Source organism: Momordica charantia (genome assembly GCF_013281855.1).
Source record: "Momordica charantia cultivar OHB3-1 chromosome 1 unlocalized genomic scaffold, Mcharantia_2.0 BLBB01000001.1, whole genome shotgun sequence".
Lineage (NCBI taxonomy): Eukaryota > Viridiplantae > Streptophyta > Magnoliopsida > Cucurbitales > Cucurbitaceae > Momordica > Momordica charantia.
Genome location: NW_028275157.1, coordinates 8,794,955 through 8,939,133, shown reverse-complemented (window position 1 = coordinate 8,939,133; position 144,179 = coordinate 8,794,955). Strand labels below are relative to the sequence as shown.

At 37.6% G+C, this 144,179-nt stretch overlaps 6 protein-coding genes and 1 non-coding gene across 9 annotated transcripts; 2 read left to right on the top strand and 5 right to left on the bottom strand.

Annotated features, from left to right (window-relative positions):
* Positions 1-15,410: 15,410 nt before the first annotated feature.
* LOC148213226 (small nucleolar RNA R71) lies at positions 15,411-15,516 on the top strand. The gene has a single exon (XR_015793024.1). It is a non-coding gene; the product is annotated as a small nucleolar RNA R71 (small nucleolar RNA).
* Positions 15,517-28,416: 12,900 nt separating this feature from the next.
* On the top strand, positions 28,417-32,190 carry LOC111023011 (GDSL esterase/lipase At5g55050). The gene is made up of 5 exons (XM_022300350.2): positions 28,417-28,698; positions 29,468-29,613; positions 30,049-30,318; positions 31,218-31,467; positions 31,856-32,190. The coding sequence occupies exons 1-5, from the start codon at positions 28,446-28,448 to the stop codon at positions 32,092-32,094; spliced, it is 1,158 nt and encodes a 385-aa protein (XP_022156042.2). The 5' UTR covers positions 28,417-28,445; the 3' UTR covers positions 32,095-32,190.
* Positions 32,191-32,937: 747 nt separating this feature from the next.
* On the bottom strand, positions 32,938-35,045 carry LOC111023006 (uncharacterized). Its single transcript, XM_022300341.2, has 2 exons — positions 34,205-35,045; positions 32,938-33,780 (listed from the first exon to the last, which is right to left on the bottom strand). Exons 1-2 carry the CDS (start codon positions 34,971-34,973, stop codon positions 33,155-33,157), a joined length of 1,395 nt encoding a protein of 464 aa, XP_022156033.1. The 5' UTR covers positions 34,974-35,045; the 3' UTR covers positions 32,938-33,154.
* A 7,254-nt stretch (positions 35,046-42,299) lies between these two features.
* Positions 42,300-43,136, bottom strand: LOC148213225 (uncharacterized). Its single transcript, XM_088123671.1, has one exon. The coding sequence runs from the start codon at positions 43,134-43,136 to the stop codon at positions 42,300-42,302; it is 837 nt and encodes a 278-aa protein (XP_087979797.1).
* Positions 43,137-71,948: 28,812 nt separating this feature from the next.
* Positions 71,949-72,940, bottom strand: LOC111023017 (uncharacterized). Its single transcript, XM_022300357.1, has 2 exons — positions 72,775-72,940; positions 71,949-72,358 (listed from the first exon to the last, which is right to left on the bottom strand). Exons 1-2 carry the CDS (start codon positions 72,938-72,940, stop codon positions 71,949-71,951), a joined length of 576 nt encoding a protein of 191 aa, XP_022156049.1.
* Positions 72,941-79,027: 6,087 nt separating this feature from the next.
* On the bottom strand, positions 79,028-81,545 carry LOC111023005 (dihydroneopterin aldolase 2). 2 transcript variants are annotated; one of them, XM_022300340.2, is made up of 3 exons: positions 81,327-81,545; positions 80,184-80,435; positions 79,028-79,331 (listed from the first exon to the last, which is right to left on the bottom strand). In XM_022300340.2, exons 2-3 carry the CDS (start codon positions 80,426-80,428, stop codon positions 79,127-79,129), a joined length of 450 nt encoding a protein of 149 aa, XP_022156032.1. In that variant the 5' UTR covers positions 80,429-80,435; positions 81,327-81,545; the 3' UTR covers positions 79,028-79,126. The 2 variants fall into 2 exon arrangements, with proteins under 2 accessions (XP_022156032.1, XP_087979231.1); XM_088123105.1 differs by lacking the exon at positions 81,327-81,545 and adding an exon at positions 80,559-81,266.
* A 3,667-nt stretch (positions 81,546-85,212) lies between these two features.
* Positions 85,213-132,848, bottom strand: LOC111023013 (RIBOSOMAL RNA PROCESSING 5). Of its 2 annotated transcripts, none has more exons than XM_022300351.2 (41): positions 132,617-132,848; positions 132,354-132,527; positions 132,010-132,215; positions 126,589-126,729; positions 126,312-126,485; positions 125,821-125,920; positions 121,594-121,709; positions 121,340-121,462; positions 121,123-121,194; positions 118,851-118,943; positions 112,997-113,110; positions 112,800-112,922; positions 110,846-111,031; positions 110,179-110,253; positions 103,720-103,856; positions 102,816-102,950; positions 102,158-102,303; positions 101,992-102,057; positions 96,160-96,266; positions 95,972-96,052; positions 95,799-95,873; positions 95,604-95,705; positions 94,588-94,744; positions 94,358-94,506; positions 93,971-94,054; positions 93,750-93,850; positions 93,303-93,456; positions 93,078-93,152; positions 92,815-92,983; positions 91,649-92,297; positions 90,518-90,578; positions 89,684-89,829; positions 89,421-89,604; positions 89,052-89,150; positions 88,051-88,436; positions 87,799-87,975; positions 87,267-87,363; positions 86,961-87,116; positions 86,163-86,393; positions 85,996-86,079; positions 85,213-85,635 (listed from the first exon to the last, which is right to left on the bottom strand). In XM_022300351.2, exons 2-41 carry the CDS (start codon positions 132,502-132,504, stop codon positions 85,528-85,530), a joined length of 5,790 nt encoding a protein of 1,929 aa, XP_022156043.1. In that variant the 5' UTR covers positions 132,505-132,527; positions 132,617-132,848; the 3' UTR covers positions 85,213-85,527. The 2 variants fall into 2 exon arrangements, with proteins under 2 accessions (XP_022156043.1, XP_022156044.1); XM_022300352.2 differs by having other exon boundaries at positions 92,815-92,971.
* Positions 132,849-144,179: the final 11,331 nt, after the last annotated feature.

Below are 144,179 nucleotides of genomic sequence, written 5' to 3'. Positions count from 1 at the left end.
GTTTTTGACCCATTTCCCATTATTATTTGCCAAAAAGAAACACATATTCTTAAAGTAGAACATACATAGATTATTTCTGCATAAAAGTCTAACTATGGTACATTAGGAAAAATATGAGATAAATGCGGTCAAAGTTGGAAGAAAATAACAGAATTCTGTTTTTTGCAAAATTGCACCCGACGCATTTTTGGTGGGCAATTTATCAAAACGCAAGTTTTGATTATGAAGGGCAAGGAGGACATTTCCCACATGTTCAAAACCGTGAGTCCAAGTCCAAGTGAGGTGGTTAGGTGAATCTCAACCCTTTTCCACCTAAAATGGAGGGGAATTTCAACCAACTTATGGTGTTATAAAAGGAAGTCATCCATCCCTCAGCAAATCATCTCTTCCAAGCTTCATTTCATCTTCTTTTAGATACTCTCTAGTTGTAGAACACGTTTTTAGGGTTTATGTTCATGTTCTAGTTGTTCATCTCTTCGTTTTTCACGCTTTTATCTTTCGTAGTGCTTTTAATTCGAGTTCTTACTTCCATTCTTTGTTTATTCTGTTCGTTTAAAGTTCTTTAGCGAGTTTCGACTCCCCTCACGCTCAAGAGAGAAGAGGGTCAAGCTAGAACTCCTTGTACGGCTCATTTATTCATTTAAATTCAATGAAAAATACTTTCTTTATGTTTTCGTGCATTTACTTTCATTTAATTATGTTCTAAAGTAGTTATCAACCTCCTTGTGGAATGCCTTAGTCAAATGATTTGATTTTCAACACGCTCGAGATTTTGCCCATATTGCGTCTGGCACTTTTTTGGGTTGGTTTCTAAAAACTTCTCTTTACGTCTTTTTTCCATTTGACCAGTGGAAACATTTTGATTTATACACTAAAGCCCAACCTTGGGAAAAGTGAGTTAGGTAAAATAATAGGAAACCAATATGGGATGTGACTTAGGAATAAGCGCATAAAACATGGTCCTAGGCATAAACCCTCTGACCCATAATGCAAATGAGTTGGTAGATATTCTCTAGGATTGTAATCACACATAGGAATATGATTGTAGGTTACCCTAGCCTCTACAGCAACCAAAAGCGGTAGTGAAAGAGTAGAACTCAAATCCCAAGAAAAGTCAGGAATTGCGCCTGGTGCATTTTACCAACATAGTGTGTTTTCCACGTTTTGCATCAAAACTAAGGTAGGAGACAAGGAGGTTGAGTTTCATTAAATTGCTTGTTAGTTAAAACCCCAAACGACAATATTTCATCATATTTTTCTTCCTAAATCACAATTGCATATTTGAATCGTTCACTTCTTAAAAACTGTTTTGAAAAGCAACAAGTCCCTGAGGATTCGACCTTGGATTACTTCCGAGTATTACTTGTGACCGTGTCGCTTGCACGAGTCTCTAATCTTTTTAAAGGTAGATAAAGTCCCAACAAGGGGCGATTAGGCTCGTGAGTTGCTCGGCTGGTCGTCGTGTTACGACAACAGTTCGCTGGCATCTGTCGCAGCGGCGTGCGAATCTCTTGGAGTCTTTTATGATAGTGGGCGAATAATAGCCCTACCATAAGATCTTTTCGCGAGTGCTCTACCAGCCAGGTGTTCCCCGCAGTCTCTCTCATGGACTTCGTTGAGGATGTACCCGGCTTCGGTAGGGCTCACACATATGAGGGTGGAAGTGAGTATCCTCTTTTGTACAGGACCCATCCCTGAGGATGTAGTGGGCGGCCTGTCTTCGGAGTCTTCGGCCATCTGCTTGATCTTTTGATAGTTCTCCCGTCTCTAGATGCTTTCTGATTGGGCTTTCCAATCTGAAGCATCGAGTCGATCAATGTCCATCATCTCCGGTTCGGGAAGGCTTGACTCGCTCATAACTTCAACTAGTACGGTTCGAGACAGGTCGGTGTCATAAGACGACGTGAGATGGGCTAGAGCGTCCGTGTTGGCGTTCTTGGACCGGGGGGCCTGCTCGACCGAGCTTGTTTCAAAGGCATTCAGAAGTGCCCGCACCTTCCTGACGTACAAAGCCATTCGACTGTCCCTGGCTTGGTACTCTTGATTAACCTGATTGAAGATCAGATGAGAGTCGCTGATGACGTTAAGGTGTCGAGCCCCCATCGACTTAGCCAACCTGAGTCTGACATTTAGGGCCCCGTACTCAACCTCGTTGTTGGAGATTCAGGACTTAAAGCGGAGAGCATACTCGTGGCGACTCACATCTGGGCTCGTCAGTAGATTCCGGCTCCACAGCCTTGGTCGTTTTCCGATCCATCGGTGTATAGGGTCCACCGATCAGGGTTAGCACCTTCCTCGGATTGCGTTGGGGTTAGTTCGGCGATGAAAGCTACAACCGCCTGCCCATTAACGGATGTCCGGGGGGCGTACTGAATGTCGTACTCACTCAGTTCTATGGCCCACTTCATGATTCTCCTTGAAGCTTCAGGCTTTTGGACTATCTGTCGAAGTGGTTGGTCAGTTAAGATTATGATCCGGTGGGACTCGAAGTAGGGTCGCAGCTTCTTCGCCGCAGTGACCAGCACAAGGGCCATCTTTTCGATCTGGGTGTAGCGGGTTTCTGCTCAAATCAGGGCCTTGTTGGTGTAATACACGGGGTGCTGCTTCTCGTCCTCCTCCTTCACCAGCGCCGAGCTGACCGCGCTCCCTGAGATAGCCAGGTAGAGGAATAGATCCTCAACCCGATTTGGCTTGGCCAGTAGAGAGGCGGATGAAAGATACTGATGGAGGTCGGTGAAGGCTTTTACATATTCGCCGGTCCATTTGAACTTTCCTTCTTTCGTTAGTGTCCTGAAAAAGGGCAGGCATTTGTCGGTTGACTGCGAAACGAACCGGTTTAGGGCTGCGACCTTCCTGTTTAGACTCTAGAGCTACTTCAGAATGAACGGGGACTGCATGTTTAGGATGGCTTGGATCTTTTCAGTGTTGGCTTCGATCCCATGCTGATGTACTATGAACCCGAGGAATTTGCCCGACTTTACAACGAAGGTGTACTTAGTCAGATTTAATTTCATACCGTGGTTGCGCATGACTCGAAAAGCTTCAGAGAGATCTTCCTTGTGCTGTTCAGCGCTTCGGCTCTTAACTAGCATATCGTCCACGTAAACCTCCATGTTCTCCCGATTTGGGAGGCAAACATTTTGGCCACCATCCTCTGGTAGGTAGCTCCTGCATTCTTCAACCCCAAGGGCATGACCTTGTAGTAGAACAACCCTTGTTCGGTGAAGAAGGAGGTGTGTTCATGGTCGGCGGGATGCATCTTGATTTGGTTGTATCCCGAGTAGGCGTCCATGAATTTTAATAGTTCATGTCTTACAGTAGCATTGACCAGTAGATCTATTCGGGGTAAGGGGAAGTTATCGTTGGGGTAGACTTTGTTCAGATTGGTGAAGTCTACGCACATTCGTCACTTCCCGTTGGCCATTTTGACCAGAATTCCGTTGGAAAACCAGTCGGGGTAATTGACCTCCCAAATGAAGCCGGTCTGCAGCAATTTAGACACTTCTTCCGTTGCTGCAGTGTTGCGCGCTGCGTCCATGGCCCGCTTTTCTGTCTTATCGGTTTTGCTCTCGGGTCGACGTTTAGTCAGTGCACGGCGACCGATGGATTGATACCAGACATATCCTCATAGGACCATGCGAATATGTCGGCATTGCCTTTGAGGAACTCGACCAGGCACTTCTTTGAAGTCGACCAGTGACGATCCGCACCTTTTCAGTTTCGCAACGTCCCATCCGAGCATGTGTAGCATCACTAGGGGAAGGACGTTAGCTGAGCTCCCTCCCTCCACCAGCACTCGATGGGTTGGAACGTGGTCGATTCCCACAACAACAACGAGCGCGTCGTTGTGTGGCTGGAGGTGGGTGTCCGCCTCCTCATCCATGAAGGTCACCGCGGGTCCTGGGTCGGCCAGCTTCACGGTCAGAATCTCCGGTGTTCCTAGTTTTCCTGTAGCTTGCCGAGCCAGAGCTTTCCGCTTGTTGTTAGATTATCCCCATGCTGGGCCCCCACTTATCATGAGGATGGTCAGCGGGCGTTCGTCTTTCTTTGGGGATTTCGGCTTCGACTGTGCTTTGCCACTGTTGTACTTTTGCCTAAGGCATCCCGTCTCAATGCCTTCTCCCACGAATTCCTTTAGGTATCCCCTTTGGACCAAGGATTCGACTTGATCCTTGAGGTTTCTATAGTCAACGGTATCATGCCCCTGGTCCCGTTGACACTTGCAATACTTTATCTGGTCCGTTTCAGCAGTGTCGCTACGAGAGCGTTTCGGTCACTACATGCTGTCGTCGTAGGTTCCGTCGATGCGAGCTAGTATCTGGTGCACCAGGATACAAGTGGGAGTATACTTACCATACCTTTGTAGTGAATCAACCTTGGGTCCCAAGCGAGTTCCGATCGACTCCCTTTTTGGGACTGCTCTTTCCGTTGACTTCTCTTTATCACGCCGAGTCACATCGCTCGGCTTCTTATCCAAGGATTAGGTAGCAAGCATCTCTTCCCCTGCTATGTGTCGGTTGATCCTGGCCGTGAGTTCGGCCATGGACTTGGCGGGGTACTTGCTGAGCGAACGGACGAGCTTCCTCTCTTAGGAGAGTGCTCATAGGGCCACACTTTCATTGCAATTAGGCATCCGGAGTCGTTCATTGGAGAAGCGGGCGACATACTTCTTTAGATTATTGTCGGGCTTTTGCTCTACCGACGAGAGATGTGCCTTTGTGCGCCTGTTGATGCAAGAGTAGTGGAATTGGTCTACGAACTTACTGACCAGGTCCTGGTAGCTCCCGACCGAGTGTAGCGGGAGGTCTTGATACCATTGCTGAGTGTTGCATCCACACAACTGTGCTGACAACACATGCAAGTATACACTGAAATGACGTTAATCTTGCCGTGGAAACTGATCTTGTTCTTGAATTTTTGAAGAACAAAAACTATACAAATGGAAAAGACGAAAACAACAGGGGAAAGTTTTCCTTTACCTTTGATAAACAATTCTTCAAAGAATTACCCGTACACCACCAAACGATCTTTCCGCTATGCTCTGGGAACGAAGACCTTCCTTGTGGGAGCAAAGATTGGAAGCCAAGAGAGAAATTGAGAGAGATTTGGGTTGAGAGAGCTTTCTTGCTTTTTCAGGGGAAGAACCACTGTACAGAACAATTCTGTACAGTTTAAACAAAAATGACATGGGGTAACTCCCCACGTCACAACAACTTCTCACTCCCCTGCAATTTTGCAGGGGAGTTTTTATTTTATTTTATTTATAATTAAACTTAATAATTAATATAATTATTAATCTAATTAATAATTAATTAATTAATTTAGTTATTAATAAAATAGATTTAATTATTAATTATTAATCTAATTATTAATTAATTAATTAAATAAATAATTAACAATTAATTATTTAAAATTTAATTAAATATCACATATTTAATTAAACCCATAGAGACCCACAGCTGCATTCTTCTCACTGCATAATGTTTTCGGACTATCAATGACAAGTCAATCCTTCACGAGTGCTCATAACTCAAGCTGGGTCAAATTACCGTTTTACCCCTGTCTTACTCCTTAAATACTACTGCTCCTCCAATGAACAACCCGGTTATGGTCCGACCAGTAACCGGAAGTCCCTCTTGGGCCAGTGATAGGGTGGGCCCCTTGTTCAAGTCCCAGAGTCAACATTTAAGAGAACATTCATCTACTCTCTAAAGTCGAGGAGGAGTGAATTTCATCTTGTGAAGTTATGTTCCCAGCTCCCCACTCGGTCTCATCCCCAAAATGGTAAGAATATTGAGTAGGCGGCTCGGGCCACTCTCCCCCATACAGATCAAAAGACAAGCCCTAATGGGCAGGAGTTCATAACTCACTCAAGATTGTAAATGAGTTTCTTGGTCATCCTAAGAAATAGCAATCCGTTAGTTAACGGTGTTACATCTAAAGAGTTCAGTGCATGGAAATTATCTAAAAGAAATAGCAAAACAACAAGATAATAGATGCTTGCAGCAGACACAATTATCGAAGCTGTCGACAAGAAAAATCTCTAACAAAGAAAGCGATAATGATGGGTTAGCAGATATGAAAAGGGGGGGAGATTCAGTAGACTTTCACCGGTTATCGACCTACCCTCTAGCTTACTAACATCCATTAGTGCCTAGCTCGACTCGGTTCCATTCCGAGACACCCTAAACATGAGTAAGTACAACTTTTGTTGCTAAATACCGAAGCAATAAACGCAAGCCCTAAGCATGATTAGGGGACCCCATTCCTAAGTATCCCTAAAGCTATATAAAAATGCGAATCATGAATAAAGCACATCAGCACCCATAAGCCCTCCCGGGTCAATACAGTTGCTACCAAACGCAACAGAGTGGCCAACAATGTCACGCAAGATTGATGAAATACAAAACAGCTTTATTCAAAAATAGATGTAGCGGCTAGAGGTTCAGTATCAAGTTAGTTACAGCATGTGAGTCTCCCCCAAAATGGGGTTTAGCTCATAATGGGTGAAGAAAACAAAATGGAAGAAAGAAGAATACAACTCATTTCAGGGCAGTAGCAAAAAGAGGCAAAGAAGAAGAAGCTGACAGCTCGTCGAAGTAGGTGAGCCTCCTCTTTTCCAAGTCAGTTGTCGCCCTGAAAATGGCGATATTCCCTCCTCTTGTCTTTTCAGCTTTCTAACTTTGTCTCCCTTGGGATTACTGTGTCTGTCGACTAGGGCAAAACATCCCTTAAATACCGGGTTCCCTTTTTAGGGCACCCGGCTTGAGTTTGTCCAGACATGGGTAAATCTCGTGTTTTGACTTGAACTGTGCAGTCACTTCATGCTCCAGCACCGCTTTGCTCCAGCTTTCACATGCTCTGTCTCGAAAATGCCCTGACTGCTTTTCTCTGGTCCAACACTTTCTCCTTACTTTAGCTTGTCTTTACAAACCTGTGCAAATGAACAAAAAATACGAGAGTTTATGTTGTTTGTGGCCAAAACTCTCAAGACTAAGGATATTTAGCTAAAGATTAACATTGTAACACTATTCAAGCTATTTATGACCTAAACCTACACACTTGACATTTTAATGCATATTTTCACCCAAATAATCACCAGAATAACTCTCTTTTGGAGAGTTATCACACCCCCAAACTTAAAATCTTACTTGTCCCCAAGCAAGAGCATGTATTTCAGTTCAGGAAACCAAAATAAGGTACTGGAAATCTACACTTCAAACAATCTAATCTTCTGCCTCAATCCTTTCTTTTTATCAAGAGTTCATAGAACTTACATACTATGCTAAGTATTTCAGCTGGAGCAAAGAAATGCAAAAAGCTTAAGCTTGTTCAAACTCCGGAAGACGCTATTTTCTGCCTAACTCTAGCTTCCTTCTACCTCCCAACTTCAAGCTTGACTTCTCATAGTGATTCCTTTCTCAAGCCCCTTTCACTAGCCTAAACCTTTAAACCTTGCACTACCTGCTTGGCCTTCTTAACCATGGGCTACTAGCCCTTCCTAATCCTGCATCCTCTTTATGCTCTGGATGTGGGCTACTAGCCCCTCTTTTTAAGAATTTTTTTTCCAAGAAATAATGGCTGAATTACAGGATTAGAAAGATTCATGGTTCTGTACAATTGCTAATAAAGATGTAAGAACTGAAGGTTCACTCCCCCAAACTTAAAAGGTTGCATTGTCCTCAATGCGACTAAGGACATCTAGAATGTAAAGCTCTATCATATCCCCAAACTTAAAGCGAAAGTATTTGAGAAGTATATTGATGTTCGCTATCAAGATATAGATATGATTGGGAAGAGTTACTGCTAACAACTAGGGGGATCTAAAAGAAGAGGTCCAAGCTATCTATACAAAGATAATGGTTCGCTTTGGATAGATGACCATTGAAATTGTTCTCTAAGGTAAGCGCTACCTGGGGCCAGTACTACGAGAGGGATGCTAGCACATGGGTAGGCAAAAATGAACCAGAGGATGAACAAAAGAAAGCTAACTACATTAAAAGGCTCCAGCATCAACAGTAAAACTGCGCACTTAGCAGACTCTAGCATAAAAGCTTTCCATAAAAGGCGAGGCAAAAGACGAAAGATGAGAACAATTGAAAAATAAAACTACTAAACAACACCAGAAAAGCAGAAATTTAAATGCGAAAATTGAAAAATGCAGAACTTAATATTTAACTAGAAATTTAAAGTAACATGGGAGTCATTTTGTCAAGATAAAAAGGACAGGACCTTAATATTTAACTAGAAATTTAAAATAACATGGGTGGGGGTCATTTTTGACAAGATCAAAAGGATAAGAACTTCCTTTTGTGGTTAGGCAGAACTTTCTTCTTCACTTTCTTCTCTCTCTGAAGAGTCACCCGTGGGCTGATCTTCCTCTTAAGAGCTACCAGATTGCTCTAGTAATTCTTTCAGTCGAGCCGACACAATGAATGTGGATGGTGCTGGCGCTTTGATACGCTCCAGCACCGCTAAGATGCTCGTGTGCCTCTTCTTCGCCTTCTCAGCAGAGGCTGACTGTGCCTCTTCTATTCGCGAGAGCTGCTTCAGTACTTTGGCTAACTGGGTTTTGGCTCCACGACGAGTAGGGTTTTGGCTCATCAATCGCTCCACCGTGCTCTTGTCTATCACCAGCTTGTCCTTTAGTGGCTCTTCGTCATCAAGGATGGACACGTCTCTGCGCAGGTAGAGCTTGGTGATAAGGCTAGAGAAGAACAGACGGTCGGATCTCTTTGTTGAGCATTGTGCAATTTTCTGGATGAGCTGTCCTACATTATTTGAGCGGCTCTGAAAGATGCAGGCCAACAGAAGGACTATGTCCTTTGTAACAGACGAATCATGCGTTTTAGGCATGACCCGGCTCTTAACGAGTAGAGCCAAACGTTGGCTTCGCCCGTGAGCTGACCAGACTTTAAGAAGCTGCCACCCTTGTCAATTACCTGCCAAACTGCACCTTCGATCCCTACCAGCTGTAGGGCATGGTGAAGCTCACGCATAGAGGTCTGCTGGATCATCTCGTTGAATTCAGCCCGTGGATTGCTTGGCAGCTTAAGAAGTTTGTTAATCCGCTCTGGCATCCAGTCCACCTTCACCTCCTTCACCGTTATGCGTCCCACCCTGTCGGCATCAAAATTCGCGTAGAATTCCCTCACCAGCTTCGGCAAAATCGGCATAGGGGGAGCACAGAAATGCTCTCACTTCATTCGTATAACTCCATTCTTCAAAAACTAGGGCATCTCCGCCTCTAAAAACCCTTTCTCCAAATAAAAGTCAATGGTCTTAATCGCCCTGTAGTTGGCCCTCGCCTCCACATCCACGAATTTTTAAAAAACATCTTGGCCTGCAGGGACAACGACGATGCACTTTGTTGAGCCAGAGGTTGGTGGTTCCTGCGAAACAGACAGCATTCGGCTGCAGTGCTTCCCTTCAGATGGGGAAGCAGATTTGGTCGATTTCACTTTGGCAGGGCGGTGGGGGCGCTTTTGGTGCTTTTGTCTTCTTAGCAGGGCTGGGGCTTGGGAATGAATGGGCTGGCTACTTGTTTTTGCGAGTTTGCGAAGCAGGGCTGTCGGTGGGTACGGGCTTGGAGATGATTCGTGGGTGGATTTCTTTGACGAGGATGGGCGGAGGCATAGTAGATGTGGAAGCGGGGATGGCTGGGGGTTGCGAAATAGGCGTAAGGGTGAGTGGAGGGGGTGGATTTTCGGCAGTGGAGGGTGGTTCAATAAGCGAGGCAGCAGGGTCAAGGGTTTCTGGGTTATCTCTAGCGGGCAATGGGGTGTTTGGCTGGGCTTGAGAGAGAGAGGCAGCAGGGTCTTGAACACTTACCCGAGGGCTAGTGACAGGCGGAGGAGGCAGCGGAAGCTCATCGGCCGGAGTGTGCTCAAAACTCGTCGGGGTGTGCTGAGCAGGGCTCCGTTTGTAAGAGACTTCCGGCTGTGGAATCGTCTCGGCGACCTCCTTAAACATGCCGCTTGACCCTGAACTGACAGAGAGCTCCAGCTTCAATGCCCTCTTGCGATTTTACTTATGCTTGTATCTAGGCATGGTGATGCTAGGGTTTTGGCGCTTGGGAAGGAGGGAGAGAATTTTGGGGAACTTAAAAGGAAGAAGGAGACAGTTATGGCACAGAGTGGGGGAGAAGAGCGTAGGAGATGTGGGTCTTAAAAGGAAAACATAAAATGGTTGTGTGCCATTAAGAAATATCTTCCCACGATTTTCTTTAATTAATTTCAATTGAAAAATTCCCCCCGAAAATTGAAAAAAAATATTCCCCAAATCTTGATAATTACTATCTCTTCCCCAAAATCGAAATCATTACTTACCTCTCTCCTTGGGAGTTGAAATTGCCATGAATACACACCTGCATGCCTCCCACGTCCCAACGCTCCCACCTACCTTATCGTTTTGCGTCAACGACTTCACGTCGTCATTACTGCGGCCAACTTTTGAATGTAGTCCACTCAACCCTGATTCTTAATGGCTCCCCCTTTAAAAATAAAATTAACACGAATTAAAGTTCAAAAACGTTGACGGAACAACTAAATACCTAAACTTCTAATTTAAAGCTTTGGAGCAATAAAAATGATTAAGCATTAAATTGTGCTCCCTTTATTCCTTCATTGATATCTTAATATGTGGCAAAGTGGTGAGCTCCAGCATCTCTCACCACGCTTCCTCCAAAGAAATGCTTCAACCTCTGCCCGTTCACTGTAAATTCTCTTCCTGAATCCATTTCTTGCACTTTAACTGCACCATGGAGAAATACGTGTGAGACCAAAAATGGGCCTGGGCATCTCGATTTAAGCTTTCCCGGCAAGAGTTTGAGTCTTGAATTGAAAAGCAACACTTGCTGTCCTTTTTCAAACTTCCTAGGATTGATTCTCGCATCGTGCCATTGCTTCGTCTTTTCCTTATATAATTTTGCATTGTCATATGTGTCTCTGTGAAACTTCTCGAGCTCTAGCAATTGTAAGCGGCGAACATCCCCTATTGCAGCATAGTCCAGATTTAGCTTTTTCACAGCCTAGTAGACCTTATGCTCCAGCTCTAATGGAAGATGGCAGGGTTTCCCAAAAACCAATTTGTATGGAAACGTGCCCAGAGGCGTCTTGAAGGCTGTGCAATAAGCCCATATTGCGTCATCTAGCTTCATTGCCCAATGCTTTCGATTTGCATTAACATCATTTTCCGAAATGCTCTTAATTTCCCAGTTAGATATTTCCGCATGCCCGTTTGGTTGGGGGTGATATGTTGTGGATACTTTGTGCTTGATATTATACTTAGCAAGGAGAGATGCTACAACTTTGTTAATGAAGTGGGAGCCTTCGTCACTGATCAAAGCTCTGGGTGTGCCAAACCTTGTGAATATATGCTTGTGTAAAAATTTGGCAACCACTTTGGCATCACTGCTGGCGCATGCCACTGCCTCGACCCACTTTGATACATAGTCGACTGCCAACAAAATGAAGAGTTTTCCATTGGATGGAGGGAATGGTCTCATAAAATCCATGCCCTATACATCAAAAAGCTCCACCTCTAAGATGTATGTGAGAGACATCTCTGACCTCTTGGAAATATTTCCAACTCTTTGAGATTTGTTGCAATGCTGCACTAACTCGTATGCATCCTTGAAAATGGTGGGCCAAAAATATCCGCTCTGGAAAACTTTTGCTACTGTGCGCTGCCCTTCAAAGTGTCCACCATATGGTGCGGAGTGATATTTAGCCAATATCTGTCGTGCTTCAGCATTGGCAACACATCTCCTAATCACTTTGTCTTGGCCAATCCTATAAAGGTATGGGTCATCCCACAGGTAGAATTTACTCTCGTACAGAAACTTTTTTAGTTGTTGCTTGTTCATGTCTGCTGGTAGAATTCCACTACCGATATAGTTGGCTAGATCTACGAACTATGGTTCCTCCTCTTCATTTGGTCAGCAACCAAGTTTTCCGTTCCTTTCTTGTCCTTGATCTCTATATCGAACTCTTGCAATAATAAAATCCAACCGATTAGCCTCGGTTTAGCATCCTTCTTCGTCACTAAGTATTTCAAAGCTGCATGGTCCGTGTAGACAATCACCCTTGACCCTACAAAATATGCCCTGAACTTCTCAAAGGCAAACACCACTACTAATAATTATTTTTCCGTGGTGGTGTAGTTGATCTGCACCTCTATCAAAGTTTTGCTGGCGTAATATATCGGATGCAGCAGCTTTTCTTTGCGTTGAGCAAGGACTGCTCCCACAACATAGTCGCTGGCATCATGCATTAATTCAAAGGGATGGTTCCAATCTGGAGCTATCATTATCGGAGCATGGGTGAGAGCATGTTTCAGTGTTTCGAACGCCTGCAAACAGTCAGATGTGAAGTTAAATTCTTTGTCATTCTCAAATAAAGAACAAAGATGTTTAGAGATTTTCGAAAAATCCTCTATGAATCTGCGATAAAAACCGGAATGTCCCAGGAAACTGTGGAGGCCCTTGACATTTACCAGTGGGGGCGAATTCTCTATTGCCTTTATCTTCACTTTGTCTACTTCTATGCCCTTGCTTGAGACTCTGTACCCTAGCACAATCCCCTTCTGCACCATAAAGTGACATTTTTCCCAGTTCAATACTAGGTTTGTTTCTTCACATCTTTCCAGCACCTTCTTCAAATTATCCAAGCATTCTGCAAATGACTTTCCAAATACTGAAAAGTTGTCCATAAACACCTCAACTATTGATTCTACGAAGTCAGAAAAGATGGCCATCATACACCTCTGGAACGTTGCTAGGGCATTAAAAAGCCCGAATGGCATCCGTCTGAAAGTGAACGTTCCGTAGGGGCAAGTAAATGTCGTCTTCTGCTGATCTTGCAGGGCTATTGTAATCTGATTATATCCACAGTACCAATCTAGAAAACAGTAGTACTCCTGGCCTGCAAGTCTGTCCAGCATTTGATCAATGAAAGGGGGAGGGAAGTGGTCCTTCTTGGTAGCTTTGTTCAGCTTGCGGTAGTCCATACATATACGCCATCTGGTTGCCGTCTTTATGGGTATCAACTCAATTTTTTTATTGTCCACTATAGTCATGCCCCCTTTCTTAGGCACATCTAGCACTGGACTTACCCACTCGCTATTTGAAATTGGGTATATGATGCCTGCGTCTAACCACTTGATAATTTCCTTCTTCACAACCTCCTTCATAACCGGAGTTAGTCTACACTGGGGCTCCATAGAGTTATTGCAATCATCCTCTAGCACTATCTTATGCATACAAAAGCTGAGGCTTATCCCTTTGATATCAGTGATAGTCCAACCAATTGCTCTTTGGTGTGTCGTAAGTATACTCAACAACATCTGCTCCTTATCCAAAGGCAAGTCTGTTGCAATGTTTAAGCTCCAGCACTGGCGGCTCTTCAATAAATGGCTTCAGTAATCTAAGCTCAGGGTTTGCGAGATTTAAGGACCCATACATTCTCTTCACCAATCCTTCATTGGCCTTCACGCATTCTAACTGGATATCCTCTAGTTCTTCTTCAACTTCGTCAACAACACTTGCAACGTCAGCCGCTTCTAAATGCTCTAGCATAACTTCTGTTTCCAATTGCTCCATTAATGCTTCATCCAGAATCTTCAACACCGAGCATTCTTTTGATTCAGCAGGAAACTTTATGGAATCATGCACTGAGAACTTAACTTCTTGATCCTGCACACACATTGTCAACTCTCCCTTGTGAACAGCTACCCATGCTCTCCCAGTTGCTAGGAATGGCCCTCCAAGGATAATAGGGACTTTCTTATCTGCATCATAGTCGAAAATAATAAAGTCAGCAGGGAAACTAAAATTATCGACTTGTACCAAAATGTCTTCAATTTTTCCCTTTGGATGCGTGATGGATCGATCCGCCAGCTGCAATGTTATTGTTGTGGGTCTTGCTTCTCCAATGCCCAACTTATTATAAATTGATAACGAGATTGATGCTGGCACCTAGATCGCACAAGGCAAGTCCTATTTTTTGTCCTCCAATTGAAACTGGTATGGTAAAACTCCCAGGTTATTTCATCATTGCAGGAACTTTGCTTGTGAGTATGGTGCTGCAAGCCCTGGTCATTGCTACAGTTTCATACTCTCTCAGCGTTCTCTTATTTATGAGTATCTCTCATGAATCTCACATAATTTGGTATTTGCTCTAGAGCTTCCACCAACGGTATATTCACATGCAATTGCTTCAAAACATTTAAGAACTTTTTAAATTGAACATTCTGCTTTTTCTTCTTTAACTGTTTAGGATATGGTGGTGATGGCCTGTATTCTGCTCAAGCATGGCCTGTATTCTGCTCAAGCATTATCATGCTCTGCCTGATTTCTTTTCTCGAGTAATCTGGTCTGTGTTGACCCTACTTCAAGTACCTTAGCAATTACTGGGTTAACTGATTGAGTGAACGTATTCTGAACTTCCTCTGGTTGCTCACTTATCTCTTCTGGTGGAGTCGGTACAACATCTTCTGCTGGCTCACTGTCTTTTTTCTGGCTGAATTTTTCCTTGGTCAACTTGAGTGGGCTCTTTGTTCGCTGTTGGAGCATTTGGGTGTGCCGGAGGTAATGCTTTGTCACTTTGCAGTGTGAGAGCTTTACATTGCTCCTTATCATCCTTCTTCGGTACTTCAGTGTCGCTTGGAAATGCTCCATAAGGTCTGCTTTTCAAATCAGTTGCTAACTGGCCTACTTGCAGCTCTAGATTTCTTAGTGATGCGGCCTGGCTCTACACAGTAGCGTCATTATTGACCATATATTGCTTCATCAACTTTTCCAATGAAGCAATCTTTCCTTATGTGGGCTTCTGTGCTACCACCTAACCTTGATTAGCAAATCCTGGGGGATAATTCCCTTTCTGCTGACATGCTGGACCATTGGACGTGCCAACATTATTTCTTCCCTGACTGCCACTCCAACTGAAATTGGGGTGATTTCTCCAGCCGGGGTTATACGTGTTGGAATATGGGTTGTTTCTGCTGTTCTGCGGATTCCCCAGATAGTAAACTGACTCTGGATCGCAATGGTAATTGTTACAATGATGATCTCCTTCGCAGAAGGAGCAAGAAATCCCCTGAATATGGCTAACATTTGCCTTGCCAGCAAATGTTCCCACTGTGTCATGCTTCTCATCACTAGATCTGTCAAGTTTTCAATTTTCGAGTTCAAAGCAGAGTATGATTCAGATTCATTAAGTCTCTTACCTCCTCTACCTTGAATAGTTCTAGGGTCTGACCATGAATGGTTGTTCAATGATATCCTCTTGAAGATATTGAATGCTTCAGCATAAGGTTTTGCTAGCAATGCACCATTTGCTGAGGCATCAATGACCAAACGCGTAGCGCCATCCAATCCATTGTAATATGTTTCAAGCTGGATGCACCTTGGAATTGCATGGTGAGGGCATTTTTGAAGCAGTCGCTTGAAATGCTCCCATGACTCGCTCACGAACTCCACAGCAAATTGCTAAAAGTTGTTAATATCGCTTCTGTACTTAGCGTTCTTGCTGGGTGGGAAGTACTTCATCAAGAAATTTTCGATCAAGTCATCCCAACTTGTAATGGATTCTGAAGGCCGCGACTCCAACCACGTTTTGGCTTCATCTCTAAGTGAATAGGGGAACAACTTAAGCCGCAACACTTCTTTGCTAAATCCTTCATCCTTAAACGAATTGCATACCCCCATAAAGAACTTCATATGCGAATACGGGTCTTCAGTAGGATGTCTGTGACCCACTATTTGGAGCATCTGAAACATTATTGGTTTTAGTTCAAACTTTGGGGCTGCAATTTCAGGTTCCGTGATTATTGGGTTGAAATTATAAAATGATAGTGCTGCATACGCCCTGATTTCTCTGTCGATGTTATCTGCTAGTAATACAACATTGAGAGGGGGCACTGCTACCTCAGGGTCATCAGCAACAGGAACCCCATCTACTATTTCCTCGATCCTCACATTCGGTAGAATAGGTTGGCGCATATTTGGGTTGGGTGGGCTTCAGCTTGGGTTCTTCTTTGTTCTCGTCGATTCCTATGAAATGTGCATTCTATCTCGTGGTCGATAATATAATCCAAGCTCTCAAAATTGTTCATGCACCTACAACCACACAAAAAGGTGAGAAAAAGAAAACTCAATTAAGCACCATATCTACAAATATCAATGTTAAAACAAGATCGCAAAAATCCCCGGCAACGGAGCCAAAAACTTGTTGCATTCTCACAACTGTGCTGACAACACGTGCAAGTATACACGAAATCGTCGAATGTAGTACGTAACGAAGTCGTATCCGCAAGGATTTTTGGATAATATTTTAACTAAACGTGTAGATACCAACAAAGAAAATCTAAAGAGTTCAGTGCATGGAAATTATCTAAAAGAAATATCAAAATAACAAGACAACAGATGCTTGCAGCAGACACAATTATCGAAGTTGTCGACAAGAAAAAGCTCTAACAAAGAAAGCGATAATGACGGGTTAGCAGATATGAAAACGGTGGGGGAGATTCAGCAGACTTTCACAGGTTATCAACCTACCCTCTAGCTTACTAACATCCATTAGTGCCTAGCTCGACTCGGTTCCCTTCCGAGACACCCCAAACATGACTAAGTACAACTTCGGTTGCTAAATACCCAAGCAATAAACGCAAGCCCTAGGCATGATTAGGGGACCTCATTCCTAAGTATCCCTAAAGCTATATAAAAATGCAAATCATGAATAAAGCACATCAGCACCCATAAGCCCTCCCGGGTCAATACAGTTGCTAGCAAACGCAACAGAGTGGCCAACAATGTCACGCAAGATTGATGAAATACAAAACAGCTTTATTCAAAAATAGATGTAGCGGCTAGAGGTTCAGTATCAAGTTAGTTACAGCATGTGAGTCTCTGCCAAAATGGGGTTTAGTTCATAATGGGTGAAGAAAACAAAATGGAAGAAAGAAGAATACAACCCATTTCAGAAAGCAGCAAAAAGAGGCAGAGAAGAAGAAGCTGACAGCTCGTCGAAGGAGGTGAGCCTCCTCTTTTCCGAGTCAGTCGTTGCCCCAAAAATGGAGATATTCCCTCCTCTTATCTTTTCAGCTTTCTAACTTTGTCTCCCTTGGGATCAGTGTGTCTGTCGGCTAAGGTAAAACATCCCTTAAATACCGGGTTCTGTTTTTAGGGCACCTGGCTTGTGTTTGTACGGACATGGGTAAATCTCGTGTTTTGACTTTAACTGTGCAGTCACTTCATGCTCCAGCATCACTTTGCTCCAGCTTTCACATGCTCTATCTCGAAAATACCCTGACTGCTTTTCTCTGGTCCAGCACTTTCTCCCTACTTTAGCTTGTCTTTACAAACCTATGCAAATGAACAAAAAATACGAGAGTTTATGCTGTTTGTGGCTAAAGCTCTCAAGACTAAGGATATTTAGCTAAAGATTCACATTTTAACACTATTCAAGCTATTTATGACCTAAAACCGACACACTTGACATTTTAATGCATATTTTCACCCAAATAATCACCGGAATAACTCTCTTTTGGAAAGTTATCACACCCCTAAACTTAAAATCTTGCTTGTCCCCAAGCAAGAGCATGCATTTCAGTTCAGAAAACCAAAAGAAGGTACTGGAAATCTGCACTTCAAACAATCTAATCTTCTGCCTCAACCCTTCCGTTTTATCAAGAGTTCATAGAACTTACATACTCTGCTAAGTACTTCAACTGGAGCAAAGAAATGTAAGAAGCTTAAGCTTGTTCAAACTCTGGAAGATGTTATTTTCTGCCCAACTCTAGCTTCCTTCTACTTTCCAACTTCAAGCTTGACTTCTCATAGTGATTCCTTTCTCAAGCCCCTTTCACTAGTCTAAACATTTAAACCTTGCACTACCAGCTTGGCCTTTTTAACCATGGGCTACTAGCCTTTCCTAATCCTGCAGCCTCTTTATGCTTTGGATGTGGGCTACTAGCCCTCATTTTATGATTAATTTATTTTATTTTTTTAAGAAATAAGGGCTGAATTACAGGATTAGAAAGATTCATGGTTTTGTACAATTGCTAATAAAGATGTAAGAACTGAATGTTCACTCCCCCAAACTTAAAAGGTTGCATTGTCCTCAATGCGACTAAGGACGTCTAGAATGTAAAGCTCTAGCATAGCCCTAAACTTAAAGCGAAAGTATTTGAGAAGTATACTGATGTTCGCTATCAAGATATAGATATGATTGTGAGGGGTTACTACTAACAACTAGGGGAATCTAAAAGAAGAGGTCCAGGCTAGTTATACAAAGATATGGGTTAGCTTTAGATAGATGACCATTCATCCCTAAGGTAAGCGCTACCTGGGTCCAGTACTACGAGAGGGATGCTAAGGCTGATATTGGCCGGATGTTGGCCGTGAAGGGTTCTTGAGCGATCTTGGACAGCTCATACTGGGTGGTGGGGCCAACGCCTCCAACCCCCAGCTCAGTCTTCACTCGGTTGAAAATCTCCTCATTGACTCGGTTTAGCTAGTCTTGGGTGATCCCATTTTGGAAATTACTCGGTCTGCTAGATATCTCGGTACTGGTCTCTGACTCTAGGCGAAGGACAGTTGAGTTTATCCCAGAGGTCTTCTTAACGTTCGAGAAGTCCTAAAGACGTTTGGGGATCCTCGTTTCTAAGTCCCCAATGCGCTAGTGCCCGGGGTTCTCCCTCAGTAATTCCTCCTTCGATCGCACTTCCGTTTGGAAGGGGGAATGTCTCATGGGTTCGGTCACTCAAGATCTCGATCAGTCTTCCCATCTGAGAAGTCATCTAGGCGTGGGCCGCCCTCATCTCGCTATGGAATCCAGAACTCTTTCGGTGGGGATGTCTTGCCTTCCTCTTACCGAGGTGTCCCACGGGACGGAGCGTGTTGACAATGTCCTTGGTCCCGTTCATCTTTTGCGGTGCAGGGGGAGTCGGAGCTGGCTTGTTCGGCCTTGTCACACCGACGCTCCTCGTCGATGGTGTTTTCATAGGACGACTTATTGTCGAAGACCATCCCGACGATGTCTTAGTGTGGAGAATAAGTTTTTGTTTTTGGCTTGAAAACGTCATTTCCACAGACGAAACCAACTGTTGATGGTGAATTTTTTGTAGAGGACCACGTGGTACATAGACGAGCAGTCCAGCTTGGAACCCAACTTACCTAAAACAAAAATACTCGACGCCGGTGCGGTGTCGTGCCTAAAACACTCAGACGATGAAGTCAGTAATCGGAATTGAAATAGGAATAAGACACCCGAGGTATTAGTGACAGGTTTTTTCACTTACCCTGGTGAAGATAAAGGTCCCTCATTTTATAGTCTCAGGGGCTGACCAGAAAGGATGACAGTTAGAGGTGGCAGGGATGTCGCGTGCTATACATTTGGTCAAAAGGGAGCACGCTTTCAGCAAGTGCAGGGTAGCACCGCCACCTGCGGCTCTGGGCATGTCGCCCACGGCTGCGGAATGTGCCCATCGTACCAATAGCATGCGTTCCAAGCTACAACTATGCACGGGGCGTAACCATCTGTGGTCCCTCGTTCCCTCTAGGGCGGACATGTGTCCTGCTCGGCAATGCCCGCCTTAGAAAAGTTACGGTCAGTGGTCCCAGCCCTGTAGAGGAGTGGACGCGTGTCCTGCTCGGATTTCACCCATAACAATAATAATTTTCAGTCTAGAAAAGGATGCAATAGGAATATGTTTTCACAATTAGTGAGAGTTTTGCAGGCAACTTGCTTAATCTCACACAACAATGATCTTGTTCTACTATATATTTGGTTGCTAAAAGAACTCGTAAAATATTTTATTTCAGGTGAGTAACCACCATAATTTTAATTCATGGCATTTTTAAAAGGAACATGTCATTACAAAGAATAGAAATAATTAAAAATGAGAATTTGTTGTTATCTAAAATGAGAAAAAATAACAGGCCACAAAACAATAATATCAATTAATCATTGATCATCTATGTTAATGTAATTAACTAGTCTATCATATATCTAAATATAGTTAAGTATAAAAATGATTGACCGACTATGTGAGAAATTTCAATTATTATTTCTATAGCTAAATACAATACATATAAAAATGATGAATGGTTATTAGGTTAGTTTTAAAAAATTACTAAAACCACTCATGTTAATCCTTGAATTTTGAGCATTCTATCCGTTTAACTTTTAAACTTTAAAAAGTTTCAATGGTGTGTGTCCCTAAATTTTATAAATTGCTTATATTTTGTGAGTCATATTGTCAAAAATTTATAAGATACATTTGATTCATTTAACATGGCAGAGCACACAAGTAATAAATATGACTAAATTATGGATATAATAATTCAAGGAAAATTATGGTGGATGGCAAATATCTTTTATTTCAAAATATGTCACATATTTTTTAAAATTTTTAAATATAGCATGAGTTTTCACTCATATCACTAGTATATTAGACACTCATATCAATAATATATTAGATGTATATCACAATATTGTACAAACGCTCATATCAGTAGTATATCAGATGTATATTACATACATATTGCAGGTATATCAGACACTCATATCAGTAGTATAGCGGATGTATATCGCATACATATATCAGCAGTCATATATATTATAGATATATTACAGATGTATGACAGATGTATATCATTTTGGTAAAGTTGTCATTTTCAAATTGAAAAAAAAAATTGATATATTTGAAAAAACTAGATGTGGTTGCTATTTTGCTAATTCTACCCAACGTTTTTGTCATATTTGCAACTGTCCCATAATTCAACCGCATTTACTCTTCCAATTGCCCGTTTAATTTAGTCCAACTTTCCGGTTGTTATTTGTCTATTAGGTCATGTAAATTAGCGCACATTTAACAAATAGACATGTTACTTCAACATTTCAATAACGTTAGAGATTAAAAAGAAACCATTTAAAAAATTATAGATATAACTGAAAAATTTACAAGTTGAATGGTCAAAGTTAAAATTTAACCTTTAAAATAAAACAAAATAATTTTAAAGATAATCCCAGACAAATCCTTTTACTAATTACTCATCTCTTCAAGTATCTTATAACATCAAGGAAAAGGAAAAAAAATACTAATCTTCAAACATTTGACGTTGATAAACTAAAATTTTAGTCCACAAATTGTGATGGCAGATCCGTTTAATTATTTAACTTTAGAAAGCTTTATTGCATTTTTTTACTTTGAATTGTCTTTACATCTAATCTTTTGCGATTGTGAAGTTCGAACTATATGAACCGACGTACGAAGAATTTGTAAACAAACTTTGCAAGCGTTCAAGTCAGTACACTTATACAATCAATACTCGAGAGAGAATATTGTTTCGCATACCTTGCGTGAGAGGTTGAATTTTCTATTTATATAAGCGAGCTCCGAACAGGGCTTCCAACCACCTTGGATCATGGTGTCATATTGGAGAACATGTCCATCACCTTTTCGTCGGGATACATTTCAAGGTCGGCTAGTACCAAACATAGGTCGGCTACGGCTAGTAGACAAGATGTAGATCAGCTCAGTTTCTACTGTCTAACTGCTCAAACTTGCTTCACGTAAATTTGTTCATTTAACTCTCCTTGTCGATTTAGCAATGGATGATCTTTAAGATGATATTTAAGATGATCTTTGATATCGACATGTGGCAGATGATAAATCACCTCCCACTCGATTAATATCATTCATTTGGCTCAATATGATAAGCATGGGTAAAAGGATGTGGAGTGTTAGGACAAAATAAAGGCAGTGCAATATCCTCCTTCTGAAGCAATGTAACTTTCTTTAATAGATCATGCCTCCTTTTTTTTTGGTAAAGGGTCCTATAATTATTGTAAAGTCACTACAATCGTACGACTACTTGTACCCCTTGGGGTCCTATAAACAAATAATTGTCGATTCCACATGTCACAGGTGATATTGCAAAATTTGTCGGAAATTTAGTCTAAAATATCATTTTGGTCCTTGAACTTTAAGAAATTTTATTTTAATCCCTATATTTTTCAAAATTTCCAAATTTAATAGGTGTACTTTCAATGAATCTTTAAAAGATACACGTGAAAATGTTTCCAAAAAAATTTGGTTAGACTTCAAGCTAGTTTGCACGATACTTGATTAATATCATGCAACAATGTAGTCCGACATTAAAAAGATTGTTTTAGCATACCTGAATTCTTGGATGTTGGAGTCATGCAATTCAGTTTTCTTCATTAAAAATGAAGAAATAGAAACAAGAAACAGAAACGTTAGCAAACGAGCCATTCATTTCTAATTCTTATGGCTTGTTTGATAACAATTTCTATTTTTTGTTTTCAGTTTTCATGTTTTCAATTATATGTTTTATGTTTTTACTTTACCATTTTTAGAAAACAAAAATCATATATCTTTGATAATTGTTTTTGTTTTTTATTTTTAAAAAACAAAAAAACTTACATGTTTGATAACAATTTTTTGTTTCTACTTCTAAAAAGCTAGAGAGTTTAAAAGATAAGTTAGATAGAGAAAATCTATGTAGAGTATAGATGATAACGAAATATGGCGAGAGTTGAGCATGCCTTCAAATCCTCATCCTCGTGAAAATTTTTAATCCTCATTCCGACCTCGTTCTCCAATTTTAGAAATTATGATCCATATCGAGGAATCCGTTTGGGATCTTTGTGGTAACAATTACAGGTTTTGTAATTAATTTTAATTATTTTTAGAATTAAAAAAAAGGTATAATAGATATAAAAAAAATTATTATTTACAAGTTAAATAATTAGTTTTAAAAAATTTAATATTTTATTCTTAGCTTAGTAAAATATTTAATAAAATATATATTTATTATTTAAAAAAAATCAGCAATGGGGTTGGGGCATGGTTAGGAAATCCAATCCTTATTCTTAGAGTTGGTACCCAACTAGATATATTTTTTTCTTATCCTAATGTAAAGACATGGAAAATAAAAGTTTAGAGATATAAAAATAAATTCTTTGAAAAGAAATTCTAGAGAGAGTGAATTAGAGAGGTAAACAAAGATATTTATAGAAAAAAGAATTAGTGAGAGAAAAGTTAAAAATAAAAATGGGAAATTTTAGAGAGAAAAATTTACTCTAAAAAACATGTCAATGAAAGAGAGAAAAGGGACAAACATTATAGTGAGAAAAAAAAATTTAAAAATCGAAATATATTTGTTAGAGAAAAATAAATAAATAATAAAAGAAGGAAAAATTATAGTAAAAGAAAATTGAAATAGAAAAAGTTTAGAGATAGAAAATTGGAGATATTTTTGCTCAGGAAAAAATAGGTTAAAAAGCTAAATAAAAGTATAAAAGTCCAAATTTGAAAGAGAATAAATTTTGGGACAAGATTAAATTTTAGATAGAGAAAAATGAGAGTGATAGATTAGATACCAATCAAATTTTGGAGAGAGATAAATAATAGTAATATTGGAGAGATGAAAAGTTTAGAGGGAGAAATAGATAAATAATAGTAATATTGGAGAGATGAAAAGTTTAGAGGGAGAAATATAAATTTAGAATAAGAAAAAATTAGAAAAAAAGATCATTTTAAAAAACATAGATCTGTTTTTTTAAAACTACTTTGTCTCGTTTTAAAATTGCACTTAAAAAAATGTTTCTTAAAAGACAAAATAAATTGAAAATTGAATTTTGTTATCCAACTAGCTTCTTTTTCAGAATCCAAAAACTAAAAACTAAAAACACGAAATAAACTGGTTATCAAATAAGTCCTTAGAAATAGAAATTTTAACTCCGAAGTGAATTGTTGCTTTCAAAGATCCAAAACTTAACCTAATTTTAATAGATGACTTCGAAATTGGTCATTGTTAGATTGGGCATGAACAAATGGTGTGGGTAAAAATTTTGAGTTAATAATTTTAGTAGTTAATCCTGAGCGTCAATGGGTGCTAATGTATATATTCCTTACTCGAAGTCGTGGGTTCGAATTTGCACTCCCACCATGTTGTTGTATTAAAAAAAATAAAATTGTAGTTGATTAATTGATATTATTTGTGTTTGATCTATGGTATTTTCTCATTTTAGATAACAACACTAGAGGAGTTACAAATTCTATGTCTAATTTCTCCATAATGATGTTTTTTAAAAGCATAAATAATTATTTAATGTAATAGTTAAGAAATAAAATGAGTTCAAATTACGGAGAAGTTTTCTTGGAACTAAATATCGTAGTCTCAAAGTTATGCAAAGAGATTAATCGAATTACGTGCAAGCTACCTCTAAAATTTTTTGAGTGAAAATTATCATTATTATTTTGTCAAATTTGATTAAAATTGACTTTAAACTAACCATGAGGACTAATTTTAAAATTTATTGAAAGTAGATAGATTAAACTTAGGCATTTGAAAAATGTAAAAACCGAAATAATATTTTTACTTTTTTTTTTTTGGGTAATAGTTATGATTGTCACATGTGGGATAAAATTTTTCACAATTATTTTGTATTATAGGAAAGATCCAAGATGGGGAAAAATTACAGGGTCAAGGTGTACTACATAGAGTGACTTTACAATAGTTATATTCCCCGTGAGTTAAAATTTATTGGCAATTATTTATTTAAACCACCGCAAATAAATAGTAGTTATATAATATTAACGACATTAAAATAATTCTTTTTTTTTCCCCTCCAAATGAGAGACTTAACATTCAAAAATATTAGATTATATTAATTTTAATTTAATGAAAAGTAATGTCGGATTTTTCGTGAGTAGGATACTAACCTCTCGTAAAATATCGATGATTATGGGTCCTGAGAGGAGCTATTGGATTCTTCATCATGATCATTGGAATGAAGAGGCTTTGAGGACCTTCCTTCTAAGGAAAAAGCGCGAACTTGTCTCTGTATGGCAATCACTAAAAAAAGAGGGTTAACCATCGGTTCATTGGATTCCGGGCCGGATGGATCCAGTGCATGATTCGTAGGAGGTCTTGATTATCAACAAAATTTCTTCAAACTCTTTCCTCTTCCTGCTGTCCCCATGAGGGAGAGGTCGTAGCGGAATCCACGAAAACCAAGTCACGAACGGAAAAATCTCACGATTCACCGCTTGAATTCTTTGAGTGGTGAAAATGTTGATTAACTCCTCTTTTGTTTTCCAGGAAAATACTCACGAATGACACACACAGTGAGGAGGGAGTTGAGAGATATTAGGGGAGCAGTTACTAATTTTCAAATTCAAAATGAATTTGAATTTCTGGATTTTAATTAAATTCTTAAACCATGGATGGTGGGATTTGAACTCACAACTTTATTCAGAGATTGTTAATTATCACGGTCTTAGATTATTAGTTAACAAGTTTGAAAATAAAATAATAATAATAATAATAATAAAAGAATTTTGGGAGGCACCATGCCATAAACAAAGGATTCAAGTCAGAAATGTTTGGATGCATGCGTTTGGCTGATGCAAAATAGGAACCTGTCCCGTCCCACAAGTATGTGAAACATGCTAGAATAACCGCAATAATTTGCTTTTCAATGTATTTGTTTAAATTTTGTTGGTTGATAATTCAAACTCACAATATTTTAATCGGTGTCTAGACTAATTGAATTATGTTCGGATTGACAACAATTTTATTATTATTATTATTTTATTTTTAGTTATGTCCTTGATCTTAGATTACTCCTTAAGTCACTGCGTTTTTTTACACTTTCAATTTCGTTTCTAATGTATTATTTTTTAGTATAATAAGTAGAGGTAATTGATTCAAACTCACGATTCGTAGTCGAAGATAGTTACCAATTATTATTGACCTAAGTTCGTGTTGGTTTATTTTTAATGCATTAATCTTAAAAAAAGTGAAAAATTGTTAACAAAAATATTGCGGTGGGGTTGACATACTACTTGTACATGCCACTAAGAAAAAATGTATTTTTTATAAGCAAATTGGGTTTCACATATTTAGATACATCAATAAAACAAGAAAAATACATCAAAATTTTTTTATTAAATTTAATAATTTTTTAATGAAAGAACGAATTTATAACTTTTGGTACGTACATTATGGGTACAATTGCTTCAAAGATTCACAACAGAATTTAGAATTATAATATTCACTAGTTTTAAATTCGATGTCGATGTCTCAATTTTATAAAAATATCGATTAAAATATCGATAAAATGTCGATGTCGATAAATATTTCTGTAAAAATTGAAAAAACTAAAAAAATCGTGAAAAATATTTAAATTAACAAGGTAAACATTTTCCTATTTCTAAATTAGTTAAAAATAATTAATATTAATATTAGATATATATTAGTGACATTTTGTTGATATTCTTCATATTTTGTCGGTTTTCTTGTACTATAATAAAAATATCGATTTACCTTTTATGTCGATGTCGAACCCATAAAAACATGGATATATCAGATTGATAAAACCATGCTTAATATTTTGGGAATTAAAACAGTCAACGAACATATCCGCGTGTCAAAAGGGGTCGACATTTTGAAAAGGGAAAAATTATTTTTCCACTTTTTCCCACGTTTTCAAATCTCTTGTCTCCTCTCTTCCATTATTTTCTCTTTTGTATTCTTTATTTTATTTTTTGAGTACAACATGTAGGGATGGGGTTCGAACTCTTGACCTTTTGGTCAGAGATAACTGCCTTACAATATCATTTATTAATCTAAGCAAATCCATGATTTTAACAAAATTTTCGTGTTAAATTGGAACCTTGATATTTCTTAAATCAAAACTTTAATCATTACTTACCTATGATTTACTATAATTTATATAATAACCTAAATAACGTACAATTAAACTTTCATTTACGAATTCAAATAGTTTTCGCCAATTTCCATGTGTCATTATAATTATTTATGAAATTTCACCACTTATACCTAATAAAATTTTCAAATTTTCTATGACTATTTCATCGTGTATATATATATATATCCATATTCTCATATATTGTTCAATTTTGTAACAAAAAGACTACATTTAATTAGAAATTATCAATAAAACATAATTAAGCAACATTGAACTCCAATTTACTCATTCTAATTAATAATTTCCATCAATCTTCATGATTTTGTTTCGACATTTCCATCGACATCAACATTAAGTTACTCATATTTTTACACGATTTTTAAACATTGATACTACAATTAAAATTTTATTTACTAATTCAAACACAATTTCCATCCCACAGCTTTCACAACTTTTCGTAATTTTTCTTGAAATATCCGTCAACATCAACTTCTCCATTGACATTTCGACATTTATATTGATATCAACATTTCACACCTTAACTAATATAGTAATGATAATGATTGATGGGATAAGTTACAACATTATGCCGTTAACATAGACAAGAGAATGTCAAAGTAAGCATAACTCAGCGGTAATTGGTATATATACCTCAAATCAAGAGTTTGTGAATTCGATCATCCACCACAATTTCCATCTAATTGGGGCACTGTCGTCATTTATCCTCTAACCTACCAATAGTAGTTGATATTGGGTAGATTTTCAAATTTTTTTTTTTTATATTAGTGTGTGTCAGGATCCACTTATATGTACTTCGACTAATCTTACGGGACAATTATCTCATATTACTATATTTGGTTGTGTTCTTCGAATTAGGTGACGATTGTGGGATTTGAAATTCATTAGAAAATTTGAAATCTTTTTTGTTCTCCTTTCGAATTGCTATAATTTAGGTTGTAATTTGTTTCTAGCATTTTCAAAGAATTATGCATATTTTGGGTTTGATTGTAACTCTTTTTTGATTCGGTGCATTGGCAATATGCATTAAATATTAGATTTCACTCTCAACTTTAAGATTGTATTTAAATAGGTAATTGTACTTTAAAAAACGTCTAATTGAATAATCTTCAATATTTCTTTTTAAATTAGAAAATCTATTAGATACAAAATTAAATGTATTATACTTTTTAAAAGTCGAGTGATCTACCAAACACATTTGAATGAGCTAGTAGACATTTTTTTAATAAAATAGAAACTTTTTAGATAATAACCTTCAAAATTCAAACACCAAACTCATAATTTAGCAAAAAAAAAAAAATCGAGGTAATTAAAAGGACAACATAAAAAGAAGCGAAGATACTTTTGGTATTTTCTGTGGTGTAGGAAGAACCATACGAAACTCTCTAACGAACTTGTAACATCAAAATGTTTTACTTCTCCAGTATAATATATAGGGTAATTATTCGAATTCATTACTTCTTTTTATCGAAAATAAGTATCTTGACCGGTTGAAATATGCTGAGGTGGATAATAAATTTTTTTCTGCTAAACATAAAAGTAGATAAAGATGGGATTCCCATCAGAAAAACGTGGAAGTTATCTTTGATATAATAATGGCTCTTAAAAAAGTTGACAAAAACCTTCCTCCATCTATAAATATTCTCTTCCATTTCCATTGAATCAACATCGAAAAACTTAGCAATGGCTTCCATTGTTTCATCCTTTAGCTTAAGCTTCCTCTTCTTCTTCTTTGTTTGTCATTTGAAGTTTATGGTTGAAAGTTCTCCATTAGTTCCCGCCGTCTACATCTTTGGAGACTCTTTGGTTGATGCTGGAAATAACAACTATCTTAATGCATCTGCCAAAGCCAATTTTCCCCACAACGGAGTCGACTTTCCACACCAACAATACACCGGCAGGTTCTCTAATGGCAAAATCGTTCCTGATTTTCTCGGTACTTTCATACCATCCATTCTACTTATAAATAATACTTACCTTTACGAAGGGTAGATACCTTCAACTTTAGTACTATTATTGTAATATATTTAATTTTTCAAAATCACATGTTGGCATAGTTGATCACACGGTCAAGCCTCCAGACGAATAGTGTTCGAGATTTGTGCATTTTTTTTTGTTATAAAGGAAATTTTCTTTATATAAATATAAATATGTCAAAATTCTAAAAAGAAAAAAGGGGAAAAAAGAAACTATTTTTATTCATTTAAAAATATATAAAAAGAAAGTTTCTTTATATAAATATGTTAATTTAAAAAAAGAAAATAAAAAGAAATATACAATTTAACGAGTCATATTTTTTCTATAAATTATTGTATTGTATTTTTTCTGCTCTGTAAATAATTAAATTTTTTACATTCGATTATTATTTTTATATAATTTTTTGGACATTAATTTTCTAAAGTTATAATTTTCTTTCAACTTCATCATATGTACAAGTTCTTGATTTGTGAATAAACATTATTGATCGGCCACTACTAATGACTATTAAAAATTTGATAGCATTTTTGTCTTAGTTGTCAAAAACATAATGACAGCTAACAGGAGATACACCTGACTAGTCAATATCTAAGTACACTGCTACTTTAGAATAATACTTAGATGTTTATCGAAATATATGTACATTTATTTTATGAATCTTTTGATCCATAGATTTTTGTCATTTCTCAAAATTCTCAATTTGATGTAATAAATGAATTTTTGAACAGCCGAAGAGGTGAGTTTACCTCTTGTTCCACCGTATCTCTCCCTTGCGGACGAGAATGGAAGGGTAACAAATGCGACGCCGTTTAGAACTGGCGTCAACTTCGCTTCGGGAGGATTTGGAATTTTGGATGAAACAAAACAAGGCTTTGTAAGTACATTCATGCTCGATCTATTTCTATATATTTTCCATGTATTATTTGAACAGAAGAAAACAAGAAAAGAGAAAACGAAAGTAAAGACCCGTTTGGTAACATTTTTGGTAACATTTTTGTTTCTCGTTTCTCATTTTCTATTTTATTAAGAAATCTAAGCAGTTGATAACTATTTATGTTTCTTGTTGCTCTTTTTTCTAGAAACATTCCCAAAATCTTATAGAAGTTTTAGGGGAAAAAACAAGTTTCTTATATTTTGTTACCTTATTTGTTGCAACATAAATAAAAATATTGTTTTATCATCTCTTGCATACATAAGCGTTGGACCGTACAATTCTATTTATTTATTTATTTATTAAAAAGAAATAGAAACAAGAAACGAAAATGTTACTAAACAAGCCGTAACTGATAATTTATTTGGACAAAAACAGAAAAAGGTTCCAATTAAGAATAAGGTTGAGATGGAGCAAGATCGACCAATGCCGATGAGTCAACAAATAGCATTTTATTCATCAGTATATGAATATCTCGTGGAAGAGCTGGGATCTGATGCGGCACAAGCACACCTTTCCCAATCTCTGTTTTTTATCGTGGCTGGAAGTAATGACCTCTTCGCTTATTATGAGACTGATGTGCACAAGCATTACACACCACAGGCATACGTGGACTTAATGGTCTCCACTTTTGAGTCCGAGCTCAAGGTAGGGTAGAAACTTTATCTTCCAATTTTGCCCTTTAATTTTAATCATTTTATCATTCATCTCTCTCTACAGACGACGATCTTCATCTTCTCAAATTCCACTAATTCCCGCCTCCCACACCACACCTCTTTTAATTTCATTTCTCAATTTATATCTCTTTTTTTAGTACAACATATTGGACAGGAGATTGAACTTACAATCTTCTTGGTTGAAGATATATGCCAATTACACTGAGTTATGCTCACTTTGGCCTCAATTTATCTATGCTTTCTTTTTCATTCACTCTTTTTTTCTCTCCATCCATTCAAATTCCTTGCTCAAATTATCATCTACTTTATGTTTTTTGGAATTTGTAAAGATGAAGAGATAGTATTTAGAGATAGAGAGAAGTTTAGATTAAATTATATGGGCGCGGAATTGTGTGAGAGAGAAACTTTAAAGATCGAGAGATATATTTACAAAAGAGATAAAATTAGTGGAATTGAGAGAAATTTTGGGTTTGTAAGGAGTGCAAACAAAGTTCCACGTTGGCTAGGGAAGGGGTGATCCATGGTATATAAGGAAGGACAATTATCTCCATTAGTGTGAGGTCTTTTGGGTGAAATCAAAAGCAAAGTCGGACAATATCATATCATCGTGGAGATACGAGGGATCGATATCATTTTCCTTAATAAGAAATTTATTTTTTAATGACAAAATTGCTTTTAAGGTAATAGTAAATAAATTTTACACGCATCGCAGTGTTGGTCACTAATATAAATAAATGTGACAACTTCAAAATAATAGTTTCGTTGTTAATTCATATGAAGTGAGTACGTTTTTACGAGCGACATAAACAATATATATAGTTTTATAACAAAGATTTTGATGTAAATTAATGCTACATTTTTGAACTACAGGTTTTGTACAAGTATGGGGCAAGAAAATATGTGGTGAATGGAGTTGGATTATTAGGGTGCATTCCATTTCAAAGGATGAACATCCAAGGGGGAGAATGCAGAGATGAAATGAATTATTGGGCTGGAAAGTACAATACTGCCCTTCGATCTTTATTACATAGATTGGAAATGGAGCTCCCTGGCTTTGCATACTCCTATGGTGATGTATATGCACTCATCTCTCATGTTATGGAAACTCCATCAAAATATGGTAACTCTATCCAACAAATTAAATGTCATTATTTGTTTTCGTAGACACATCAGAGCCCAAAACACTCAAACGAGTATCTAGTTCAAAAATGAGATTAAGATCGTGGTTCTTTTGGCTCATTGATCTTGGTCGGATACCATATTTTTGGACTAGATGCTCGTTTAAGCTTTGTTTAGGCTCTAATATCATATCAATAATCATGGGGCTTTCCAGCTCAAAACCAATTGACAATGAGAAGATTAGTCCAGAGTAGTCCATGTCTATTTATAAAATTTTATTAGATCTCTTATTTTTTTAATGTAGGATCTTAAGCAGTTTATGTGAACGTTGTTTCCTTCCATGTATCCTTAACATACGTCTCAAACATTATTGTTTATTTTCATTTCAGGATTCATCGAAATTGAAGCAGCTTGTTGTGGGCTAGGACACTTGAACGCTGTAGTTCCTTGCATACCAATGGCGTCCCTCTGCCCAAATAGATCAGACCACCTCTTTTGGGATCCATTCCATCCTTCTCAAAAAGTAAACCGCATCGTTGTTGATTACATGTTTGATGGCTTTAATTTCACATACCCAATCAATATCAAAGAGCTCATTGCTAAACCCGCAAAAAGTATTGGATATTAATACTACTAGCGTTCTAAATGAAGTAGAAGCTAAATAAATGTATGAATCAAGTGATCATCTCTTGCTAATGAAAAAAGTACTTGAGTATTATGTTTACGTTCGCGGTGGTAAAAGTAACTTTTGAATCCATTTATTGTTGAATAAATGAGTGTAACTCAGTTACCACATGTAGATAAAATTAGTACGAAAGAAAAGAGACGGTCCTTGAAGAAAGAAACGTTTTTATTAGAAAAGTATATAAATGGACACTCAATTGAGAGAAATCTCTCTCACACTTGAACTTCCCTCACTTTCTTCACTTGATTTTGTTGCGTGACATGTGGAAGGAAACATCTAACCTATTTAATAAATAGATTGTTCTTAGATCCCTTATAAAATATCCACATATTCCAAGAGCATCTAATTTTTTTTAGATATTTATTTACAATCTTCAGGAACAATCTAGAAAAACTAATTATTACATTTAAGAGAAATATGCGGAGACTTCAAAAAGCTAGCTTCTAGACAGTTAGTGTTGTATTTTAACATTTATCACGTACGATATTAACGGGCTAGCCATCACCTGTTATTCGTCTCAAACCATCAAGCAATCCACAAAGACTCCTCCAAACAAAGGAGACATTTTCTTTCAACTCAAACCTCCATGAAAGTAGTGTGTTTCTAAAATATTTAACCTTAAGAACTTGGCTAAGAATAGAAGATGGATGTTCTATAATTCACCAACATTGTTTTGCATGAAGAGCCTGAATTTTGACAAACATACCTTCTTAACCTTATTATTTGATGATTAATTACTAGACACAAAAGCAAGCCATATAATAATTTAGGGTAAGAAAACACATATAAACGACACAAGATATTTGGATCTACCAGCTTTTATTTATGATTTATGATGATTAATAACATTATTTAAAGTTTAATTCCAAGACATGAAAGCAAGCCAACACATAATAATTTAGAAACTATATAAGATATTTGGGTCTACCAACTTTATTTAGATGGTTAATAACCTTATTTAAAGTTTAGTTCCTAGATTATGACTTAGGAAAATTAGAAGAACCTAAATTGGTTCCTGTTTGGTTTCATACTTGAAGTTGTAGCAATTGACACTGGTGTAAATTCCATCATCATAGTAGTTAGTCACTTGATCCCCATTAATAAGAGTGTCACGTTGAGTATACGAATACGGGATATCGCAGTGAGCTTGTGTTGCCAATAGACTCACTCTCACTCTCGTCATTGGTGGCACGGTTACTTTGTACGTAGTCTCGATCACAGACGATTTCAATCGAGTTTCTCCCCAACTATACGATCCCGAAAACTCGGCACAAATTTGAATCTTCCCCTCTGCAATGAGTGGAATACCAGTTTGCATAGATGTCTTTACACCAAGCTTGGCTGAAAGAGTGGAAGACCATGTGTTGCTCACAGAATTTGTATAGGAGAGCTTAATATCTATAGTGTTTGCTTCACTGGAATCGTTACTAGCATCACCGTTGGCCATGGTGATGACACTTGCGTCATATATTCGTGCATCCAAAAGATGAAAGATTATGTTATAGATGCTTCTTGAAAGTACAAGCTCCTCTATCACCAAGCGCGCTTCTCGAGTGATGGTGGGAACAGCAGCGTTAAGACAATTTGTCTTTCCATCCGTCGTGAGCCTCTTGCAAAAGGAGTTGTTGCCTACAGTGGTAGATCAATAACTTTACGTCAGTTGTCAGGGATTAAAATGAAACAAAGTAAAAGTACAGGGACCAAACTAGTATTTTAACTAAATTTAAATTATTCACTCTAAACAAAATAAAGAAGCTATTTTTTCTTAAAGAAAATGAGAACATATTATACCGACAAATTTGAATTATTTAAAGGAAATATGACTTCAAATATAAAGACGCAAGATATAAAAATCTAAATTATTAACTTGAAGAAATTTGTTTCAAACAACTTCTTTTTTTTTTCCCTAAATAATTTAAAAATACAAATTCTTTCTTTTTTTCTTCTGTTAACAAAATATAAATACTAAATAAACCAATTTTTTTTTGGTTAAATAATAGATAGAGTAAAGAAAGACTAATAATTTAACTTTTTTTTTCTTCTTTTTTTATACCTAAGTTGCGAAGTGCCACAACATTGTTCTCGACTCTCACGGGCCAAAACAAGATATCTTGGTCATTTGAAGTCGTGTCAGTCGTATCTGCCCAAATCCAATTAGGACTTCGCCTCCAAAATTTACCAAAGTAATTCGACTTTATACGAACATTGCCATCACTTGTGATCAAAACTTCATTTCCCACTTTTGGATCTCCAATGTCATCTAAAGAAAATTGTAGATATGGAAGATCTTCAATCCATTGTGCACTAAGGTAGCTGCCATTATCACCCTTGAATGCAACATGTTTGGGCAAAACAAAGAATGATTCCCAATCAACAGCAATATGGAGATCACAAAGGTTAGCATCTGGATTTGAAAACCCCATGTTCAAGCATCTATCACGAGTTGTACCATCTCTCCAACTACATGTGTTGTAGCCGAGGTAGACGTGCTTGATTCGGTACGCTTTGTGATAAGGATCGTAGGTGGGTTCGAACAACGTGCATGCCCAATTGGATTGATCTTCGTTTCGCTCGTCTGCTGCTGCAACCACATACTGCGTATACATCGAGGGGCAGACCCAATATTTGTTGTTGTAACAACATCGGATGTTGACGTAGCCTTTGCCAACTTTTGCAGGCTCAACTTCGTACTTTGTGTAAGAGGTCACCACACTGTGGGCATCATACTTGACATAGCCATGAATTTGAACATCTTCTTTTATGAACTTCAAATAGAGGTCATCTGCCTTGGACTTGAAGGCCACGTACCTTGGGAGCACCATTTTTTATGATCTCTTTCTTGTGTTTCTTGGCAAATTTTCACTGTTTTTGGTGGTTGTGCTCCAAAGTTTAAACTAAAAGGGAGTATTTATAGATCAATTTGTGAGACCCATAAATGCAATTGGATACTAAATCTCACGAAACATAAGTTTAAAATAATATTTTCGTCCCTGTATGTTTAGCTTCATTTATTTTAGTCTCTGTGTTTTCAATATGTTTATTTCGGTCCTATGACATTAAACTATGATTCAGTTTAGTCTCCCTACTTTTAAAATGTTTGTTTAGGTCCCTGTAATTTTTTAAAATGATCATTTTGGTCTCTATTTATAGAAATTTTATCACGAATTCTACACATAATGGAAATTCTTTAATATAATGTCATTGTTACATCTCAAAAAATATATTGAGGGTATAACCTTATATTGAAATTGTGATAGAAAAAATGAGATTAAAAATAAAATTAAGAACTAAAAGGGTTACTTTTTAAGAATACATAAACTAAACAAACATTTCAAAATTATAGGGACTAAGATGAACCAAAGTAAAAAAATACATAGACTAAAATAAAAATTTTAAAAGTGTAGAGATGAAAATTAACTAAAGTTAGAAATATAAGTACCAAAATAGATAATATTTTAACCAAAAACATAATGGGAATGAAAAAGGACAATAAATGAGTTAGTTGAAAAATGTCATTAAGTGAGGTAGTTGGGTAGAGAAATTAATAACCAGAAATGCCAACTAGAATAGAATAGAATTAAACTTTAGGATAAAAATTAAACTACTATAAGTCAATATCATGTTTAATTTGAGGTTTAATCTCTATGAGATTAGTTAAGTGTTTAAGACATTTTACTAAATTTTTATAGGTCAGAGGTTTAATCCCTTGTATTTACATGAGTTAGTCAATTGTAAAGGCTGGTTTGAAATTCTTTTCAGATTCTACGGATGAAATGGATTTATTGAATAGAAATTCTGAAAACAACATTTTTATGTTTTCAATGTTTTTAGATTTTGAATTTAAAACGTTAAAATACAGAGTTACATTAAAAACGATTAAAAAAGTTTTGATAAATATACTCCAGCTATAAATTCATTTCAATTTTTTATTAGAACTAAAAAATTGTAAAATATAATATATTATAAATAATATAATATTATAAAATAATAATTTTACCAAATTTATAACATATATATTAATAAATTAATTAATATTACTTTAGATTCAAATAGATATATTTAATGGATAACTCCACTAATCCACAAATGTATTATTAAATTTTGAACAATTTTTTAAGTTTGGATTCAATTTTCAAATCCGCTATCTAACCTAACACATATATAACTACATTTAATATAACTCTCTTTTTTATTAAATCTTTTGTTTTCATATTTTTGTTTCTGGATTACTAATCAAACGCAATTTTAAATTTCTAAATTCCTAATTTGCACCTCTCATCAATTTTAAAACATTTAGCAGCAATTAGTATATAATTCCATAATTATTCTCATATACCAATATTTATACTTTTACCATATAATTTTCTTTGGTTTAATTAAAACAACAGAAGACATTAGATATAATTACATGTATGGCCTCCAAATGTTAAATTTCTAACGTAAACTTCAAAATGGGAGCAAAAGTAGTGTCTCATCAAATGTAGTATAATTTAGATATGTAATAGAAAAAAAAATCAGCTAAAAAAATAATTATGAATGTAAAAAAAAAAATCGAAGAATTAGTTATTACCGATAATTATTATACGGCCATATATCTAACGTTTTGAGATATGACCCCATATAATAAATATTTAAGTTGTCATAATTCATCCATGCTTACATATAAAACATCAACTTGAATCTAGAACTTAAAAGATATTTCTTGAGCCACAAGTCACCAAAGCTAATCCTTTGGAAACTGAAATACGCATGTTTTTATTATTAAAAGATTTAATTGCATGCGTTTTTTGTAATATAACAAATGTGGAGATAATGATTCGACGTCCGACCTCTAAAAAAGAGTAAGATGTCTTAAGTACTGATAGTTATATTCATGTTGACTTCAATTTTATTTTTTAATTAAAAAAGTATTATATTATAAATAAAGAATTTAAAGCACGGTTTTATAACCAAAGACATTGATGTCTAACCACTTCAACTATACTCCAACAACTTTAAGATTTCACGATCTGGTATATTATTCATAAATTTATTTTTATTTTGTTACATTTATAATTATATACCTTTAACTATTATATACACACACATATATATATATTCATGAATAGCATTTCTCAATAATTTAGATCTATAAACTTTTCTAGGAACCAAATGATAATTTAGTTCGAGAGCTAGGGTTCCAAGGAAATTTATAGGTTCTTTAGTTTCAAAAAAAGAAAAAGAAAAAAAAAGAATCGTTAAGGATGGTATATCATATTTTATTTAAATAATAGCAAAATTTTCCTATAATCATAAAATATTTTGTAAAAACAGTATGAATTTAAGAACTCAATACGTATATCAATAGTGTATGCATATTAGCCCTCCAAAATAAATTTACTTCATCAATTGTATAAAAATAGTTTATATCTTAATGATATAAGTTATTAGTAATCTAAAAATTGTATTTGAATAATATATTTAATACCAAGTTTGTTTATGCAGAAATTTGCACAACGGTTCTTCACGAATCGAGCTCGAACCCGGTCACCGGTTCCGACCTGAACACTAGAGTGGACCTGCACAAGAGGGTAAGCACTCTGATGCTCAAGTCAGTATAGATCGGACTCCTTATTTAGTTTGAGGTGAGATTCGATACCTGAGCGTGAAATGAAATCCTCTATTTATAGGTGATGGATCCGACAGTACACACGACCGGCGGTTATGTGTCTTTTCTCATATCGGGCCTATCGGGTTCCGAGCAGGTCGGACCCCAGTCAGGTCGAACCTTGGTGCCCATACTTAGTCTTTTATAACGGGCGAACCCGGTCTCCTCGGCGGGGCCGAGGTGGACTTAAGCAATCCTTTTTATTTGGTTTCTTCAAACACTAACAAGGGTCCTCCACGTGTCTCGGGTATGTTTACCCCCAAACATTGGCCCCCTCTCTGTCAGGTTCGATCTCGACCTAATAGAGAAGTTCATTCGAATCTATTTTGGACACGTGGCGACTTTTCATTTGTGGAGGGAATATGACCGTTGCGGAAGACGTTTCGACCTGCCAGGTTGTCGGAGCACTCAAGTGTTTCGTCGTTGCGTATCTCGAGAAGATCCTAGCCACTCGTTGATTACACGTGTACGGTGCAGAGGTTTTTTCGATCAGCTATAAATAGTCCCGAAACTTCAGGTCAAACCCTACGTTTCCTGAATTTCTGGAGTTCGATCTGAAACCAGCTCGAACTTTCTGTAGGTCAGTCATTTTCACTTTTACTTTCTTTTCGAATATGGTGGTGTTCCTGTCTTCCCCCTCCAGTAGCGATAGCCTGGGTAGCGTAGGTCGAACCATAAGTAGCTCACCCCCCAAACCAAGTGATTCTGGGGAGGTCTAAGCTCGTAGGTTAGAGTCCGAACTGGAAGAAATAGAGAACTTTAGGTTCTCAAATGACGGAGAGGATAGTGATACCTCCACCTCGGGCCAGGGTCTGGAGTACCCTTCTAGGATGCCCGAGCATTATCTCGGACCCCTTCGTAGGGGGTTTAAAATTCCAAACAACATCCTCCTTAGGATCCCGGAGGAAGGGGAAAGAGCTGACAATCCTCCAGAGGGATGGGTCACGCTTTACTTGAAGATGTTTGAGTACGGCCTCAGACTTCCCTTTCATCCCTTTGCTCAGTAGTTCTTCAACCAAACTGGACTGGCTCCTGCTCAAGTGGCCCCCAATGGGTGGGGTGTCATTTTTGCTTTAGCCATTCTTTTTTGGTTGCGAGCTCGGGACGAGGATGAGGCCGAGCTTCTAAGCGTTGACCAACTTCTTGGGTGTTTTGAGGCCAAGAGGATATCCAAAAAACCAGGTCGGTACTATATGTGTGCGAGGAAGGGCGCAGGTGATATAGTCAAGGGGCCGACCTCCATCAAAGGATGGGTAGGTAAGTGGTTCTTTGCCTCAGGTGAATGGCTGGCAAAGGACGAGTCAGGTCGTCCCTTCTTTGACGTGCCTGCTAGGTTTGGGAACCTAGGTATGGAGTCTTTCTTGTTTTCTTTTTTCTCTTTTGATTTCCTGACTTTCACATCTAACTCAAACTTTCGTTTGCTTTGTGCAGTATCAATTAAGCCGATTCCCGAGCTCACTCAAGCCACCTTCGACATCCTCAAATACTACAAGGACAACTTCCCAAGGGGCCGGAAGATCGGGACCTTGGTCACAGACACGCTGCTGCTAGAATCAGGGCTATTGGACTACAATCCTTTAGTTCGTCCGATTGAAGCTTCAAGGCCAAACTCTGAGCTCGGTAAGCCATGTTTGATTTCGACTTCAATTTTAGCTTCAAGTTTTTACCTCTGACATTTCATCTTATTCGTATTGCAGCCATGGTGTGTGGATTCACGAGCAGCCTGAAACGCAAGTCTAAGGGCCGTGCTCACACCCTTAAGACAGTTCAGAGCTCTGATCCCGCTACCCCTGTTGTGGATCAGCATGCAGCTCAGGACCAGGCGGGTCCATCTTCTGAAGTTCCAACTCCAGTGATCGAGTTGGATTCTACTAGGGAGCGCTCCAAGAAGAAGCGCTCGAGGAGCGAGTCCGAAGCACTGGACGTGTCACCGCTTCGTGAGGTGAGAGAGGGCTCTCCTCTGAAGAGGAGGAAGAAAAAGAAGAAGACCACCTCCTCCTCGGAGGTTGGACCTCGTGGCCCCCTGCCCTCAAGCCACGCCGACCTAGTAGACGACCCTGAAGCTCGGATGGACCATCGACCACGCTGCTAAGGTAAGATCTACCCCTACACTTTTATTTTCTTGTCTTATAGCTCGATCTGACCTGAATTTGCCTTTTGTGTATTGCAGGCGTTCACTGCCTCCATCCACTCAACAATCATGATCAAGGCCGAGCTGGATGGAAGGGAGGCCTTGACAGCGAAAGAGAGGGCGAACTCCTCTGCTACCTTGGAGGCTGCCACCACGCTCAAGGGCGAGCTGCTGAAGGCTCGGGGTGAGGTGGACGTACTGAGGGCCGAGGTAGAAGCCAAGGCCGAACTGCTGAAAAGGGAGGATGAAAAGCATAAGGCCCACCTCCAAGCTGCCCACGCCATCACCAAAGGGCTGGAGAAGGAAAAGTTCCAACTCCTTAAGGAGAAGGACGACATGCTCCAGGCCTTCGAAGGGAAGGACGCTACGATCGACCGTCTCACTGCCGAGCTGAAGGCGGAAAAGGAGCGCCTTTCCAATGGAACTCTTCTGGAGGCAGCCTTCAGGCAACACCCAGATTTTGATGGGTTTGCCAAGGACTTCAGCGATGCAAGCTTCAAGTTTCTGATGAAGGGCATTGCTGCCGATATGCCGCACCTCCAGCTCGACCTCGACAATCTGAAGAAGAGGTATGCTGAGAAATGGGCTTCTGGGCCTAACGACACTCTTGGCCCCCAATCCCTGGTGGACAAGTACGTCAGGGAGCTTGACTCTGACTACTCCAACGTGGAAGAAGAGGATGCCCCAAGCCAAGAGCCTACCGAGGTCGGCACAACTCAAGAGGAGGCTCCATCACAGCAGGGTGGATCCCAGGAGGTCAACCTTCTAGGCTCCCAGGGCGAGCTTCCTCCCACCTCAGAAGTAGCTGAGGCTCTCTTTCCTTCTATCTTTATATTTCTTTTTGTAAGTCTTTGGGCAGAGCTGCAAGGTATATAAGCCTTGGCTCTGTCCTTTTAATCAATGAAACTTCCATTTCTCCATTTCTGTCTGTTCTTTTACTGCTTTTCCCTTTAAGAATCTTTTTAAACTTGCTTGTATAAGTCGGAACTTATGAAGGAGCAGATTCATCTCGCACTTCTAACTCATAACTTTTTGTAAGTTTAAAGGCTTGTGAGACAACTCTTTTCACATCGCACCTCTTTTCTAAGGTTTGAATTTGAGAGTTTCTTTTATTAATCTTTAATGTTTCTCCTCGAACTCGGAAGTCCAAAAGATAATATCAAGCAATTTGAACTTTTTTACATCGCACCTTTAACTTGAACGTTCCAAGGTTTGAATTTTGAGTTCATAATTAATACTCACATCGCACCTCGAACCCGTGGGTTTAGAGGATTGAATTTCTTGAACCTTAAACATCGCACCTTTAACTTAATCGTTCCAAGGATTGAATTTTGGCTCGTAATTGATTTTGACATCGCACCTCGAACCCATGGGTTTTGAGGTTGCCGATTTGAAGTCTTATGGGAGTCCGTGGCCCCCATTTAATTTCTAATCGATCTCGGAGTTATGAAATTAAATAATCCCATTTATTGAAAGTTCTCCCCCTTGAAAATTTTTACAAGCCCATTTTGGGACTATTTTGACAATTCAGGGGTAATAGCACTTCAAGTGCTCCGCGTTCCATGGATGCGCAAGCATTCTTCCTTTCAGGTCGGCCAGCATATAAGTTCCAGGTCGGACTATGCCTTTGACTTCGAACGGTCCCTCCCAACTTGGGTCAAGGGTGCCGACATGACTCTGAATTTTCCTTAAGACCAAATGTCCAACTTGGAAGCTTCAAGGTCGAACTCGGGCATTGTAATGTCTGGCCATTCTGTTCTGATACTCTGTTAAGCGCAGCTGGGCCATTTCCCTTTTCCCTTCCAATAAGTCCAGGTTAAGGAGTAGCTCTTCCTCGTTCCTTGTTGGCTCGTACTGCTCTACCCTGTCTGTTGGTATGCCGATCTCGACTGGTACAACAGCTTCGGAGCCAAAGGCTAGCGAGAACGGGGTTTCGCCAGTTGACTCTCTTGGGGTGGTTCGATATGACCACAAAACTTCAGGTAGCTCCTCGGCCCACCTTCCCTTTCTGGCATCCAGTCTTAGCTTGAGGCCTCGTTTTATGATTTTGTTAATCGCTTCAACCTGTCCATTTGCTTTTGGATGCGCAGGGGACGAACTGAGGTGGCTCATGCCCAGTTTTCTGCAAAAGTCCTTGAACTTTGCATTGTCAAACTGTTTTCCGTTGTCCGTCACTATAGCATTGGGTATGCCAAAGCGGCACACGATGTTTGTCCATATGAACGTCGTGACCCTGGACTCTGTGATGTGGGATAGTGCCTCGGCTTCGGCCCACTTGGTGAAGTAGTCGACAGCGACAACGACGAACTTTGTTTGTCCTTTGCCTAGGGGAAAAGGACCTATGATGTCTACCCCCCATTGCGCAAATGGTCATGGGGCCGAGATGGGGGTGAGCAGTTCGGGAGGTTGATGGATAATGTTTGCGAAACGCTGGCAGTTGTCATAAGCTTTCACAAACTGCTTTGCATCCTGCTCAACAGTGGGCCAATAGTACCCTTGTTGAACCACCTTTGCCGACAACGACCTGGCGCCAGAGTGGTTTCCACACACCCCTTCATGGACTTCCCTAAGAATGTAAAGGCCTTCTTCAGGAGTCACACACTTGAGCGGAGGCAAGGAGAAGCCACGTCGGTACAACATTCCTTCTCGGAGTATGAACCGAGCTGCTCTTCGAGCCATCTTCTTTTGCTCCTTCGGATCTTGCGGTGGACTTCCTTTGATGAACTCCACGATTGGGTCCATCCAAGTGGGTGATGGAGTATCAACCTCCATCACATCTGGCTCCAAGATTGAAGGAGTGTCCAATGTCTCGATCGGGATCGATCTAGCCAGGTCAGTCTCATACGCTGATGCCAATTTGGATAAGACATCCGCATTAGAGTTTTCAGATCTTGGAACTTGACTCACCTCGCAAGTCCCGAATTGAGCGAGGTGCGATCTGACCTTGCTTAGATATTTCTCCATCCGGGAGTCCTTCGTTTGGTACTCCTCCTTGATTTGATTTACAACTAGCTGGGAGTCACTAAAGACCTTAGTGTGATTGGCCCCCAGTCCTTTGGCAACGCGCAGGCCTGCTAGGAGTGCTTCATACTCGGCCTCATTATTCGACGTCCGAAAGTTGAATCGCAGAGCATATTCGAATCGCTCACCTCCTAGTGCGAGCAAGAGGATTCCTACCCCGGCACCCCCTCTCGTTGGAAGATCCATCAACGTAGATCGTCCACGGGAGGTCGGATTTGGCCAACTGAGGTGGTAGAGTGAGCTCTGCGATAAAATCGGACACTGCTTGCCCTTTCAACGCAATTCTAGGCTCGAACTGGATGTCGTACTCGCTCAATTCCAATGTCCACTTCATCAGACGCCCAGATGTTTCGGGCTTAAGGAAGATATTTTTCAGGGGCAAGTTTGTGAGTACTACGACAGTGTGCGCTTGGAGGTACGGCCTAAGTCTTCGGGCCGAAGTGACTAAAGCGAGGGCCAGCTTCTCCATTTGGGGATATCTGGTCTCGGCCTCGGTCATGGCCTTACTGGTGTACTAAACGGGACTTTGGCGTGCGCCCTCCTGCCTGATTAATGTCGAGCTGACGGCACTACCAGACACCGCCAGGTACAAATGGAGCTTCTCTCCTGGCAATGGTTTTGCGAGTAGAGGTGCCGAGCAGAGATAGTTTTTTAACTACCTAACGCTTGCTCACACTCTACCGTCCATTCGAACGGCCCTTTCTTCCTAAGAACCTTGAAGAAAGGAAGGCACTTGTCCGTTGATCTTGACACGAACCTATTCAAGGCCGCAATCCTGCCGTTGAGGCACTGAAGCTGCTTTAGAGTCTTGGGTGCCTCCATCTCGAGCACGGCCTTTATCTTCTCTAGGTTAGCCTCGATCCCACGGTTGTTTACCATGAAACCAAGGAATTTTCCCCGAAGAGACTCCAAAGGCACACTTGGTCAGATTGAGCTTCATTTGGTATTTGCGAAGTACTCCAAAGGCTTCGGTCAGATCGGAAAGATGCGACTTTGACTGCTTGCTCTTGACAAGCATGTCGTCCACATACACTTCCATATTCCGACCGATCTGCTTGGCGAACATTTTGTTCACCATCCTTTGGTAGGTCGCACCCGCATTCTTTAGGCCAAAAGGCATCACCTTGTAGCAGTACAGACCTTGGTCGGTTATGAACGCGGTGTGATCTTGGTCTGGCAAGTGCATCTTAATTTGGTTGTATCCGGAGTAGGCATCCATGAAGGTGAGCAGCTCGTGCCCGGCTGTTGCGTCCACGAGCTGGTCGATCCTTAGAAGGGAGAAGCAATCTTTTGGGCATGCCTTATTTAAATTTGTGAAGTCCACGCACATCCTCCACTTCCCGTTGGACTTTTTAATCAATACTACATTAGAGAGCCACTCGGGATACAGAATTTCTCGTATATATTCAGCTTTTAAAAGTTTGTTTACTTCCTCAACAATTACATCACTCCTCTCCTTATTTACAGGTCTTCCTTTTTGCTTTACAGGTCGGAATGATGGGTCTATGTTGAGGCGATGCACCATGATCTTCGAGTCGATGCCAGACATGTCCTCGTGAGACCATGTGAAGACGTCCGAGTTAGACCTGAGGAAGTTGATCAGTTCTTCCCTGTCAGTGGCCCCCAGCTTGGTTCCTATGCTTACTTATTTTTCAGGGCTAAGTAAGGGAACAAGTTCGAGCTCCTCTGCTGGCAGAGAAAACTGGCTTTTGCTTTTCCTCGGGAGGTCGTCTTCACTGGTTTGCTCTTCCAGGGCACATACCGACGATCCTTTGAGCGCGGACGCGTAGCACTCCCTTGAAGTTTTTTGTTCACCTCGGACTGTGCCCACTCCATTAGGGGTTGAGTACTTCAGGACTTGATGCAATGTGGAGGGGACGGCCCGGAATGAATGGATGATGGGTCTTCCGAAGATGGCGTTGTAGGCCGACCTGCCGTCGACCACCACAAACTCAGCCATCTACGTTACTTGGGTAGCATCTTGTCCAATCGTGACTGGTAGATCGATACACCCCTTCAGGGGAGACCGATTCTCCAGAGAATCCAACCAAGGGCGTTGGACTTTTCTTCAATTGTGACCTGGTCCATTCCAAGGCAAGATATGTTGGGAGAGACAAGATGTTGGCAGATGCGTCTCCATCAACCAATACTCTTCGGACCAGAACGTGGTCGATGAGAGGAGCGATCACGAGCGCGTCATTATGGGGCAAATGGACCCCCTCTAGATCGGCATCATCGAAAGTGATGGAGCAAGTGGGCTTCTGCTCCCTGATGATACATACCTCGCGTCTGGCCTCGCGAGCTAACTCTTTCCTTTTGTTTCCGGACTGGCCCCCACTCGGGCCCCCAAAAATAGTGTTGATGACCGCAGGTCGGTCATCCCGGCGAGGCGGCGTTCTTGAACGCTTCCTCTCTTCTTTCTTTTCAACTGAGTTAGACCTCGGTTTGCCCACAAATTTTTTGAAGTTGCCGTCTTGAATGAGGTCTTCAATCTGGCGCTTCAATTCCCAGCAACTTGACGTATTGTGGTCGTGATCGCGATGAAAACGGCAGTACTTGTCTTTGTTACGTTTTTCTGGGTCTCCCCGGAGCTTCTCGGGTCACTTGAGGAGTTTTTCCATCCCAGTCTCCTCAATGTTTGTAAGTATTTCAGAGATTGGGATGGTGGTCGGGGTATAACGTTCGTAAGGTCGGCTTCGGTTGGGGCCACCGTCTGACCTGCGATACTCAGTTCGGCTACTGGAGGCAGATGATCCCTTATCCTTGGACTTGACATCTGTCCTCCTCTTCTCCTGGTTCAATTTCTTCTGGTCGATCTGCTTCTCAGGTCGGCCAGTTTTGGTTCGAAGGAGCTCCTGTCCATCAATGACCTTCTTCGCCTTCTGCAGGACTTCAGCGAAGGTTGCTGGAGCCTCCTCTCCGAGCTTAATGGTGAGGGTCTCATCGGCCAGGCCCGGTGAGGAAATAGCACATGGCCGAATCATCGGAGCAGTGCGCGACCTTCAACTGCTCGTCTTGGAACCTCGTGACATACTCTCTCAGCGTCTCTCCTTCCTTCTGTCTGATAGTGGCGAGATGAGTCGCTGTCTTTCTGTTATAATGTCGAGAAGAAAACTGGCTAATAAATTCTTTTCTCAGCTGAGAGTAGGTCGAGATCGACCTAGCCGGCAGCCTTCGATACCACAGGCGCGCGCTGCCGGTAAGCGCGACTGGGAGGCACGACGTTTAATTGCATCTGTTGCCGCTTGAAAGTCCATGAGGCCTTCGAAGACCTCAACGTAGTCTTTAGGGTCCTTAGACCCATCATAGGGCTTCATAGAGAAAGTCTTGAACTTTGGAGGGATTGGAGCCTCCATAATATCCGAAGTGAATGGCGATTCTCCCAAGTCGCCATCGTCAAGCGAGCTTTCCTTCTTCTCGCACCTAGCTTTGAGTGCCTCGATCTGCTCATCGAACCTGTGCTTCATCAGGTCGAACTCTTCCCTGGTGATCACAGCTTCTGGTGTTAGGGGTTTATACTTTGACTGAGCCTTAAGGTCAGAGTTGGAGAACTCTCGAGAGTAGGACGGAGAGTCTTCCGGCTCCCGAGAGGCTTTCTTCTTCTTATCAGTGAGGTGCTTTCTAAGATCATTGTCTCGCAAGCTATAATCCACCCCTTCATTGTTAGGAATAGGCTCGCGATCACCAGGTTGGATAGATGGAGCTCCCTTTTCACCGGGTGCGCCTTGGACCCTAGAGGGAAACGCAGTTCGGTTAGCACGCGTTGCCTCGGCGTACATTTCTTCCATTGTGCGCAACCGATGGCACATATCATCCAACTCGCGCTGGAGAGTAGACAAATCTTCAGGGCCTGTGCTTGGTTGGCCCTTTGGGAGGTCTTTCTTGAGGTCCCTCCTCGGCCTCGGTTGGCCTTTGAGGGTTTCGGATGAGCAGGGGGTAACTCTTGGTTCGCATGGCGGGCAGATCTACGTGGCAGATCTCCCTCTTGCCCTACTCGGACCTGGTCCTCGACTATTCTTGCGTCGAGGTCTCGCTGAGTGCCATTATCAGCGTTCACACCCCTCCGTTCTGTCGTATTAGCAGAGCTTGCCGGATGCACTATCGTTGCGTATATTTTCTAGATCGAGATGACTTAGGATGTCCTTTCCCACAGACGGCGCCAAATGTTTATGCAGGAATTTGCACAACGGTTCTTCACGAATCGAGCTCGAACCCAGTCTCCGGTTCTGACCTGAACACTAGAGTGGACCTGCACAAGAAGGTAAGCACTCCGATGCTCAAGTCAGTATAGATCGGACTCCTTATTTAGTTTGAGGTGAGATTCGATACCTGAACGTGAAATGAAGTCCTCTATTTATAGGTGATGGATCCGACAGTACACACGACCGGCGGTCTTTTCTCATATCGGGCCTGTCGGGTTCCGAGCAGGTCGGACCCCAGTCAGGTTGAACCTTGGTGCCCATACTTAGTCTTTTATAACGGGCGAGCCCGGTCTCCTCGGCGGGGCCGAGGTGGACCTAAGCAATCTTTTTTATTTGGTTTCTTCAAATACTAACAAGGGTCCTCCACGTGTCTCGAGTATGTTTACCCCCAAAAAAGTTCATCAGAGGAAAAGTATGTACATTTTTGCAAATTATTTTTTCTTGTAAAAAAATTGCAAAACTATGACTATCGATTTTTGTCACTCATTATCATTTCCAAAAGATTTTCAATAATTCTCAATAATTAACCTTTACCCTATATATCATTATATAAAAATTTAATTAATATAGACTAAGACTAGGGCTTAACCCACTCTATGTACCCTATGGCCATTAAGAAGACATTTTGATGTGGCATTTTCAATTAAAAAAAAAAAAACTTTACTATCTGTTAGAATTTATTATCTAATTTTTCTATTTAGTAATTTTCTAAAAAGTGGAATTCACTATATGTAAAAACCCAAAAATGAAAACTTGAAAAAAGTGAAATAACATGCCATGATGTGAAATGAGAAGGAAATTTGACCCCCTAAAATAGGCTAAATTTACATTTAAAACGTTTCACTTATATTTCTTCTTTGAAATTGATTCGAGTATGTCTCAAAATTTTGTCGGTAAAATAAGTAACAAAATTTGACATGGTTGTTGAGTTATAAATAAAGTCGTGGACAACATGACTTTAAAAGTACCAACGACAAATATGAAAGGTATCAATAACCACTTAGTAAGCTACATTTTCCATTCTCGATTTATCTCAACTCCACAGGCGGTGATTGATTTTTTTTTAATCGAAAATCATATGTCAGTGATTGATGAGTGGTTATTAATTAGCATTTTCCACATTTGCCATTAATATTTTAAAAGTCATGTCTTCATCGATCCCATGTATAACTTATAACTCAACAATCACAACAATTTTTGTCACTTGGTCTAATGGTACAATTATTCATAGGCATGTTTTAATCAATTTCAAAGGCCAAGCGTAGATGTTAAATTTTTTAAACAATAGGAATATAATTGAAACGAATCTCAAAATTTAGTGGCATTTTGAATAATTTAGTCCGTATAATAAGATGATTATGTTTTTATTTTTATATATAAAATTGTGATCGAGATATTTATTGATTAGTTGATGCATAATGTTGAAATAAATTTTCTGAAAAAAAGTTTTGTTTGTTAAATAACTTCATGCTAAAATGAAATATTAAAATTACAAAATTGAATTGAGTAATTAATTTTATATTAATTATTTTTTATGAATTAAGAATGTCAAAATATGAGATTTTGAAACTAAATGTTCCCCTTCGTTACCCCATGCCCACCAACTACTTGTTCGGTGAGTCTTAAATGTGAACCTTAAATTTTATTGTTGGAAGGGCTCACATTTCAAAGTTGTTAAGGGATAAATTTTGATTAATCTCAAATTTTCAAATATTTTTTTAAATTAACGATGAAATTATATTTGATTATATTTGAGATCAATTACAAATGAACATGTTTTTTCGAATATTTTTAAGATGATTAGAAGGTTCGAAGAATTTTGAAAGTGCACAAGACTTTGATCTAAACTCGAGAACCAGCATTCCAACTCTCAAGTCAAGCTCAAAAAATATCAAAGGATGAAGATTAGAAATTGTACTACCAAACCAAATCAATAGAAATTATATTTAGTCCACCAATGGAATTTCTCCGAGATGAAAATCTCGTGTAAACAGCTGTCATATGTAATTAAGAAGCTAAGTGCATTAGTATCTATCACTTACGCCACCTATCATTACTATTGAAAGGTATATTGTTGAAGAATTATTTTTGGACAACTTTACCCCATTCTTTCTTTGGTAATTTCAATAATGTCATTGATATATATATATATATATATTTTTTTTTTTTCTTGTTCATTTGATTTGATTCTTCAATTATATAACTAATTTTTACCTTTATCAAATTAAAATATGAGAGAGAGATGGTAGAGAATCACTTTTAACCTATATATTATTTGTATTCTTTTAAATATTCAAACTTGCCGGACAGTTTATAATTTTTTATTTCATTACTTTTCTTAAAATTAAAATTAATATTTTTACAAATCCAGTAAAAAAATAGACCATTTAAAAGTTTAGCAACCAAAATTGAAGAAAACTAAGAATTCAAAGATTAAAATAAAATTTAAATCTATGTTTCAAATATTATTAATATAATATTAACTTCTAATTTTATATATTTAAAACATTAACATTTTATTATTTAAATTATAATATCCATAAAACCAATTAAAAAGATCAATTAAATTGTAAATTGCATGATTTAGTTCTTGTTTTAGAATTATTTTAGAAATATATGATTAAGCCGGTTTGATAAAATTTGTATTTATACATATATTAAAATGATTTATACGTCAAATTTAATAATTTTGGAAAATCTATACACGACTCCTTAAAAAGTGAGAACAATTATTCATATATATATATATATATATATATATATATATATATAAATAAAAGGTTATTAATTTTTCCGAAAAATATATTATTACTTTTTATAATATATTATGTAAATAAAGATATAATGCACGTGCATTATAGGTAAAATTTAACTAAGTTTTAATTTGTTAAAAGTTTAAATTGTGTGTCATCCATTTTATTTTATTTTTAGTATATATGTGTCATCTATATATTTTTTCAATTCTCTCTATTTTCATATTTCACTTGTGTAATTTAATTTATTAATCTCAACCATCGCAATGGTGAATATTTAATATTAAACACCTCACAGGTTCTCTTGCAACTTTTAGATAAAAAAAAATGGTAAATCCAATTCAAAATTTCACCACATGAATAATGGCTTAGTCATTAGGTAATTTCTGATGAGAGATCACGAGTTCTAATTATACCCTATTTCTTTAGTATAATAAATATGGAGATGGGAGATTGAATCTTCGATCTTTCAAAAATGAGTAAGATACTATAATTACTGAGCTATTCTCATGTTGGTGTCCTTCAAATAGATAATTGTCGATAAATTTGATCTTACACTATAGGATAGATTATTATTATAATGTTACTAGGTGACACATATCCTGTATCTATTTTAATGTTGCTAAAATTGTACCATTACTATTCCCCTGCCTTTGGCCCCTAAAAACAAATAATTAATCTCATATGTGACCAATCATATCTACTCTTCTTATCAAAAATATAAAATAAAATATTATTTTGGTCCGGTACTTTGACGCTCATTTTATTTAGTCCAGGTATTTTTGCTCAAATTTAATTTATGTACTTTTCAATAAATCTTCAAATTAGTTCTCATGGGTAGTCTAAAGTTAATTTTTATCTAATTTGTTAAAATAATGGTAATAATTTTCATTCAACAAACGACACAATGTGAATATGTTTCCAAAATTTTATAGAGCGAAGACCGTGGAAAACTAGATTTTTCGAAGGAAATTTAAACATAAACAAATGACAGATACAAATTTTAAGATTGATGGGAAGTTTTGTGACTAAATTTGTACATTTGAGAGTATAGAGAGACTAAAATAGAATAAGTTTCAAAGTATACGGAGAAAATGGTATTTTAGTAAAATATTTATTATTGTTTCGGATTTTTATCTCATTTGCAAGGGTTCATACTAGTTTGCACGGGACTGGATTAATAGAGTTAGTCTCATCCTACTATATTTGGTTGCTAAGGACCTTTGTAAGATATTCGCTCGTTTGGTAACATTCTCGTTTCTTGTTTCTCATTTCCAATTTTGTTAAGAATTCAAAGTATTTTTCAACTAACTTTGTTTCTTATTTCTCCATTTTATGGAACATTCTCACAATTGTATTGAAATTTTAGAAACAACATAAACTAGTTTCTACTTTCTTGTTCCCATTTCCAATTTATTCCAAAACATAAATAAAAAGATTGTTTTATCATACTCGAATTCTTAGAGATTGGAACCATACAATATATTTTTCTTCATTAAAAATAAAGAAACGAAAACAAGAAACAGTAACGTTATCAAACGAGCCCTCAATAATCCTAAGCATGTAACCACCCATATAATTTAAACTTATTATTCAACTCTTACATTAAATAATTGGATTCAATAATTTGTTAAACTTATTCAACCCTTGCATTAGATAATTATGAAGGATGGAAATTAAGATTCATTAATTTCTTACAAATAGACAAAAGAATGACAATTTTCCATTTCTTTAATGTTTTTATCTAAAATAATAAAATGGAGTAGGCCACACACTTCAATAATACTTTTTCTATAAACATTTTTGTTGGGAGATAAAATTACATGATGCCACGTGGCCGAACAGCTAGAGTCACCACCGACCTCACAATGCAGAGCTCAAGCAAAGCATAAGAGATCTGTAGCTCGTTTCCCCTGTCTAAGGATCTGACAGCTTCATCCTACTCAACTTTAGTAATAGACTAATGGATGAGAAAGATTCTCACTAACTCCTATAAATACATCAGCATTCTATTCAGTGACGTATGTAATTTTATCTGAAACTAATCTAGAGATTCGGACTTTAGGATGGTGTATTCTTTGCATGCAAGTTTTTCTGTCTAGCACGTGTTGGAATAAAAGTAAGAATTAGATGAAAAATGATTATTGTGTCGTGGATGAACCATTGTCTTGAAAGCAATTTCGACACGACTACAGTACTAAATCGTATGTATGCCGGTTGCTCCCCAAGGTTAACACAACTTCGAACTCAGGCCTGTACTCGTCGGAACCAGATGGAATCGAAGAACACATGCTCATAAATTTTGTCAAAAACTTATCTTTTGATTGGTATATTCTCCTTTTTTGTTTAATTCATATTTTAGTCCTTTTTTTGTAATACGGATCTTTTTATACTTTGTATTCTTTAGTGTGTTTGAGCATGCATCTTCGTGCTTTTATTTCTTTTTTTATGTATTTTGTATTTCTTAGTCTCCAATATTGTCTTTTATTTTGTTTTAATTTTTATTTTTGTTTATTTTTCGTAATTCGTATTTTTTCTCTTTTTTTTTTTAAATTAGTATTCTTCCAGTGCCTGTGTTCAATCTTAATTCATGATTTCCTCTATAGGCTTTTTCGTCAGCTTTATAAAAGAAAATAAAATCATCAATTTTATTTTTGAAGAAGAAAAAGAAATCATATTAGGTCCATTTAAAAAAATGAAAAATTAAGAGAAATTGTAAATTTCCTATGTCAAATTTTGTTTGGACAATCAAATATGTCAAATATATATATATATAAATGTTGGTGGGACCTTTATAATTTAATTGCTGCTAACAATTCAAATGCTTTTTTTTTCATTTATACATTGTCGTTGTCAGATGGGTAATAATTTTTTTTATAAATTCTTCTACTGATATATTTTTTCCCTCTTTAATTCATCATTTTTTATATTCAAACTCTTCTTATTTTATATAAGTTTTAATAAAAATCGTCAATTTTAATTGTCGGTACATTTTATCTTTACATTTTATAAATTATTAGTTTCATTATTTGAAGATTAATTTTTAATCTTACTATTATTAATGTTCTTGTAAAGCCAACATCATGTGAAACTTATCTCCGACCAAGAGATGGTGAGTCTGAAGTCTCTACTCTCATTTATTGTACTAAAAAAATTAATGTTGGATAGATATTTTACTTAAAATTTAGAAAAGTTACTGGGAATTCTTACTAGATTCAAAATTAATTTTATGCATTCTCACCTGCAAGTAGTATGAAGCCTCCTCTCAACAAAAACTTCTAGATCCGCACTGATTAGTTGTCATACAGTCAAGAAAAAGTGCATTATTTTCTTATCACTCAGCCCATTTATCATTACTGTTGAAAGGTATAATGTTGAAGAATTATTTTATGACAATTTTACCCCAATTCTTTATTTGGTAATTACAATAATGTAATTGATATATCTTTTTTCATTTAATAATTCTTAAATTATTTAATATTAAAATATGAAATATTGGAGAATCATTTTTAATCTATATATATATATTTTTTAAATTTTCAAACTTGTCAGCCACAGTTTATGATTTTTTAATCATTTAATTATTTTATTAAAATTAATTTTTTTTAATCCAAAAGACAAAATAGATAATTTAGAAGTTTAGGAATCAAAATTAAAAAAAGTTGAAAATTCAAAATTAAAATAAAATTTAAATTTAAGTTTTAAATATTATTAATATAATATTAACCGCTAATTTCATATATTTAAAACATTAACATTTTATTATTTGAGAATTATTTAAACTATTATATCCATTAAACCAATTAAAATGATTTATTAAATTGTAAAATGCATGATTTAGATCTTGTTTTAGAATTATGTTAGAAATATACGAGTAAGCCGGTTTGATAAAATTTGTATTATACATATCAATTAAATGATTTATACATTACTCAAAGCGAGCATGGCTCAACATTAATTGGTATATATCTACAACTAAGAGGTTATGAGTTCGATCCAAAAAAAATCTATATAACTTCTTACCCAATGAGAACAATTATTCAAATATATATAAAAGAAAAAAGGGTCATTAATTTTTTCACAAAATATATTATTACTTTTTTCAAAACATATAATACTTTATATAAATAAATATCTAATACACGTGTGCATTACACGAAAAACTTAACTGTCTTAATTTAATAAAAGTTTAAATTGTATCTCTTTTTTTTCTTTAGTACATATCTGTCATCTATACATTTTTACAATTCTCTCTATATTTTCACATTTTACATTTTATTATTATAATTTAATTTATTAATCTTCAATCATCACAAGGGTATATATTTTAATAATATTAAACACCTCACATGTCTTGCAATTTTTTAATAAAAAATGGTAAATAGCATTAGCCACGTCTACCCAATAAGATAATTTTACTTTTACGAGAGATCATGGACTGTAATTGTATCTTTTATTTTGGTACAATAAATATGAGGACGGGAGATTATGAATCTCCAATCTTTAGAGAAGACACAAGATGTCTTAATCATTGAACTAAACTTATATTGACGTCTTTTAAATCGATAATTCACACTATGTGGTAGTGTAATGTTACTAGGTGACACATAATCTCTATCTATTTTAATGTCACTAAAATGGTACAATTATTATTCCCCCACCTTTGACCTATAAACAAATAATTAATCTTATATGTGTATCATAGCCACTCTTTTTGTCAAAAATTTACATTAAAATACTATTTTTGTCCCTGTACTTTAGCGCTCATTTTATTTAGTCCACGAATTTAGGTTGTGTACTTTTAATAAATCTTCAAATTAGTTCTCATCTTTAGTCTAAAGTTAATTTTTATCTAATTTATTAAAATAATAAATAATAATAATAATACTTTTCATTCAAGAAACGACACAATGTGAATATGTTTCCAAAAAATTTATAGAGCGAAGACCGATAGAAACTTGATTTTTCAAAGAAAATTTAAATATAGACAAACAATTTATACAAATTTTAAGATATTTGAGAGTAGAGAGAGACTAAAATAAGTTCCAAAGTATATGGGATGAAAATGGTGTTTTAGCCGAATATTTATTATTGTTTCTGGTTTTTATCTCATTGGTGAGGATTCAGGCTAGTTTGCATGCAACTCCGTTAATCATGAGTTTGATCCTACTATATTTAATTCTTAACAAAAAGCTTCTAAGATACTCAATCCTAAGTAAATGACTACCATAATTTAAACTTATTATACTCTTGCGAAGACCTCATTTGTTCACGCAAAACCTACCAAGGACCAATGCATTGTCATATCAAAATTAAAATTAAGATGATTTTTTAGTAGGACTTTGAAAAGGTAGGTAAATAATACATTTTCTATCATTATTTTTGTTAGGAGGTAAAATCACATAATGTCATGTGGCCCAACAAGCTAGAGTCACCATTGACCTTACCACGTAGACCTGCGGAGCTTGGATGGCTATGACTTAACCTCAAGTAAAAGATAAGAGATCTGTAGCTTGTCTCACCTTCTCGTAATAGAAAGATTCTCATCTAACCCCTTATAAATACGTCATCACTCTACTTAGTCAACTGTACAGTTCTGTTTGAAACCAACCTAGAGATTCAAATTTTAGACTAACTTGAGCATCGGAGTGAGTACTTTGCATGCAAGTCTTCCTATATAGCTCGCTCTACTTAGCTTACCTAGTCAGTAAGTACAAATCTCACCTTGCAGAATTCGATAGAAACAATTTTAAAATAATCACGTATTAAATACTTATCCTAAACGTATTTTAAGTTTTTTTTATTAACTTTTAAAAATAATTTTTTATTACATAACCAAACTCAATAAAAATTTTAAAAATATATATTTTTAGAACTAAAAGCCTTTCTCGATTGACAACGGGAGGAGCAACCCATATATATTATATTGTCCGCTTTGGGCATAGCCCGCACGACTTTGCTTTTGTTTCACCCAAAAGGTCTCGTACCAATGGAGATAATTTTTCTTTCTTATATACCTATGATCATTCCCTTCCCTAGTCAATGTGGGACTTTGTTTGCATTCATTTTACAAACCCAATAATACTGAAGTCAAAATCTCCCCTATACACTAGGTTCTCCCTAGCAACAACTAGAGGCATACAATAATAATATCTTAAGACAATAAATCTCGGCAAACAAGGAATAAATCGGGGAAGAAAATTAGAAAGATCTCACTTAGAAAGTGGCACCAACTACCCACTGTATCTGACTGTAGGCAGCTTCAAAAGAAATCTCCACTGTTCAGATTGAATACCCTCATGTTGTGAACACGCTGTCAAAATTTCACCTCGATCGGACCACAGATAGACCTCCAATCATGCAAAAAACTCTACTGTACGGAATGAATTTCTTTTCCCTTTTTCTTTTCTGTTTTCTCTCCTCGATCTACGTACAGAAGATTTTCCTTCTCTCTCCTAATTACATGGCGGCTGCACATGTTTGTTTTTATATAGAAAACAAACCAACAAATAAAATATTAATAAAGAAACCCTAAAAAGCCAAATGGGCCTTCTTCTAGTTAGGCTTCATAACAAGTGAAAAATACTCAATAAATCTCCCCCTTTTCACTGTGTGAAGGAAATTTTCATCCCAGTAACGGAACAACAAAACTCAAGCTTTTCTCTTGGTAGATTCTTTGCCAACATATCGGATCCATTACGATCAGTATGTATCTTCTCAAGTTCAAACAGTCCATCATTGAGAACATCTCTCATCTAGTGATACCTCACATCAATATATTTCGTTCTCGAATGAAACGTTGAATTCCTACCAAGATGAATAGCACTTTGATTATCGCAAAATATCACATACTGTTGTTGCTTGAAGCCGAGCTCCTGTATAAACCGTTTCATCCACAACATCTCTTGCATGTCTCTACTGCTGCAATATATTCTGCCTCAGTGGTAGAAAGTGCAACACATTTCTGTAGTCTTGACTGCCATGACACTGCACCACCTGCAAATGTCATCAAATATCCAAAAGTATACTTTCGGTTATCTAAATCTTCTGCCATATCTGAATCAGTGTAATCGACAAGCACTGACTTTCCACTTCCAAAAGTGAGCTTCAAACTGGAAGTACCCTGCAAATATCTCATAATCCATTTTACTGCCTTCCAATGCTGTTTTTCCGGATTGGACATAAACCGACTAACAATACCAACAACATAGGCAATATCCGGTCTAGTACACACCATGACGTACATCAAACTCCCAACTGCTGAAGCATATGGAACTCTAGTCATCTCTTCATTCTCCTTATCTATAGAAGGACTCTGCTTGCTACTCAGTTTAAAATGATTGGATATAGGAGACCTTACTGCTTTAGCCTTGCTCATATTGAATCTTTCAAGCAGCTTCTCTATGTAATGCTCCTGCGACAGATATAGTTTCTTGGATGCTCTGTCTCGTGCTATACGGATTCTAAGAATCTTCTTCATTGGCCCCAAATTCTTCATGGCAAAGGATTTGCTCAACTGTTTGTTCAACTTGCCAATACTTGAAATATTCCTGCCAAGAATCACAATGTCATCAACATAAAGCAACAGTATAATAAAGTCATTATCAGAAAACATCTGCACAAATATGCAATGATCCGAAGTAGTCTTCTTGAAGCCTTGCTCCCTTATAACTGACTCAAACTTCTTGTACCACTGCCTTGGTGCCTGTTTCAACCCATAAAGACTTTTATTCAACTTGCACACAAGATTCTCCTTGTTTTTCTCCTCAAATCCCTCTAGTTGTTCCATATAAATCTCTTTATCTAAATCATCATACAAAAATGCAGTCTTGACATCCATCTACTCAACCCATAACTACACGTATAGAAGACATCTTCACAACAGGAGCAAAAATTTCATCAAAGTCAACACCTTTCTTCTGACTGAACCCTTTGACAACTAGTCTCGCTTTGTAACGCAGTTGTGAGGTGTGTTCTTCTTGTTCCACTCGATAAACCCACTTATTTTTCAGTGCAGTTTTTCCTTTAGGCAACTTGACAAGGTCAAAAGTGCGGTTATTATGCAATGATTTTATTTCATCTTTCATTGCATAAATCCATTCTCTTTTGTGTTCATCTTCCATGGCCTCCTCATAACTTTTAGGCTCTCCCCCATTAGTCAATAACACATACTCATCAACTGGATACCGTGTGGAAGAATGCCGATTTCTGGTAGATTTTCTGAGTGAAACCTCTGTAAGAACCTCTGTAGGAACTTCTGTTTCCGACAAGTATTCATGAACATCATCTTCTACCTCAACCTGTTCTGGACTCTCTACTGTACCATCAAACTGATCATTCTAAACCTCATTCACAATTTGCATAGAAGGTTGTGTCAAAGGAACTGAATCGAAGTCAATCAAATCATCATTGTGATGAAACTCTATTTTATCTGTCTTCTTAATATCTTTTATGGTCTGGTCTTCAGCAAGTACAACATCCCGACTTCTTATGAGCTTCTTCTGTACTGGATCATACAGTTTATAATTGAACTCATTTTAGCCATAGCCAAGGAACACACATGGTCTTGTCTTTGCATCAAGCTTCGATCTCTCATCTTTAGGAACATGTACAAAAGCTTTATACCCAAAGACACGCAGGTGATTATAGGATATCTCCTTATCTGACAAAATTCTATTGGGGACTTCAAAATTCAAAGGAACACATGGCGTGAGATTCAAAACATGCACAATTGTGCTTAATACTTCACCCTAAAAGAATCTTGGTAACTGTGAATGTGAAAGCAAACATCTCACCCACTCAACTAGTGTTCTGTTCATTCTCTCAGCTAGCCCATTCACTGAAGAGTCTTCGGAGGTGTCTTTTGATGTCTAATACCATGGCTTCTATAATACTCATCAAAAGGTTCACAATACTCACCTCCATTATCGGTCCTTATGCATTTCAATTTATTACCAGTTTCTCTTTCAACAAGGGCATGAAACTGTTTAAACACTTGCAACACTTGATCTTTATTCTTCAACGTATAGACCCAAGTTTTCCTCGAATGATCGTCTATAAATATCACAAAATATGAAGAACCTCCAAGTGTTTTTATCTTCATAGGACCACATACATCAAAATATACCAAGTCTAGTATATTTGACTTTCTTAAGTGTTGAGACGCCTTAAAGGAAACTCTAGTTTGTTTCCCTGCTAAGCAATGAACGTATCTTTTCAAATGTGTATTCTTTATACTAGAAAGATTATTCCTCTTGGCCAAAATCATCAATCCCTTTTCACTAATATGACCAAGTCTCTTATGCCATAATTCAACACTCTTTTCATCATACATTGTATTTATTGCATAGTCAATAACCATTGCTTGCATCAAATACAATGAGGAACATTTCTCCCCCTTAGTTACAATCATTGATCATCTAGTAAGCTTCCATTTGCCATTGTAGAAGGTATTGCAGAAACCTTCGTCATCAAGCTTACTTGTGGAAATTAAATTCATGCGAATATCAGGGATATGTTTCACATTCTTCAAAACTAGCGTAGTACCATTCTTGGTCTCCAAGTGCACATCACCAATACCAACAGCTTTTACTGATCCATCATTACCCATCCTAACACTGTCGAAGTCACTAGATGTATAGGATGCAAAGAAATCCTTCCTGGAGGTAGCATGAATTTACTTGTCATTATCAATCACCAAATTGCTTTGTTGTATAGCTAGATTAATTACATCACCATCAAATAAGATAAGGCAGTCCTCGGTAGCTGCAGCAACTCTATCTGCGTCATTACCATCATCATTCTTCTTTTCCTTACCTTTACCATTTTATTTTCTCTCTTCAGTTGTTGACAATATTTCTTTATATGCCATTCCATGCCACAATGATAACACTCGATATTGGATAACCGGCCGCTCTTACTTTTGCTTCTATCTCTACCCTTCGGACCTTTGCTCTTACTCCTCCCTCTTCTTTCAGTAACAAGAACGTCTGACTATAATGAAGAGCCCTGTGATTTTCTTCTCATCTCTTCATTTAAAACACAGCTTTTCACCATGTCCATAGTTATTACTCCATTTGGGGCTGAGTTCGATAACAAAGTTCTAAAAGTCTCCCATGAGTCCGACAATGTACCAAGAAGCCATAACCCTTGTATCTCATCCTCAAACTTGATTTTCATTCCAGCAAGCTGATTAACGATACCTTGGAATGTATTCAAGTGATCTGACATATGTGTTCCATCTTGATACTTCAAAGCCATCATTTACTTGATCAGAAACATTTTATTATTGCCAATTTTCGGGGCATATAACGACTTAAGCTTGTTCCACATAGTCTGTGCATGTGTTTCTTCTCCAATATGATTTAGAATATTTTCTTCTACCCATGTCTAATAAAGCCACAAACTTTTCTATGACATATTTCTCATTCTAAATCAGTTTTATCTTCACGCTTCTCAAGTGAAAAAACAGAAAAATAAAAATCTTTCACATATAAAACATCTTCCTTCTTCCTTTTCCAAACTCAAGGTCACCATTGTACTTGTACTAGTTTCCATTTTTCAACACAATGCCTAATTAATTTTTAACCTCGTTCTGATACCACTTTATTGGGATAAACACTTAATTTTATGGACCAATTATTCTCTCTTGAACCTAATAGGAAATAGCAAGGAAAAATAATAATTCAAACAAGCACGGGACACGGGCCACAGCAATTTTAACGTGGAAAAACCCCCTCAATGTGAGGTCAAAATTTTCCTTCTCTCTCCTAATGACATAGGCCACTGCACATATTTTTTTTTTTATATAGAAAACAAACAAAAAAATAAAATATTAATAAATAAAAAAATCCTAAAAGGCCAAATAGGCCTTCTTCTAGTTGGGCTTCACAGCAACCGAAAAATACCCAACAAAATCAACCAACATTTCATTAGTACATAGATGTCACTTTGATATTAGAAATTAAAATGAAGAAAATTTAAAAAAAAAATTTATAATTGAATGAATCAAATTTAAATTTTAAACTTTAAAATAAAACAAAATCATTTTTAACATAATTCCAAAGAAAACTTTAACTAATTATTTATCTTTTCAAATATCTAATAACATCAAGGGAAAAAGATTAAAATGAAGATTATTAATCTTCAACCGTATTCGGTTAAATTAAAATTTTTAATCGTGTATAAACTTTTGTGGTTAAATCTATTTAATCCTTGTAACTTTTTTTTTTTTAAATTATTGCATTTTTTAAACTTTCAATTGTAATTAAATATAACCTTTGCTATTAATATTAACACGACATGTGTACGTATTGGATAAATGTTAATTGATCTGATGAGCCCGCTTATTCATCTTTATAAAATTTGAATTTTCGTAATTTATTTGTCAAAAGTTTTACTAAATATTTTTTTTTAAATTATAAATATAATATATAATTGGTCATATAATCGTAGTTACATAGATGCTTTTTATGGAATATCCTTAATTGGTGGTATAAGAGTATTAGCTGAATTAACTTATTTTTTCGATCAACGGGTAATTGATGGAATTACAAATGCGGTGGGTATTTTAATTTTTTTTGTAGCAGAAAGTATTAAATATGTAGGAGGTGCTCGAATCTCCTCTTATATCTTGTTGTATTTAGCTTATGTATTCATTTTTACATTATTAATTTACTTTGTTTTTTTCTAACAGCTTTTTCAAATTTATCATTTTTTATATATCGAAATGGACGATTCAATCGTTTATAGTCGAAAAGAATAGTCACAAGAGGTTTTTCAAACCAGAAGAGGGATTTTTCTTTTTTATCTATTTCTAACTTCGAAGTACACTAAAAGGAAGTGAAGAAAGTTGACAAAATAATGGCATGTGGAATACCATCCTTTTGAGCAGTATAAATTTATTTAATAGATCATGTCACTTTTATTAGGTTTCGAAACTTATCATATCACTTCATTTATATCATCTATTTACCGTGTTGTATTAGATCAACTAAAATTCCAAAGATTGTCACCACGAGCATAATTCAGTATAAAAACATTTAACTCACTTCCTTAAGTTTGGAGGTTCAAATTCTCACACCCCACATTTATTATACTAAAAAAACTAAACTTATGAAGATTACATCACATCATCATTCAGTTTAAAATGTTAAAAATATAGAATACATAGGTAACGCTTGTATTTTTTGTAACATTGATATATAGGTTAATTTGTAACTTGAATATTTTTTAATTAGCCATACAGATTTTTCTAAATTAAATTAGGTTTTTTAAAATTAAGTAATTAGTTAAAAAAATTTAATCAAAATATCTATTAAGATATTTCTTAATAAAAAATGAGAAGGAATGATAAATAGAAATTTCTATTGAAACTCGTGATTTTACCAACTTTCCCTATGTTCTCCCAATTTTCTTTTAGCGTCAATTTTACTCCACCTCTTAGCTTGGTAATTTCAATAATGTCCTTGACGTAAATTTTCACTTCAATTATATAAATTTTATCTTATCTTTTTGAGCCAACTTTTCTTTATGCTGGGCCTTTACAATATCGCTCTAATGTGAGCGAGATCCCTTTCTCTGAACACATTCATATCAAATTAAGGAGCCTCCTTATCGAGAACTTCTACTTTTTTCGTGGAGGCAAATCGAAATCAAAGTCTCACCGATGGAAATAGTATATATGAGATAGTTTTGAGAATCATTTTTTAATCTGTATATTATTTATTGTCTTCTAAATTGTCAAATTTACCACGAATATGGATAAGTTATGATTTTCTTTTATTTCATTATTTTTATTAAAATTCAAATTAATATTTTTGAAAAATTCATAGATAAAAATATAGAATTTTGAAAGTTTAGAGACCAACTGGAACAAAGTTGAAAGTTCAAATAATAAAATAAAATATTTTAATCAAATTGAAAAATGTATCCTATGTGTGGCTTAATCATATATTTCTAAAATAATTTTAAAAGAAAATTTAAATCATCATTTTACAATTTCATCACTCATTTTAATTGATTTTATAAGATATAGTTAAAATAATTCATAGACAAAAAAATATTAAGCATCCGACTGCTCACCCATTGTCTTGCAGGTTCCACCATTCTTTGAGGAAGATTCGTGTAATCAATTGTGAAGATACATGTGCCCCGTATTTTAGATGTCCGAAATTTTAGATAGCTACGTTGTTTTGTAGGAAAATTTATAAGAATATATTGGAATATTTTGATTGCCACTTTTGTTTTGCAAGATTTATTCGTGGGAATATTGTAAATTTATGTAATGTTCCAGAAATGCTTTATCGAGCATCATGTTATTTAAATATTAAATTTAATATTATTTGAATTCATATGAAACATTTACTTTTATTAATTTAATATTATATTTTAATTTTAATTTTATGTTATATTTGGTGACTATTGGAAGAGTAAAATAAATGAAAAATTGCACGTTAGATTGGAATTAAAAATAAATTAAAATATTATACCATTGACTAATATTTATTTTATATCTAAATGTAGCATATAAATAAAATTGTATTTAGACATTTATCAATGAATTAGTGCATATATCTATTTTTAAAATAAATGAGAAATAAATATTATTGTTGAAAACAATATTATAGAACAAAAATGAGGAGGGACAGATTTGTCAAAAGAAGATATCCTCAACACGGAAATCTTAAAAACTCATGTTACATGAGGCATCTAAAATTGTTCAGATGCTTCCCATATAATCTTAGGATGCTTGGGCATCTAAGAACATCCAACATTCCTATCAAACAAACACGGAAATCTGGATGTCCGTTCTATGGGGATCTCAGATTCCCATGAAACAAATTGTCCCTTGGGGGCCGTTTGTTTTTTGAGAATGTAGATGTCCGGCATCTATAGATGCCTGGAATTTCACATGCCCGAAATTTTAGATGTCTGACATCTTCAGAGAATCACATTTGTTTTGTAAGAAAATTTATAAGAATATCTGAGAATATTTGCATAGTCACGTTTGTTTCGTAGGATAAATTTATAGAGTGTTCTAAAAATGTCCTTGTCAATATTTATATAATTTATAAATTCATTTAATATAATAGATTTATTTAAATTAATTTAATTTTTTATATGTTATTTTGTAGAACAAATTAATTCATATTAACTTAATATATATTTCATTATCAACTTTAATAGTTTTCCAGAAAGATAATCATATAATTTATGCTATTGAGTGAAATTTATTTATCTTATGATCACATTATATTTTTTAAAGAGGAAAAATATCACAAGTATGTTGGTCGTAGAAAAATGTTGCTTTAAAATTATATATTTATGATAATAAATATTATTAATAATGTAATTGCTTCATAATATTAAAAAATAAATGGAGATATTATATAATTTAATTAACATTTATTTTACATGTAAATCTAATGTACAAATACACTTAATAGCATAAAGTTGTTTATTAGACCCTTAATACATTAATTTATTCTAATTATAAATTTAAAAATTTAAAATAAATAATATTTTGAGGAAAAATTAAAAAAAATTTGATGAAAGAAAATATATGGAGAAAAAAATGAAGGGCAAAAATGTAAAAAGTGAATGTCCTCGACACGGGAATCTTGGAAAATTGTGTTTCGAAAGGGCATCTAAAACTCAAGATGCCTCGAGCATCCTAGGATATCCGAACATCTGAAGATTCACGGTGGTAATCCAAATGTCCGTCCAACAGAATCTCAGATTCCCACAAAACAAACGCCCCTCAAAAGAAGAAAATATAAAAATTGTTTAACCCCTTTCTAAAACAAGTGTATTTATACTTCCTCCACGTGTTGTTTTTAACCCTGTGTAGTTTTTGGTACTTGTGTAAAGACTAAGATACCCTCGGGTTAAAAAAAAAAAGGTCACCTCCTCTTTTAACTTCTTCAATGGAGCATGATGAAATTGTGCATCTCCCTTCAAACAAAGAAGGGACCAGATGAAATTATGCAATCCTGACTTTTGGGTTATGCTTTCAAACGAAGAAAAATTATGCAATCCCAAGAAAACCGTATGGATTCCATTGTGATTCCCAGTGGTGGATCCAGAACTTATATTCCGGGGTTTGATAGGATGTGATTTAAGTAATTAATCTCTAAATTGTCGGACTGTAAAATTTAAATTAAAAATTATATAAAAGAATAATGGTTGAATTTCGAAAACTTGATAATTTAATATAGAAGGGAAAAAAGATATTGGTGCAATAATTTATATAAAAAAATGTTACCGCAATTTGTAAATTGAAAAAATAAATTGAAATGGCTAGCAACAATTAGATCAAAGAGACGATAAATATATATATGTACACATTGGAAAAAAAAATCCTGTTAAGTTTAAAATAAAAAATTGTTGCTGTGTGCACGTTTTAAAAATGTTGAATAATAATCTTATTTTTACAAAATTAAAATTTAAAATCCCACCAACTTATATATATTTTTTCCTCTTTTGAAAACTGACATATTTATATAAGTTTTTTTATATATATTTATTGTTTGTCAAATGAATATATAATATATGTGTATATAGTTAGTTTTGTTTTTTTAAATTAACATAAACCAGATTGACATATATTTATATAAAGATTTTTCTTTTTATATATTTGTTTTTTTAAAAGATATTTTTTTGTATATTTGTAATAAAAGTAATAAACTTAAACAAAGAGGATGTGCATTATATTTAGAGAGACTCGAATCGGGACATCTGAACTGACAATTAATCTCTAATTTGTCGATTTCTTTAGATGGTACAAAATTAAAATTAAAAAGTTACATTAAAAAATAATCGAATTTTGAAAATAATGATTTAAAGAGAAGAAAAGAAAATATTACAAGAATTTATAGAAAAAATATTACATATATATATAATCACAATGTATAAATTGAAAAGAAAAGTAAGCAATACCTCACCCCAAGATTCTTAGGAAAAATTCATCCATATTTTTTTCATTCTTTTAACCAGAAAAATCACCTAATGCATTGAATAAAGAAGAATCACGTAATAAATGGAAAAAAAAATCACAAAAAGATCACATATTCCGAGGGATGAAACCTGCGCATGGGAAGTGAGACATGTTCCGGGGGCTCAAACCCCTCCTCGACCCTTAGTAGATTCGCCCCTGGTGATCCCTCCACGTTTTTTTCTTTCTTTTTTTTTTTTTTTTAATTTTATGTCTTTTTTCTTTTTTGATAGGAAAGTGAGAAAAATAGATTCATATCAAAAGAGTCCTAAAGGGCAAAAAAACAACCTAGAGGCAAAGGGCAGAGAGAACCCTCCCTTAAGAGCTATACAATCGTGGCTTTTCAACCTTGTAACATCAAAAAAAGACGTAGTTACAAAAAACCTTCTTGTGGATTGATGCCACCAAGAAGCTGTATGCTTGATATTCACACAAAAAGAATCTATGTGGACGGATTTGTCCTAAAAAAGTATACTATTCCTCTCTTTCCATAGGAGCTAAATGAGAGCCCTTGTACCACAATTCCAAAGGACCAAAGCTTTCCCCTTGAACACTTAACCTCCAAAACCTTCTATGATAAAGTCATCAATCTTTTTAGGGGGACCTTAAGAAAATTCATGAGGGAAGCGAAGTAGTTCCAAGCCTGTGAGGCAAAAGGACAATGGAGAAAAATGTGATCTACCATTTCTTCATTCTTTAAGCAAAGTATACAAACCGAAGGAGAAAGAGCCCAATAAGGAAGCTTACGTTGGATCCTCTCGGTCGTATTGCCTCTATAAAACAAAGTCCATAGGAAGAATTTCACCTTTTTTGGTACCGTGAAATTCCAGATAAATGAAGCTATTGTCGTGCTCAATTTAGGGAAAGGAGATGTAAGAGCTAGAAAAGCTTATTTCGTTGTAAAAGCCCCCTTGCTTTTTGCCTTGCACCATAAACAGTACCTACCCTGACCAAGCATCACTCCTTTCAGCTTGTTGACAGAAGCAGCCTATCTATCAATCTCCCAATCAAAAAGGCTCCTTCTCAAACCAATGTCCCAAGTTGAAGCCTCAGAATTCCAACAATCTGTCACTGAATGATTCTTCTTGTAGGAGAGTGCATAAAGGTCATGGAAAGATGAAGAAAGGGGGGACGAATCGATCCACCTATCCTCCCGAAACCTCATCGAATTTTCTGTGGAAACTTTGAAGAAGGTTAGCTCAGTGAAAGTGCGGTTAGTGTTTTGTATGTCTACCCAAGGTCGGCCTATGGAAGAGCCATTTGTTGACTTCGGCAACCATCCAAAAGAATCCCTCCCTATAGATGGAAGCTATCACCTTTCTCTAAAAGCTTGAATTTTTGTTGGCGAAGCGCCATAACCATTTCATAAGAAGTGCTTTATTCCTTGACAAGAGAAATCCTACATTGAGACCCTCTTGTTTGTGAGGCAAAACAGCCCACGTCGCACGACTACTTCACTTGGTTTTCAATAGGCATGTGTTTTCCCCCATTCCAAATGAATTCTCTCGTGAGCTTCTCCATCGAGGAGGTCACTGATTTAGGAGCTTTGAGGATTGAAAAATAATATATGGAAATACTATTCAAGACTACCTGAGCCAACGTTAACCGCCCACCTTTTAAAAGAATCAAGGATCTCCACTTTTGAATTGTCTTATGCATTTTGTCCACTACGAGCTCCCAAAAACTAGGAGTTCTATGATTACCACCAAGGGGAAGCTAAGATAAGAGAAGGGAAAAAATTCTACCTTGCAGCCAAAAGTAGAGGCCCAGAAATTTACCTCATAAGTGCTGCAATTTATCTCTATCACTGCTGTTTTAGCAACATTCAATGAAAGTTCCGACATAAGTAAGAAAAAGTGAATCAAACCCCACCAATTTTCCATCATCTGAGAAGAGTAAGGGCTAAAAATCAAAATGTCGTCTGCATACTGAAGATGAGTGATCTCTATAGCGTTTTGGCCAATTGTGAATCATTTCCTCTCATAGCAGAAATGAATCAATCGACTTAAAGCATCTCCCACTATGGTGAAAATGAAGGGAGACAAGGGGTCGCCTTGTCTAAGACATCTCTCGATCAAAATCTTCCCTCTTGGTCTTTCATTGATGATAACCAAGAAATTCGTGATATCTTGAAATTGTATAATCCCATGCATAATCCCAGTCGAGATTATGCAATCCCGATTGAAATTGCATAGTTCCAAACATAATCTCAACCTAAGATTATGCAATCCTGGTTAAAATTGCACAATTTCAAGCATAATCTTGATCCGAGATTATACAATTTCAGGATGACATAAAATTTTTCATTGGTCAATCCCACGAAGCTTGTAAAAAGCCAAACTGAAAGCATTTTAGCCAGGATTTTCCAGCCAACCCAACCGGTGAAATTCGATTGCAGGTCACTCAGTCTCTTTTTCAACCGATCCCCAGAACTAAAGGCTACATTTTAAAATACGGATCGAGAGTTCATCTCCATGGCTACGATTTCTACATTGTCCTTGAAGGATTTGGAAACTTTAACCCAGTTGTTTGAGCTCGGATTCGCCAAGCTCGGAAGAAAGATAGGTCGGATGATCGGAAGAATCTTCTCTAAGCTGCCAAACGACCTCCTAGAACACTTGAGGAACCTGCAAAACAAGATTAGCACTCCGACGAGCAAGTTAGTTCCAATCCGATCTAACTTGCCCAGTATGTCTAGGTTTGCGTACCTGCATTTAAGACAGAAGTTTCTATTTATAGAAATTAGGCCCGACAGAAACTTTTACACACCCTAAAAATGCAACGTGTTGTCGGGATCGGAAGAGACACCGTTACGAACATCACCAAACGTCAGCTCAGCTCCTTAGGTCGCGCTCCAGCTGCCGACCTCAGTGTTTTAAGGTTAATCTCTATATTTTGTACGGATGCCAATTCAACTGTTCTTTTCAATTCTGACACGTGTCAGGTCAAAATCCATATCCAACATTGGCCCCCACTTCGGCGGGGCAGAGGTCGGCTTGACGAAGTACTCCAGCGAGGATGAGTTGAACCTACGTGTTCATACGTGACGTCATGAATTTCGTCGGCCCTAATTTCTATCTTGAGAACTTAAGCACCGCGTGGATCGCCCATCGTGGACAAATCTTGTCCGTTGATTCTCTCTCGATTGAACGATCCTCGTGCCTCTGGGCTGCTTTATAAAAAGCAGAGTTTTTTCTCATTTCACTTTTCACTTCGAAGCTTTTTGAGTACCTCGACCGTTGCCCAAGTCAGGTACTTTCTCCCTCTTCCATTAGGTAGTTTTTTAGACCTCTTCCTTAGTTCTAACCATGAGTAGTTTGTCGAGTGACTCATCGTCTGGGTCGACTAGCTCTTCAAGCTCAGATAGTGTCTTAAGAGACCAAAACTTAGCTTCTACTTCGAGAAATCCTCACGTAGATCATAGCTCGGTAAACCCTAACGTAGCTTCCACCTCAGGGAACCCTAACCTAGCTTCCACCTCAGGAAACCCCACTGCTGGCCCGGTAGTTGAGCTTCCTCCCTCAACCTGCTCGGTAGGTAGGCTAGCCGAGCTCTGTAAGACCTACCTTATCCCTGATTTTATAGAGCTCAGGGTGCCCAACGTCGACGAATACCTCGAGGACCCCCTTCCGGGCTTCATTAGTTTTTACCCCCAAATGTTTAGTAGGGGGTTAGGCTTCCACTTCATCTGTTCATAATCCAGAGGTTCCTTAGTGCGATCAACCTCGCCCCAGCTCAGCTCTCTCCCAACGGATGGTCTACCGTGCTCTGAGCTTATGTGTTGTGGTGGACCATCCAGGACGAGGACGAGGATAGGTTGATGAAAAATCAGCTTCTAGCCACCCACACAGTTAAAGCCGCCAACAAGGGGGAAGGTAGGTATTACCTCTCAGCTCGGAGGAATGTAGGTCAGCTCATTAGGAATCCCTCTTCTAATAAAAACTGGAATGAGTGTTGGTTCCTCATCTCTGGTGATTGGCTCGTGAGAAACGAAGGGGGTGAGCCGATCAGCCACGTTCTAGTAGATTTCGGAGACGTAGGTGACTGTCTTAAACAAGAGCTAGGTCCTTTTGGGTCTTCTTTCTTTCTTTCCTTTTTCCTGACAATGTTTTGTGGTGCAACTCTGCCATCTCCCGTTTTGAGGATAAACAACAAATCGTGGAAGATCGTCAAACGAGCTCAAGGTCGAAACCTTAAGTACTCTTTGTGGGGTGAGGCTCTTGTTTCAAAATCCCACCTCTTCTCTTGCGGTCTCAGCCTTCACGACCAGCCGGACGAGTTCAAGAGGCTCCCCAAACCTCGACAACGTGGGTCAAACAAGCGCAAAACTTTAGAAGGTAACCTCTGCTCGGTATGTTGGTTCATATCCTAAATGACCTCACTAACCTTGATTCCTCTTATAGGAATGGCTTCCAAGTTCCTCGCTCTAGGTAGTGGAAAACGGCAGCGTGCGTCTACGTCGGCTGCTCAACCTGCGGCACCCCAGGCTCGTCAGCGTACGAGTAGTGCTGACGCCCCTACCCCTGGCCTTGCTAACCTAGCTAAGGTTCAGGCTCTCCAAGCTCAATCTCTGCAGACCGTTGTCGGAGGTAAGGGGTCGGTAGCTTCTCTTTTGCAGAAGAAGCAAGCGAGGGAGACACTCCGATCCGAAGAAGTCACTTCCAAATCTCCACCACCCCCCATGGTAGTTGACTCGAAAGAGGGGTCCCTACTAGATCAGCAATTTGGTGACGGGTTCTGATTCTCGTTCAAGCTCGCCTTCTCCCCGCCGAGCATCCAAGATGTCACGATGAAGGTGAAGTCTTCAAACTCTCGCCAGGTGGAGCGAGCTATCCAAACGTCGGCGAACCCTGCGGAGGCGCTGAGGAAGACAATGGCTCTTGCTGCAAAGGTAGCTCTGTCTGCCCTTCTTTTTGCCTTTTCTTTCTTTTGCTCCCCTACTCTAACATCGGCCCTTTACAGCTGCACTACTATGCTTGCATGTTGCCTCTATGGTAAGTTCTGAGCTCGAGGGTCGGGACCTTAAGGAAGAGGAGACGCAGGCCTCATACGACCAGCGGGTAGTCGAGCTCGAGGCGGAGGTGGAACGAGTTTGAGCTGAGAAGGAGGCTAAGATCGACGGGTCTCGAGCCCTAATTGCTCAGGCTCATGTCGATCTTCAGAACGCCAGGGGTTGAGCTGAGACTGCAGAGAGAGGGTGGAGATGAGCTCAGCAGAACCTGGCGAGTTGGGCTTTCGTGGAGAAGAAGGCGAAGGAATTCCGCGAGTTCGACGGTCTTGCTCACGACCAGGTGGACAAGGGCTTCTATTATGCCGTCGAGAGGCTGGAGGTGGCTTGCTCGGAAGATGCCATCGCAGCTGTCGAGCAGGAGTACGAAGCTGTCTGGGTCGACTGTCCGGCCAAGGCTGGCAAGGGAGCCAAGACAACTGACGTTAACACGGGAGCTAGCAAGCCCGACGACCTTTCCGACGTAGGAGCCGGCAAGCCCAACGACCCTCTTGATGAGTAGCTTTCTCTTTCCTGCTTTCCGTTGTTTTCCTCTCACTTCTCTTTTTTAAGAAAAAATGAATGTTGTACCGAGCCGAGGGGCTCACATCAAATTTTAATCTAATGAAATTAAACTTTGCTCAGACCTGGGTTGCTCTCTCCGAAGTCTTTATACTTAGAAAATTTCAATTAAATTTCGATTTCAGAAATTTCAATTTTAGTTTTTTTTTCCTTTGACTTTCTCAAGTCTGCATTATCTCTTCCTTGCCCAACGACTTATGAACCGAGGTAACTCAGCTCGGCGGTGCGCTAAAATTAATGTGGATGACCAGGTTCTTACGAGCTGACTAGTGCTTCCAAGGTTCGAAAAATGCTACGATCTTTCTCGTTATGGTCTAGCATAGATCATACCACGTAATCTTCATTGGCCCCCATTTGACGTAGCTTGGTAGTAGTAGACGACACTAACGAATATAGTCAAATTTTGTACAAGTCATTAGAGATCGATTTTCATTAACAAATGGAATTTTACACGTCAGATTATACAAATTTTCTTTCGCCTTACTGATAATAGACTCGTAAAGGTTCAGCGTTCCATGGGTGGGGGAGTTGTCTCCCATTGAGGTCGGACAGTAGATAAGCTCTGGGGCGAACTACTTTCAAGACTCTGTAGGGGCCTTCCCAATTCGGCTCGAGGGCTTCGACATGCTGCATCACTTTCTTGAGGTTGAGGTCTCCAGGCTTGAACGTTCGGACTCTTTCCCTGGTATTGTAGTACCGAGCCATACGATTCTGGTATTCTGCTAGCTTGAGTTGGGAGTAAGACCGTTTCTCCTCGAGCAGGTCAAGATTCAGGAGGAAAGCTTCACTGTTGGTCTGTCCGTCAAAATTTTCAACTCGAAGTGTTGGCATGCCGATCTCGACGGGAATGATAGCTTCTGACCCGAAAGCTAGGCCGTACGGCGTCTCGCCTGTAGATCAACGCAGCGTAGTTCGGTAGGACCACAGTACTTCTGGTAGCTCTTCTACCCACCGACCCTTTAGGGATTCAAGTTTGGTCTTTAAGGCGCATTTGATAATCTTGTTAACAGCTTCAACTTGCCCGTTTAACTTTGGATGAGTTGGAGACGAGCTGAAGTGACGTATGCTGAGCTGTTGACAGAACTGATTAAACTGGGCACTATCGAACTGTTTGCCGTTGTCGGTAATGAGGGTGTACGGTATACCGAACTGACATACTATGCTCTTCCACACAAAACTAACGACCTTCTCCTCGGTAATGGACGCCAGGGGTTTGGCCTCTACCCACTTGGTGAAATAGTCTACTACCACCACGACATATTTCAGCTGTCCCTTCGCCTTTGGTAATGGACCGACAGATCTAGACCCCACTGAGCGAAAAGCCAAGGACTTGAGATCGGCGTCAGCATCTCCAGGGCTTGCTGCAGGACGTTCGCGAAGCGTTGGCAATTGTCACACGCCTTTGCGAACACCTTGGTGTCGCGGTCAATCGTCGGCCAATAGTAGCCTTCTCGGACGATCTTTGCAGCCATAGACCGAGCTCCACCGTGGTTTCCGCAGACTCTTTCGTGAACCTCGTGAATAACGTACCTCGCCTCCTCTGGGTCGAGGCACCGCAACAACGGTAGAGAGTATCCCCTCTTATAGAGCTTGCCCTCTTGTATTACGTAGTGAGCCGCTTGACGTCAGAGCTTCCTGGCTTGACCCAGATCTGTCGGAGTCAAACCACTGGTCAAAAAACTTCTGATCGGATCCATCCAGGTGGGCTGAGCTGACTGGACCTCCATTATTTCCGGTTGGTCGATGGACGACTTACTGACTACTTCTACTGGCACTATTCTTGATAGGTCGGTTTCATAGGTCGAGGCTAAGCGCGCCAGTGCGTCGGCATTAGAGTTTTCTGACCTCGGCACTTGTCGAATCACATAATCTTCGAATTGGGCAAGCAACTCCCGAGCTTTGGCCAGATTCCTTTCCATGCGAGCATCCTTCGCTTGGTACTCCTCGGTCACCTGATTGACGATCAGTTGCGAATCGTTGAGGATCAAAAGACGCTTCACGCCCATACCCCTTGCAACCCTTAGCCTGGCTATTAACGCCTCGTACTCGGCTTCATTATTCAAAGCTCTGAAGTTAAACCAGAGTGCATACTCGAATCGAAGGTCACCAGGGCTGAGGAGCAGCATGCCTGCCCCACAGCCCTTCTCGTTGGATGAGTCATCTACGTAAAGTGTCCATTGGTCGCGGACGTCGGCCCTCCGTCTGGCCGGAGTCAACTCGGCAACAAAGTTTGCAGTGGCCTAACCTTTCAATGTTGTTCTGGGCTCGAAGGCGATGTCATACTCACTAAGCACCAGGGCCCATTTCATTAGCCGACCTGACGTTTCGGACTTGTAGAAAATCTGCCTTAGAGTGAAGTTTGTCAAAACGACTATTTTATGAGCCTAGAAGTACGGTCGTAGATGACACGCCGACGTCACCAATGCTAGGGCTACCTTCTCAACACAAGGGTAACGAGTCTTGGCCTCGGTCATCGACTTACTTGTCTAGTAAACAGGGTTCTGTCACCCCTTCTGCTTCCCTTATAAGGACCGAGCTCACCACGTTTTCCAACACAGCCAAGTATAAGTAGAGAACGTTGCCAAGTAATGGCTTGGACAACAACGGGGTCGTGCTGAGGTACTGCTTTAGCTGCTGAAGTGTCGCTTCACAATCGTCTGTCCATTCAAACCGACCCTTTTTCCATAATGTTTGGAAGAAAGGATGGCACTTGTCGGTGGAGTGAGACACAAAGCGATTCAGAGCTGCCAGACGGCCATTCAACCTCTGAAGTTGCTTGACATTCCTCGGCGCTTCCATCTCGAGGACTACCCTTATCTTGTCCAGATTGGATTCAATTCCACATTCGTGGACCATGAATCCGAGGAATTTTCCCGACGAAACCCCAAAAGCGCACTTGCTCGGGTTGAGCTTCATCTAATACTTTCAGAGTACGTCGAAGGCCTCTGCTAGGTCGGCCAAATGCGAGCTTGTCTGCTTGCTCTTTACCAACATGTCGTCCACATATACCTCCATGTTGCGTCTGATCTGCTTGGCGAACATCTGTTGACCATTCGCTAGTAGGTTGTTCCGACGTTCTTCAGACCAAAGGGCATGACATTATAACAATACAGCCCTTGGTCGGTGACAAACGAAGTATGCTCTTGGTCGGGTGCATGCATCCGGATCTGGTTGTATCCGGAGCAGGCGTCCATGAAAGAGAGTAGCTCGTGCCCTGCGGTCGCGTCGACGAGCTGATCTATCCGAGAGAGGGGAAAACTATCTTTCGGACAAGCCTTATTAAGGCTCGTAAAGTCGATACAGACGTGTCACTTGCCGTTAGACTTTTTAACTAAAACAACATTGGAAAGCCACGTGGGGTAATAAACTTCTCTTATGAAATTAGCTTGTAATAGTTGTTCCACCTCCTTACAAATTACATTACTTCGCTCGGCGTCGACAGGCCGATGTTTTTGCCTTACAGGCCTACAATTAGGATCTACATTAAGCCTATGCAACATTATGTTTGGGTCGATACCCGACATGTCGTCATGGGACAACGCGAACACATCGGAATTCGCCTTCAAAAACCCGATGAGCTCTTCCTTCACCTCGCCCCCAGCCTGCTGCCGATGCTGACCTGCTTATCCGGCCCCGGCAAGGGGACAAGTTCTAGCTCCTCTGCTGATGTGCCGCGGTTGAGCTTTGCCTCGCCGTCATGTGGTGGTGTGGTTGTTTCAAATTCCATGACGGCTGCACAAGTGGCGGTCCCTTTCATGGCAACAGTATAGCATTCTCTCAAGGTTCTTTGCTCGCCTCAGATCGTTGCAATTTCAGTCGGAGTAGGATACTTCAAAACCTGATGATAAGTAGAGGGGACCGCCTTAAGGTCGTGAATAAGAGGTCGGCCAAGAATGGCGTTGTATGCCGAGGTTCGATCTATTATGACGAACTCAGTCACTTTGGTTACTTGATGCTCTCCTTCGTTAATGGTCACAGGGAGCGAGATGCATCCTTCCGCACTAACTGACTCCCCTGCAAAGCCAACCAATGGCATTGGGCTGTGCTTCAAGTGCCTTCTCTCCCATCCCAGAGTCGTGTAGGTAATGAAGGACAATATATTGGCCGACACCCCACCATCAACAAGAACTCTTCTGACCTTCACATGATCTATCAGGGGGGGCGATTACCAAAGCGTCGTTATGGGGCATATGCACCCCTTCACCGTCCTGCTCGTCAAATAAGATCGGCATCACGGGCTCCTTGGGGTACAAGGTACATACCTCATGCGCTGTTTCCCGGGCTAGAGGTTTTCTCTTCTGCCCTGACTGCCCCCCGCTCGGACCTCCGTGAATGGTATTTATAACTGCAGGGCGATCTTCTTTGCTTCTGGACGGCTGCGACCTTTCTCGCTTCTCTTCTCGAGTTGATCCCTCTGGCTCAGCTCGTTCTCTGCTGCCGACATATTTCTTCAAATAACCCCTCCGGATCAAATCCTGACTTGCTCATTTAGATGGAAGCGAGAGGTATCGTGGCCATGATCCTTATGGAATCGATAGTAGAGTCGTTTGTCTCGCTTTCCCGAAGGTCGGCAGAGCTTTTCCAGGGCTGCGAAACAGTGCCTCCAAGTCGGTGTCTTCGACTGCAGCGTAGATCTCAGCGATCGAGGCATTCAACGGAGTAAACTTGTCGAACTTTGGCCCGCGACGATCCGAAGGGACCCTTTCATCATGCCGGCATCTATTCTTGTCGTCATTGGCTCGCCGAGATGAACTTCGATCATCACCGCCACTTCTTGGAGGGTGGAGACTTGTGTTCTCGATCTCTACCGCTGCTGCTTCGCTTGGCTTCATTGGCCTTCCACAGATCCAGGCCATCAATATACTGACGAGCTCGGGCAAACATTTCGTTTAAAGAGGCCGGTGGGCGGCTTCCGGACTCGATTGTCAAGTTTCTGTCATTCAACCCTGTCGTGAAGTACATCATGGCGATGTCGTCGGTGCAGCTCACCACCTTGACATGCTCATCCATGAACCGAGCAATGTACTCCGTAAGGGACTCATTGTCCAGTTGCTTCACTGTTCCGAGGTGAGAAGGCGGTAACTTCAATAATTGCCTGGCTGAAAACTGGTTGACTAATAACCTCCTCAACTACTGATAACTGTCGATTGACCTCGACTTCAGCTGTCGGTACCATAGTCTCACCGAGGCTGCCAGTGCTATCTGAAATGCTCGGCATTTTATGACGTCGCTCGCGGCCAAAAAATCCATCTTTCCTTCGAACATCTCTACATACGAGACTGGATCCCCAGACCCATCATACGAGCTCATGATTGGGGCTTTGAACCTCAGTGGGATGGGCGCGTCCAGGATCGCTTGGGAGAAAGGCGGCTCTTCCTACTCGACCGCTCGGTGTGGATCCAAGGGATTGCACTGCCGCTTGAGGTCTCCTATCTCCTTCTGAAACTGATCTCGGAGAAGGTCCACCTCGGATTAGAACGAGTGATCGCCCTAGTTGGACCTCTGTCGATCATCTACTTTCAGGCTTGTTTCTCTTGGCGAGTTGGCCTGGTACTCCTTAACCTCTGGTACCATCCACCGACGTCTCGATGGCCATCGCCTCGGCCCTGGCGGGCGCTGTAGTTGTTGAGCGACGCCTGATGGGTCCGAGGCAGCAAAACTTTTGGGCGTTGGCTTTCCCTTTCGTTGTCTTGCTGAGGGTGGCCTCATGTCTGTCTCCCCGGGGTACCACACAACCCCGAGCGTTGAAGCCTTCGTGAGAACGCTCAAGCTCGAGTCTCCCTGTCATGCTGGAACTGATACTCTGTCCTTCTGGTAGGGTGCATCGGCCCCTTTTCCCTGGTAGGACCCCTGGAGGCGGAGGAATCTGACACTTTGCTTCCCCTCTCAACTGCTTCTAACAGCGCCTTGACCTCTGTCAGCTCGGCAATTACATTTACTACTACGACGGGATCCACACCTACATCAGTATTTGCCTCGGAACACGCACCCGTGTTCCCCCAGCTACGGAGACAAGGAACACGCGGTGGCAGCCCGTTCCTCTGGAGTTGGAGCAGTGGAAACTACTCTGAGGCGAGGTTGAAGTCCCGAGCTACTATGGGATCCGATGTGACAGGCTGACCTCCACTCTCTTTGACGACACCTGCCAGGGGCTGACGCCCGGCGACCGGAGTTCCCGCCACCTGAGAATACGTGCAACAAGGATGGGCATTGAGAGTGGTGGCATCCCCCCTTGGAGAGCGGATCGGCGAGAGCTGAGAACGTGACTGCTGGGAGCGGGTTTGGGCCATTAGCTCAAATTGCAGAAGCGAGACTAACTTTCAAATATGTCGTCCCCATAGACGGCACTAAATGTTTGAGCTCGAATTCGGCAAGCTCGGAAGAAAGATAGGTCGGAGTGATCGGAAGGATCTTCCTTGAGCTGCCAAACGACCTCCCAGAACACTTGAAGAACCTGCAAAACAAGGTTAGCACTCCAACAAGAACTTAGTTCCAATCTGATCTAACTTGTCGAGTATATCTAGGTTTGCGTACCTTGCATTTAAGACAAGAGTTTCTATTTATAGAAACTAGGCCCGACAGGAACTCTAACACACCCTAAAAATGCGGCATGTTGTCAAGTTCGGAAGAGACACCATTACGGACATCACCAAAGGTCAGTTCGGCTCCTTAGGTTGCGTTCCAACTGCCGACCTCAATGTTTTAAGGTTAATCTCTATATTTTGCACGGATGTCAATTCAACTGTTCTTTTCAATTCTAGTAATTGATATCACCCATCAATGCCTAGGCTGTGATTCGATTCATCGCCGATAATGCCCAGGTAATAAATCTAAAAAGTTAAAAATAATAAAATGAATAACTTTAGAATATAGAAACTAAATAAAAACTAGCTCAATCAAATTAGTAATTTACACAGATCTTTCACAAGTTATTTTAAGTGCTGAGGGTATTTTCATAATCACACTTACAAAAGTAAAAGGGGCTAGAAATACTTAAAATTTAAAAAGAGGTCAAAACTCTAACAAAAATACTTGAGGGGTCAAAAATGCTAATTTTCCCCTAAAACCCTTCCAACATCTCATTTTGAGGGACAAGTCAACTCTTTAAATGAGTTCATTTTTCCTAATAACCCACCAAATCCTTGCATGATAAATTAATTTAGTCATTAGTTACTCAAATTTAGCATATAACAATTTAGTCGAAGTTTAAAGTTTCGCAACAATGTAGTCCCTATTAATTTAATCCCCATTGAATAAATTTTAATTAAATTTGGTATATATGTAGATTGAAAGAAATTAAAAAAATTAAATCGTAATATGATTAAAAATTGACACTTAATTTTGATGAGAATTGATGAGAATTTTTGTAAGAAGGACTAAATTGTTAGAAATTCTAACTACAAAGACTAAATTATAACATGTTAAAATTCAGAGACTAAATTGTTATCGATATGAATATACAGGAATAAAATCCTTACTTTGATTAAAGTAGTGACCAAATGTGTTTTTTCACCTACTATGATCCAATTGTTACGGCTAAAACTCAAACGATCATCAAATATAATGAATTAACAAGAACTTTATTTCATTTCCATACAAGTTTATGTCTTCTTAAACATAGATAAGTAGAGTTCATGTTTGAATAATTAACAAGCGAATCAGATCGGTACATCTTTATCTCTACTTCTGAAAATCTCAACACCTAAGTAGTCAATTGGTCCACCAAGATCAAGATCAGGCTTCGCAACTTTCACCCGAACCGCTGTTATTCGACCATACTCGATCATTATTTTCGAAGAAATTTCCTCAGCAACTGATTCCAGAAGATCGTGTGATGGTCCAGTCATAACTTCCTTTGCTATGCTGTTGTTCAAAACAAAAAACCTCTCAGAAACACAACACATAATAACATGCTATTTGTTTAAGTTCATTTTCTATTACTTTTCAAAATTAGGCTAAATATATTTAATTTCCAGTATTTTTTCAATTTAGTCCCGGTTATTTAAACAGTTTCAATTTAGCCCTTCATGTTTCTAACATTTTTCAATTCAGTCCTTCATCCTTGGTAAATGTTAAAATTAGCTCTGGACAAATTTACTTGACATAATCCTATTGTAGTCAAAACTTCATTACATATTTGATGATACCGAGGCCACACATTTTACATATTCAGTATGACTAAGAGCATGTTGCAAGTGTTGGAATGGGCACTTAAAGGGTCCGTTTGGTAACATTCCCATTTCTTGTTTCTCGTTTCCAATTTTCTAAAGAAATCTAAGCATTTTGCAACTAACTATGTTTCTTGTTTCTCCTTTTTTGGAAACATTCTCAAAATTGTATAGAAATTCTGAAAACAACCGAAACATGTTTCTTCCTTCCTGTTCCCATTTCCAATTTGTTCCAAAACATAAATAAAAATATTTTTTTTATCGTACTGGATTTCATAGATGTTAGGATATGCAATTCATTTTTTCTTTATTAAAAATGAAAAAACGGAAACAAGAAACAGGAATGTTACCAAACGGGCCGTAATATACTACGTTTTCACGCATTGTATAGAATGCAAATATAGATAGCTTGCTTTCTGCTTCCTAAACAACATTCTTTCAGAACTTATTCAATCTCCACTTCAGATTAATGCCCAACTTAACAGACATATGATAATACACATTAGAAATCATAACAGAAGAGGCTTAAATAAAGTAAAGTACTCACCGATAAATAGCAGTGTAGCTTACAGTATCAGTCAAGTCATCAGATTTTCCAGCTGCCCGGAGATCCAACCAAGCATCCAAATCCACCAAAAACATTTGTCCCATTTCCTTTTCTCTAAGATGCACCCCATGATAACCTTTAAACTTCAGACCCCTTAATATGAGTCTATCCCCTTTTTTAATCTTAAAATTGTCTGATCTTGTTTCTGCTGAGGTACTAATAATGTCAACTTTATTATCAGCCATGCAACCACTGAAACAAAGCCAGAAAATGGGGAAAAATGAATAAGGATTCAACCAAGCAAGATAGAGCAATAGTAACTGAAATGAGAACAAAGAACAAGTTCTACAGAGAAAAGCAAAGAAAATTTCCCACCCATTAAAGTTTCCAATTCACAAATTCTCAAAAATCGCAAAGAAAAATTTCTACAGAGTAAAGGAAAGAAAATTTATGGGGTTTGTGGTTTAAAAGAAACAACAAGATTTTTAGAGGGATAGAGGGATGAGGAGGTGTGGGACCTAGTTTGGTTCATGTCTCCCTTTCAGCCTCGGTGTCAAAGGTTTATTGAAATTACTCTTTAGGCTTGATCTTGCTTGATTTGAACCTGCTCCATTAATTTGTTTCCTTTTGTTGGACTAGTTTTTTGTATGCCCCTTTGTATTCTTTCATTTTTCTCGATGAAAGTTCAGCTTATATTCCAGAAAAAAACGTCAGTAATCTTCTCACACCCCACGCTCAAGCTACTATTTGGGCATTCTAGTTCCATATACAGCACTGCAGCAATTAGGCATTCGAGTTTCACAAAGTCCCTGCCCCTTTGCATCAAACATGCACATAACTTTCCACAACTTTTCTAGATCTCATGACACAACATTCTGCCGTACTTTCTACTATCATGCTCACAACAAGTAACCAAAACTAGCATTAATTAACCCACAACATTCCAGCATGCTATGAGAACATATTCTCATAATTACAGTAAACATACAAGCCCTAAACAATATCAGCATGCACTCTTCCATTCAAAATTAATATCAAACACATCCAACTAATTCATATTAGAACAAAGGACTAATATCAAGAGCTGCAGAAAGGAACACAAGGATACAAACGAATACAAGCAAATAACATAAACCAAACAACCTCCTCAAACAACAGAGACAAATCTCGGGTTGCGCCGCCGCTTGTAGGCCTCGCCGTCGCGTCACCGGAGAGAGTAGCCTGTATCCGTCAACAGGGAGTGCGCCGCCGTTCTCGAAGGGAGGGGGAAAGGTCGCCGGGTCGGAGCCGCCGTGGATTTGTCACCGCACAGCCGCGCTCGCCGTTCTCGAAGGTAGGAAGATCGTTATGAGGCTGAACAAAGAGAGTGAGTGATAGAGAAAGAAGGGCTATCGGTGAAGGTGCAATTACGAAAATACCCTTCAGAAATAGTTTAGGGACAAATTGGACCTTGATGGTTCTACTCGAAAAACCGTAATGGACGATTGAAATACCGTAACGGACGATTGAAATATGGCAAAAATATTTAGTAAAATTAGTAAAATAGTAACCCCATGTAGCTTTTTTAAATATATTATTTAAATTTCTCAAAAAAGAAAATGTATATATAGTACTTAAAAAAATGAAAGTCCAATTTTAAAATGACAACTGATATACATTTGTAATATATATAATATATGTATGTAATATACTACAATATATAGATGATATACACTGAGTGTCTGATATGCTATTGATATGAGGAGTATCTGATACACTACTGATATGAGTGAAAATTTATGCTATATTTGAAAACTTTAGAAAACATGTGACATATTTTGAAATACATAAAAGATTTTTGCTACCCACTGCAATTTCTCTAAATAAAAAATTACTAAAAGTAAGTCATCAGTTTAATTCAGTAGTAATTGGCACCGGATCAAATTCAAATCTGCTTTTAGTAGTAAAAAAAAAATTTGATTCCAACCAATTTTTTTTACTTTGTCTTTTACCTGACACTCATTCTTGGTGAACATTTAGTCAAGATTCATGCAATATCGGTTGAAATTGCTTAAAGGTCCAAGATTCATTTGATTTCAATCGATATTGCATAGATCTTGAACAAAATTAGATTCATTCGATTTCAACCGATATTGCATGAATCTTGAACAAAATTTATTAAAGAATTGTCATCTTATGATATGCATCTAGATTTGAAAAGAATATAAGAAACGTTTGGGTTTTCAATGTAAAAGATTCATTGGAAGTTAAATGTTGTATTTAATGAATGAGGGCAAAATTGTAAAATTATAGATAAAATGACGTCACTAGAGATTTTAAACTTATTTTTGATGTGGGTCAATTTTCTAAGAGCAACAAAATTTTTAGTCATTTTTTATAATTACCCAATAAAGAAAGATGAGGCCAAGGGATTGGGTTGATGATGTAAGGGTGGGATTTGATTTGATTCTCATAAATAATATTTCAATTTAAAACACAAATAAAATAAAAAAAATATACAAACAATTATGATTTTGATGATAACGTTTATTTTTTTATACGCGTGAGTGTCCGGATTAACTTATGTGCACCTCGACTAATTTCACGGGACAACCGTCTGACCCTACAATTTAGTGTCAAGAAACACATAACAATTACTAATTCTTAAGGTAGATGGCCATTATGGATTGGAACTCATTCACTCCTAATTAACTCTAGTCCCTTTGGACCAATGAGATAATTTTGTTGATAATTAACCGTAGGTTACTTTCCCCAAGTTAGGTTAATCTACTTAACCTTGGTTTTAATACCGCTATGTTAAATCTATCTCTAAAATTATCAAATGTTAACCTAACGTGATTCACCCATTTTTAATACAACCCGTTCTTTTTTATTCGAAAAAATTTCTACTTGATAAATAAAACTTAGGCAATTTAGCCTTTACAAATACTTTAAAAGAAACGTTTAACTCATCATCTTCTCTACTATATCTAAAAAACATGTCAAATAGAAAATGGTGTAATCTCGTCCTAATAACAATGTATACATGCGCTATTAAAAAAGAAAAAGAAAACAATATATACATGTTGAGAGATTTAATAAAATCTTTTAGTACAATATATGGGTGTGGTGATCGAACATCAACCTCTTAGTTTGAGATATATGTCAATTAGTGCTGAGCTATGTTCGTTTTGGCCATAAATTTCAAATTGAAGATAAGCTAGAACAATAGGATATATAATGGAAATTTAACCTCTTATTTTAAGATTTATCTTTATTACTTGATAATTAATTAAAAGAAGATATGATAATATGTTAAATAAATATTATTAATTTAGTCTAAACTTCTAATTTTAAATATTTAGAATAGTAACGTTTTATTGTTTTTTACGTATCTAAACTATAATATTTATAAAATAAATTAAAGTTATTAATTAAATTGTATGTTAGAAATATATTATTAAGCCAAAGTTGATAAAATTTGCGTTAGACATATCAGTTGGCACAAAAAGAGAGACATCCTCTCAAGAAAGTGCTGGTTTAGTTCATTTTGGTCCATGTATTTTCAAAATGTTCGTTTTGATTTCTGTACTTTTAACTTTGGTTCATTTTAGTACTTTCACAATGTTCATTTTGGTCCCTTTAATTTTGTTCTTAATCTCAATTTTTCTATCACAATTTCATTACAATGCTACAATTAAATATATTTCTTGAAAGGTAAACATTACTTTATACTAAAGAGTTTCTTATGTGTAAAACCTTGCAAAGAGAGACTAAATGATAACTTTTTAAAAGTATATGGATCAAAATGAACCTTTTCAAAGTATAAAAACTAAAATGAACCAAAGTTGAAAGTACACAAATTAAAACGAACATTTTGAAAGTAGAGGGGACCAAAATGAACTAAAGCTAAGAGTACAAGGACCAAACTAATATTTTGATAAATAGATTGATATATTAACTTTAATAAATTGAAAGAGTATGATGAATGGATGGATGTAATGACCTTATTTTAAGGAAAATTAGGTTGGAAGTTAAATAATGTTCTACCAACAAATTAAATTATCAAAAAAAAAAAAAAAAAAAAGCCAATAACTCAATGGATGAGGGACATTCTATCGTTTCAAAAGTTTTGGTCTGATCTTGCACCCTGTAATTGTTGAACGAAAAAAATGTCCTTTCTCCTAGACTCCTCTTTTACCTATGATATTGTACCATTACAAGTAAATCGACCTCCATGCAAGAATGAAAATATCCACCTGATGTCAATATATCCCCCGATATATCTATAAATAGGAAGGTTTGAGATCGATATTTAAGATCAACCAATATCTTCTATATCTCATATAAGTATCCACTAAAAATGAAAAATATTGTCAGTTAATCACCAATATGAATATGAATGCAAATAATAAGATGTATAATTTATTTAAGAAATGAAGTCGTGATAGTTTAGTTGGCTGGGGACCTAAAGGAATATCCTTGAAATATTAGGTTAAGTCACATGGAACGCAACTCTATCAAATAATGACTCCAAGTATAGAGGCATATAAAAACCAAAGGCCGTCGTTGTGTTATTTGAAATCACATCTTTTGTTCAAAAGTTTTCCATTTCAAATAGGTTGGATTTAAAAAGATTTGAAATTAAAATATATAAGGTTCCAAATTTACCATATTTTATAGGAGAAAAATACATCTTCCATTTCTTTTAATTTATTTACATCACTCCATCTTAATTTATTTACATCACTCCATCTTACGCTCATATAATTATTTTCTGATTTTCTTTTACTCAAAATATCAAGCATACTACTATTTTGCCTTTCTACATGCATCCTTTCAATCAAAATCAAAATCAAAATCAAAATCTAAGTTGACATAGCCATGGATATTTTCCTATAACAGGCTCATGAAGAATGTCTATGGACAGCTGTGGAAGCAACATTCCAAATTAAGCTAACAATTTCGAAAAAAGAAAAGTATGAGGTTGGTTTTTTTGCAATCCCCAATTGTTATATGGTTCTCAGGTTTATATCATACCACTTTAGAATAAAAAAATATGAGACAAATTTTCACTGAAACCAGCAAAAAAATGTAGTTGTTCTTGTTGTAATTGTAAGAGAAACTTAATATGATACAAAATTGGGATAGGGAGAATACAATCTTACTTTGTCTGATTACCATAACTGAGAACTTCAGAAGGAAAATACTCATACAAACCCCTCCACTTCACAACTAACAAAAATGTGGGGGCGCTGTCGAGTTCTTAGTCAAACGACGCTAGTTAGATCTTCGAGTTCTAGGATGGTGTCTGCTTTTGCAATTAACCTGCCATGGCAAATGAAGTGCAGCTGGTTGAAATTCATCAGGCTAGTGCACTCTCGACGTATTGCAGTGCCTTTTGCTTCACCGATTCGATCCGTCCTTCATCACCAACAGACTTTTCATATTCCAGATATTTTTTGAATAAGAACTGCAAACACACAAGATTGAAGCTTAGCCAAAAGCCAAATATGGTTTAAATCTCATTGGTCCCTAATAGAACTTTTAGATTTATTCTATTTTAGTTTTTAAGAAAAAGAGACCTTCTAATCCTTGTCTATATTTTGTTGACTTGAAAATTTTGTATTAATATGCTAATGGCATGTATTGCAGCCACAGAGATGGGCTAATAGCAAATTAATAATAGGACCAACTTGGTTAGCTTTTGAATGTTTCGGGACTAAACTTAAGATTTTGAAAGTATAGAGACCAAAATGGTTATTCTCGATAAATTCAAAGACATTAATATGGCACAGACAGGCCCAGGGAGGGCATAGACAACTATACACACCTTCATCTTCTTGGTAGCAAGAGATAAACTAGTTGCCCTCTCAAACAGAGCACGTATCATATCAGCATCACCAATCCGAATTTCCTGGAAAATTGGCAGATAAATACTATAAGAATTTGCCCTTCCACTTTAAGAGATTAAGAACTTATTCAGTAAAAATAGTTTACTTGATCAAGATAGATGCTCCACAAGTCCGTTCTCTTTGGGTACTCTCGAAGAATTCCTTCAAACATTGACCGACCTCGATCTGCCACCCCACATTTGAATTCAAGAATAGCTGTTTGTGAGATAAATTTAATGTGCTTACGTCGTGGAAGGCTTAGTAGTGCACGGTTTACGATTGATTGAACTTCATCTTGTCCGTTCTTTAACAAACTCTGGATTCGCCTTAGCCAAACCTGGGTAAAAAGACAATTAGAGAACTTTGATAGTTTGATTAGTGTGTTTGACATGGCATCCTAAATGATTTTGTACGATTATAAGTTTCTTTTTTAATATGCAATGTTTGGTGACAAACAAAAAGCACGATTAAAATACCATTGATTTAAAAACACTTTTTTTTAAGAACTTGATAGATGATTCTCAAAAGTGATTTTAAAGTATGCAGTCAAGGAAAAAAAACAATTTTGAGTTAATGTGAACCAAACAAATTTGTAAATAAAAGCACCTAAAAGAAAGTAGCCAAACACTCAAGTGTTCTAATTAAAAACACTTTTATTAAAAGTGTTCAAGGAGAAATACTTTCTAAAAGAAGTCCTTTTAAGTTTGAAAAGGTATGCTAAACTCAGGCATCATTAGTCCCATGGATCCATACATCTCGACCGAAAAGAATCAACAAGAAAAATATGAATAGAAACTAATCGATTTGTTTCTCAAAACAAAGGAAAGAAAAAAGAAACGACACAACATATCAACTAAGCACCCTAACTATACGAAGATAATTATGGTAAAAAATAGTTAATTACCTTGCAAGAATGTTTGAACCTCTTGATCATCTTGTCCAGGAGCTCCTCTGACAACTTATGTTGCTCTGTCCTCTCATACATTCCCAGCAACGCTAAATGAACCTTCTTAGGATCATTACACTGCAACGCTCGTTGAAAAATTTTGGTTACAGCATCCTGTAGAAAAAATCAAATAAAATACCGAAGATTCAGTTATTTGTGAAAGAGCATGCCAGCAAAAACTTGGGTTGTTATTTGTGAAAGAGCAATGCCAGCAAAAACTTGGGTTCTAAGTGGAATGAAGAAGTAGCTATCTATTTCTATTACCCCTGGAGGATTTCCATATTCGTTTTCCAGATTAAAGTAAGCCAACCAGACATTAAGCTTCTCATTCTCTTCCCGAATATTGATTGTCCTCAAAGCCCTTCACAGATAGAATAACAAAAATTAATAGTATCAATAATCTCGATGACGATAGTGACCACAAGAACATTTATCATCTATTACATAAGACACATAAAAATAATAATAATGTTGCATGAATTTAAAGAGAAATGTATTTTTTTTTTCATTTCCCATAATCCATGATGTGTGGTTTACGCTAATGATCCTCTATAACCAGAGCTCGTTGCCTAGGCTGAGCAACATTGTGACCAACACAGGACTTGTAACTTGAGACCTCAAGGTAGGTGGTACCACAAAACCCCAAGATTTTACCAATGCGCTATCCCCACCCAGGGAACAAGGAGAAAGATTTTATTTGTGCATAATGATTATATAATACAAATCAAACAAATTTTGGCTACTTGCTTCATTTTGCAGAATTTAAACTCAAAAAATATATTGGTTTCAGTATTACCTCTCAGCTATTGCACGGGCTTTCTCCACATCAGCCATAGATAGCATGAATGCCATATACTTTATCCAAACAAAACTGCTGTTAGGAGAGCTTCTGACCAATTTTTCAAATTCATCAGCAGTAGTTGGCACATTATTCTGCAATAATCTTTCCTCAGCAGCCCTCACCTCTTTTTCCCTGCAGGAATTCGAAACATGAAAGACCAACAAGGATAAAGAAAAATGTTCTACAATTATGAAAGAGATGTATTACCTTTCTTCTTTAGCTTTTTTCTTCTCTCGTCTGTCCTTTTCCCTTGGAGAGTCTGCAACACTCACCAACTCTTTATTTTCGCACCGTAAACCATCCATATCAGTTTCATCTACATCATCAAGATTGACCTCAAGTGGAGGAACAAAAGCCCTTGATTCTGCTAGACTAAGTGGCTGTTCAGGCTCAACACTGTCCAATTCAATATCCATATTCTGGAACATGGTTGAACTGCTATCTAGATGCATTGGCAGTCTAATATCACCAATAAGATCATCGTCATCAGTGACATCGTCATGCTCTTGTTCCACATGCGTATAAATTTCACTGCTTTCTCCTATGTATGAACTCTTCATTCCCAGAGCAATTCTATGTCTTTTCTCATCCACCTTGAAATAAAGGTTTGAGGACAACAATAAATATTACAAAACACAAGATGTGGATAATGGAAAATTCAGTTTTCAGAAGAGCTGGATAAAACTTTATCTAAGACAAAGACAATATTTGCGTAATCTGAGAATGAATAATTAAAAAAGCCCATAATGCATTGAATCATAGGTTAAACATTTGCGTAATATTAATGGAAATCAATAATTAGACCAAATCTGTTGCTTCCAAGTATAAAAAGATGTCAAAAGGAAGGGCTTTGTCATTAATGACCCTAATGTTCCTCTCCAACCATAAGTTCCAAAGAAATGCCCGAACAAACTGTACCCATAGAGTTGCTCTTTCCTTCTTGGAAGAGTGTCTCGCCAAAACTTGATCAAGAAAGGTTGATGACTTCTTGTGGAGGGCTGTCTTCCATCCAAATGCAGTGAGGAGATGGTTCCAAAAACAAGATGCCTATTTGGCCTTTTGTATATTTCATACCATCAATGAAATATTGTTTCTCATCAGAAAAAAAAAATCCATTGGTGCTATACTAGAACAGGAAACATACTTTCACTTGTATATTCATAAAAGAAGATGAAGGCAGTTCCTTTACGGTCAGGGTCAATATGTACCTTTAGTACTTTTGCTTTCACTTTGTCCCCAGCATGGTATCTAAATTCTAGATTATCAATACGATCGTCTGAAACTTCTGACGCATGACACAGCCCAACCTATAAAATGCAAATAATCAGGTCAAATGAAGTGAATGTGAATTGTGTTGAAAAGAAAATACCCAGTTAATAATTCATTATTATACATGCAAATTTGTTCAAAGTTCAAGATACAATCCAATAAGGCTAACTCCAAAGAGATGATTTGAAATTGCCAACAAAAATCAGCTTTATATTGAACGTAAACATATTTTAAACAACGAAGAAACACTTCAGCACTGTTTGATGTTTAGTCAACTTGAATTAGCACCAGATAAAGTAGATCCTCACCACATCCGAATCATCAATGGTGATAAACAAACCAAATGACTCCACCCGTTTAATCTTTCCAGATATAACTTCTCCAGCAGAAAAACTTCTTAAATCATAATTATTTGCTCTCAATGCACCATTTTTAGTCACCGACTTCAGGGTGACTTCAACTCGCTTTGACAAAGGCTCCAAAGACAATATCCTGCATTTTGGGTTCTTAGTTTCTCTTAAAGACTAGAACGGTAAGAAAAACATGTCACAATAAGTTAAATTTGTTTTACCTTCCACGGACATGTTTTCCGATGGGGAACTCCTTCTCAGGATCATCAATATATCCGTCAGATAAATTAGATAGGAGGATTTTTGCCTCCAAGCACCGCGCGAGCAAAATGAAGCATCCTTTCGGAGAAACATTTTTCACATAACCCTATCAAATCCACACACATAGCAATAGGAACTTAGGCAAGATTCCAAAGAGTATAAATAAAATCACTGCAACTAAAAACTTCAATTAAAACTGTCCCTCCTTGTAATGTGTAACAATAAAAAGAAACAGAAGACTATACATTTTTAATAAATCATTTTCTCTGAATCATCTAAGCAAAAACATCACACATATGGTATATAGACATTCAAAAACCAAAAACCAAGCAAAAAAAGGAAAGATAAAACAACTAGGCCAGCTATCCTTGATATAATGACTGAACAAGAAAAACATAGAAAATACAGCGACAAGAGCTAAAGAGAGAAGAAATATCTGACAAATCAGACAAACTGCGTGTAGGCATGATGGCCAAACTTCCAGCCCAACACTCCAACGAGTGGAGATGGACAAAAAAGGAATCCACACTAGGGTTAAACACTAGACTATAGTCACTTGCTATCCTTTCTTCAAAATTGTACTCATTTCCAAATTGAAATCTATTAGATTAAGTGAAAATTACTGATTTCCAAATGAAGAGTCCAATACATGACCTGGAGAAGGATAAAACTACAGCACGTGTAGGGAATAATACATTTAAACCCACAATAAAATTAAAATATAGTATATTTATGTAAAAAATACCAAAAGAAACACAACTTCATGTCGAGCATATGTTTACAAAAAATTATACCTGAACCTCCATATTGGGATGAAGATCTTCTATCTTCTCCACTCGTTGGGAAGAAATATTTCTGGAAAAGAGTTAAGTAATATGGATGATGTCTTTTGCTTAGTAACAATAACAGAAATAACAACATAAAAAAAAAAAAAAAAAAACCATAGCTTGTGCGGTTTTAGAGCAAGAGCAACTACGTAGGATATAATAATAATTACAAATAAATATACTTCCCACATATACGAGTATAGAATAATCAAATCCAGAAATACTGTTCTCATTAAAATAGAACATTCTAACCGTACTAATAACTCTTAGAATAACTACTACAGTATTAAATAGCCAGAAAATTTTTAGTTTGAAATTTTGAATTGGTTTTACAATCCAATAGCTCATGTGTTCCTTAGATGAATGATGGAACCAAGGAAAGCTTATCAAACCAACGATCGAACCAAGACAATTCAAATGATAATAAATCCAAAAGAAATGTCATGTTCCATGCCCTCAGAGAATGGGACTAGATAGATATTAATCCATGTAATAAACAAGATGCCAAAGTAGAAAGAACATGTATATCAATGGAAAGTCAAGAAATCATTTTGCATGCTTCTGATTTTTGTTTCAAAACTACCTCAGTATTTCAAACGACAAGATATCTAAGGAATTCCACGTTCAATGCTCAATGATGAATAGTGCTAATACAATGCAAGATGACCAACAATCAGGAAAGTATGAATAATACATATATTAGTATTAATTCAAGAAATCATTAAGCATTCCCTTTATTTTTCTTTCCAAATTACATTCATTTCTTGTATTTCCTCGTGATCCAACAGGAATGAAGCCAAAAGTGAAAATAATAGATAAAGTTATTTTTTCCAGAAATATTATGCTCCCACTGATCTTAAAAGCTTAAAAAGAGTTAAACTGAAAGATACAGGAGTGAATTTGTTACAAAAGAAAAGGTGCTTATATTCAGAAAGCATTGATCAAATTAAATAAATAGATGCAGACCACCATAGATGCTTTATTCAAAATCTACTCAAGATATGTATTCATGTCGTATCCAATTCCAAGATAAGAATTATATAATCATGTTATCAACACCGAAGATGATATCCAAAATACTAAACTAGAAGAACTTACTCATGGTTACTGTGTTCTACATTGTTCTGATAGAGGAGGCCAGCTGAAGATCGTAGTGACAAATCAATATGTGTTGTACCTTTAACTGAATGGGCAATTTCTATAACCTTGCACTTGATAAATTGTCCTTCACTATATCCAGACAACGGATCAGGCACCAAACTGTCAGTAATTTCTGTATAATGAACCCTGCCAGACATATGGGGACCAATTTGAACAAGCAGCCCACCAACACCTGGAAGTACTTTTGATATTCTTCCACCAACAATGTCTCCTTCATTGAAATGACATGCGACTTTCTTACTTATAATTTCCGTCGGCAAATTACTTATCTTAAAATTTTCTTGATCAATTCTTCCTCTTGGGGTGGTAGATAAATGACGCAAAACCAACCGTAAGATTTTTTTCTCGCCATTAATGTTAGATATGTGACCAGAAACAGCCCTTCCAACATTGAAGCGCTTGGAAAACTCTTGAAGTTCAGTAGGCTCGCAAGAACTATCAAGAATAAATAGTTGGGCAGTCACTTCTCGAGTAACAGCTAACCAAGCCCACTCACCACTGACATTGCAAACATAGCCAGTGATTCGTTGTCCAATTGAAAACCCCAAATCTTCATTTGTAATCTCACTTACCACACCACTGGAATCTGGTTTCATATCACACATTAGAAATTTCATTGTCAATTTTACTCAAGTTGGAGAAAGTAAATGCTATTAATAAATGCACATTAACACCTGAAAAATAGGAAAATAAGTAAGACTGGAAATATATTTCTGAGACAACAAACAAATAAAGCAACCTATTAGGGAACCTGAAAAAAGTACCACATTTAAATCAAAGGAATTTGTTCCATAGGCAGAGTTCATAAGAAGAAAATGATTACCCGAGCTTAGTCACGAAATCAAACATGTAATACAGCACTCAAACTCAGCGACAAAATGTCCAAATCTAACTAAAGAAACATTTAACACAGCCAAAAGAACTAATAACCAAAAAAATTAAGATCATCCAACCACAAGAAATGCACCAATTATTCCAATCTAAGGTTAAATGTGATGAAAACGACAGTTTATGAGTTAAAGCTGACTCCCTGAATTAAGTAGAGTTAAAGAAAATGAATATTTTAAAAAATGTTTTATCAAATAAACATATATTTGCTTTACCCTTAAGAGCTTCAGGTTTAACAGACAACTCCCATAGGTAGCCCTTTCTTCTGTTAGCTGCACGATTAGCCTCTGCAACAATCCTTGCAACTACTGTTTGTCCAACCCTGAAGTTACTAAATGGAGCTTCTGAAGTTTCATCATGCTCATTACTTACCTGTGCGCAGCACTGGTCAAAGATTGTAGAACATGATAATCATCAAATAGCAAAAGATTGCACATACAGGTCTGAACATTGCTGGAAAATAAATTCACTAACTTACCTCTGTGACATGAACTCGTCCACGTAACCCAACTCCAAATTTCAATCTCATTTCAAGAGGCTGAATATCAGTGATCTGGAAACCATTACATCAAATAAGAAAGTCTACTATATACAATTTGTCAATTTCCTTAACTTGATTTGGACGCTTGCATTACTAATTGATGAACTGAGAATGAGGTCCCAAAAGTTCAAGCAAACGTAAAGACTGGAGAAAAACACCTACCTCTGCATGAACAAGAGATCCCACTTCACATGAAGAGTTCTTTTTCGATCGTTTGGAACCAGGAGTAACAATGGCCTCGCTTATTGACTTCAGAAGCAGAAGCAGCCTTCCAAATGTTGAGGGACACGGAAGAGCCGCAACAGAAGCAACAACGCTGCATTGATTTCGTGTTGAAAACCACTTGTAAGATTATACAGATACGAGTGCAATGCTAAATGACTAATATTTTAACTAGCCCAGTACTAAGAACCCCCAATAACTAGACCATGGTAAAACCCGAGAGCAGGGGAAAGAAAACCATTGTCCCCGACTCCCAACTCTCCAAATGCCGAAGACAATATGACAGAAAAAATGTCATCAGAGCACAGGAAAGAAAACCATGGTCCCCAGACTCCCAACATTTTTTTTTTTTTGGTGAAAGGTGGAAAAATAACATACTGTTTTTACCTTTGTCCGATTGTAAATTGTTTCTGAGGAAACCTTTGGGTATTGTAATCATATGTAGATGCATAACCTATAGTATAGCCATACTCTGGCAGTGAAAGAACCTATAATGACGTAAAATGAAAATGAGAAGACAAGAGTGAAACAACATGCAAATATCATTTCTGCGGTATTTTTTTTCTTTCTTGGAAAAAAAGAGACTAAAAAATAACAACAAAACTTGCCAGATAGTTTTCCTTCACAGCTTCCACTAAAGTCTGCACAGTCTGATTCACCTCTAAATCCTCCAATGCTTCGACCTTCCGTTTCTGGTACCAAAGCATGTATATATATCATAAAGTCAAATCCAAGGGAGAGAGATATTATCACCTCGGAATAATGAGAAATAGTATTAACAGAAAGAATATTAGAACTTGAACAGCTCAATAATAAAAAATAAATAGAAACTAAAATAAAGAATAAAAAAAGGGCTTGTACGACTTCAGATCTCTTGTCAGAAGCACTACAGAAAGGGTAAGGAATATAATTACAGCTCTCTTGTAAGAAGCACAAAAGAAAGAGTAAGAGAGACATAGATATATATATAATTAAAAATGAATATTAGGCTTCACCTTTTTACTAGTTTTCCTGCTAGAATTTTGTCCCTTGCGTTTATCAACTAATTCGGGTTTTAAGGATAAATCCACAAGTCGTTCGGTTCTGGAGACATCAAGAACCGCAGCCTGAATGGTAGAACCCGTTTCCACTGTGGACCCACTTGCTGCACACATTAAATCACAATAATTACTAGCAGTTGTCTATCAAAATCAGCCCGATAATAAAAACATACAATGGAACATACATCCATGGAGTGCAATAAAACCAAAAACATCATGATACTTCTCAAAGCTGATAATAACTCCAATGTCCTTGACCTCTTGAACTTTTCCCTCAACCACACTACCAATTGCAAATTCTTCTGCCCAGTCTGATTCATCCAATGATTGAAGTTTTGCAATCTGTATAAAATCAGGTGAATTCAAAGCAGTCAAGAGTGTAGGCAAATTAGCTGATATGGATAGTACAAATAGAGTATACGTGATATGAAAGGCCTTGAAAGATCAACTGCATGTAATTTGTTCACTATTTCAGACAAGTTTAATGGAAAGCAGAAACCTAACAACAGTAATTACATAGACGACCAATTTAAAAGGACAACTAAACCAAAAGGCAAGACCAGTCAAACATTAAGCTCAAAAAGAACCTGCAAGTGCTTCACGCCAACAACAGAACAAGAATATCATCGTGAGTAACTTTTTTTTTATGAAAAGCGGAGCTTTCAATGAGAAAAATGAGAGAATAAAAAGGGGCATACAAAAAACAGTCAATGAGCCAAACTAAAAGAACGAGCGATGGTATAATTACAAAAAACTACACCGAGGCCCAAAAGGAGACATGAACTGGACAAGGACCCACACCTCCTCCCTTCCTAGATCTCTCTAGCCCTCTAAAAATCCTATGGTTCCAGTCATAGAGTAATTTCCATTGAAAGTTCTGTAGATTCAATCGTCCAATACAATATAAAGGAACATCTCTTTTCAGGTGTACCATGGAATTATGGATGAAATGTCAAGAATATAAGGAAATATTAGGAATTTTGGCAAAACACAAGTGCATAACAAGTGTGTTGACCTGTTACTTGTCAATTTTAACTTTCATGACTTTTCTTGGAATATCTCTCTGCATCAACGTTTCATCCATATTTCTACGGACATAAGTTTAAGTTTGAGAGTTCAACTATTTCATGGATATTAATATCACAATAGATAATAATATTTGTCAACAACATAAACCGTAGTTACCCCCCAACACATGTACCTTCTCTTCGGTCATAAAATATTCCAACATAAAGGAAGCATCAGTTGAAAAACAAGTCGACTGCCTCAAAGAAAGTGTAATTCTACCCGTTTCATTAATCACCTGAAATATTAAAATGGAAATACATATGAGGTATACATAAATACTTTTTGTTCAACTGATGTGTTTACTCGGCCTAAAAAACTCGTCACTTACATCAACTACATTACTACGAACCGATTGTCCAACATAAAATGCTTCATGTAGATCAAATTTTTGATCTTCAATAGCCTGAGAAAGTAAGAATGAATAGATTAAAATTTGAAAGTAACAAAATTCAAATAATATGGATTAAAAATATATCTTCTTTTCAATATCCAAAATTTTACCTTATTACGTGGAGAAAAGCCAGTTAAACGTCCTAGAAAGCGAACAAAACAACCAGTTTCTATAATGTTACAAATGAATCCCTGGTACAGAAAATCGATTGATGGAATCAATTAAAGTTCAGAGTAAGAGCATTCACATCGAAATTACATTGATGTTTGTGACATTTTTGCATGTTTTAGCCACTTACATGGATAACAGAATATCGATTTACTTGACTCGAGTCAGATGGAAGCTGATGAGCCAAATTGATTAGAGACTGTTTTGCAGAGAGGATTAAACTTTCCCCCTCAATATCTGAAATAATCATGGGGAGAAGAATTACCAAAGCAACTTCTAAATCATGATTGAACTTAAAAGGATAAAAAAGCTACAATTTAAAAAAAAAAAAAAACTGTAATTATATTGATAGCAGAGGAAACAACAGAAAATGGTATTAGCCCTAACAATACATCAAAGAGCTTGGAAGTTATACTGATACAATCGTAAATTGGAATAAGTGCCATCAACTTTTACATAAAACAAAACAGAAACAATTTGATGCAACATTTAAAATTCTCCATTCACTTTCCTCCCAAAGGTAGAGCGAAAGGGAGACCCTGGTTTGATATAATGAAGAATTGTAGTTTTTCTCTAAGTTCTTGGTGTTTAAAGTGAGAAAAGGGAACCGTATCAAGTTCTGGACAGACAATTGGATAGAGGACAAAACACCCTCCAAAACTCCTTCCCCAACTTGTTTAATATCACCACAGAAAAGGGAGCATCCAAAACTCCTTCCCCAACTTGTTTAATATCACCACAGAAAAGGGGGCTACAATTGCTGATTGCTGGAATAATTCTGAGAACGATTGGGATCTAGGCTTCAGAAGAGGCCTCGTTGACTGGGAAGTAGAAAGTTGGATGGGTCTGATCCAAGCCGTCGACATAGTGAGCCTCTACTAGGTCTGCTTGTATGAAGATGGTGGAATGTACTCCCCCTTTGAAATCTTCTCTCATTCGCTATTTGGAAGTTTGCCTCTCCAAGAAAGGTCAAGCTGTTCATGTGGTCCTTAGCACACAGAAGCTTGAACACCTATGAGAAGCTTCAAAAGAAGTGCAGAAATTGGTGCTCTCCCCCTCTGTTTGTAGTTTATGTATGACCAACACTGAATCAATTGATCATATCTTCATTCACTGTACGTTCGCGGCTCAATGATGGCTCTTTAACATGGATCTCTTCGGGTTGTCTTTTTGTTTCCCTAATCGTATAGATATTTGGTTTGCCGCGGCACTGCATGGTTAGACTCTTCCTAAAAAAAGCTAAGTTTTTGTGGATATGTGCTTCGAGAGTTCTCCTTTGGCACCTTTGGTTGGAAAGGAACCTTCAGGTCTTCGAAGATAAGTCTTCTTCTTTTGAGATTTTTTGTAGAAATGTACAAAACACTACTACCTCTTGGTGGTGCATCAACTATAGCAAATTCTTTTGTAACTACGACCTTTTCATGCTTTTGTACAATTGGAAAGCGGTTGTTTAGTTCTTTTGGGTGGGGTTTCCTCCACCCCAATCCTTAGGTTGTTCCTTTTGTCTTCCTTTTGGAATATACTAGTTTCTTATCTAAAAAAAATAAAATAAAACTCTCCATTCACTTTACTGGAAAGAGTACTTCAAAAAATATTTAGGAACGTAAATCAATGATCATTGCAATGCATGCATGCTAGTGGTGAAAATAATGTGCTAAGAAGCACAAACATGAACATGCGATGCAGATAAGATACATCAATTCCTAAAATGGTACAACATGACATGCAGGGACATATGTGTACATATTTTGCCACATTTTAAATATTTAATACTTTCAAAGTACATTCAATATCTAGATTTAAACGTTAAAAAGGGGGAAGAAAAATAACCCCCATCTTCCAACTAGAGAAGACAGTAAATTTTGTTCTAGAGCTCTTCAATATCACAACCAAGACTACTCACCCCTCAAAAAGGGTCGAAGTGCTATTCTCCTACTAGAAAAAATGTTCATAACATGAATATAATTAATTATGAACTTACCTTACTGAATCTGATCTTCAGAAATTGAGAGGAAAAATGGAAAGATCTCGTATCTAATGAAAATCGTGTCAACTATGTCAATTTCCATGAGGCTACCTCTTATAAGATTTCAGTGATTACTGAAATATATTTCTGATGGTTGTCATGATTGAGCAATGGATGCAAAAAGTTAGTCCAATTGGTTTTAACAATTTATATTTTGATGTCAATTACTCTGAACTTAATTTAAGAAGCATGTCAATAGATATTTCTACCGACAACGACACAATCGAATATCAATTACTCAAGAATTACTAACATAGACTTGAAAGGGATGACATAGGTCTTGTATAGAAGTGTGCTACTTGAAAGGCTGCAACAGAATACTGGAATCTAAATGCCATCGACTATTCCTGTACCAATTTATTTTTTCAACATAGAAACAATCTTTTTATTGATATATTAAAATGGAGCAAATTTCTCAAGGAAACAAGCTCCCAAAGAGAGCAGAAAACAAAAAGAACAAACGAGAAACTGAAACGATACAGAAGTAAACAACTGAGATGAAAGCTGCATCTGAAAACCTGAACAAAAAGAAAACCATAAAAGACTTGAGATCCTTTCTACAAAACCAACCCAATCTTTAGAGATTGTTATCATCATGCTGGACCATTTGCCTACCAATTTGAAAGATGGACCCGTTGATTTTGAACCTAGAACCTTTTTTCATAAGAAAAAATGGGAAGGCCCCCTCCCAAAGAAACTAGTATAGCAAGGCCTTCAATCTTCATCGATAAGCTGTAGTGACAAAAGAATTTTTTTTTTAAGAAACAACTTCATTGATGTATGAAATTACAAAAAGCCCGTCAGTGGATTACATAAGACAATTCCAATTAGTCAAGGGAAGTGTAGCTATAGTGATGAAGAATAGGTGAGCTTTTACACCAAGTGACAACTTTATAAACTATAGCATCAAAAAAACGCTCAAAAGATTGTAGCTTGTCTTTGAAGGTCCTTTGATTTCTTTCACCCCATGTAGTCTAGAGAAAAGCTCAAATAAAATTCGTCCAAAGCTTTTCCTTTTCATTTTTCAAAGGGTGCCCGACAAGAGTGGCCTCAAGGAGAAGTTGGGGGTCATTAGGCAAGGCTGTGGACCAACCAAAAGCGTTGAGGATGGTCCTCCAAAAAACAATAGCAAAAGTGCAGGTGGTAAAGAGATGTTGTTGAAACTCCAAGCTGGCCTTGCAGATGATGCACCACTGAGGAGAAGTAGCCATGTAGGGAAGTCTTCTTTGGAGCTTGTCACTGGTGTTGATGGCATGGTGACTAAGCTCCCAAATAAAAAAAATTCACCTTTTTTGGGCACTTGTCCTTCCAGATAGCGTTGTAGAGACTAATTCCGGGTGTTTGGTTGCTGTGTGAAAGATCCCTAGTGAGTAAGCTGGTGGAAGAAGAGCCATTCGCCTCCAATTTCCAAAATAGGACATCTCTTTCGGCAGTCAATTGCACCTATGTGAGCTAAAAACTAACGACTGCCCATTCATTTATTTCATCATCTTTAAGATCCCGCCTTAAGCCCAAATTCTAACAAGATGATGTATCAGTAAGCTGGTAGGTTTGTTTTAGGGGCACGCCATTCAACCAAGGGTGATTCCAAAAAGATATGTTCCTACCATTGCCGATTTTATAGGCCACCAATCAAAAATCAGATTCTGTATCTTTACGATGGCTTTCCATGAACTTTTAGCAGCATTGTGAGATGTAGAGATGGGTTTCAGGTTCCATGAGGCTTTACCATATTTAGCCCCGATTGTGACAAAAGAATTTTCTATCATTAGAACATCAAGAAGAAGAGGTGATTCAAGATTCTTTGATTTCTTTCTGTATGACTGGAAGGCTCTGATTCAGTTTGTTTGGGGGGTGATCTCCACCCCTGCCTCTAGGCTGTCTCTTGCTTCTCTCTTTTGAACGAATCTATTCCATGTTTCTTATTAAAAAAAATATAAAAAAGTAATAAAAAATAAAAAAATCTCCAAAGGGATCTAGCAACACAGCTTCATAGCACCTTTGATTTTCCATCAAGAAGAATAGGTAATTCAAGATTCTTTGATTTCTTTCTATATGAATTCCCCAAAGAAGGGCTCTACCAACACAGACTCGTAGCACCTTTGATTTCCTTTTAAGGTCCACCCGTTAAGAGACTCCATCCATTCTTCTACTGATCTGGACCAGCAACTTAAAACACCAACTTCGTGCATAAAAAAGAGCCCCAACCCATGGAAGCAAAAGGACTGTAGAGGAATAGATGGTCTAAACTTTCCCCATTCTTTAAACAACGGCAGCACACCAAAGGGGAAATGGCCAAATTGCCTAGTTTATAAAAAGAATACAATGTTGAAAGATATAAACTCTCGAGAGAGTGATACAAAACAAAAATAAAGAAATGAAACGAAATTTTTCTTGGGAAGAAACAATTTCATTGATGAAATGAAAATAGATACAAAAAATGGAAGCCCGTGAAGGGTTTACAAAAACGCCCCCCAATTGGCTAGCACAGAAGCAATACAATAATGATGAAAAAGAGGGAAGCATTTACACCAAGAGATAACCAAAAGAACCATAGATTCAAAAGTGCGGTGAGGGGGTGTTCTTTGTCTTGGAAGGTCCTGTAGTTTTTTTCCATCCAAATGGACCAGAACATAGCACAAATCAAATGCAACCAAAGCAGCTTTTTCTCCTTTGTGAAAGGATGTCCTGTGAGAGTGAGAGTCAACAGAGTGTGCATATCCGAGGGGAGAGCTACTGACCAGTCAAAGAGTGACAATTTGCTCCACAAGCTGTTGGCAAAATCGCATGTGACAAACACATGCCCAGTGGACTCACTCTTTTGTTTACAAAAGACGCACCAGTGAGGAGAGATGGCCATGTACGGCATCCTTCTTTGCAGCTTAAAGGGAGATAAAAACTTCCCAAGAACATATAATACTGGGAGAATAATTTTGAAAAGATTAGAAAGTGAACACTGAGCTTAAATTCTGCTAGCTCATAACATTCTAGCCAATATTCTCTCTTGTCAAACCAAATTTTATATGCAATGGCTTTGACCAAGGTGATCCAAATTAAACGGGAAAGGACCATGAAGAAGCTACAGCAATGGAAACTGCTGAAAAAACCCAACGTAGATCATTAATTGGAATAACTTCCCCCAACATCTTTTGGCAAATGAACAGTGGAAAAAAGATGGTCTTGAAAATCACAGCTTGCAAAACACAGAGCACAAAAAGATGGCCGTGAGCATTTAACAAAGAAAGGCTTTAACTTTCTTGGGGATATTAAAATTAATCAAGGGGGTCTAAGCTTGTAAAAGTAGACTTTATTATCAAACGGCTCGAACTGTCTGGGGACCAACCAACTCCATCTGTTCCAAGCTGTCAGAGAATCAGCTTCAGCCTCACAGCAGACTACGTCATTGGAGTAAGAGTTCCACTGCATCAGCTTCATTGATACAACGTGGTTTCTTTTTCAAGAAGTAAGATTCCATCGGACAAGGTGCTTCAAAGAACCACTGGACTTATCTTCCCGCAAAAAAATCTTAATATTACTTTCAATTTGCTTGCAAACCTAAGTGACTATTCCCCAACGAATTGGAAAGATTGATTCACTGAACATTCCCTCCACTAATTAGGATAGCACAATGATAGGACTTGAGATGAATTACTATAATTATATAGCATATAAGAGAAGATTACAATCTAGCCATACATGTGAGAGGTCTAACACTCCCATTTTTAGAATTTTAGAATTTGAGAGGTCTGCAACTCACTATTCTAGTTCCATAATTGTGACTTCCATATTCCAAGTACCCCTAGTCCCCTAACTTACTAATGAAAAATATGGCCGCCAAATATCCTAAATATCTCGAACATTTCCCTAGCTAGTGAATTTTTTAAAATAAGAAACTTAAAACTTGAATTTGCAATTAATGTGAAATAATTAAATTACCTAGTACAATGAGTTTATCCAGTTGATATCCAGGCTTCAAAACAGACTTCATCAAAGCAGCATGCACTGCAAGTAAAGTATCGCCGATGAAGAAATTACACAAAACATAACATCCATAAAGAAAGGAGAAACATTCGAGCATGATTAAGCAAAGGCAAATATATACCCTGATGATCTGACAAATGTTCAGTGGATATCCTTCCCCTCGAGTAACTGGTTCTATTAATATAAAATGTTACGTGGGTCTGGGTTATTTCATCAACCACACCCGAAACAATAGAACCCAATTCAACCTTTTCATCTCCAGAAACCCTGTAATTGAGTTCTCCAATGATATTGACAAAGGTCAGAACTTTTATTACATGCAATAACTAACTCACCAAAACTTTGTTCCAGTGTAGAAAATCATAAGCGAGACTAACTTTTTCTTTTACAAGATGGCTAATAACTTTTTTTTTATATTTAGGATTTTTTTTCCGAATGATATTGACAAAGATAACTAATAACTGTTGTCAATCTATTTTGTTTTTCCCATTTCCTAGTAGTTCCCCATTCACATAAAATCCGGTTTTTTTTTATCATGATGGATATTTCACTTACCTACTTGTAGGTTTTGGTAAGGAAAGAGAAACTTTATAGAAACCAGCATTCCAATTAGAGGCTGAAACAGTACATGACCACAAAATTAACAAAAGAATCGTACTTATTGGTTCATTTACCTACTTCTAAAGTTGCAGAGACATTTATTAGTGTCTATCCTCAAGTTCAAGATATAGCAATGAAATGACCACACCCATCTGGATATGAGGTAAATAGAATCAAACCTTGCAGGCTTCATTACAAAACTAAGGCTTATACGCTTGGAGGAAGGAACAGAGCTTGTTATTCTACATTTGATGACTTGCCCGATATGATATGTTGAACTTGGATCAGAACCAGATTCTATTCCGAGTTCAAATCTGAATAATAATAAAAAAGTTTAGATATATCATTACAAGCCAACAATACATAACTTCCACATAGAGAAGCGGCAAAATAACTGTATACATGAATTTGCAACACGAGAATGTAAAGAGAATCCTCTCCAAAAAATGTAAAGATAAATCTAATAGCATTAGTAATTTTCATTCCTCATTATAAATTCAAGCAAACTTATGAAGTTGCTACATAAGTTTGTTTCTTGTAAAAATAAAAATAAAAATAAACTTGAAGTTGCTACAAACAAAAGGACGGAGAAAAGAATAATAATTTATACACCTAGAATGTCCCGTGAGTCAACTGGGACAAAAAGAATATGGGAGCAACTTAATTTCTATCTTGTAAGTAAGTAGAAATGGAGAAGATGAACAAAGTAAAGTTCAGGATAGCCACGTCTGAAAACAAAATACTACATCAAATATATTTGGAAGATGGGTATTACTTATTCACCTAGAATGTCCCGTGAGTCAACTGGGACAAAAAGAATATGGGAGCAACTTAATTTCTATCTTGTAAGTAAGTAGAAATGGAGAAGATGAACAAAGTAAAGTTCAGGATAGCCACGTCTGAAAACAAAATACTACATCAAATATATTTGGAAGATGGGTATTACTTATTCACAGCCAGAAATGCAATGGCAGTATTTGTTACTACAATAAACAAATCTCATGAACGAGCTAAATATAGTTATAGACCAAACTCAGAATGATAACCAGTTCAAAAGCTATATGGATGCAGCAACAGACTTGCCTCGGAGCAAAACCTTGAACACCATTGTAAAACCTGACAAAGCAACCATGTTTTTCAATCTTCGTTATCCAGCCATGGGTCACTAATCCCGCGATAGCATCAGCATACGAACTAAGAACTTCCAGTTTTGATTTTACCTGTAAATTGGCAAGCATATATCAGAAAACTAACTAAATAGATACTGACATGCAAATGAAAAGCCTGAAGGGTACCTCACTTCAAAGTAGTTAGTACTAAAATGAGTAGAACATAATAATTAAAACTTTTGTTAATGATAAAGCCTACATATTGGAACTCCCCAAGAATGTTCAAAAATGAGAATACAAGTCATAGAACTTCTTTTTTTTTATATCCGTGAGTATCCGAGCCATCTTGCGCACACCTCGACTAATCTCACGAGACAACCGTCTGACCCTAATACATTTGGTTGCCAAGGTAACTCGTAGGATATCCTAGGTAGGTGGCCACCATGGTTTGAATTCATTTCCTCTAAGCCCTTTGCTATTTACATTGCTCTTATTGACAACTAGGCCACACCATGATGGTATCTAGAACATATTTATAGATTGCCAAAGTCATGACTCACGGAACATATTGAAACTCCCCAATGACGGGCTATAAAAATGCCTCATACTGTCACAATTATAGTTTACCATCTCTTTTGTCCATTGGAAGTGTTTCTTGTAGCATCCCTTGGAGTGTTTCTTCCCCATCTATCGTATTCATATTTCATACCATCTATGAAATGTATCTTATAAAAGAAAAAAGAGGGGCAAGCTAATTAACAATTGAGTAAATCAACTGAAGCTAATTAACAAGCTGTAAACTATTTGATTAATTGTTATGAACAGCAATTTAACTAACTGAACAGCACGTAAAGTACAATAATAGCCTAGACCACTATAAGTATAACACCCCGTACCTTTTTATATGATACTCTAGCAGTTTAAATTGCATTACTACATAATTTTTTTTTTTTAATTTCCTTGATTGATATGATTTCTATTAACTTCGACTTTTTTTAATATTCAAAAGAGTTCTTGGTTAATTAAATATGTTTTATTTAAATTAAGGAGTTAAATTAAAAGTAATTAGATGAAGAAAAAAAAGGTAAATTTCCAAAGTAAAAAAAAAACAAATATAGACAAATTTAAAGCAAGCTGGCATGAATACCCTTTTTTAAGAAAAGAGAAATTTGACTTTTTTTAAACAAGAAACAAGCTTTTCATTAATAATATGAAAAGGACGGAAAAGTTCAAGGATACAAGCTCCCAAAGGAAGCGAAAAATAAGAAAAGCAACCAAACGTACGAACCAAAATACAAGGAAATAGACGAGATCTAAAGCCCATGAAATATCAAAAAGCTAGAAGTACAACAAAGCTTGCCAAACCAAAAGGACGGTCTATTGAGGAGGAAAAAATTGCATGCTGAGGAAGAAACCAAACAACCGCTTAACATATACTGGCCGCTAGAATGAAGAAGCAAAGAAACTCAAACCTCCCTTCGCAAAGAAAAGACAAGAAAACCAAATGATCTGAACCCTCAAAACTTGTTGCAGAGTGGAACCAACCAAAAATCTGATAGCCTAAATTAAAGTCTATCTATTCGGTGATTGGAACTAAAGTAAGGCCTACATCTTCAAAAAATTTAAGAAGACTTTAATTATCAGCGCAAGAAGCCTTTTCGACAACCAAAAGGCTATTTCTGAGAAGGAGTATCTATTTTGCCAGAAGAGCGTAAAGGGTCTTGATCTTCTGCAAAAAAAGCAAATTAAAATCTTCTGTAAGGGAACCCTCTAATAAATCTTCATTAACACCCTCTTGATCTTCCAAAAGTCCTGTTGAATCCTGACTACTGACAAATCATTAACATTGAAATCTTCATCATAATCAGACAAATCGTTAACCTTGAACTGTTTATTTGACTACTCACTTGTTGAATTAATGATAGTATGGCTTAGAGGTGAATGACCCTTCTGGATCCCTCTTCTTTCCTTCACTAACCTCGGTGAGTACTTCTTTCTTTTCGAATAAAAAAAGGAAGAGGAGGAAGAAATTTCTTTGGCGGCAGTAAATCAGGGTTAAATCTAAGGCTGCTATCAACCATATCGTCAGTTGTCTTGGTTGTTATCACCCTCCAAAGGTTGAGATTCTTTACTTTGTTCATTTCCTTGGTCACGAGACTCAGTGATGTAGTTATAGTTCCCTTTTTGGCTGCCCTCATCTCTTATTAGTCATAAGCTTGTTCACGTGACTTATAGGTTGTGATTTTTTTACGTTTTCCTTTTACTGCTTAGTAATTATAAGTTACTGTTAGTTCAAAATCCTCTATATATAGGCTTCTCATTCATTAATAAGAGGTAGATTGAATCATTCTTAAAACTTTTGTCCAAGATTCCATCACTCAGCAAAATGTTTTCTAAAATACGAACAACTGATGGGCTACCCTCTGGGTCTTCATTTTTTCTTCAATCGGATGAGAACCCTTGAAGAGGCTCGTCATCTGACAATATCAAATGAAGTCTTTGAATATCAAACACATTTGAAGATCTTGCAACCAACATCGGAGATAAAACTTTGTTGTTTCTCATGACTCTCAACCTCCTTCACACGAACTATAAAGCTGTCGAACTGTGTGTTAATTTCTATTAATGCAAATAAGAAACAACATATATTCTCTTCCAATTCACCTGAATCAAAGCTTCTGAGCAATCCAAAGAGATTTAGGGTAAATCTTCTTTAAACCATCAAGCTGAATTCCAATTGCCTCTAAGCATTACTTGTTCCAAAACTTTAAAGGCAAGTCACAAATCCTTACCCAACCTCCAAAGCATTCCCCACCACTTCCTTACTACAGTGTTCTTCAAAACACCATCTCTCTAGCTTTATATAGAACTCTCCTACCTTTTCACCATGAGCCATTTACAAACTCTGAGTTTAACGATCTTCCATCCTCAAACCTTAAAAGCCCTTTATCTGCCATAAATGGGTCAATCTGACACTCTTGAGAGAACTTTTCTTTTACAGCCACTACGATATCCTTCCAACTGTCCGAGGTACTGAATTTCGAGATGACCATGATGTTTTCCCAATCTATCTTCAAGACCTCAAAATCCTTTCTAACCCAATATTGCTTTAAAGGACTCTCAGAGGAAACCTCCTTATTTTCCATCAATAAAGTGTCCATGCTACCTTGTACTGCAAATTTACCTTTTAGGGGTTCGGTGTGGGAAGGCCCGAAAACACCTTGTTGATGGCCTTTCATAGTTGAGCGGAAAAAAAAAAGACCCTTCAGCATATCCCAGAAGGCTAACCAACCAGTTTTCCTTAGACCTGCATAAATAACGAGCTTTCTTCTTCCCTCAGTTGAAGGCCAGACCATGCATTCAATACTACTCCTAAAGTTACCTCCAAGTTTCATCAATCTACAAGTACCAAATTCAATTTTTTCATGTGCAACTAGTAGTCGTGCTCTGGTAAATGCAGTAAATCAACCAAGGAGAGTAATAGCAAGTAGAAGCGACATATTTGCGGGGAGAGTGAGCGACCAGCAAAAGAAGGGCAAGTGATGAAGACATGCCCTATGGATTCACTATAAAGTTTGCGAAGAGGACACCAATGAGGAGATAAGGCCATACAAGACATTCATCTCTGGAGCTTGTCGTGCATTTTTAATGCGTGTAGGCTAGTTTCCCAAAGGAAGAAATTAATCTTTCTTTGGATAGGAACCTTTCCAAATTGCTTGGTACAAATCTGATGGAGCAGAATGAGAGATGAGGCTTTGAAGGTCTTCGATGAGCAAGCTTGTGGTAAAAGAGTCATGGGATTCCAACCTCCAAACAATGGTATCCCTAGTCGATGTAGGTCGATCGTCGATGGGAAGATAGGTTGTGTAGAAGAGCTACCAGTTCTACAATCTCTGCATCCTTAAGGTTTCTTCAAAAGTGTATATCCCAAAAGTTGGATTCCGATGACCAGAAATCCTCAGCATGGTCAAATTTCCTCAAATGGAGGGCAAAAGGAATGGTATCGCTAGTCAAAGTTTGAATTGCAAACATTGAATTTCAAATTGAAATCAAATCTAGTGTTTCTGTTATTTTCTTAGCAACCTTTTCATCTTTAGCCGCAGACTTGAAGATTATGATTTTTCTTTTAATTTGTTTTCTATCACTTAAAACCCTTCCTCTCTCTCCTACAAATTCCGGCAAGCTTTCTTTTCTTCCCTCCCTCACGCACACAGTTCCCACTAGTAGCCATTTATTCTTCTTTGTACTACACAACTATCCATCTCCCTAAGACCTCTTCTAAGACCCAAACTCCAATCATATTGCTCCCAATTCCAACACTCTGCCACAGTACAATCTTTCTTTGCATAAAACCGTGGCTCATCTTTGCAATTTCCACCCAAGGCCTTCCTTTTGTAGTCCCGTTTGGAGGGGGGGGGGGACCAACAAAAAATGTTCCTACCATATATGCTTGAAATAACCCGCTTCCACAAATGATTCTCATCTTGGAGGAACCTCTTTTGGAGCAGGGTATTATTCCCCTGTTCATAGGCTCCAATCCCTAACCCACCGTAAACCTGAGGCAGCAACGTTCTATCCCATCTCACAAAGATGACGTGGGGGATGACAACCATTGCCATTCCAAAAGAAATTTCTAACAATCTGCTCCATTTTCGAAATCACTCTTTTTTGGGCTTTAAACACAGAGAAAGCATAAAGAGGGATGCTGTTAAATATTGAGAGAGCCAAAGTAAGCCGACCCCCCTTTGAAAGCAAAAGGTTTCTCCAATTTTCAAGCTTTGCCCTGAATTTTTCAACAATGTGATTCCAGAAAGAGCTCTTTTTGTAGTTACCTCCCAACTGCACACCCAAGTACTTAATGGGGAGAGACTCGGCTCTACAACCAAAAACCGCAGCTTGTTGTAAAAGCACCTCTTTTTCAATGTTGATACCAACCAAGGCAGTCTTCTCCAAATTTAGGGAGAGACCTGCCCCCGCCATGAAAAAGTTTACAAAGGTCCACCATCTCCTTATATTATCACCATCATTCTGACAAAAATAATAGTATCATCAGCGTACTGTAAGTGAGTTACCGGCACTTCATTATGTCCTATCAAAGGACTTCTAAGAAATCTCTTTTCACAACAATAATGAATGGAGCGACTAAGAGAATCACCAAAAATAGTGAAGAGGAAAGGGGAGAGAGGATCTACCTGTCTAATCCCCCTCGCAAGAATCTTCCCTCTTGGTTTGCCATTAACAAGAATGGAGAAGTTTATAGAAGAAATGCAGCCTTTAATCCACATCCTCCATCTTCTACCAAAGCCTTTGTAGTCCATGATGGTGTCTAGATAACCCTAATCAACCTTATCATAGGCCTTCTCAAGATCAAGCTTAAGAAAGAAACCTTTTTTCTTCTTTATCTTTCCAATCAACCTTATGCACTTGTTTTTATTATTTCAATTGTTTATTAAAAGTTATTTATTTATTATTATGTTTTATGAAAATTTTTATAGGATCCCGAATAAAGTTTTTTAATTTTATTTTATAAAGTTATAATATGAAAGAATATTTTGTTTTGTTTTGCTTTTTATTTATTTATTTTGTAAAGGCTTTTTCTTAAATGTTCAAAGCATACATGTAGTAATGTCCCTAGATAGTTTTTGTCTCAAAAAATCGAGTCCTTACAATCACACTTAATCATATTTCACAAGAGATTATTCAAAATCTAACATCTACATGGCAACAACCACTGATTGCAATACATATTCACGCAATCACTTTTTTTGCAATTTTCTTATAATTTTGTACTCCTTCAATAACTTCTTGGATAGAAAAAAGGTCAGTCCATAGGGATAATGATGAAACATCAGGCTTCCTAAATTCTAAAGAAAAATAAACCACATTACGATAACTTCACATACATTTTACAATCCATCTATTGACACTCTCTAGTTCAGCCTTTAGAAGAATGACTAAATTTGAGGTGGTAAGAAAGCTGAATGGGCGATTAGTCAAAGAAAGATATAACTTTCCCTTTTTCGGTTTTAAGATGATAAAGACTTTGGAAGAAACCATATTTAAGAAGCAAAGAAATCATTCCAGATAACACAACGGTACATTGGCATACGAAATAAAAGGAAAATGGTGAAAAAAACTCAACCTATATATACAGCATAATAATTTACTCTTCGTCGGAACACAAACCTATTGGTTAAAATATGAAATCATCTTGGTATTCATCGTAGCACACTATTTATTTATGAGCACGAAAAAAAAATCAAAAGAAAAAATTATGTATCTGAATTAACTGAAATGATGCATCTAAAACACCTGCTAAACTAATAAATGACAACAACCAGAGCAATTACATTTTATATGATTGACTAACAGAGAAAATAGAGACATAAATACAGGTAAGATAAAAAGAATATTAGGGCTAAAAGGAACATACGAGTGACTTCTTGTTTGTAACAGTTATTCTCTTGGACTTGCAACCAAGCACGCGGAAAATGAATTCAGCCCCAACCTACATATTGACGTGGCAACAGAATTTGAAGCTTCCGAACCAAAAAAACACTTTATTGAAACATAGCAGAATAAAAATCAGAACTGTTTCCTATATAAAACAGAGAATGCAGTATACCACATTGACTAACAGAGAAAATGAGACATTAACACTCTCATTTATGAGATTTTTTAGGGTTTCCTTTCAAAAATAAGATATTGATACTAATTGCACCAATTGGATGAGTTTTGTGTTATATCCTTAAGCTTAGGACTTGGCTTTCTTCGCTTTTGTAATTTCAAATCATCTAAAACCATTTTGCATAAGAAACAAGTAATTCATTCATATTAATGAAATATACAGAAATCTTTCAAGGTTACAAAAAAAAAAACTTTAGTATTAGAAGCAATAAAATGAGCATTGTTACAAAACGCATTAGAACCCCAATGAGAAGTACACTAAATAACAGATTCCCAGATAATATTAACCCTATACCGATTTTGAAAAGTTCTTTTTGCCATATGTAACAAAAAAATAGATTTTACTGCATTGGCACGAAGAACCAGATACCAGATTATATTATTTTTTGAATGAAACAGTTTAAAGTAATGACCTTGAATTTTTTTCGAGGTTTAGCAATTTCAAATTCAGACATGTGACATAGAGGACACAGAGCCTTAAGACCACCAGGAAATTGCACGATAGCACCAAAATTATCAACAACAATAACTTTAGCACGTATCAACATCCCAGGCTTCACATCTGAGTAGGAAAACACCGGACCTTCAAAGGCACTGGCCTGCATAATTCAAAAATCAGATCATGTTCTATTAAGAAATGAACACTTATCAAACGGGGCATCTACTTGTAAGTGTAAATAATTGTGAACTGATGCAAAGAAAAAGAAGGAAAGAGGAAGAAATAAAACAAACAAAAAATGCCAAAATTACCTACATACGGCAAAGGTTTAAAGGTACCAATGATTTCATTCAAAGATATAGAACCTCAATGGTGTTTGTTACTAGGAAGCACGGACACTCCATTTTAGGTGGAGTGTCCGTATCGGACGCGTATCGGACGCCGATACGGCCGGATACGTCCCGGACACGTGTCCGACACGCCACGTGGCATGTGCAATTTTTTATTTTTATTTTTTTATTTCAGACACTCCTCGGACACGCGGGGACACGCTGTGAGGGACACGGGACACGGCCCAAACGGCTTGGGCCCAACCTATTTTGAATTAAAAAAAGAAAAAGAGAAAACTTAATAAAACAGAAACCCTCGTGTTCTGTTTTGTGTTCTCCTCACCCTTCCACAGTCAACAAAACCCTAAACCCTACACCAAAGTCCAAAACAACAAAACCCTACCCACCATCCTCCACCATCGACCATCATCGCCACCATTACCGACAACTTCTGCCGCCGTCATCTCCGGCCACTTCTGCTGCCGTCTCCGACCACTTCTTTTTAAATTTAATGTAGGTTGGATAATGGATTTTGTGATGTTAAGTATATTTTGATTTGTTTTTGTTCAATTTGTGTGGTTAATTTATGCAAAAGTATTATATAATCAATTCATATGTATATATTATCTTAAAAAAAATAATAATAATAACGTATCCCCAACGTGTCCGTGTCCTATATTTTTAGAAATTGGCGTATCGCCGTATCCGTGTCCGTGCTTCTTAGGTTTCTTATGTAAACAAGCTTCTTGTTGACCATCTTTAACGACTTTTGTCCATTCTTAAGTAAGATTCAGGAAAATTTTCTGAAGGCGTTTTGTTTCCCGTGTGCTCCTCTACAAAGTTATTATGATTGAATGTGGAAAGTTTTTTTATGTACGGATTTCTACGAAAAGGAAGAGTTCAATGGCATTTAATTCTTTTTACGATTCTTTAGAATATAGAGTTGGAAAGGAATAGAAGAGTATTTTCAAGTGTGGAGATTTCTCACTGAACTAGTCTAATTAGGAACTTTCCTGTTTCTATTACCAGCCATTAAAAATATAATAAATAATAAATAAATAAAATAAAAAATTTTGATAATCGAAAGTCGGAGCTTTTCTCCCCCATTCTTGGGGAACACCCACACCCGCCCCAAGGTCTAGATCTAGGAAACATCAAGGATTTTTGGTATTGAGCTCATCCAAAAGGTTCGAACTTGAGATCTCTAAGTCGGTATGACCAAGAGGCCCCAAGCTCTTGCTTATGGGGCCACCGCTTGGGGACGCCAACCATAAAAATTTGTTTTTGTAGGTTCACTTAACCCATCTTCATTTGAGCATCATTTTTTATAAGGCTGCTTCTGTTTCTCTCTCCCATTTTCAAGTTGGTTTCATATTAAACAATAAAAATAATAAATCAAATGAAATGAAATTTCTGTTTGTTTCTTTTTGTCTAATGGAACTTTTTCTCTTTGCCATGTTTCGTCTTCTTCTCATTCTTTTGTACCTTTTTCCGATATACAGTTATGCATCTTACCAAACAATTCAAACCAATATACTAGTGATTTACGAATATATTAATGATGCATCATTTTTTATAAATTTAATAAGAGACCACAACCTTCAAAGTCCCAATGGCAAGTCCTTCCAAATGTCTAAAGCCAAGAATGCGAACACGAACATGACTCCCCTCTTTAAACTTCTTTTCAATCTTTTTCACGACCTCTTCAGCCATATCAGAGACCTACAGTAGATATAAACTAATTAACTAGAAGGCACTAATAGTACTACACACCTAAAGCTACTAAAGAAGCTTACACTGACGAATGTTGGTGTTGACTCTGGAGAAGAGGTTACTTCAAGAAGCAGTCCTGATCTTCTATCAACCCTAACAACTTTTGCAGAATCATATATATCGCCAATTCTCACATTCTACATTGAAAATGAGACAAAATAAATTCACACATTACAGTGGTAAGTAGTGAGTAGTAAAAAGTAAATGACGAAAAAGACAATGTATCTAGAAGGATAAGGAAATATACAGAAATATGGAGACATTTTGCATGGTTAAAGATATGAACCACTTAACCTTATATATGCATGGCAAAGTGCACAAGGAGATTATAGAGCTTTACGAGACAGATAAATGTTACAAGTTTTGAATCATTTTTATTATTTCAAGAAAACTATGGCCAAAATTATTCACAAAGCAATCATATGTGAAGAACAAAATCAAAGAAATCAATTTAATTCCAAGAACCACTGCAAGAACCAAAAGTAATAGCAATATAAATGTGTCACCTAATTAAATAAATCTCCACTATGTCTGACTGCATGTTTCTACAGTCAGCATCACTAAGTGAAGACTAAATCAAAGATGCTATTTTCATAGTTTCTGATATACAAATAGGAAACATATTAGTACAACATAAACATGTGTGTAAGATAACTACTATGTAAAAAATGGAAAATGATTCGAACACTTGGACACTATTCTGTCGAAAACATACAAGTTTTCTTCTAGACAACCAAAAAAATCTTTTAGGAAAATCAGGCATATGAAATAAGGACTGTACTAAGAAGGTTTCGGTGTTTTCTTGGATAGTCCTTTTTCGGAACCTAAATACCTCTAATGTTCTTCAGAAAAATCTTCCGTTTTTAGCTCTCCATCCATCCATTTGTGTGCTTTGTATGGCACGAGAAGACACTCAAAATCATGCACTGTTTTGGTGTCCTTTTGCAGCAAGCTGCTGGAAGCTTTTGCTTGCTTCCTTCAATCTCCAGTGGGTTTTTTCTGATTCGGCCAGAGGCAATTTAAATCAGCTTCTTAATGGTCCCAACGTCAAGCCTTTAGCTCGGCTTCTATGGTAATTCAGTGAAAGCTTTAATTTATGAATTGTGGTTTGAAAGAAACCAAAGGATCTTCGAAGATAAGAAGAGAGATTGGTTCGACATTCTAGATTCGGCAAAATTTAAAGCTTCCCAGTGGTGTTTGCTCTCGCTATTGTTCAAGACTACTCTCTTACTACAATATCTTCCCCTTGGGAAGCCTTTTTATAGCTTTAGTTGTTTATCTTATGTCTTCTCTTTTCATGCTTCTAATCTTTTTCATTCTTTTGGGATCGAACATCTATATTTCTTTTCATATATATTACTGAAAAGTTTGTTTCTTGTTCAACAATGGGGAAGAAATGACAGAGTACAATGAATATGAAATTATTTACGAGAATAGAAAACGATGGAAATCATCCAATCCAATATAAAAGAAAATTGTTAAACTAGCATATCTAGAGCATATGGTGTCCCATTGAGGAGAAGGAGATTTTACCAGCAGTCAAGAGTATCATAATAATTCATAAAGGTGCAGTGGCTAGGAAGCATCTGGTTTATCTGGTTATGTATAACAACCATCATTCGTGGTTACATACACTAAAGGTGTCTTCTCTCTCTATTCTCATCTCTCTTGCTGATGGCTTTAAATTTTGGCTGGACTCTATGGCCCATCCAAATCCAGAGAAATACCTCATTTCTTCCAAGAATTATCATATCTATCTTCTCAGTGCAAGGATGGAATGTTGGAAGGAGTTTCAATGTTTCTCGTTGGTCTTCCGAAAAATCCGAAGGAAGCTTCCCTACACCAGCATGCGTAACTTCAATACCTTCATTGAGAAAACTGCTTTAATTGATCTCCCTCTCCATAACGGGCACTTTACATGGTCCAACCTGAGGGAATCTCCCACTCCCCACTCTCACCCTTATTGATAAATTTTTAGCATTAGAAAATATCATCAAAAATTTGTCAAATGATAAAGCTAGACAGACCTACATTAGATCACTACCTTACACTTCTATCTACTCACATCAACAAACGGGGAAAGTCAAGGTAAACGATTGATTCTTAGTCAACTCGGTTACTGTCCTCTACTTCCAGTGGTGGGCCAACCATTGATGCAGGTAGAGGCTAGGTAATGTCTCTCCAACTAGCTCCAACATGTTGGGATATCTTGACACCAACCTAGCACCCACTTCACTTATACAATTAGAGTAGTGGGAAACTAACTGCTTGAAAGAGCTAAAAGCACATGAAGATAGAGGCTAGATAATGTCTCTCCAACTAGCTCCAACATGTCGGGATATCCGGACACCCACCTAGCACCCGTTTCACATACACAATTAGTATAGTGGGGAATTGAAAGAGCTAAAAGCACAACGCTCCTTCTTCTCGTCAACTCGGTAAAGCAGCTTCACTCCTTGCCAATATCTTGTTCATTCGCAACAAAATATTTCCTTTGTGCTGACACTAAAGAAAACATGATATTTTTGAGAGATGTTATTTCCCCACACCGCTTTTTTTAAGGACACATGGCTACAGCATCAAAACATCTTTCCCACCGTGGAAAAATACTCCTCTCCCTTGATGGTAGGCATGGTTTCAAACAAAAGCTGAAAGGACTCAAACAAATAATCCGCATATGGAATAGAACATTTTCTGTTGTGTCACCACTCAAAAGAAGCCACGTACAAATTAAAACAACTCTGCTAGATGGTTTAGAAGGATCAAGGGATTATCTTCCCATTCACAAAGAGCATAAAAATTCATGCAAAACCACACTTCTCTTGTTGACTGCCAAAGAAGAAACCTTTTGGAGTAGGGGTGTGCAACGAAACTGACCAGCCCGATAAAATCGACAAAAGTTTATCCGAACCTAGCCGATTTTGGTAGTTGAATTTGTATGGCAGTTTGGTTTGGTTTATAATATTTCTGAAACCAAAATATTCAGTTTTGATATGAAAATAAAGAAATCGACCTCCAAACCGAATCGAACCAAATATATTAATATATATACATACATATATATATAGTGTTTTAAAACCATTCTTTCTTTCTCAATCCCAGCCCAAGCCCATTAACAATCCCACTTAAGTCATATCATTGTAATACTTTTCTTTTATTTGAAAATGTCCCCTTTAATAATATTCCAAGACTTTTTAATAAACTCTCCGGTACACCTATTGAGCCCATAGGCTTTATTAGCTCCTAGATCGTCAACTGCTCTTTTAATTTCATTTTCCTTGAAAGGGCATCCAAATCATCGCTTTTATCAGATGGGATGGGATTCGACTCAATGCCTTTAATGCTCAAGTTAGTCGCAAGATTGCTTGGAATAGAGCTTTAGAAAGAACTGAATGAACTTTTCACTAATCACCCCTCCTCTGTCCACACTTCTTCCCTATTTGTTTATAAAATTTCCGTAATTAGACTGTTCTTTGTCTTGGCATTTGCATATTTGTGGAAGAAGCTATTATTCCGTTTGCATGAAAAAGACAAATTTCCATTGAGAAAAATGAAGAATCCACAAATGGACCTAAGAAAACCAACCCAAAACAAAAAGAAGATAAACTAAAATATATGGATACACACACACATACACAATACAACACTGGAGCTTGTTAGGATCCCAAATACAAGAACCTAACTAGAAAACTATATTGCAAATCCAAAGAGAAATTACAATTCGATGGCCTTCTCCCTTATCATCTTTATTTATAACTAATTTAACCCTAACTAATTACCATATTGCCCCGTCCCTAACATACTAACAATACTCCTTATATACTCCTATTAGGACTCTCACATTACCCGACCCTTCGAAGACACCTTGTCCTCAAGGTGTGCATACACAAAAACAAATTAACTTTTAACACCAACAAAACTAGAAGATCAGCTAAATAGCAACTAAGAAAACCCTAGATTTAGATGATGTGCGAACTGGTGGGGCAGTGGCGGCGACAGACGGTGGCGCAACCAACGATGGCGGCAATGGTGTGTGGACGTAGGATGGTGGCGACAAGTGGCGGACGGTGGCGGCGGCAAACGACGGTGGAGGCACAGGTGGTGGGTGATGGCGATCGGTGATCGGTGGCGTGCAACAGGCGGCGATCGGCAACGACGTAGGTTGGAAGGTCTGCTGCTTAGGGGAAAAAATGGTGAAGTGGCAATTAGGATTAGTTTAGATTTTAGGTTTAAAATCAAGAACATCCTGGCCCAAAACCCATCTTGTATTTCTATCTCCTTTTCTATCTTTGAAAAGTCTTGGGTCTCAACCATTTTATCCAACTCCAGCCCATTCCCCTTGGCACCTTCCAATTTCAGCCCATTCCCTTTAGCATTTAGCATATTTGACTACAGAAAAATTATGACACCCCACGTATGCAGCCTTTCTTTTCACCTTTGGAGTTTTGGAACGTAAGCAGCAGCGGCACCACCATTCCTGTAACTCCGACCACGCCCTCCAACCACTCCTACATTCGCCCGCAACGTCTTCCAACAGTCCCATTTCTTTGTTTTCTTTCATTTTTTGTCATGATTTTCAATTCTCCCTGAGCTTCACCGGTACTAAAACCCCTTCCCCTTCGGCTTTTTGCTTCTTGCCACAAAAGCAACAATGGCTGATCTCCCTTCGAACGTCCAACTTCCGTCGCAAGTTGTATCTTCTCCATTCCCTCGTGCTCAATCTTCAAATTTTGTCGCCGATCTCTTTCAAATTGCATTCGAGCCTTCCTTCCTGACATTCGTTCTCTCATATTTTTTCGCTTCTTCATCGAAAAGCTTCCATGCAAATCAGATTCAACCATCTTCAGACTCGTGCCCTTCCTTCTTGGACATTTGATTTCTTCTTCATTCTTCCTTTTGCAACAGCTTCTTTATCGTTGCCTTCTTCCTTTCCTCCTTAGCTTCTTCATACTCTTTTGAGGATAGTTTTTATTCTCTATTCTCGAGGCATCCCTACACAACGACACTCCCCAACCTTGATTCATTTTCCATCGAACTCTAATCCACGTTCTTGGGTCTAACTGGTCTTCAGCAACTTTTCGTCCCTGCTTCCGAATGCTCCTTGTGATTGCTTCTTCCTTCCTTGATCTCTCTTTTTGCTCTCTAATTGTAAACCCCTCTTGCATTTCTTTCATTATTCGTCCCATTTCATTCGAATGTTCCTTCATTTCTCTCAACATTCTCCGTAACTTCATCACAGTCTCGAATGGGAGATCCATGGCCAATTGGCCAGGATAAACTTGCTCTGATACCAATTTTTTAAGATCCCAAATACAAGAACCTAACTAGAAAACTATATTACAAATCCAAAGAGAAATTACAATATCGATAGCCTTTTGAGAGGGTTATCTCTCTCCCAAGAACTCTCTCAAGTTCCCCACACAATACTATTCTCCAAGATACCCTCCTTCTCCCCTACTATCTTTATTTATAACCAACTTACCCCTAACTAATTACCATATTGTCCCTTCCCTAACATACTAAAAGTACTCCCTATATACCCCTATTAGGCTCTCACAGAGCCTAAAATGGATTCAAAAAAGACAACCCAAAACTTTTGTTGAAAAAAATTGAAAGAATAGACAAATGGACTTAAAGCAGACCAGCCAAAACAAAAGGAGCCTAAACCAAAAACAAAAAGTACAAAATAACATAAAAGATACTAAAGGGGGGTCCAATCATTTAAGAGCTAAAGGATAATTAATATATAAGCTCTTTAGGAATAAACACCTAATGAGAGTCATTGAACCTAATCAATAATTTAATATCAATCAACTTCTAGTTGTAACTACCACTTGTTGATTCTTCAGACATATTTTAGATAAGTAACTAACTTACTGGAGGTGCAGCCCTGTTATGGACAAGATGTGGAATCAGGGTCAACCCCACAGCTCTAGTTGACGGATCAATAAATAATATCCGAGCATTGACCTACATAAGAAAAAAGATATTAATATTTGATAAAATACCAGGAAACATAACTCGAAGAAAGAAATTTTTTGTTGAAAGGAAATACATTTCCTTAATGTAATGGAAGGAAGAACTCAATTGATCGGGTTCAGGTAACAAAAATAATTGACCATATATCATCAATTAGAAATGGGCTTACAACACCAGTTCATAGGAAAAACAATTAACTAAGTGGCAGAGGCAACAATATATCACCAAAGGTCTGCATTGAGAAAGGGAAAAAACATAAAAGAACCATACGAATAAAATCCTACAAACTAATTAATATTCACAAAGCTTGTGGTATGTCAGGAGAAGAATGGTAGTGTTCTTGGAGAGATTTTTATTCTCTTTCATCCAAAACCTTCCTGATTACCAATAATAGTTATCAATTTATATATTAAAACAGAGACTAACGCTTATAGTAAGCATTAGGAAATCAACGTGACAGCAAGAGATTACAACAGAAACTTTTGGATTATTGACAAAATTCTTTTAGAAAGCTGACCCATAAATGTGACTGCTATCCTGACCATTAACTTCAATCAGTATCCTAACGAATCCGACTGTTCTTTATAGAGTCCCAGAGATGATACTTGGAATATTTTTGTTATTACATTGTACGACTGCATGCACTTGCGCATGGATTAGCCCGTACTAGGTTGTATCTCTTCTTTGGTTCCTTATCTCCCCCTTTTCTTTGTTTTGTTTTTTTCTCTCTCCCTTTGGAGATTGTATCCTTTGAACAATTTTGTTCCTTTCAATTAATCAATGAGAAGTCCACATCTTGTTCAAGCATTCGATAAGAGACAAGCCAAGAAAATAATACAAGGCACAATCATTCCCGAGTCACCTATATTTTCATTAATAACTAAACACGGTAGGATTTTTAAATAACATTTTAAGTCATTTAAAATCACTTAAGAAGCTACAATAAACACACTCTAATTTATAATTCCATCAAAAGTGGTTTTATTTTAAAAAAAAAAATCAAAAGTTATCAAAAATACACACTAGAGGAGCTCAAAAAAGACAAAAATCTACGGTACTTAATTTAATGCTCAATAAAAGACAAGCTGGGAAAGTAATACTAGGCATAATCATTCACAAGTCACCTATAAAGCACAATGGACCTAGTTCTATTCTATTGCTCAAGTTGATTAGACCTCGGCAAGCAGTCCCCGATTCTTGCAACCATATCGAACTTTAGATACCCAAAGAAGAAAAAAGCCTTCTTGTGGTCTGTGGCTCACAGGGGGTTGAACACTAATGACAGATTACAAAAGAAGTGCAAAAATTGGGCCCTCTCTCCCTCGGTTTGCCACCTTTGCTTAGCAGTTGAAGAGTCTTTAGATCATATTACTCTTCACTGCCCCTATGCCGAAACTGTTGGTCCCTCCTCTTCAATATCTTCAATATTAGTTAGTGCCTCCCAAAGACAATGGATAATTGGTTCATGCAGTCTCATGGTGGTGATTATCTCAACCACAAAGCGAGAACCCTTTGGAGCTATGCTATGGTGGCTACTTTGTGGAATTTTTCGTTAGAAAGAAACCAAAGATCGTTCGAGAATACTTATAATTTAACTAATCTTTGGAGCATTGTACAGCTCACAACTTCTAGGTGGTGCTACACTTGTATCAAATTCTTTTGTAATTACTCCCTCATCTCGATCCTCCAAAATTGGAGTTCTTTCTTGAGTTAGTTTTACAGGAGGGGGCTCCCTCTACCCTGTGACCTTAGTTTGTAACTCTGTTTTTTTTGTAAGTAATACTTCTTTCAGGTTTCTTATCAAAAAAGAAAAAAAAGTTATACATACATACATACATACATACATATGTATATATACACGCACACACATATATACATACATACATACATATACATATATTCTATTACTTAAAAAATTAGGCTGGCACCGAACACAGACTCATGGAATATTTTATATCCCAATTAGATGGTATTAGGGAGTTTGAATCCACAGAAACTTGGATTACTCGTGATTAACATATTTAAAATTGATTTTTGGAGATAAGAGTAGAAATACTACAATTTAGAGAAAAATCCAAGATATGGCACGAGTTTGGCATCATTGTGGTAAGGATTTATAAGATAGAACGTAATAAACAATGACAAAGTAGCCAATAATTTCACATGATACCTTCATGTTCTGGTTGTAATGAGCTTTCCAATTTGAAGAATGAAAACTATCTTGCAAATGAAACATATCAACCTGAAAAAAAGTAATTGATAACAAACGCATGTCTAACAAAGTAATAAATAGGAACGTTTACAAAAATGAAGAAGAATAATAATTAAGTCAGGATCCTAAATGCATCGATTTGTTGAAACAAGTTACAAGGTCGATAATGACTCACAGTTCCATTAAAATAAGTCAGAAAGGATAGCATGATCCCATTTTCGAGGGTTGATTGTACACGTGCACTAACCATCATTCCAGGGACGAGGAGGTCAATTGAAATACCTTTTAGATCCTTCGCCTGTAACATTTGTGAATTGAAGTAGTGATAATAATGGATCAGGATAATTATTGATGGAAGAAAAATTCCCTAAGAGAAAAAAAAAACAAAGTAGCATAGCAAATGAAGAAGATATATCACAAGGATATTACCACACATCTGGACACAATATCTTGATCAGAACTCAAATAAACTACTTTGCGAGTTTTGTCAATGCTTCTAATAACACATTGAAGAAGTTGCCCAACCTGCACATCATTTCCTGGTCCTGCAAAAACCAAAGAAAAGAACAAGAAGAAATGTAATCACAATTTATAAAAAGTATTGACTGGTTTTTTAAAATGTAATATTGAAAATAAAATATAAAATATGATAAACAAACCCTTTTTTACAAGAAACGAACTTTTCATTGATATATGAAAAGAAACAAAAAAAAAATTGTTCAAAAATATAAACTCTCGAAAGAGGGAAGAAAAGAGAAAAGACAAAACAAAAAACATAGAAAAGCAACATTCAAGAAGAAAAAATGAAGGTTAAAGTGTTTCTGTGAAGCGTTGCCTATAGAAGCCTTAATACTCATAAGAAATTGCAGAAAAAGCTTCCAAATTGGGTGATGTCCCCCTCGGTCTGCCCTTTATGCCTTCGAAATGCAGAAGATATTGATCATCTCTTCATGCCTTCAAAATGCAGAAGATATTGATCATCTCTTCATTCGTTGCTCCTTTGCTTGTAAAGGGTGGTCTTCCATCATGAGAAAGTGTGGTACTTCCAGTTGCCTACCCCAGTTAATTGAGGATTGGCTTTTAGAACTGACTCAAGGGCGGTTGAAAGGTAAAGGAAAATTTTTGTGGAGCTGTGCAGCTCATGCTTTACTTTGGAGTCTTTAGAAGGAGAGAAACCAAAGGGTCTTCAACAATTCCGCTCTCTCCTTAGATATTTTTAGTGAGAACGTACAGATTACTACAACCCCTGCCTCTAGGCTGTCTTCTGTTTTTGTTCATAATATATCTTTGTTTCTAATCAAAAAAAAAAAAAAAAAAAACAACAACAACAAGAAGGAAAAATGAAGGCACCCAATTGGCATGGATGAGATTTGGAGAATAATTTCCCAAAAAGATCAGAGAGAGAACACCCATGTGAGGCTCTAAATTTGGCAAGATTGAACCGATCAAACCCTGAAGTACTCTTTCCCTCACAGATCCGAACATTAAATCCTATCTATTTATTGGAATATCTTCATCAAGTATCAAACTTTGCCCTTTTCTCTTTTCAAGTCCTCATATCCTAAGTATCATACCACAATAAAGTTTTTCTTTTAACTACTGAGTTCTTTTTTCAATAAGGAAACAATAAATAAAGCACATTACGAAAGAAAAAAATGAGAAACTTAGCCTCACAGGGACCAAAGGAGTTAGACGAAAAAATAATCCAACTAGAATTTTTTTTTTTGAACAAGATACGAAATTCTCATTGAAATAATGAAAATGAACAAAATTGTTCAAAGATACAAACTCACGAAAGAGTGAAAAAACTAAAACATAAAAGAAGTGTTACAGAAAGTAATAAAGAGATGCCACAAAAACACCCCAATTAGAATTAATCAAACTAGGAGAATAAGATTTAAAGAGAGGGGATAAGGAACTCCATTGAATCTAGCAATGTCGAATCGAGCTGAAGGAGACTGTCGCTTTTCTTCAAAAAATCTAAGATTCCTTTCATACAGCACCTCATATACCACTGCCTTCACTGCATTAAGCCATAACAAAGAGGCTTTAGGGTTCAAGGCTGGCCCTGATAGCAATTGGATCAAATTATCTGCCATGTTGCTACCAAAAACACAATCCAAATTAAATTCCTGAAACAAAGACAACCAACATTGCCTTGCAAAGGGACAGAAAAAGAAAAGTTGCACCATACATTCTTCGTTAGCCTAGCAAAGGGCACAGATCGAGGGCTTTAAAAAGAAGCTGGGAAGTTTCTTTTCAAGAACATCATCGGTATTAACTTTCCCATAAATGAGAATCCAAGAAAAGAAGCTGACCTTCTTTGGGCATTTAGTTTTCCAGATAGCTTTAAAAAGGAATTTGGGTAATGGAACACTGTTTGATAATTTACAGAGTGAATCCACAGTGAAGGATCCTGAATCATCCAGCGTCCAATACCTCCTATCCGGTTCTTTGGAAGGGGATTTAGATTGCAATAATGATAAAATCTCTCTGAGTTCCTCAAACTCATCATCTTTTAGGGACCGCCGAGTGTGCATTTTCCATGAACGGGTTTGACTGTCCCAAAAATCAGTCATTCATCCAGAAGGATGAAGAGAAAGATGATAGATTTTGGACCATTCATCGTGGGCACAAGATCTCGATACTACCAATAACTTCTTCCAATCCAAATCAACTACTTCCGATTCCCTTTGAAACCAGAATTTTGACGAAAGACTTTTGATAGAGGTCAGTTTATGATCAGCCTTACTAGACGGTAATAGTTTATTCACTGAGCCCCCAGCTACGTTGCTAGATGTGAGATTAACCTGAGGGGCCTTGCGAATTGATGGAGCACCTCTTTTCGTTTGACCACCTCCACAAATGACCTCTTTCTCATCTCTTGATTGGATGGAACCAAGATTTCTTCCACTTTCGAGTTTCTGAGATTTGAGACTTCCTGAAACTGTCTTTCTGCATTCCTAGCTGAAAAATTGTGAAGCATGGTCCAGAAATCTTTCCAGCCTGTTCTATCTGAGACAACCGAAACCAGAATAACCCGCCGTCTGCCGGAAAACAACCATACAGTCCACGTGATATACCACAATTGCTTGATTCTCATCTTTTGAATTTAACAAGTTCCATATGGAGAACGATCTTTAAAAGAATAATATGCTGAAACCGATTTCTGAACTACAACTGCCATATGATTTTTGAACCATAAAAACTGTGAAGGATGAAGTTGTAATGCTTCTTTCCTAATAACGTCTTCAAACCAGATATAATTATCTTCCGCCCAAGTACAAAAGTACTTACCATCAATACGACAACTGCTAACTTCCATGGCAACAAATCAAAATACCACTAACAAAACACTTCCACTGGAGAGGAGAAAGGAAGGGAAAGGTCGGCCCTAACAATTGTAGGGAGAGAGACAAGGAAAGCCGAGAGGTATGGTCAGAGAGACTCGCCGGAACGGGGCTCCGGGGAGAGAAAGGCTATAAGAAAAGGAGGGACAAAGAGAGCGGAAGGTTGTGATCGGAGACTCACCGGAAAGGAGAGTGAAAGCTAGGTGGTGAAGGGGGAATGTGGAGGAGAGAGGAGAGAGGGGAGAGCATTTTCGGTTTCTTATCTGGATGCCTAAACCAACTTATATTTATGAAAACAACAAAACATGAAACAACAACTAGAATTGATACAAAAGAAAATCCAAATTTCAAAAATTATAAAGAGAGCGAACAAAAAGAAGGCCAACAATCCCACTAGCCCCCAAAAATAAGTCTCTCTTGAAAAAATACTCTCTCACCACCCAAAACTCTTAAAAGGTAAAGCTACAGCCACACTAGTCCGTAAATTAAAGGCCTTCCTTCGAAACAATGAGCATGCAAGAATTATTCCCAGCAAACCTCAAGAGTTGTGGCAAACGCCAATCCAAATCAATTTTGCTGATGACTTTATTCCAAAAATTTCAACCCAAAGTGCACAACCAATACTTTTTTTTACCAGAAACAAACTTTTCATTGATAATATGAAAATGAAGGAAAATTTCTATGATAATATAAAGTGGACCTATATTGCCAAAAATTTCTTTCAAGAGGGAACTCCAATTTTCTGCATCCTCATCCATATGTTTGTCATTGATTTTGTATTTCGATTTAGCCAACAAATATTAACTCAAAAACAACAAACTAAGATGCCTTCTCTTGAACAAAGATCCTTCTAAAAAACGAGAGCAACCAAAAGATGAGTAAAAAATTAGTAAAAAATAAAATTTTGCTTGCCCATTGTAATCCCTTTTGGCTTGTGTCTCGGAAAATCTCTATCTTTCCCACTCTCCATTTACATGTTTGTTTCTTTATTATAAAGTTTCTTTTCGTACTATCATTCCCACTCCCTCTGACCGTTTTCTTTGTACAATGTTCCTTGCCTAAACGAGAGGTGGGAAGAATGAAAGAAGTGAAGGATAAGCATCATAAGTCAAAAGGAAGAGAACCTAGAAAATGAAGAATAATGTAGGGACAACATCAAAACACATGCTATAGTTTTGTTAGCACCCCGTATAGACAATGTAAAGGCAAGTAAGAAGTATTTTCCATAAAATAATTGGGAGAGTACAGTATTATAAATGAACAATAACTATCGTGTCATCATCTTAGCAACATGATGACTTCTTACCAGATTGGCTGGTCTTTGGCAAAAACCCCGTGAAGGAATTCAAACCAAAATGAAGAATGTAGCCATGATCTTCAATGCTTTTCACATATGATGTCAGAACCTGAAAGAGTATTCATTTATGCATACCAATGTCAAAACCATTCTCATTAACCGGTAAAAATGAGAGGAAAGATATGGCAGTTGCATGTTGGATATCATTAAAAGATGCCATAAGAACACAAAATCAATATAAGAAAGAAAATCAAGGAGGAGATCATACTGAAGAATGAACATGACAAACTTTAGGCAGTAGTTGATTTGTGAAGTCTTTAACATAACTTAGATGATTTTCTAAAGGAGTAAAAAAACAGATGTAGAACATATTGCATGAACTAATACTGCTAAAAATATTTTTTTAAGATAAGAAACCAGTAATATGAATACTGCTAAATATATTAATAAATATAAAGCAAGAAAAAGGATCAAAAATTAATGTATTTAAATTCATTTACCATTCCTTCTTGAAGAAGGTCCAATGAGAAGTCTTTGTACATAATAGATAAACGTAATGAAAGCCAGATCTTTCTCTTCCCTGATTCTTTGTTGTCATCATCCACTTTCAGCACAACACATGGAACCAGTTGCCCAACTTGGAACATGACAGAAAGTAAATCATGCTCCGGATCCTAGTAAGAAAGAAATTTGAATGACTGAGGATTCAGTACAACACCATAAAATACAATTAGTTTTATGCAACGTGACTCCTCGGGAAATGTGTGTAAATCCTACCTCGATTTCTTTTTCCGAAATTGGATCAAAAGCATCAGCAGCACACACTAATCCACGTAAGCCCCCAGGCAGACTAATAACAAGATCCTTTTTATTTACTTCAGCAACGACTCCCCAAAGTTTCATTCTTGGACTTATATTCTGGAAATAAATAATCAATAATTAACATTTAATGGACGCAAACAGAGTGGAAGAAAAAGTAGGAGCCACCATGTTCAAAGAAAATTTAACATAAGTAAATTAATGAAATTTTTCACACTAACATCTAAGAACAATAGGAAATGAGATTGCTCCTTCTTTCCAAGGACAAAAGCTCCCAAAAAAACAGCAGCAATCCAAAGAATTTTTTTTTACTGAAAACCGAGCTTTCTTTGAGAAAAATAAAATAATAAAACATGCTTAAAAAGGAACAGTCCAGCCAACCAACAACTAACCTAACAAGACAAAAGGGGCTCCAATCCCAAAGAATAAGGCCTAAAGGATATTTACAAAAATCCTTAGTTACATATGCTCATGGGAGACATTAAACCTGTCAAGGACCAAACCTCTACCCACACCTCTTGAACCCTCTAAAAGTTCTCATATTCCTCTCAAGCCATATACTCCATAAAATATCAATATTACCATGTCAAAGCACACAACTCTCACCATGAAAGGATGAGTGAAACACAATCTCCTCCATCACGAGACAACAATCTCAAGAAACAATTATACATTGAGAGAACAAACTATCATCTCCAAAGTATGTTACCTAAATTCTCAAACACTCCCTTAAAAAGGATGCACCACTACGGCTCCAACAAAAAAGAAGAATACCTCTATGTTAGACTTTCTCAGCAAAGAAAGTTTTTTATCTTTTGTTAGATAGGAAACAAATTTCATTGATACATGAAATTACAAAAAATAACAAATCCTATCCAATGAAGTTAGAAAAAACTTCTCCAATTGGATATGAGAAAGTTCAAGTTGTAGCTATCGAAAGGATGTACATATTTGCACCAAGATAAAGCCAAAAAATGGAGTCAATTAGGTGTTGTTTTTGAAATTCAATGTCTCTGAAGAGTCTGGAATTCCTTTCTTTCCATATAGTCCATATATATTCCGTTGATGTTCAGATGGGTGGTGAATAAAAATAGATTCCTAAATGGGTGATGAATAAAAATAGATTCCTAAATGGGTGATGGAGTCAATTAGGTTTTCCATTTTTCTCTCAATTCCTAACTTGTACAGTGGGGGATGGTCAGGATACTTATTTTTGGGAAGACACTTGGAAAGGGGAAAAGCCTCTATGCCTTTTGTTTCGTCGCATCTTTCATTTGTCAGACAAAAGGCTGCACTCAGTGGCCTCGATGTTGAGGAATGGGGGGGATGAGTTGTCTTTATCTCTGGGTCTCTCTCGGTCCTTAACTGATAGAGAGTCTGAGAAGTGTCTGAGTTGATTCTCTTGCTCTCTGCAGTTTCTCTCTTTTGTGATAGGAAGGACTTCCGTGCTTGGTCCACTAACCCTTCTAGGGGCTTCTCTTCTAGTTCCTTCTTTAAACTCTTATGTTCCCCTACTTCTCCCCCTACGGCCCCGGTGTTTACCGCGCTGTGGAAAATGAAGATCCCAAAGAAGATAAAAATTTAAGTGTGGTAGGTCTTACTTGGGAAGGTTAACACCATGGATCGTATTCAAAAGCATTCTTCTTCTTACTTGGGGCCGCAGTGGTGCATTCTTTGTAAGCGGGATTCCGAGGACCTTAACCAGATTTTATGGCAGTGCCAATTTTCCCAGAACATTTGGGGCCGGTTCTTTGAGATATTTGAAATTTCTTGGGCTCGTCATAGAGGGTGGGTGTCAATGGTGGAGGAAGTGTTGTTGTATTCTCCCTTCCGCGAGAAAGGGAGTTTCCTTTGGCGGGTGGGGTTCTTTGGGATTTTGTGGGGTATTTGGGGGGAAAGAAACAATAGAATCTTCAGGGGGGTGGAAAGAGAGTGGGAGCTTGTTTGGGACCTTGTAAGGTTTAATGTCTCTTTATGGGGGTCTGTTTCGAATTTATTCTATAATTATCAGCTAGGTCATATTCTTTTGGATTGGAAGCCCTTTCTCTAGGCTGGCTTCCTTTTTTGAAGCTGTGTTTTTGTATGCCCTTGTAATTCTATTTTGTTTTCATTCTTCTCAATGAAAAGTTCGGCTTCTTATCATAAAAAAAAATAGATTCCAGCCAAATACTTGATGTTGTTGGGAAAGGCCATCTACCAACCGAACATGGAGAGAAAGAATGACCAAATTCTAGAGGAAAATGTGCAAAACATGAAGGTGTGATCCTATGATTCCATGTTTGTTTTACAGAGACAACACCAGGAAGGAGAGATGGTCTAGCGAGGGCATCTTTTCTGCAACTTATCAAAAGTAATTAGACAAGTATGGCTGAGCTCCCAAATCAAAAACTTTACCTTCTTCAGGTATTTTAAACTCCAAATGGCTTTGTAGAGGTGAGAGCTGTGTGAGTTTTGGTCAAAATGATGGGTTAGGAATTTAACAGAGAAGATACCATCTTTTTCAAGCCTACAAACCCAATGGTCCCTTCTGTTTGTGGGGAAAAAGGATGATAAAAGGGACGATAAATAAGACATCAATTCCTGTATTTCATCATCATTGAGATTCCTTCAGAAGTGCATATTCCATGCCTTAGAGTTGTCATCCCATAAATCTGCAACAGAAGCTAGTTTTTCAGAGTCAAATGATACAACAGAGGGAAAGCATTCATTAGAGGGCTGGTACCAATCCAGAGATCTGTCCAGAAGATAGTAGACTGTCCATTTCCAACTTTATAAGAAAGAAAGTAAGGTAGACACATCTAATGTCAACCAATCAAAATGATGACGAAAACCAAAATCAAACGGTTATAAATTACCCAAACAAGAAACGATAGAAGTCACGGGCTACAACCTCAAAGATGAGAGGTGATACAAACGAGGGAACAAAATATAAAGGGAAGATCACTCATCCCGCAATCCTCGCAAAAATAAGTGTTCAAAGTAACCCAAAAAGATAGCTTTTTAAGGATTCCTCAAAGTTGATAAACTGACTAGCATAGACACACTTAAAAAGGGTAAGGACCATACCTACTAACTATGTTGTGCCACAGAGCGTGTGGCTCCAATAGGAACTACCACGGCCATGCATGAAGCAAGGCTTCCTTGCAAAGTCTCAGATAATCTATGCCCAGCCCCAAAGTCAATTATTAGCCTCAACACCACCTCCCTCATAATCAAATGGGAACTCCCTCCCTCCTCAATTCTCTCCAACATAAAGTCGTTCATAGTATTCTCCAAACTCTTATTAACGAAAGTAAGCATCTTAAACAAAGACAAAAAAATAAATTGAATCCCGCTCAATACATGCTAAATAAGACTTAAACTACCACCCTTAAGAAATAGGGCATTTTTCTAAGAAGCGAGATGCTTTTGGACCTTTGTACAAAACATGCTTAGGATTGTGATCAAGAGGAAGCCCTGGGTAGGATCTAAGAAAGTTACCCACATCACAACACAGGTGGGGAATGGGAGTTGTGAGGGGCAGCAAGCCAGCAAATGAGAAGAAATTTAGGTTTAGGGTTTTTAATATACATATACACGCTTAAATCACCCTTAGCCCTCTATATCCCTCACTTTCTCTCAATTTCGTAACACAAACAAGCTTCTGCAAAGGAATTCTGGAAGAAAAAACTACATCTAAATGATGTTAAATTGAAGAGTGAGTTGAACTTACATAACTCCTTTCATCCATCCATCTCAACCAATCTGAGGATTTTTGGGTTTTGAAGCTAGACAGCAAGGGTGATTTCTCAACCAAATATCTCCTTGATTTAAGCTCAGAAGGGAACAATATTCATCCTTTACTTGCAAAATATATTTGGGGATATGTCTACTCAAAAAGGATCAAATTCTTCATTTAGGAGTTTGCACACAAGACTACAAACATCCATGATTTATTGGAGCGCCATTCACCACACATGTCTATTTCTCCTCAATAGTGTGTTCTTTGTAAAAGGGATGCAGAGTCACAATGACATATCTTCCTATCCTATCCTCAATAGTATGTTCTTTGTAAAAGGGATGCAAAGCCACAGTCACATATCTTTGCGTTCTCATTTGCCTTAAGATTTTGGGATTAGGTACTATCTACATTCAATTGGGCAGTGGCTTTCCCTCTTAATTCAGGCAAGAAGAGATGAACAGAAACAACACCACGAAACCAAATTGTCATGCATACCTACTTTAAAAGAAATATTTCTCTAAAGAACTTTAACTCTATATGATTTTAGGCCACAAGCTTCCTCCAAGGCTACTTACTACCTACCTCTTTTGTGAAATAGACAAGAGGATCTACACCATACCTGCTCAAAGATGACTCGTCAACAAGAAGTAGAAGCCTACTCCTCGTGAATGAATATCTAAGTCATTTTGAGAGCAAATCACCTTGATCCTCATTTCCCCCTCTCTATATAAATCTCAAAGAATCTTATTCAGGCCGTCAAAGTAACCAAAATTCTAAAAAGAGAGAAATATTTATTCAGGATATTGAAGAGAAAACCTCGAACAATGTTCAATCTACCACCTTTCAAGAGAGGTATGGTCTTACATTTGAAGATTTTATAATTTTATTTCTTACCTTGTCCAAGACCATGTTGACATGTTACTATATTGAAAGGTGTGAGAAAGAAAAGGAAACTTCTACATGTCATCGACCTCTTCTAAACATGTTGAAATCTCAACAAGTACACTAAATATAGCCAATTTCTGAAGGAAAGGTTTTATTTGCATGAGGTTTGCTTCCTCTATGCTTGTAGAGCCCATTCCAAAAGCCCATAGGTTGACACATAAACAAAGGCGACTAAAAGGTATAGGAGTCCCGAACTTGAGCCTTATTTATTAGTCTTTTCAACATCTCCCTCCTAAAGAATAACAAATATTCTTCCATGATGAAAGGCACTTCGGAAGTTCTTATACCACAGGTTCCCAAAAAATATGATCTATCATTATGTCCCAAAAAACATTCCTTAGATCATATGGACACCACACCACCAAATAAGCCACCTATCAAGCTTATCAAGGATTCAAGATCCAAATTAATACTTACACCCATTAATTCTAAGACTATAAATATAATATCAAGGGTTGCAAAATTGAAAACACTATTAAGGTTAGCGAAATCATTATCCTCTTCAAAAGAAATAAAATAGTATAGACTGCAAATTGCAAGTAAGCAAGAGTTATTAAAAATAATCAGTGTACTGGTTTTTTATCCATAAAAAGAAGAAAAATTAATAATGATAGCAATAATAAAATAAAAGTAGTCAGCTAACATATAATAACTACGACAATCCATGATTTATAAAGACTAATCATGGCAAACTATAGTGTTACTGGCCATACCTTCAAAGTTATCTTATTTGCATACTTAGGGAGGTTCCCCACTACACCACTGTTCAATAGGGAGTCCAAATCATCCTCATTTGATGAATGCTTTCTTCTCATCTTTCCCCTCTTTGTTGTCATCTTCAGATCTCCGGTTCGAAACTCCTCATCTCCTTGGGCATGTACTTTTTCACGTTTCATTTGGCTTAATGAACCACCTCCGCCTGTAAATTACAAAAATTGAGTGAGATGCATTAGAAGCATTTGCTAAAATTAGCTTCCCAAGTCATCAAGCCCCGCAAAGAACAGCCATATTTACTCGAGGAAACTTCTAAAGAATCAAACAAATGGTCAGAACCCACCTCTGGGGAAGTCCGGAACATCATCTTCAATCTGCAACGACATGGCTTCGGTTCTAGCTATATCATTCGGTTTTTTCTTTGATTTGAATGCCTTCTTGGAATGCTTATTGAACTTTGGGCCATCCAGTGATTTTTTTGAAGGTGGCGCCATCTTCACGACACGACCTCAATGAGCTGAAACCAAAAAATTTCCAAAGGGTTAAAATTTCCAATTAAACAGCTAAAATCGAATCTAAAAGGCGTTTAAACGAGCAGACCCTTACCGAAACAACTCGGGTTTTTGCTGGGTCAGTGCAGAACTTCGTCAAAGGAAGAAATCAGTATCGTCGCGCCACCGCAGGTTCGAGTCTCACCGCACCGTTCGTGGAGGAATCGCCTGAAAGACCCACGCCGTCGAGGGGAGGAGTCGCCGCCGGAGAAGAAGAGAGGCTGGCGGCGGCCGAAACGAGGAGAAGAGTAAAAACAGAGCAGAAGCTCGAAGAGTGTGAGAATGGGGAGGGCTTATGAGAGGTTTAAAGAGGGTTTTATAAAAAATGCTTCGTTTAGGCCGGTCTATATGGTTTTGGCCAAACCGAACCGTTCATTTCGGTTTTTTCTTTTGGAAAATATTGATTTCTAGCATCAATGTTTTTCTTTTCAAACCTTTGTATTGCAGGAAAAAAGGCAGACTTGACTTTTACCTCTCTTTTGAAAATTTAAGTTTTCTCATCTTTACGGGCTGGAAGAGACGGGAACGCATGGATCATTCCGGCCTGGGTGTGCAATGCTGCGATTTCTCTAGAGTGTTGGGAAAGCAGACTGGATCTGAGATAATCATTTTAGGAGATCAATATTTGAAAAAGCAGAGGGGAGATGATTATAATACACTAATAGATGTACCCATAGAAGAGGTGGACCATGAGGAACATTCACGAGAGGCGATGGCTGGTTCCCAGCCCCGCGAGCATTATGAGTCTCATATTTTGGAATGTTCAAGGGGTGGGGTCCTCGAGAACATTCCAAAGCCTGACCCAATTGGTCCATGACAGAAAACCCCTCATTCTCTTCCTTTCTGAAACTTTAACTTCAAAGGCCCGTATGGAGAGCAGTAGGTGGAGACTCCAATTTGCTTATGGCTTCTGTGTGGAGTGTCAAGGAAGGAGCGGTGGTTTAGCACTATTTTGGCAAGATACCGTGTCGTCCAGTTTAATTTCCTTTTCTCCCCACCATATTGATGGGTGGGTGGATGTTGACGCTAAAAGGTGGAGAGTTACGGGTTTCTACAGAAGCCCAAATGTTAAACAAAAGACTCAAGTCTGGACATTGTTGGGTAACATCAAGGTGGGTGATGATACCCCGTGGATCGTGGGAGGGGCTTTCAATGAAATTCTCAGCAGTGCCGAAAAAGAAGGTGGAAATCTGAGACCAAGCTCTCAAATTCGTGATTTCCAAGCGGTGGTGGATGAATGTCGTCTAATGGACCTGGGATTTAGGGGAGATTTTTATACTTGGATCAGAAGGAGACACTCAAAAGAACTAATTTTCGAAAGGCTTGATAGAGTCCTTTGCAACAAAGTTTGGAGAGATCTTTTTCCCTCAGGTACGGTCCATCACATGAATTATAATTTTTCTGATCATAGACCGATTGAATTAATTCTTCAGGGTGAGAGGCGTCATAACCATGTGTGTAGAAATCGACTTTTTCGGTTTGAGGAGGTCTGGCTGGAGTATAATGAATGTGGCCAAACAGTGGTGGAAGCATGGCAGTCTACTTCAGAGGGGATATCTCCTTGTGTTTTGAAAGAAAAAATTGTGTTGTGTGCTAGGGCTCTTTCCAAGTGGGGAAGAAACAAATTTGGAGGTTAAAAAAAAATTTGAAAGTGCTAATGCTGATTTGAATAAGGCCATTGTTCAACTTCATCGATGAGGTAGTATTCAACCTATTATTGAAGCTGAGATTAAGCTGGAAAAAATTCTTAATGAAGAGGAAGTGTTCTGGAAGGTCCCGGGAGAATTGGCTCAAAGCTGGGGATAGGAACACGCGATGGTTTCATAATAAAGCTACTTTCTGAAGGAAGAAGAATGAAATTAAAGGTCTCGAAGATTCCAATGGTATTTGGGATTTCAATGTAGATCACATGGAACGAATGATTGCTGATTATTTTTCTACTCTTTTCTCCTCCTCTTCTCTTAACGATATGGAGGTTGAAAAGGTTTTGGAGGAGTTGAAACCAATAAAGGATGAGAGATGGAATCAACATCTTATGCGACGCTTTAGTCCTGAGGAAATTTTTGTGGCATTTCGGCAGATTGGCCCCCATAAAGCGCCAGGTCCATATGGTTTCTCTAGAGCCTTTTACAGATCCTTTTCGTCCCTGATTGGGGATGATGTTATCCAGTGTTGCTTGGAGGTTTTAAATAATCAAATGTCTCCAGGCCCCCTGAACGAAACCATGATTGTATTGATTCCGAAGGTTGAGCATCCAAGAAAGGTCTCTGTGTTTAGACCCATTTCCCTTTGCAACGTTTGTTATAAGATAATTTTGAAAGCTATTGTTAATCGGAAGAAGGGTGTGCTTGATGTGGTTATATCTCAGAACTAGAGCGCTTTTGTTCCTAGAAGATGTGTGGTTGATAATGTTATTCTGGGTTATGAGTGTGTGCACTCTATTCGAAATAAGAAGTCTAGAAGGATGGGTTGGGCTACTCTGAAACTGGACATGAGCAAGGCTTATGATTGAGTGGAATGACGTTTCTTAGAAGCTATCATGTCTAAAATGGGGTCTGTGCGTGAATGGGTGAATTTGATCATGCGGTGTGTTTGTTCGGTCTCTTTTTCGTTCCTAGTTAATGGTGAGAGAAGAGACCACATTTTCCCCACGCGGGGTCTTAGACAAGGTGATCCCCTATCCCCGTACCTGTTCTTATTATGTGCAAAAGGATTATCATGTTTGCTCCAAGGGGCTGTCCGTAAGAAGAATATTTCTGGATTTTCCCTTTCTAGAGGAGGCCCTTGTATTTCTCACCTCTTCTTTGCGGACGACAACCTTCTCTTCTTTAGAGCAACAAAAAAAGAGGGAACGACTATCAAGGATCTACTTTGCCTTTATGAACGTGTATCGGGACAGACAATTAACTATGATAAATCTGTGATCTCATATAGTTCTAATACACCGATCACCAACAAAATTAGAATTGAAGACATCCTCTCGATTAAGAGGGTGAACTGCCAACAGAAGTATCTGGGCTTGCCAGCCTTTATGCCTCATCGGAAAATGGAGACCCTGAATTTTATCAAGGATAGAGTCTGGTCTCAGCTGCAAGGGTGGAATGTTTGTTCTCGATAGGGGGCAAAGAGGTTCTATTGAAGGCGGTAATTCAAGCCATCCCGTGTTACTCCATGAATTGTTTCAAGATCCCAGCTAGACTGTTTTATGATATCAGTATGAGTATGGCCCGTTTTTGTGGGGTGAGAATTTTGAAGACAGGCGAATTCACTGGGTTAGCTGGGAAACTATGTGTAGGCCCAAATGCTTAGGAGGCATGGGCTTTAAAGACCTTGTCTCGTTCAATAAATCACTTCTTGCCAAACAAGGTTGGCGCTTAATTCGAAATCTCACTTCGTTGTTGGCATTGGCTCTTAAGGGTCGATATTTTAAAAACAAAACCTTTACGGAAGCAACTTTAGGTAATAGCTCGTCTTATATTTGGAGAAGTCTGTTGTAGGGTCGGTCTCTTCTTAAATCAGGTCTTCGGTGGAAGATCGGATCAGGGGATAATATTATGATCTATGGATCAAACTGGATTCCTCGTGATGGTTGTTTGTCAAATCAGTCTCCCCCTCGGCTTCCCCCTACGAGCATGGTTTGGTCCCTTTTGTCTGCAACTGGTGGGTGGAATGAAACTTTTGTGAGAAATACGTTTGATGAAGCTGAGGCAAAATTAATTCTCTCTATTCCAATTGGCAGCCGGAGGAATAGAGATGAAATGATATGACACTATGGGGTTGTTCTCTGTTAAAAGTGGATACTTGGTGGACCAAAACTGCACTATCAATGTTGCCGTCATCCTTGAATGAACATCATAGTACCCTTGTTGTTCGAGCTGATTCAAAAGCATTTGTTCTAAAGAAAGGGAGGGGCAAAGTCCACTCGCTATTAGCTGAGCAGACGAGGGACGAGTGGTAGAAGCCGACAAAGAGTAGTGATAGTGACGGTTCAGTGAAGTCAAGTCTATTAGGGGCTCCCTGACGACAAGTAGTCCCCAATGCAATGTTCCTTGTTAAGACCTTCAATTCTGGTCCGGACCTGCGAAAATTGTGGTGGAATGGCTTGTGGAATTTAAAGATCCCAAACAAGATCAAAATCTTTCTTTAGCGGGCTTGTTTGGATAGGCTCCCTACTGGTGAGAAGCTCGAGCAAAGAGGAGTTTAAGGTGCAAACCACTGCTGTCTGTATGGCCATTTTGGGGAATCTATCCATCACACTTTTTGGTTATGCAAGGTTGCGGGTCGGGTTTGGAAAAACTCCCGGTTTAATCATTTACTTCCCCCTCAAATGAAACCACTGTCCTCAATGCTCTTAGAGATTGCAAGGAACGGTTGAGTTGGGTTGATATGGAAGAGGTGGCTATAATTCTTTGGGTAATCGGAACCTAAGAAATGATTGGTTGTTTAATAAGAGGAGTATTCGGCATCCGAAGGATTTGGCGAGCTGGGCGATTTCTTATGTTGATTTGCATCGGAAGGCTAATCTAAAGTTGGTTGTTACCGCTCAGGATGGGGATCCTCTCCCTATCAGAGATCGTTGGGTTCCTCCGCCGGCTGCCTGTTTCAAAATTAATACGGATGCGGCGATGGACTCTGTTTCTTTATCAGTGGGCCTGGGGGTGATAATTCGTGATAATACGGGGTAGGTTCTACTTTCAGCAGCTAAACATGTTCCTCATATGGTTGACGTCGATCTAGCTGAAATCTCAGCAGCAACGTTTGGGTTACAGCTCGCCCGTGAGGGAGGTACTTCGCCGTGCATACTTGAGATGGACTCGCTCAGTATTTTCAAGCTTTTGAACCAGGATGTGGAGGATGTTTCTGAGGTTGGCCGTATTGCTAGGGAGATTAAAGTTTTGGAATTTTTAGTTCATCAGGCTTCTATCAGTTTCACCAAGAGAAGTGGTAACGAAGTGGCTCATAAGCTTGCTAAGTTGGCTTTATCTGAAGAGGAAGAGACAGTTTGGGTTGAGGATTGGCTTCCAGCTATCTCAGGTCTTCTTTAATCTGAATGTTTAGGTTATCTGTTTTAATTTCGTCTTTTTCTTCTCCTTGTTTCAAAAAAAAAGTTTTCTAATCTTTTCATTACTGTGCAATCACTCTCTCATCATCTGCTTCCTCAAAGTGAGCACTTCAATTTAATTTCATCTCCAACACCAATTTATGTCAATTTTGTTTCTTCTCCAATGACGATTTCGAGTTCTTTTGTGTGACTGAGTACTTTTAGCGGTTCTTCTCCAGCAACAATTTTGTATCTCCTTGATTCTTTAAAGATTTTTATAGGGCACGCACGGAGCGTATTATTGATTGATTTTCATTTGATGAACTTTCATTCTCTTCGTAGTTCATTTAGTTACACTGTTTTTTTTGTTTAATGAATGCCTTCACTCGATTGGAGATATATGCTGCTAATACTTTCTTCTCGGTTCCTTCTTCCATAACTCGAGCCCGGAGAAGGAAGAGATAAAGAGGACCCTATGGAGAATGTCGTCAGAAATCCATAACAGAGTCCGACCACAATGACCGAATTTATTATCTTAATGCATAAGGATACTAGATTACCTAGTATAAAAGATTTAAAAATCATCACATACCACCCTTTTTCTTTTCTATTGCAATTTCTAGATTATTATATGCTGATTTTTATGTTTCGTTTGGCATATGAAATTGGTAGGAAATGATTTCGAATTCTTGATTGCGTTTGGAACCAAAATGATTTCAAATCCTTGAAATTAAAATTTATTTCTTGGATGTTCATGAGAAATGAGAAAAAAAGTACAACATTTTACCATAATGCCCTTAATAATTTATAAGATATTATATTATTAATAATATAATATTTTAGAATCAGGTAGTGATTTAATCACACAAAAATAAATAATTTAATCAAATCAACTTCACAAAATTAAAACTTACAATGTCATATTTATTCTAAAAATTAAACTAAAAAATTGCAAATGTTTTGATTCATATATAAAAAGAAAAAACTTAAAATCAACGTGTTCTAAGCTTAAACGAAATAAATCAATTATTGTTGTCCATTTTCCAATATAACTATTTTTCGTGCATGGCTTATGGACATCCAAAAAAAGTCTCTGTTATTATCGGATTAGATAAAATGAAGCTAAAAGCCACAAATGTCATATTTGGTGAAAGATTCATTTTCAATAACTCATTGAAAACATTTTCCGCATTGCAAATGCGTCGATTATGCTCCCTAGCCACAACATTTACCTCTCTTGCACTATCATTACTTAAGAATTAAATAATATTATATAATGTTAAAATACTTTCACATATTTAAAAATAAATTAAAGTGTAATTAAAATATATAACTATGGTCATCATACCTTTATCAAGTACTACGACTACTTTTTTTATTAAATTTGTAAGCATCTCTAATTTTTCTCTAATTAAGTCAACTACATGTGACTTCTTCTTATTGTGCTTAAAAACAGATGAAGATGCTTGATGCATTGATGTTTTTTGTTGCTGACTATTCATAAAATAGTCCTCATCAAAACTTTCTAGATGAATTTCCCCTCGTGCCATCATATCATTTATATCATTCATATTCACGGATTCATCTATTTGCCAACGACGTACTTTCTCTTTTGCACTTTATGCAAATGTTCCAGTTGCTTTGTCTTTCTCGAAAAGTTCTTTTAGGATGTCAAAGTTGTAAATTGGCTTTCATCGAACTTGTTGAGCTTATGGATAAGACTGATACAACAAATAAAACAAATTTATAAGAAAAAATCGATGTTGTTATGAAGAAAAAAAAACATATAAGTTAAAATACTTGGATCAAAACCTCCCAAACTGGTTGCTCTACTTCAATTGTTTCTAAGATGCTATTCCAAGTAAAGCCACTACCATGTCTAAAGACTTCAAGTCCAATAGCCATTTTTTCTTTCAAAGTCTTTAGACGATTAATGATGTTATCCTTGGATAAATCCATTTTAAATTTTGACTTTAAGGATTCAACAGCAGCTTGATACGCGTCATTTGTGAAATTTCTGTCAGGCTTTTGGTCTCTCACTTTCTGCTCTTTTAATATCTCAATAAGGTATTTGTCTATCCCAATTAACCAGCTAAAGCGTGACAGACATGCGGGTGAGCCATTTAAAGCAAAGATGGTTGCACCATTTCAAGGAGAAGGGCTAGTAGTTTCCAAGATTTTGGGCAGAGAAATTAATTATCACGATTTAAGGAAGATTTCTTTTTAATTTTTGGAGGTAAATTTTGAAATTGAAAAGATTGTGGGGAATTAATGCAAATCCCCTTTTTCCCTTTTTAAGACCCACGTTCCCCACTCTCTTCCCTCGCTCTGCTTCATTACCGTCTCCTCTGTCCCTTTAAGCGTTCCCCAAATTTCCCCTTCTCTTTCTGCGCAAAAATCAGAATCCTTAGAACCACCATGCCTCGAATCAAACACAAGGCGAATCAGAAGAAGGCCTACATGTTGGAGGTGTCAACAAATGAGGATTCCAACGACAAGTTCCAAGAAGCTAGGGAGATGATTCCACCGGCGGAAGTTTCCGGTGAGAGAAGCCCCGCCCAGCATACTCCGGCTAGTTCGGAGCACACCCTAGTCGATTCGGAACTTCCGCCGCTACCTCTGCCAGTCGCCATCCCCAGGCAAATGCCCAAACCTCGCTGCCCACCTCCCGAAAGCCCAGCCTGAAAACCATCCGCCTGCTGTTGAAAACCCGCTTCTCCTCAACCTCGTTAAATCCACCATCCCCCCTTAGTTTCAAGCACACCGTCGCCCCCCACTACTGAAATACTGCCTCTTCCTCTCGCCCAATCACATGTCCCACGAAACCCCACGCCCATAACTACTATCCATGCCTCTATCGTCATCAAGGAGATCCACCTTCCGGCGACCCCCGGCATCCACTACCGACCCTGCCTCTAGAACCCACAAAACCAAACGCCCATCACCTTCCTTATCCAGCCCTAGCCAGGATAAAAAACAAACAGCCCCAAAAGTACCTCCACCACCGCCCGCCAGATTAAAATCGGTCAAGTTCGCATCCCCATCTGAGGGGAAGCGGCGCGGTAGTGTGCCATCTGTTTTGCAGGTACCAACTCCGACGAGCTCCACTAAGCACGTCAACATCGTGCCTGCGAACAAGGCATATTTTTACAAGTTCGTGGACTCAGCAACAAGGGCTAGCTACAAAGCCATTAAGAGTAGAGATCTCTACCTGGAGAAGGGCTTTGTAGAGGCAGACATGCCCCAATTCGTCAAGGAGGGTGCGGCGAAGTTGAAGTGGGAGCATTTCTGTTCGCCCCATGCCGGTGCTGATGGAGCTTGTGCGGGAGTTTTACTCCAACTACGACGCTGAAAGGGTGGGTCGAACAGTGGTACGGGAGGTCGAGGTGGATTGGACGCTAGAGAGGATCAACAAAATCCTCAAGCTCCCAAGCAACCCGCGAGCCGAGTTTAATAAGCTTGTCCAGAAGGTCTCTATCAGAGAGCTTGACCATGCCCTATAGCTTTTAGGGGTAGAAGGTGTCTCTTAGCAGATCACAAGTATATGTGCCAACTCTCTAAAATCTGGTCAACTCAATGTCGAAGCTAACATTTGACTCTACTTTATTAAGAGCCAAATCATGCCGACAACACATGATTCGTCTGTTACAAAGGACAAGGTTCTTCTGTTAGCTTGCATCCTAGAGGAAGCTCAATAAACATTGGCCAACTCATACATAGGGAGATCGCCCAATGTGCTGCAAAGCGATCCGGCCGCCTATTCTTCCCTAACCTCATCACCAAGCTCTGGCTTCGCAGAGATGTCCCTATCCCTGGATGATGAGGAGCCCCTTAAAGACAAGCTGGTGATAGACAAACATACACTGGAGTGTCTGATGCTCCAAGATCCCACTCGACGTGGAGCAATGCCTACAACAGCCATCAATGAAATGATGGCCCAATTTTCAAAGCTCCAAAACCAGCTAACGCATATGGAAGAGGCCCAATCGACTTTTGCCAATAGGCGAAGAAGCGGGATGCTGGCATTTTAGCAACGCTTAAGCATTTAACAGCGGCGGCACCGTCTGTATTAGCTGTACCTCCTGCTAGCTTGAAAATTTTGCTGAAGCAGTATGGCAGCTCTAAAAAGGAATATCAGTCCATGGACGACTCTTCAGAGGAAGAAAGGAGCTTAGACTCTTAAGTGCGCAATTTTTCCTGTACATATTGGAGCATTTTAATGAGTGTTAGCCTTCTTTTGTTCACCCTCTGGTTCATGTTTGCTGGCTCAAGATCAAGCATCCCTCTCATAGCACTAGCCCCAAGTAGCGCTTATTAGGGAGGAATTTCAATGGTTCTCTAACCAAAGTCAACCTTTATCTTTGTATAGCTAGCACGGACCTCTTTCTTTAAGACCCCCTAGTTGTTAACCATCACCCCTAACTCATGTGCATATGCACTTAGCGACCATTCCTCTCAATCTCATATTAGCCGCGCTTTAAGTTTGAAGGTGTGTTAGAGCATTAGAGTCTAGTTGTTCTTAGCTGCATTGAGGACAATGCAACTTTTTAAGTTTGGGGGAGTGAACGTTCAGTTCTTACATCTTTATTAGCAATTGTATAGAACCATGAATCTTTCTAATCCTGTAATCCAGCCTCTAAAAAAAATATCAATAAAAGATGAGCTAGTAGCCCACATCCAAAGCATAAAGAGGCTGCAGGATTAGGAAGGGCTAGTAATCCATGGTTAAGAAGCCCAAGTTGGCAGTGCAAAGTTTAAAGGTATAGGCTAGTGAAAGGGGCTTGAGAAAGGAATCCCTAGGAGAAGTAAGCTTGAGGTTGGGAAGTATAAGGAAGCTAGAGTTGGGCATAAAACAACATCTTCTAGAGTGTGAGCAAGCTTAGGCCGCTTTCATTTCTTTGCTCTAGTTGAAGTACTTTAGCAGAGTATGTAAGCTCTAGCAGTTTCGATCAAAATGGAAAGGTAAGGCATAGGGCTGGATACTTGAAGTAAAGGTTTCTAACATTCTTCTTTTGTGAACAAGGGTAAAGTGCATGTTCTTGCTTGGGGACAAGCAAGATTTTAGGTTTGGGGGTATGATAACTCTCCAAAAGAGAGTTATTCTAGTGTTTATTTAGGTATTTTTATGTAAAGAATTGTCAAAGTGTGTCGGTGTTAGCTCATAAATAGCTTAAATAAGATTAGAAAATAGAATCCGAGCTAAAAGTCTCAGGTCTTGAATGCTTTGACTAAATATTGCACTAAATGCTCTTATTCCTGGTGTAAATGCACATGTTTGGAAGCAAAAGACTAAGTATAAAAAGAGTGTTAAATCCAGAGAAGAGTGAGCAAAGCATTTTCAAGACGTAGCAAATGAAAGCTGGAGCGAAGCAGAGTTGGAGCATGGATTCACTATGTAGTAAAAGCCCAGACGCGGGATTTACTGTGTCCATACAAACTTCAGCTGGATTCCCTAAAAGTGGAACTCGATATAAAAGGGACATTTAACCCTAGCCACCACACACAGATCCCAATAGAAGCACGTTGTTGAGAGCTGAAGTGACAAGAATCAGGATTCTCTCCATTTTCGAGGGTAGAAAGTTGACGGCATAAGGGATATTCTTATGCTGTATCGAGCTGTCATCTTCTTATTCTTCAGTTTTTCTGCTATTTCCCTTGAGATGAGTTGTCTTCTTCTTTTACCCACTGTATTTTCTTCTTTATCCATGAGCTAAACCCCATTTCAGGGGAGATTCATATGTTGTAACTGATATGAAACTGAACCTCTAGCTGCTACATTCGTTTTTTAAAGGACCTGTTTATTTTTCCTATATCTTATTGAACATTGTTGACCACTTTGTTCTGTATGCTAGTTTCTGTATTGACCCGAGAGGGCATACGGTTTACCGACTTGCTTCATTTGTGATTAGTACTTTTCTATAGTATTTTGTGGATGCTCAGGAATGTGATCCCTTAATCAAGCCTAAAACTTGTTTTTATTGCTTGGAAACATAACAACGGAAGTTGTGGGTTTCCATGTTTCAGTGTCTCGGGAGGGAACCAAGTCGAGTTGGGCATTAATGAATGTTTGTAAGCTAGATGGTAGGCCGATAAGTCTGTGAATGCATATTGAATCTCCCCCACTTTTCCATATCTGTTAATTCTCCATTTCCGTATTCTGTGTTTTTCTTCTTCCAGTTAACAGCTCTACGAAGTGTGTTTGCTACTGAGATTTTTATTGCTTCTTTATTTTATCTGTTTAGTTACGATACAACATCCATATTTATTTGTTTTTACACTTTTAGTATCTGCGAACAGTGTTTAGAATATAATCCAAAGTCCTTGTGGCTTCACCTCGCTTCGTACTATAAGCGGCAATTTCGTGTATACTTGCACATGTTGTCAGTACGGTTGTGTGGACGCAACACTTATTACTCGGGGAAAAAAAGGAAAAACAAAATTGTTGTTATTCTACTTTCCCTCAATTTATACTTTTAAAGATGAGTGTGTGCGAGTTAAACTTTTCAAGATGGTTCTAAAAGGTCCTGGAGTTAAACTTCCATTAGTATTACTAACGGAATGTTGATGTGTCATATGT

Excerpts from the sequence above, each read along its gene's own strand:
- LOC111023011 (XM_022300350.2), top strand. The coding sequence starts at position 28,446 with ATGGCTTCCATTGTTTCATCCTTTAGCTTAAGCTTCCTCTTCTTCTTC. Across the intron at positions 29,614-30,048 it reads ATGAAACAAAACAAGGCTTT|AAAAAGGTTCCAATTAAGAA; the intron begins GTAAGTACATTC and ends GGACAAAAACAG. Across the intron at positions 30,319-31,217 it reads CTTTTGAGTCCGAGCTCAAG|GTTTTGTACAAGTATGGGGC; the intron begins GTAGGGTAGAAA and ends TTTGAACTACAG.
- LOC111023005 (XM_022300340.2), bottom strand. The coding sequence starts at position 80,428 with ATGGCTGATAATAAAGTTGACATTATTAGTACCTCAGCAGAAACAAGA. Across the intron at positions 79,332-80,183 it reads AGCTACACTGCTATTTATCG|CATAGCAAAGGAAGTTATGA; the intron begins GTGAGTACTTTA and ends TTTGAACAACAG.
- LOC111023006 (XM_022300341.2), bottom strand. The coding sequence starts at position 34,973 with ATGGTGCTCCCAAGGTACGTGGCCTTCAAGTCCAAGGCAGATGACCTC. Across the intron at positions 33,781-34,204 it reads TGTGGCACTTCGCAACTTAG|GCAACAACTCCTTTTGCAAG; the intron begins GTATAAAAAAAG and ends CTACCACTGTAG.
- LOC111023017 (XM_022300357.1), bottom strand. The coding sequence starts at position 72,940 with ATGGCTGCAAAGATCGTCCGAGAAGGCTACTATTGGCCGACGATTGAC. Across the intron at positions 72,359-72,774 it reads TTGGCTTTTCGCTCAGTGGG|GCGAGACGCCGTACGGCCTA; the intron begins GTCTAGATCTGT and ends GTTGATCTACAG.
- LOC111023013 (XM_022300351.2), bottom strand. The coding sequence starts at position 132,504 with ATGGCGCCACCTTCAAAAAAATCACTGGATGGCCCAAAGTTCAATAAG. Across the intron at positions 94,745-95,603 it reads ATTTTATGACCGAAGAGAAG|ATTGCAAAACTTCAATCATT; the intron begins GTACATGTGTTG and ends GATTTTATACAG. Across the intron at positions 88,437-89,051 it reads TGAAAGCAAAAGTACTAAAG|GTGGATGAGAAAAGACATAG; the intron begins GTACATATTGAC and ends CTTTATTTCAAG.
- LOC148213225 (XM_088123671.1), bottom strand. The coding sequence starts at position 43,136 with ATGGATCTTCCAACGAGAGGGGGTGCCGGGGTAGGAATCCTCTTGCTC.